Source organism: Heterodontus francisci, chromosome 25 (assembly GCF_036365525.1).
Source record: "Heterodontus francisci isolate sHetFra1 chromosome 25, sHetFra1.hap1, whole genome shotgun sequence".
NCBI classification, from domain to species: Eukaryota; Metazoa; Chordata; class Chondrichthyes; order Heterodontiformes; family Heterodontidae; genus Heterodontus; species Heterodontus francisci.
The window spans coordinates 21138365-21282543 of NC_090395.1; the positions used below are offsets into that span (position 1 = coordinate 21138365).

The 144179-nt window shown below is 45.5% G+C and overlaps 1 protein-coding gene across 1 annotated transcript; it reads right to left on the bottom strand.

The window, feature by feature from the left end:
• Nucleotides 1-28341: 28341 nt before the first annotated feature.
• On the bottom strand, nt 28342-116818 carry LOC137383778 (leukocyte surface antigen CD53-like). The gene is made up of 8 exons (XM_068056961.1): nt 116646-116818; nt 63521-63599; nt 58302-58490; nt 55901-55975; nt 44243-44335; nt 39269-39376; nt 37079-37162; nt 28342-31348 (listed from the first exon to the last, which is right to left on the bottom strand). The coding sequence occupies exons 2-8, from the start codon at nt 63581-63583 to the stop codon at nt 31277-31279; spliced, it is 684 nt and encodes a 227-aa protein (XP_067913062.1). The 5' UTR covers nt 63584-63599; nt 116646-116818; the 3' UTR covers nt 28342-31276.
• Nucleotides 116819-144179: the final 27361 nt, after the last annotated feature.

The window sequence follows — 144179 nt, forward strand, 5'->3', positions numbered from 1 at the left end:
ATCTGATCATCTGGGGGTAAATACTCCAGCCCTGATGATCTGGGGGTAAATATACCAGCCCTGATCATCTGGGACTAAATACTCCAGCCCTGATCATTTGGGGGTAAATACAACAGCCCTGATGATTTGCGGTAAATACTCTAGCCCTGATGATCTGGTGATAAATACTCCAGCAGTGATGATCTGGGGGTAAATACACCAGCCCTGATCATCTGGGGGTAAATACACCAGCCCTGATCATCTGGGGGTAAATACACCAGCCCAGATGATTTGCGGTAAATACACCAGCCCTGATGATCTGTGGGTAAACACACCAACCCTGATGATCTGGGGGTAAATCACCAGCCCTGATGATCTGGGGGTAAATACTCCAGCCCTGATCACCTGGGGCTAAATACTCCCGCCCTGTTCATCTGGGGGTAAATACTCCAGCCCAGATGATCTGGGGTAAATACACCAGCCCTGATGATCTGGGGGTAAATACTCCAGCCGTGATGATCTGGGGTCAATACTGCAGCCCTGATGATCTGGGGGTAAATACTCCAGCCCTGATGGTCTCGGGTAAATACACCAGCCCTGATGATCTGGGGGTAAATACTCCAAACCTGATGATCAGGGGTAAATACTCCAAACCTGATGATCAGGGGTAAATACTCCAGCTATGATGAACTGGGGGTAAATACTCCAGCCCAGATGATCTGTGGGTAAATACTCCAGCCCTGCTGATTTCGGGCAAATACTCCAGCTATGATGAACTGGGGGTAAATACTCCAGCCCTGATGATCCAGGGTAAATACACCAGCCCTGATGATCTGGGGGTATATACTCCAACCCTGATGATCTGGGGGTACAAAGTCCAGCCCTGATGATCTGGGGGTAAAAAGTCCAGCCCTGATGATCTGGGGGTAAATACTCCAGCCCTGATGATCTGGAGGTAAAAAGTCCAGCCTGATGGTCTTGGGTAAATACGCCAGCCCTGATGATCTGGGGGTAAAAAGTCCAGCCCTGATGATCTGGGGATAAAAAGTCCAGTCCTGATGATCTGGGGGTAAATACTCCAGCCCTGATGATCTAGGGTAAATACACCAGCCCTGATCATCTGGGGGTAAATACTCCAAACCTGATGATCAGGGGTAAATACTCCAGCCCGGATGATCTAGGGTAAATACACCAGCCCTGATGATCTGGGTGTAAATACTCCAGCCCTGATGATCTGGGGATAAGTAATCCAGACCTGATCATCTGGGGGTAAATACTCCAGCCCTGCTGATCTGGTTGTAAATACTCCAGCCCTGATGATCTGGGGCTAAATACTCCAGCAGTGATGATCTGAGGGTAAATACACCAGCCCTGATCATCTGGGGGTAAATACTCCAGCCCTGATCATTTGGGGGTAAATACACCAGCCCTGATGATTTGCGGTAAATACACCAGCCCTGATGATCTGGGGGTAAATCACCAGCCCTGATGATCTGGGGGTAAATACTCCAGCCCTGATCACCTGGGGCTAAATACTCCAGCCCTGTTCATCTGGGGGGAAGAACTCCAGCCCAGATGATCTGGGGTAAATACACCAGCCCTGATGATCTGGGGGTAAATACTCCAGCCGTGATGATCTGGGGTCAATACTGCAGCCCTGATGATCTGGTGATAAATACTCCAGCCCTGATCATTTGGGGGTAAATACACCAGCCCTGATCATCTGGGGGTAAATTCTCCAGCCTTGATGATCTGTGGGTAAATACACCAGCCCTGATCATCTGGGGGTAAATTCTCCAGCCTTGATGATCTGTGGGTAAATACACCAGCCCTGATCATCTGTGGGTAAATACACCAGCCCTGATCATCTGGGGGTAAATACTCCAGCCTTGATGATCTGGGGGTAAATACACCGGCCCTGATCATCTGGGGGTAAATACTCCAGCCCTGATCATTTGGGGGTAAATACAACAGCCCTAATGATTTGGGGTAAATACACCAGCCCTGATCATCTGGGGTAAATACTCCAGCCCTGATCATCTGGTGATAAATACTCCAGCCCTGATCATTTGGGGGTAAATACAACAGCCCTAATGATTTGGGGTAAATACACCAGCCCTGATCATCTGGGGTAAATACTCCAGCCCTGATGATCTGTGGGTGAACACACCAGCCCTGATCATCTGGGGGTAAATACTCCAGCCTTGATGATCTGGGGGTAAATACACCGGCCCTGATCATCTGGGGGTAAATACTCCAGCCCTGATCATTTGGGGGTAAATACAACAGCCCTGATGATTTGGGGTAAATACACCAGCCCTGATCATCTGGGGTAACTACTCCAGCCCTGATGATCTGGGGGTAAGTAATCCAGATCTGATCATCTGGGGGTAAATACTCCAGCCCTGCTGATCTGGGGGTAAGTAATCCAGATCTGATCATCTGGGGTAAATACTCCAGCCCTGATGATCTGGGGGTAAATACACCAGCCCTGATCATCTGGGGGTAATTACTCCAGCCCTGATCATCTGGGGTAAATACTCCAGCCCTGATCATCTGGTGATAAATACAACAGCCCTGATCATTTGGGGGTAAATACAACAGCCCTAATGATTTGGGGTAAATACACCAGCCCTGATCATCTGGGGTAAATACTCCAGCCCTGATGATCTGTGGGTAAATACACCAGCCCTGATCATCTGGGGGTAAATACTCCAGCCTTGATGATCTGGGGGTAAATACGCCGGCCCTGATCATCTGGGGATAAATACTCCAGCCCTGATCATTTGGGGGTAAATACAACAGCCCTGATGATTTGGGGGTAAGTAATCCAGATCTGATCATCTGGGGGTAAATACTCCAGCCCTGCTGATCTGGGGGTAAGTAATCCAGATCTGATCATCTGGGGGTAAATACTCCAGCCCTGCTGATCTGGGGGTAAGTAATCCAGATCTGATCATCTGGGGGTAAATACTCCAGCCCTGATGATCTGGGGGTAAATACACCAGCCCTGATCATCTGGTGGTAAATACTCCAGCCCTGATCATTTGGGGGTAAATACAACAGCCCTGATGATTTGGGGTAAATACTCCAGCCCTGATGATCTGGTGACAAATACTCCAGCAGTGATGATCTGGGGGTAAATACACCAGCCCTGATCATCTGGGGGTAAATACTCCAGCCCTGATCATTTGGGGGTAAATACACCAGCCCTGATGATTTGCGGTAAATACTCTAGCCCTGATGATCTGGTGATAAATAGTCCAGCAGTGATGATCTGGGGGTAAATACACCAGCCCTGATCATCTGGGGGTAAATACACCAGCCCTGATCATCTGGGGGTAAATACACCAGCCCTGATCATCTGGGGGTAAATACTCCAGCCCTGATCATTTGGGGGTAAATACACCAGCCCTGATGATTTGCGGTAAATACACCAGCCCTGATGATCTGTGGGTAAATACACCAGCCCTGATGATCAGGGGGTAAATCACCAGCCCTGATGATCTGGGGGTAAATACTCCAGCCCTGATCACCTGGGGCTAAATACTCCAGCCCTGTTCATCTGGGGGGAAGAACTCCAGCCCAGATGATCTGGGGGAAATACACCAGCCCTGATGATCTGGGGGTAAATACACCAGCCCTGATGATCTGGGGGTAAATCACCAGCCCTGATGATCTGGGGGTAAATACTCCAGCCCTGATCACCTGGGGCTAAATACTCCAGCCCTGTTCATCTGGGGGGAAGAACTCCAGCCCAGATGATCTGGGGGAAATACACCAGCCCTGATGATCTGGGGGTAAATACTCCAGCCGTGATGATCTGGGGTCAATACTGCAGCCCTGATGATCTGGGGGTAAATACTCCAGCCCTGATGGTCTAGTGTAAATACCCCAGCCCTGATGATCTGGGGGTAAATACTCCAGCCCTGATGGTCTAGGGTAAATACACCAGCCCTGATGATCTGTGGGTAAATACTCCAGCCCTGATGGTCTAGGGTAAATACTCCAGCCCTGATTATCTGGGGCAAATACTCCATCCCTGTTGATTTCGGGCAAATACTCCAGCTATGATGAACTGGGGGTAAATACTCCAGCCCAGATGATCTGTGGGTAAATACTCCAGCCCTGTTGATTTCGGGCAAATACTCCAGCTATGATGAACTGGGGGTAAATACTCCAGCCCTGATGATCCAGGGTAAATACACCAGCCCTGATCATCTGTGGGTAAATACACCAGCCCTGATCATCTGAGGGTAAATACACCAGCCCTGATCATCTGGGGGTAAATACTCCAGCCCTGATCATTTGGGGGTAAATACACCAGCCCTGATGATTTGCGGTAAATACACCAGCCCTGATGATCTGTGGGTAAATACACCAGCCCTGATGATCTGGGGGTAAATCACCAGCCCTGATGATCTGGGGGTAAATACTCCAGCCCTGATCACCTGGGGCTAAATACTCCAGCCCTGTTCATCTGGGGGGAAGAACTCCAGCCCAGATGATCTGGGGGAAATACACCAGCCCTGATGATCTGGGGGTAAATACTCCAGCCGTGATGATCTGGGGTCAATACTGCAGCCCTGATGATCTGGGGGTAAATACTCCAGCCCTGATGGTCTAGTGTAAATACCCCAGCCCTGATGATCTGGGGGTAAATACTCCAGCCCTGATGGTCTCGGGTAAATACACCAGCCCTGATGATCTGGGGGTAAATACTCCAGCCCTGATGGTCTAGGGTAAATACTCCAGCCCTGATTATCTGGGGCAAATACTCCATCCCTGTTGATTTTGGGCAAATACTCCAGCTATGATGAACTGGGGGTAAATACTCCAGCCCAGATGATCTGTGGGTAAATACTCCAGCCCTGTTGATTTCGGGCAAATACTCCAGCTATGATGAGCTGGGGGTAAATACTCCAGCCCTGATGATCCAGGGTAAATACACCAGCCCTGATGATCTGGGGGTATATACTCCAACCCTGATGATCTGGGGGTAAAAAGTCCAGCCCTGATGATCTGGGGGTAAATACTCCAGCCCTGATGATCTGGAGGTAAAAAGTCCAGCCTGATGGTCTAGGGTAAATACGCCAGCCCTGATGATCTGGGGGTAAAAAGTCCAGCCCTGATGATCTGGGGGTAAAAAGTCCAGTCCTGATGATCTGGGGGTAAATACTCCAGCCCTGATGATCTAGGGTAAATACACCAGCCCTGATGATCTGGGGGTAAATACTCCAAACATGATGATCAGGGGTAAATACTCCAGCCCTGATCATTTGGGGTAAATACTCCAGCCCCGATGATCTGATGGTAAATACACCAGCCCTGATGATCCTGGGTAAATATTCCAGCCCTGATGATCTGGGGGTAAATACACCAGTTCTGATTATCTGGGGGTAAATACTCCAGCCCTGATCATTTGGGGTTAATACTCCAGCCCTGATCATTTTGGGGTAAATACACCAGCCCTGATGATTTGGGGTAAATACTCCAGCCCTGATGATCTTGGGGTGAATAGACCAGCCCTGATGATCTGGGGGAAAATACTCCAGCGCTGGTGATTTGGGGTAAATACACCAGCCCTGATGATCTGGGGTAAATGCACCAGCCCTGATGATCTGGGGGTAAATAGACTAGTCCTGATGATCTGGGGGTAAATACTCCAGCCCGGATGATCTGTGGTAAATAATCCAGCCCTGGTGATTTGTGGTAAATAGACTAGTCCTGATGATCTTTGGGTAAATACTCCAGCCCTGATGATCTGGGGGTAAATACTCCAGCCCTGATGATCTAGGGTAAATGCACCAGCCCTGATGATCTGGGGTAAATGCACCAGCCCTGATGATCTGGGGGTAAATAGACTAGTCCTGATGATCTGGGGGTAAATACTCCAGCCCGGATGATCTGTGGTAAATAATCCAGCCCTGGTGATTTGGGGTAAATAGACTAGTCCTGATGATCTTTGGGTAAATACTCCAGCCCTGATGATCTAGGGGTAAATACTCCAGCCCTGATGATCTAGGGTAAATACACCAGCCCTGATGATCTGGGGGTAAGTGCTCCAGCCCTGATGATCTGGGGGTAAAAAGTCCAGCCCTGATGATTTGGGGTAAATACACCAGCCCTAATCATCTGGGGTTAAGTACTCCAGCCCTGATGATCTGTGGGTAAATACACCAGCCCTGATCATCTGGGGGTAAATACTCCAGCCTTGATGATCTGGGGGTAAATACACCGGCCCTGATCATCTGGGGGTAAATACTCCAGCCCTGATCATTTGGGGGTAAATACAACAGCCCTGATGATTTGGGGTATATACACCAGCCCTGATCATCTGGGGTAAATACTCCTGCCCTGATGATCTGGGGGTAAGTAATCCAGACCTGATCATCTGGGGGTAAATACACCAGCCCTGATGATCTGGGGCTAAATACTCCAGCCTTGATGATCTGGGGGTAAATACACCAGCCCTGATCATCTGGGGGTAAATACTCCAGCCCTGATCATTTGGGGGTAAATACACCAGCCCTGATGATTTGCGGTAAATACACCAGCCCTGATCATCTGGGGGTAAATACTCCAAACCTGATGATCTGAGGGTAAATACAGCAGCCCTAATGATCTGGGGGTAAATACTCCAAACCTGATGATCTGGGGGTAAATACTCCCGCCCTGGTCATCTGGGGGTTAATACTCCAGACCCAATGATCTGGGGGAAATACTCCAGCACTGATGATCTGGGGGTAAATACTCCAGCCCTGAACATTTGGGGCTAAAAACTCCAGCCCTGAACATTTGGGGCTAAATACTCCAGACCTGATCATCCGGTGGTAAATACTCCAGCCCTGATCATCTGGAGGTTAATACACGAGCCCCAATGAACAGGGGTAAATACACCAGCCCTGATAATTTGTCGGTAAATGCACTAGCGCTGATGATCAGTAGGTAAATACTCCAGCCCTGATGATCTGGTGTAAATACTCCAAACCTGATGATCAGGGGTAAATACTCCAAACCTGATGATCAGGGGTAAATACTCCAAACCTGATGATCCGGGGTAAATACACCAGCCCTGATGATCTGGGGGTAAATACTCCAGCCCTGATGATCTGGGGGTAAATACTCCAGCCCTGTTGATTTCGATCAAATACTCCAGCTATGATGAACTGGGGGTAAATACTCCAGCCCTGATGATCCAGGGTAAATACACCAGCCCTGATGATCTGGGGGTATATACTCCAACCCTGATGATCTGGGGGTAAAAAGTCCAGCCCTGATGATCTGGGGGTAAATACTCCAGCCCTGATGATCTGGAGGTAAAAAGTCCAGCCTGATGGTCTAGGGTAAATACGCCAGCCCTGATGATCTGGGGGTAAAAAGTCCAGCCCTGATGATCTGGGGGTAAAAAGTCCAGTCCTGATGATCTGGGGGTAAATACTCCAGCCCTGATGATCTAGGGTAAATACACCAGCCCTGATGATCTGGGGGTAAATATTCCAAACCTGATGATCAGGGGTAAATACTCCAGCCCTGATGATCTAGGGTAAATACACCAGCCCTGATGATCTGGGGGTAAATACTCCAAACCTGATGATCTGGTGTAAATACACCAGCCCTGATGATCTGGGGGTAAATACTCCAGCCCTGATGATCTGGGGGTAAAAAGACCAGCCTTGATGATCAGGGGGTAAATACTCCAGCCTTGATGATCTGGGGGTAAATACACCAGCCCTGATCATCTGGGGGTAAATACTCCAGCCCTGATCATTTGGGGGTAAATACACCAGCCCTGATGATTTGGGGTAAATACACCAGCCCTGATCATCTGGTGATAAATACTCCAGCCCTGATGATCTGAGGGTAAATAAACCAGCCCTGATCATCTTGGGGTAAATACTCCAGCCCTGATCATTTGGGGGTAAATACAACAGCCCTGATCATCTGGGGTAAATACTCCAGCCCTGATGATCTGGGGATAAGTAATCCAGACCTGAGCATCTGGGGGTAAATACTCGCGCCCTGGTCATCTGGGGGTTAATACTCCAGCCCTGATCATTTGGGGTTAAATACAACAGCCCTGATGATTTGGGGTAAATACTCCAGCCCTGATGATCTGTGGGTAAATACACCAGCCCTGATCATCTGGGGATAAATACTCCAGCCTTGATGATCTGGGGGTAAATACAACAGCCCTGATGATTTGCGGTAAATACACCAGCCCTGATCATCTGGGGTAAATACTCCAGCCCTGATGATCTGGGGGTAAGTAATCCAGACCTGATCATCTGGGGGTAAATACTCCAGCCCTGCAGATCTGGTTGTAAATACTCCAGCCCTGATGATCTGGGGCTAAATACTCCAGCCCTGATGATCTGTGGGTAAATACACCAGCCCTGATCATCTGGGGGTAAATACTGCAGCCTTGATGATCTGGGGGTAAATACACCGGCCCTGATCATCTGGGGGTAAATACTCCAGCCCTGATCATTTGGGGGTAAATACAACAGCCCTGATGATTTGCGGTAAATACACCAGCCCTGATCATCTGGGGGTAAATACGCCAACCCTGATGATCTGGTGATAAATACTCCAGCCCCAATGATCTGTGGGAAAATACTCCAGCCCTGATGATCTGGGGGTAAATACTCCAGACCTGATGATCTGAGGGTAAATACACCAGCCCTAATGATCTGGGGGTAAATACTCCAAACCTGATGATCTGGGGGTAAATACTTCCGCCCTCGTCATCTGGGGGTTAATACTCCAGCCCCAATGATCTGGGGTAAATACTCCAGCACTGATGATCTGGGGGTAAATACTCCAGCCCTGATCATTTGGGGGTAAATACTCCAGACCTGATCCTCCGGGGGTAAATACTCCAGCCCTGATGATCTTGTGTAAATACACCAGCCCTGATGATTTGTGGGTAAATACACCAGCCCTGATGATCTGGGGTAAATACTCCAGCCCTGATGATCAGTGGGTAAATACTCCAGCCCTGATGATCTGGGGTAAATATTCCAGCCCTGGTGATTTGGGGTAAATACACCAGCCCTGATGATCTGGGGTAAATGCACCAGCCCTGATGATCTGGGGGTAAATAGACTAGTCCTGATGATCTGGGGGTAAATACTCCAGCCCGGATGATCTGTGGTAAATAATCCAGCCCTGGTGATTTGGGGTAAATAGCCTAGTCCTGATGATCTTTGGGTAAATAGTCCAGCCCTGATGGTCTGGGGGTAAATACTCCAGCCCTGATGATCTGGGGTAAATGCTCCAGCCCTGATGATCTGGAGGTAAATACCCCAGCCTTGATGATCTGGGGGTAAATACCCCAGCCCTGATGATCTGGGGGTAAATATTCCAGCCCTGATGGTCTGGGGTAAATGCTCCAGCCCTGATGATTTGGGGTAAATACTCCAGCCCTGATGATCTGGGGGTAAATACTCCAGCCCTGATGATCTGGGGGAAATCCTCCAGCCCTGATCATCTGGGGGTCAATAGTCCAGCCCTGATAATCTTGGGGTAAATACACCAGCCCAGATGATCTGGGTTTAAATACACCAGCCCTGATGATCTGGGGGTAAATACGCTAGTTCTGATTATCGTGGGGGTAAATACTCCAGCCCTGATCATTTGGGGTAAATACTCCAGCCCCGATGATCTGATGGTAAATACACCAGCCCTGATGATCCTGGGTAAATATTCCAGCCCTGATGATATGGGGGTAAATACACCAGTTCTGATCATTTGGGGTTAATACTCCAGCCCTGATCATTTTGGGGTAAATACACCAGCCCTGATGATTTGGGGTAAATACTCCAGCCCTGATGATCTTGGGGTGAATAGACCAGCCCTGATGATCTGGGGGAAAATACTCCAGCCCTGATGATTTGGGGTAAATACTCCAGCCCTGATGATCTTGGGGTGAATAGACCAGCCCTGATCATCTGGGGTAAATACTCCTGCCCTGATGATCTGGGGGTAAGTAATCCAGACCTGATCATCTGGGGGTAAATACACCAGCCCTGATGATCTGGGGCTAAATACTCCAGCCTTGATGATCTGGGGGTAAATACACCAGCCCTGATCATCTGGGGGTAAATACTCCAGCCCTGATCATTTGGGGGTAAATACACCAGCCCTGATGATTTGCGGTAAATACACCAGCCCTGATCATCTGGGGGTAAATACTCCATACCTGATGATCTGAGGGTAAATACAGCAGCCCTAATGATCTGGGGGTAAATACTCCAAACCTGATGATCTGGGGGTAAATACTCCCGCCCTGGTCATCTGGGGGTTAATACTCCAGACCCAATGATCTGGGGGAAATACTCCAGCACTGATGATCTGGGGGTAAATACTCCAGCCCTGAACATTTGGGGCTAAATACTCCAGCCCTGAACATTTGGGGCTAAATACTCCAGACCTGATCATCCGGTGGTAAATACTCCAGCCCTGATCATCTGGAGGTTAATACACGAGCCCCAATGAACAGGGGTAAATACACCAGCCCTGATAATTTGTCGGTAAATGCACTAGCGCTGATGATCTGGGGGTAAATCCACGAGCCCTGATGATCAGTGGGTAAATACTCCAGCCCTGATGATCTGGTGTAAATATTCCAAACCTGATGATCAGGGGTAAATACTCCAAACCTGATGATCAGGGGTAAATACTCCAGCCCTGATGATCCGGGGTAAATACACCAGCCCTGATGATCTGGGGGTAAATACTCCAGCCCTAATGATCTGGGGGTAAATACTCCAGCCCTGATGATCTAGGGTAAATACACCAGCCCTGATGATCTGGGGGTAAATACTCCAAACCTGATGATCAGGGGTAAATACTCCAGCCCTGATGATCTAGGGTAAATACACCAGCCCTGATGATCTGGGGGTAAATACTCCAAACCTGATGATCTGGGGTAAATACACCAGCCCTGATGATCTGGGGGTAAATGCTCCAGCCCTGATGATCTGGGGGTAAAAAGTCCAGCCTTGATGATCTGGGGGTAAAAAGTCCAGCCTTGATGATCTGGGGCTAAATACTCCAGCCTTGATGATCTGGGGGTAAATACACCAGCCCTGATCATCTGGGGGTAAATACTCCAGCCCCAGTGATCTGTGGGTAAATACTCCAGCTCTGATGATCTGGGGGTATATACTCCAGCAGTGATGATCTGGGGGTAAATACACCAGCCCTGATCATCTGGGGGTAAATACTCCAGCACTGATGATTTGGGGTAAATACACCAGCCCTGATCATCTGGGGGTAAATACGCCAACCCTGATGATCTGGTGATAAATACTCCAGCCCCAGTGATCTGGGGTAAATACGCCAGCACTGATGATCTGGGGGTAAATACTCCATCCCTGAACATTTGGGGGTAAATACTCCAGACCTGATCCTCCAGGGGTAAATACTCCAGCCCTGATGATGTGGGGATAAATACACCAGCCGTGATGATCTGGGGGTAAATACTCCAGCCCTAATGATCTGGGGATAAATACTCCAGCCCTGATGATCTGGGGCTCAATACTCCAGCCCTGTTGATCTGGGGATAAATACTCCAGCCCTGATGATCTGGGGCTCAATACTCCAGCCCTGTTGATCTGAGGTGAATACACCAGCCCTGATGATCTGGGGGTAAATATCCAGCACTGATGACATTTGGGTAAATAACCCAGCCCTGATGATCTGGGGGTAAATACTCCAGCCCTGATGATCTGGGGTAAATACTCCAGCACTGATGATTTGTGGGCAAATACACCAGCCCTGATGATCTGGGGGTAAATACACCAGCCCTGATGATCTTTGGGTAAATACTCCAGCCCTGATGATCTGGGGTAAATACTCCAGCCCTGATGATTTGTGGGCAAATACACCAGCCCTGATGATCTGGGGGTAAATACACCAGCCCTGATGATCTGGGGTAAATACACCAGCCCTGATGATCTTTGGGTAAATACACCAGCCCTGATGATTTGTGGGCAAATACACCAGCCCTGATGATCTGGGGGTAAATACACCAGCCCTGATGATCTGGGGTAAATACTCCAGCCCTGATGATTTGTGGGTAAATACACCAGCCCTGATGATCTGGGGATAAATACACCAGCCCTGATGATCTGGGGGTAAATACTCCAGCCCTAATGATCTGGGGATAAATGCTCCAGCCCTGATGATCTGGGGCTCAATACTCCAGCCCTGTTGATCTGGGGATAAATACTCCAGCCCTGATGATTTGGGGCTCAATACTCCAGCCCTGTTGATCTGAGGTGAATACACCAGCCCTGATGATCTGGGGGTAAATATCCAGCACTGATGACATTTGGGTAAATACCCCAGCCCTGTTGATCTGGGGGTAAATACTCCAGCCCTGATGATCTGGGGGTAAATACTCCAGCCCTAATTATCTGGGGATAAATACTCCAGCCCTGATGATCTGGGGCTCAATACTCCAGCCCTGTTGATCTGGGGGTAAATGCACAAGCCCTGATGATCTGGGGGTAAATAGACTAGTCCTGATGATCTCGGGGTAAGTACTCCAGCCCTGATGATCTGTGGTAAATACTCCAGCCCTGGTGATTTGGGCTAAATAGACTAGTCCTGATGATCTTTGGGTAAATACTCCAGCCCTGATGATCTGGGGGTAAATACTCCAACCCTGATGATCTGGGGTAAATGCTCCAGCCCTGATAATCTGGGGGTAAATACTCCAGCCCTGATGATCTGGGGGTAAATACTCCAGCCCTGATGATCTGGGGTAAATGCTCCAGCCCTGATGAACTGGGGGTAAATACTCCAGCCCTGATGATCTGGGGTAAATGCTCCAGCCCTGATGATCTGGGGGTAAATACTCCAGCCCTGATGATCTGGGGGTAAATACTCCAGCCCTGATGATCTGGGGGTAAATACTCCAGCCCTGATGATCTGGGGTAAATGCTCCAGCCCTGATGATCTGTGTGTAAATTATCCAGGATTCACTCAGCAGGTCTGGCAGCATCTGTGGAAAGAGAAGCAGAGTTAACGTTTCGGGTCAGTGACCCTTCTTCGGAAGGGTCACCAGCCCTGATGATCTGTGCGTCAATACACCAGCCCTGATGATCTGGGGTAAATACACCAGCCCTGATGATCTGGGAGCAAATACACCAGCCCTGATGATCTGGGGTAAATACACCAGCCCTGATGATCTGGGGTAAATACACCAGCCCTGATGATCTGTGGGTAAATACACCAGCCCGGATGATCCGGGTAAATACTCCAACCCTGATCATTTGGAAAAATACTCCAGCCCCGATGATCTGGTGGTAAATACACCAGCCCTGATGATCCTGGGTAAATATTCCAGCCCTGATGATCTGGGGGTAAATACACCAGTTCTGATTATCTGGGGTAAATACTCCAGCCCTGATCATTTTGGGGTAAATACACCAGCCCTGATGATTTGGGGTAAATACTCCAGCCCTGATGATCTGGGGGTGAATAGACCAGCCCTGATGACCTGGGGGTACATACTCCAGCCCAGATGATCTGGGGGTAAATAGTCCAGCCCTGGTGATTTGGGGTAAATACACCAGCCCTGATGATCTGGGGTAAATGCACCAGCCCTGATGATCTGGGGGTAAATAGACTAGTCCTGATGATCTGGGGGTAAATACTCCAGCCCGGATGATCTGTGGTAAATAATCCAGCCCTGGTGATTTGGGTTAAATAGACTAGTCCTGATGATCTTTGGGTAAATACTCCAGCCCTGATGATCTGGGGGTAAATACTCCAGCCCTGATGATCTAGGGTAAATACACCAGCCCTGATGATCTGGGGGTAAATACACCAGCCCTGATGATCTGGGAGTAAATACACCAGCCCTGATGATCTGGGGGTAAATACACCAGCCCTGATGATCTGGGGATAAATACTCCAGCCCTCATGTTTTGGGGTAAATACTCCTGCCTTGATGATTTGGGGTAAATACTCCTGCCCTGATGATCGGTGTGTAAATACTCCAGCCCTGATGATCTGGGGTAAATACACCAGCCCTGATGATCTGGGAGTAAATACACCAGCCCTGATGATCTGGGGGTAAATACTCCAGCCCTCATGTTTTGGGGTAAATACTCCTGCCTTGATGATATGGGGTAAATACTCCTGCCCTGATGATCTGGGGGTAAATACTCCAGCCCTCATGATTTGGGGTAAATACTCCAGCCCTGATGATCTGGGGGTAAATACTCCAGCCCTGATGATCTGGGTGTAAATACTCCAGCCCTCATGATTTGGGGTAAATACTCCAGCCCTGATGATCTGGAGTAAATGCTCCAGCCCTGATGATTTGGGGTAAATACTCCAGCCCTGATGATCTGGGGGTAAATACTCCAGCCCTGATGATCTGGGTGTAAATACTCCAGCCCTCATGATTTGGGGTAAATACTCCAGCCCTGATGATCTGGGTGTAAATACTCCAGCCCTGATGATCTGGGTGTAAATACTCCAGCTCTGATGATCTTGGGGTAAATACTCCAGCCCTGATGATCTGGGTGTAAATATTGCAGCCCTGATGATCTGGGGGTAAATACTCCAGCCCTGATGATCTGGGTGTAAATACTCCAGCCCTGATGATCTGGGAGTAAATACTCCAGCCCTGATGATTTGGGGTCAATAAACCTGCCCTGATGATCTGGGGGTAAATACCCCTGCCCTGATGATCTGGGTGTAAATACTCCAGCCCTGATGATCTGGGTGTAAATACTCCAGCCCTGATGATCTGGGGGTATATGCACCAGCCCTGAATGTTTGAAAACAATCCATGCCATCTTTCACCTGCCATTTTTCTTCCCTGTGATCGCTCCGCACAATTGCACCCCAGAGCTCTTGTTCCTGCAATCTCTCACCCTGACTTCTCTCCATGACCTCTGCGATGTGACTCTTTCCACCTGATCTCCGACCTCTCCTCTCTGATGACCTGAAACATTAGTTCTGTTTCTCTCTCCACCGATGCTGCCAGACCTGCTGAGCATTTCCAGTATTTTCTATTTGTATTCCAATTTTCCAGCCTCTGCAGTGTTTTGCTCTTATATTCGTGTGTCCTCACCAATGCACTGTATAATTGTAGTAAGATTTCTTTACTCTTATACTCGAATCCCTTTGTAGCAAAAGCTAACAGACCTTCCAAATTTCTTGCTGTACCTCCTGGGGGTGATGGTGGTGTGGTGGTCATGCCACTGACCTGGTAATCCAGAGACTCAGGTTAATGCCCTGAGGATGTGGGTTTAAATCCCACCATGACAGCTGAATTAATTCAATTAATTAATAAAAATGTGGAATTTCAAGCTAGTCTCAGTAATGCTGCCATGAAACTACCATTAGTTGTTGTAAAAATCCATCTTGCCCTTTCGGATCTGGCCTTCATGTGACTACAGACCCACAGCAATGTGGTTGACTCTTAACTGCCCTCTGCCATTCAGTTGTCATGGGCAATGAGAGATAGGCAACAAATGCTGGCCTTGCCAGTGATGCCCATATCCCATGAAAGAATAAACAAAACCTGCCTGTTAAGTTCCTGTGATTCATGTACAAGGACACCCAGGTCCCACTGAATGTAAGCAATTCCCAGCCTCTCACCATTTGAAAAAATTCTGCTTTTTTTCATTTTTCCAGCAAAGTGGATAGCTTCACACTTTGCCGTATTGTATTACATCTGCCATGTTCTTGCCTACTCACCCAACATGTCTCACAACGTCTGCAGCCTCTTTGTGTCCTCCTCACCTTTCCTACCTAACTGTTACGTCAGCAAACTTAGATATATTACACTCAGTCCCCTTATCTAAATCATTAATATAACTTGTAAATGTAGTATAATGTACTATCGCAGACATTGGGTTGTTACTGGGCAGATTATGTAAATAAACTGTGTGCAGTATCTTAGGAAGTGATGTAATGTAATCTGTACAGAACCTCGTGGAGAGTTGCAATGGAATTAATAGATGGAAGACGTGTTCAATAAACTCCTATTATTTCAACTGTCAGTCTCTTATATATTCTGTACTAGTTATCAGAATATTATATGGTGGCAGGGGTAAATTAAGAAAGAAGATGGAGAAATCTTTACTAGAGAACTTCGGAAAATTAGTTGGACTGAAACAAGCTGAGGTGTGGCTTTATGAATGATTTATATCAACTTGCTGAGGATTGCGAATACAGCAGCTTACAGGAAGAGCTGATTCGAGATAGGATTGTGGTCAGTGTAGTAGATGATGCCCTTTTGGATCATCAACAATCGAGGGGGGATTTCATATTAACGAAAGCGATTCAGTTGAGCAAACAAGCAGAGGTTAGAATGGTTAACTGATTCATTGTTCAAGGGGACAGGGAGAGTCCGATCTCAAGAGTAGCAGACTCCAGTGAATTCATTAAGAAAAGGAAAAGGAAAAATGGTGGTAAATAACAAGAAAGGTAGGAAGAGCATCTAGAGGTAGCAGCGGCCAACAGCAATAGATGTGGCCGAGAGAGGAACAAGCAGAAAAAGTGAAGTGGAATGTTTTTCCTGCACAAAGAAGGGACACTTTCAGTCAGTGCATCGCAGTTAAACCCAATGCTTCATATAACTAAAGGAAAATCCCAAGGAAACAAAAAAGGTAATAACGTACATGATGTACAATATCTTGAAATACCCTTTTTAGGCGAAATCCAAGGAACTAGTGAGAATTGCTGGACAGCAGAAATTCTTTTGGAATGCAACAAGACTAATTTCAAACTGGACACTGGAGCTGCAGTTTCAGTATCATCAGACGCAGAAGCATGGCTGAAAAGAAAAGTTGCAAGCCAACAGGTAAAAAATTATGTTGGGCCGAGAGGATGGAGTTGAAGGTGGTGGGAGGGTTAAAGATAACAATGAGTTACTGGGGAAAGGAAATTCCTGAGACCTTATATGTAATTAAAAACCAAAGTTGTTCACTCCTAAGTAGAAAGGCTTGCATAAATTTACAACTCATATGTAGAGTGGAAGAGCTCGAATGTAAGGAAAACCAGTCTAGAAAATTTAGAGCTGAATTTCCAAAATTATTGGCATACCATATTACTCTAAGAAAGGAAGCAGAGCCAGTGTGTTTGTATACACCTAGGATAGTCCCACATCTACTTCTAGAAAAAGTTAAAAAGGAAACTGAACTAATGGTAAAACAAGGAGTCATTTCACCTGCAACAAAACCTACAGGATGGTGCTTAGGTTTGGTTCCAGTGAAGAAACCTGATGGTGCAATTAGAATTTGTGCTGACTTCTCACAACTGAATAAGGCAGTGGAAAGAGAAATACATCCAATGTCATCAGTAGATAAGAGTTTGGCAAAGCTAGGAAAGAGCTCAATTTTGACCAAATTGGACGCAAACAGCAGATTTTGGCAATTACCCTTAAATGAGGAATCTAAGCTTCTAACAACATTTATAACACCATTTGGAAGATTTTAACAGATTACCATTAGGAATAACATCAGCATCTGAGATCTTTCAAAAGATAATGCCAAGGATTCTGGAAGGATTGGATGGAATTATTTGCCATATGGATGTTGTCCGAATCCATGGAGCCAATCAAAAAGAACCCGATGCTAGAGTGAGAGCAGTGCGATGAAGATTGGAAGAAGCAGGTCTTACACTGAATGAAAAATGTGTTTTTTTGCAGCCAATTGTAAAAATTTTTGGACATATAATAGATGGGTCTGGTATTAGAGCAGATCCACAAAAGACAAAAGTGATAAGGGAATTCCCAGAGTTGTAAAGTGTGACAGAGCTTCAGAGGTTTATGGGAATAGTGAATCGGGTCGGATAATTTCTACCCAATTTAGCCATGATCAATGAGCCATTGTTGGAAAACAATGATGTTTGGTGTTGGAAAGAAGCCCAGCAGGAATCCTCTGAAAAAACCAAAGGAATGTTAATATTATCAGAGGTGTTAGCCCATTATGACCCAGAGGTATCCACCATCATAGCTCCGGAGGTGTCATCTACGGGATTGGGAGCAGTGCTATTTCAAGTGCAGAGAGATGGGAGACACAGACCTGTATATTTTGCTTCTTGTTCATTAACAGAAAACGAGCAGAGATATGCAGTCATAGAAAAGGAAGCGTTAGCAGCAACTTGGGCCTGTGAAAAATGTTCAGATTATGTCATAGGACTTCAATTTAAAATCAACAGCAGGACCAGAAAAAGGAGATATTTTGTTTCTCGAAGAAGTAGAAGTTTTTGCTTTAACGACAACAACAACTTTACCTGCTACAGCTCAGAAACTGGCTGAGATCAGAAATGCGCATTCTTTGGCAAAGCGAAGAATGAGCTCAATTTTTACCAAATTGGACGCAAACAGCAGATTTTGGCAATTACTCTTCGATGAAGTATGTGTGAAAATCAGGAAATATTGCTTGAATTGATGGCCAGAGAGCATGCCACATTAATCCTGTTCTACGACAGTAGTATGAACAGGGGGTGATCCAAGCATTATTGATGATTTACTGATCTACATTGAGAGATTAGTTATCCCTAGAGTCTTGAGGTTCAACATCTTGGAGAGATTGCACCAAGGTCATCTGGAGCTAACGAAGTGTAGAGCCAGGGCAAGACATTCAGTACGGTGGCCTGGTATATTGAAAGAAATTGATGAGATGATATTCAGATGCATCACGTGTGCTATCAATCGTCAGGAGATGAAAGAACCACTCATGTCATCTTCTTTTTGTCTAGACCCAGTAAGATGCTCCTAATTGTAGTTGATTGAAGTTAAACAACTACAAGATCAAAATTCAGAAGCTGTAATCACATCCTTGAGAGAAATTTTTGTGACACATGAAATTCCAGATATTGTAACATCGGAAATGGGACGCAATTTGCAAATGAATGCGTCAGATAGTTTACACAGTACACGGCTTTGTTTATATCACTAGTTCGGCAAGGTACCCAAAGGCTAATGGTGAAGCTGAGAGAGGTGTATGGACTGTGAAGGTATTGTTGAAAAAGAATGAAGGTCTTCAACTAGTAGTTCTAAGTTATTGACTGACACTACTTCAGAATGGTTTAGCCCCATGCAAATTGTTAATGGGGGGGTGGTTGAAGACCCAACTTCCTACACTCACAAGTACACTCAAGCAACAATTACGTGTGGAAGACTTGGAAAAAGTGAGGGAGAGAGAGGGTAGAGGTCAGTCAAATCAATCAGAAAATTATGACAGATGTCACAAAACAAGAAACTTATCAGATATCCAAACTGGGGAATCAGTTTGGGTTGGAGACCAAAATTGGTATGGAGAAGCGATTGAGCAATCACCATTTCCATGATTGTACACAGTCCAAATTGACCAGGCGATGATGAGAAGAAACAGAAGGTCATTGGTGGTGATACCAAAGAAGCAGCAAATACAGGAGAACCAATCATCTTAAAGATTTGATGAACCAGTGATGCTGTAATCAGCCATCAACCCAGAGGACAATCCAACTGAAGAATGTGAGTCATCCAACAGTTCTACTCAAGTACTCCAGAGTTAGAAGGAGGAACTAGAAGACTAAGGGCTGAATCTTCTGTGCACGCCCCCAATGTCGATGGCGGGCGAAAAGAACGGCAGTCCACCCACACAGGCCTCATGTCGCGGAGCCGCTGCAATCTTCCATGTGGCGACTCAATGTGGCGGCTCATTTAAATAGCCAGGTTGGGCCACCCACCCCACTGATCACATGGAGAGGGCTGGATATCCATCCCCAGCAATGACGTTGGCTGCCTGTGCGCAGGCGCTGAAGCCATTTTTAAAGGGCTTTGAGCCCTACCGGGAAATTTAAATATTTAAAGTTAAAGTAAATGAAAAGAAATGCAGACATTTCACCGGGCCCTCTCCTACCTGCCCCCCACCCCCCGCCAATAACAATAACATTATTTATTTTCCCTTTCCCCCGCAAGATACTTATCTTGTCCATCTGACCTTCCCTCCTACAAACTGCACAAACTTTAAACTCTAATCCTTCCCACCATCCCCTACACCCATGACGTTACTTTGACCCTGTTCCCCCACCCCCTCCCCCGTATTAATAAACTTACCTCCTCCCCCTTCCCCACCAGTGTGGCGCCTTGTTTCCCAAAACAGGAGTTCCAGCCACTGGGCCGAAGATCGCAGTGGGACATCTGGCGACGACATGAGTTATCATTAATGCATTCATTTTAATTGATTAAAATATTCAAATGGGGGTTGGAGCGTTGGAGGGGGCTTTCCTGGAGGCATCTTCAGGCCCCCTATCCCTGCCACGGAACCTGACGCCTGGGGGGGGATCAAAATCCAGCCGTAATGATTTCCAACTCCTTTGAAAGAACGAAGAACTCGTTATGACAGACTTGTAAAAACGCCACAGCAATTATTGATCTGAAAAGAGAAGTCAGAGACTTGCGAGGAGATGTAGTATAATATAATAGACATTGGGTTGTTTGTGGACAGATTATGTAAATAGACTGTGGGCAATATCACAGGAAGTGATGTAATGTAATCTGCACAGAACCTTGTGGAGAGTTGTAGTGGAATACATAGATTAAGATGTGTTCAATAAACTCCCATTATTTCAACTGACAGTCTCTTATATATTCTGTACTAAGCTGAATAGTCATCAGTATATACAGTGAATAGCTGAGATCCAGGTACTGATCCTTGCAGTACCCCATTAGTTACAGTCTGCCAACCCAAAAATGTCCTGTTAATTCCCACTCTCTATTTTCTGTCCATTAACTAATCCTCAATCCATACTAATATCTTATCCCCAATCCCCTTTCCTATCCTGAGTGGTGTGAAACAGGGCTGTGTTCTCGCACCTACACTGTTTGGGATCTTCTCCCTGCTGCTCTCACATGCATTCAAGTCTTCAGAAGAAGGAATTTTCCTCCACACACGATCAGATGGCAGGTTGTTCAACCTTGACAGTCTAAGAGCAAAGACCAAAGTACAGAAAGTCCTCATGAGGGAACTCCTCTTTGCTGATGATGCTGCATTAACATCCCACACAGAAGAGTGTCTGCAGACTCATTGACAGGATTGCGGCTGCCTGCAATGAATTTGGCCTAACCATCAGGCTCAAGAAAACGAACATCATGGCACAGGACATCAGAAACGCTCCATCCATCAATATCGACAACCACGCTCTGGAAGTGGTTCAAGAGTTCACTTACCTAGGCTCAACTATCACCAGTAACCTGTCCCTTGATGCAGAAATCAACAAGCGCATGGGAAAGGCATCCGCTGCTATGTCCAGACTGGCCAAAAGAGTGTGGGAAAATGGCACACTGACACGGAACACAAAAGTCCGAGTGTATCAAGCCTGTGTCCTCAGTACCTTGCTCTACAGCAGTGAGGCCTGGACAACGTATGTCAGCCAAGAGCGATGTCTCAATTCATTCCATCTTTGCTGCCTCCGGAGAATCCTTGGCATCAGGTGGCAGGACCGTATATCCAACGTAGAAGTCCTCGAGGCGGCCAACATCCCCAGCATATACACCCTACTGAGCCAGCGGCGCCCGAGATGGCTTGGCCATGTGAGCCGCATGGAAGACGGCAGGATCCCAAAGACACATTGTACAGCGAGTTCGACATTAGTATCAGACCCACCGGCCGTGCATGTCTCCGCTTTAAAGGCATCTGCAAACGCGACATGAAGTCCTGTGACATTGATCACAAGTCATGGGAGTCAGTTGCCAGTGATCGCCAGAGCTGGCGGGCAACCATAAAGGCGGGGCTAAAGAGTGGCAAGTCGAAGAGACTTAGCTGTTGGCAGGAAAAAAGACAGAAGCGCAAGGGGAGAGCCAACTGTGTAACAGCCCTGACAACTAATTTTATCTGCAGCACCTGTGGAAGAGTCTGTCACTCTCGAATTGGCCTTTATAGGCGCTGCTTCACAAACCACTGACCACCTCCAGGCGCTTACCCATTGTCTCTCGAGACAAGGAGGCCAAAGAAAGAAAGAAAGAATCCCATGAGTCATAATTTTGTGTAATAACCTCTTGTGTGGCACTCTATCGAATGCTTTTTGAAAATATGAGCATACAAACATGCATACAAGCGTATGAATTAGGAGCAGGAGAAGGCCACTCGATCCCTCAATCCTGCTCCGCCATTCAAAAAGATCACAGCTGATCTGATTGTCACCTCAACTCAACATTCCCGCCTAACCCCAATAAACATTCACTACCCCGCCCCCACCCTTGCTTATCAAGAATCTATCTACCTCTGCATTAAAAATATTCAAAGACTCTGCTTCCACCACCTTTTGAGGAAGTGAATTCCAAAGACTCACAACCCTCTGAGAGAAAAATATTTTCCTCATCTCTGTCTTAAATGGGTGACCCCTTATTTTTAAACAGTAACCCCTAGTTCTAGATTCTCCCACAAGGGGAAACATCCTTTCCACATCCACCCTGTCAAGAACCCTCAGGATCCTACATGTTTCAATTAAGTTGCCTCTTACTCTTCTAAACTCCAGCAGATGCAAGCCTAGCCTGTGCAATCTTTTCTGATAAACAACCCACCCATTCCAGGTATTAGTCTAATAAACCATCTCTGTACTGCTTCCAATGCATTTACATCCTTCCTTAAATAAGGAGACCAATACAGTAGTCCAGATGTGGTCTCCCCAATGCCCTGTATAACTGAAGCATAACCTCCCTACTTTTGTATTCAATTCCCCTCGCAATAAACGATAACATTCTATTAACTTTCCTAATTACTTGCTGTACCTGCATACTAACCTTTTGCGATTCATGCACTAAGACACCCAGATCCCTCTGCATCTCAGAGCTCTGCAATCTCTCAGCATTTTTATTCTTTTTTATTCTTCCAGCCACAATGGACAATTTCACATTTTCCCACATTATACACCATTTGCCAGATCTTTGCCCACTCACTTAACCTATCTATATCTCTTTGTAACCTCCTTATGTCCTCTTCACAAGCAACTTTCCTACCTATTTTTGTGTCATCAGCAAATTTAGCAACCATACCTTCGGTCCCTTCATCTAAGTCATTGATATAAATTGTAAATAGTTGAGACCCAGGTACAGATCCCTGTGGCACACCACTCATTACATCTTGCCAATCAGAAAATGACCTATTTATGCCCACTCTCTGTTTCCTGTTAGTTAACCAATCTTCGATCCATGTCAATATGTTACCCTCTACACCATGAGTTTTTATTTTCCGCAATAACCTTTGATGTGGCACCTTATCAAATGCCTTCTGGAAATCTAAGTACAGCACATCCACCAGCTCCCCTTCAACCACAGCACATGTAACTTGTTCAAAGAACTCCAATAAATTGTTTAAACATGATTTCCCTTTCACAAAACCATGTTGACTCTGCCTGATTACCTTGAATTTTTCTAAGTGCCCTATTATAATGTCTTTAATAATAGCTTCTAACGTTTTCCCTATGACAGATGTTCAGCTAACTGGCCCATAGTTTTCCTGATTTCTGTCTTCCTCCCTTTTTGAATAAAAGTGTTGCATTCGCTATTTTCCAATCTAATGGAACCTTGCCCGAATCTAGGGAATTTTGGAAAATTAAAACCAACACATCAACTATCTCACTAGCACTTCTTTTAAGATCCTAGGATGAAGTCCATCAGGACTCGGGGACTTGTCAGCCCACAGCTCCAATAATTTGTTCAGTACCACTTCCCTGGTGATTGTAATTTTCTTGACTTCCTTCCTCCCTTCCATTTCCTGATTTACAGCTATTTCTGGGATGTTATTTGTATCCTCTATAGTGAAGACTGACACAAAAACTTATTCAATTCATCATTATAGATGCTCCAGTACTCCCAACGGTGTCCCGCAGGTCTGCTCCGACTCCCAGATATGTTCCAAATCCAAATCCAAATACATTACATCTACTTGTTCCCCCTTATCCATCCTGCCAGTTACATTCACAAAAAACTGCAACAAATTTGTCAAACACAAATTCCCTTTCATAAATTTATGCTAACTCTGCTTAGTCATATTTTTTGTTTTATTCATTCATGGGATGTGGGCGACGCTGGCCAGGCCAGCATTTATTGCCCATCCCTAATTGCCCTTGAGAAGGTGATGGTGAGCTGCCTTCTTGAACTGCTGCAGTCCATTTGGGGTAGGTATACCCACAGTGCTGTTAGGAAGGGAGTTCCAGGATTTTCACCCAGCGACAGTGAAGAAATGGCGATATAGTTCCAAGTCAGGATGGTGTGTGACTTGGAGGAGAACTTGCAGATGGTGGTGTTCCCATGTATTTGCTGCCCTTGTCCTTCTAATTGGTAGAGGTCGCGGGTTTGGAAGGTGCTGTCGAAGGAGCCTTGGTGCATTGCTGCAGTGCATCTTGTAGATGGTACACACTGTTGCCACTGTGCGTTGGTGGTGGAGGGAGTGAATGTTTGTGAATGGGGTGCCAATCAAGCGGGCTGCTTTGTCCTGGATGGTGTCGAGCTTCTTGAGTGTTGTTGGAGCTGCACCCATCCAGGCAAGTGGAGAGTATTCCATCACACTCCTGACTTGCGCCTTGTAGATGGTAGACAGGCTTTGGGGAGTCAGCAGCTGTGTAACTCGCCTCGGGATTCCTAGCCTTGTAGCTACGGTATTTATATGACTACTCCAGTTCAGTTTCTGGTCAATGTAGCCCCCAGGATGTTGATAGTGGGGGATTCAGCGATGGTAATGCTGTTGAATGTCAAGCGGAGATGGTTAGATTCTCTCTTTTTGGAGATGGTCATTGCCTGGCACTTGTGTGGCGCGAATGTTACTTGCCACTTATCAGCCCAAGCCTGGATATTGTCCAGGTCTTGTGCATTTCTACATGGACTGCTTCAGTATCTGAGGAATCATGAATGGTGCTGAACATTGTGCAATCATCAGCGAACATCCCCACTTCTGACCTTATGATTGAAGGGAGGTCATTGCTGAGGTAGCTGAAGATGGTTGGCCTAGGACAGTACCCTGAGGAACTCCTGCAGTGATGTCCTGGAGCTCAGATGATTGACCTCCAACAACCACAACCATCTTCCTTTGCGCTAGGTATGACTCCAGCCAGCGGAGGGTTTTCCCCCTGATTCCGATTGACCTCAGTTTTGCTAGGGTTCCTTGATGCCATACTCGGTCAAATGCTGCCTTGATGTCAAGGGCAGTCACTCTCACCTCACCTCTTGAGTTCAGCTCTTTTGTCCATGTTTGAACCAAGGCTGTAATGAGGTCAGGAGCTGAGTGGCCCTGGCATATTCCAAACTGAGCGTCACTGAGCAGGTTATTGCTAAGCAAGTGCCGCTTGATGGCACTGTTGATGACACTTTACTGATGATTGAGAGTAGGCTGATGGGGCGGTAATTGGCCGGGTTGGACTCGTCCTGCTTTTTGTGTACAGGACATACCTGGGCAATTTTCCACATTGCAGGGCAGAAGCCAGTGTTGTAGCTGTACTGGAACAGCTTGGCTAGGGGCGTGGAAAGTTCTGGAGCACAGGTCTTCAGTACTATTGCCGGAATATTGTCAGGGCCCATTGCTTTTGCAGTATCCAGTGTCTTCAGCCGTTTCTTGATATCACACGGAGTGAATCGAATTGGCTGATGTCTGGCATCTGTGATGCTGGTGACTTCAGGAGGAGGCCAAGATGGATCATCAACTTGGCACTTCTGGCTGAAGATTATTGCAAATGCTTCAGCCTTATCTTTTGCACTGATGTGCTGGGATCCCCCATCATTGAGGATGGGGATATTTGTGGAGCCACCTCCTCCAGTTAGTTGTTTAATTGTCCACCACCATTCATGGCTGGATGTGGCAGGACTGCAGAGCTTTGATCTGATCCGTTGGTTATGGGACCGCTTGGCTCTGTCTATCGCATGCTGCTTACGCAGTTTGGCACGCAGATAGTCCTGTGTTGTAGCTTCACCAGGTTGATACCTCATTTTCAGGTATGCCTGGTGCTGCTCCTGGCATGCCCTCCTGCATTCTTCATTGAACCAGGGCTGCTCTCCTGGCTTGATTGTAATGGTAGAATGGGGGATATGCCGGGCTATGAGGTTACAGATTGTGGTTGAGTACAATTCTGCTGCTTTTGATGGCCCACAGCGCCTCATGGATGCCCAGTTTTGCATTGCTAGATCTGTTTGAAATCTATCCAATTTAGCACGGTGATAGTGCCAGACAACACGATGGACGGTATCCTCAATGTGAAGGCGGGATTTCGTCTCCACAAGGACTGTGCGCTGGTCACTCCTACCAATACAGTCATGGACAGAAGCATCTGCAGCAGGCAGATTGGTGAGGACGAGGTCAAGTATGTTTTTCCCCCGTGTTGGTTCCCCCACCACCTGCCGCAGACCCAGTCTAGCAGATATGTCCTTTAGGACTCGGCCAGCTCGGTCAGTAGAGGTACCAACGAGCCACTCTTGGTAATGGACATTGAAGTCCCCCACCCAGAGTACATTTTGTGCCCTTGTCACCCTCAGTGCTTCCTCCAAGTGGTGTTCAACATGGAGGAGTAGTGAGTCATCAGCTGAGGGAGGGCGGTAGGTGGTAATCAGTAGGAGGTTACCTTGCCCATGTTTGACCTGATGCCATGAGACTTCATGGGGTCCGGAGTCGATGTTGAGGACTCCCAGGGCAACTCCCTCCCTACCGTATACCACTGTCCCGCCACCTCTGGTGGGTCTGTCCTGCCAGTGGGACAGGACATACCCGGGGATGGTGATGGCAGTGTCTGGGACATTGTCTGTGAGGTATGATTCCATGAGTATAACTATGTCAGGCTGTTGCTTGACTAGTCTGTGGGACAGCTCTCCCAACTTTGGGACAAGCCCCCAGATGTTAGTAAGGAGGACTTTGCAGGGTCGACAGGGCTGGGTTTGCCATTGTCGTTTCCGGTGCCTAGGTCGATGCCGGGTGGTCCATCCGGTTTCATTCCTTTTTAATGACTTCGTAGTGGTTAGGTACAACTGAGTGGCTTGCTAGGCCATTTCAGAGGGCATGTATGAGTTAACCACATTGCTGTGGATCTGGAGTCACATGTAGGCCAGACCAGGTAAGGACAGCAGATTTCCTTCCCTAAAGGACATTAGTGAACCAGATGGGTTTTTATGACAATCCATGATAGTTTTATGGCACCATCACTAAGACTAGCTTTTAATTCCAGATTAATTGAATTCAAATTCCACCTTCTGCTGTCATGGGATTCAAACCCATGTCCCCGGAGAAATACCCTGTGTCTCTGAATAGTTTTTTTTAACGGGTCTTCGAGTTCACTGTAGAGTCCTTGATTTTCACTGGGGCCCAGTATTCTTCTTAAACCTTGTTCGCTGTAGGAGACTTTTCTCTCTTGGGCTTCATGTATCTTCAGTGGATTCAATTCTGTGAGAAAGAGCTGGGAGCAGACAGGAGAGGTCTTTTCAATCCAGGATAAAAGAGCTTTCTGCTTGTTCTCAGTTCAAAACTGTACAATTCAGAAAACCCCAGGTTGCCAAGCAAGTTAATCATGTGACTGACTGGTCTGACCATGTCTTGGCTCTGTGTATTGTGTGTGTCAGAGAATGGTCCTTTGTCTACAAACACTGTCTATCAATATGCAAAAATGTCTTTCCAACCACTGGCCTGGCAAGCCCTTCCTTCTTCCCAGCAACAATTTTGAAATTTAATGTCCACATGGTGAAATTAATGTGCTTCATTCTTGGCAGGTGGGGGCCTGCATTACAAAAGCAATTTCTCCTCCCAATGATCTTTACCTTGTGATCTCTCCCGTGATCTTTCCCCATGATCTCTCCCATGATTCCTCCCTGTGATCTCTCTCCTGTGAATGCTCCCGGTGATTGCTCCCTGTGATCTCTCCCTGTTATCTTTCCCCGTGATCCCTCACTGTGATTTTACCCCATGAACTCTCCCCATGATCTCTGCCATGATCTCTCCCCGTGATCCCTCCCCATGATCTCTCCCTGTGATCTCTCTTCTGTGAACGCTCCCCGTGATATCTCCCTGTGATCTTTCCCCGTGACCCCTCCCTCTGGTCTTACCCCCATGAACACTTCCCATGATCTCTCCCATGATCTCTCCCCGTGATCCCTCTCCGTGGACTCTCTCCACGAACGCTCCCCATGATCGCTTCCCGTGTTTCCTCCCTGTGATCTCTCCCCCATGAACTCTCTCCTGTGATCTCTCCCCATGAATGCTCCCCATGATCTCTCCTGTGTTCTTTCCCGTGATCTCTTCCCACAGTGTCTCTGTGTGATCTCTCTCCTGCGCTCTCTCCTTGCCATCCCTGTATTGACACCACTGCGTGCACCAGTGAGTTGGAGGTGGGGCTGGACATACAGCAGGATTCACATTGAACAGTCTATTTTACAGCAATGAATATTTATTTACTCAACAATGAGATGCTGGTTAAAGAGTATATGACAGCAAACAGTCTACAGTTTATTTGAAAAGAGCCTCATTGAAATACAAAATACTCATGGCTGGAACTGCAGCAATTTCTCTTGAAAAAAGCAGGATGATTTCTCCAGCAAATTGCAGTGAGCAGAGGATAGTTACAGAATATCAATTATATGCATTGAATAAAATCCAGTCACTTACAGCAGTGTGTATAGGATTGACGAGCGAATTGCCCAATCATCTCTGACTGGGAATAGTGGTGTCACGAGATGCTGCCATGAAGAACTGCCTTCTTGGGGAATTGTAGAATAGGAACAAAGAACAATGGAACAGACAGTTCAGGAGCTGATCAATTGCCTGTTTTCCAAAGGATTTGGGGAATGTCATCATTAATACTTTCTGCCTTGTTAGTGTGTGTAACTAATTCGATTTGGTCGTTAGAATTACTGATTCTCACAGTATTTTGGTCTTCTCAAACTGATCTATACTTGGGAATTAACTGATCCAACCATATGGGGGCAGATTTTCAAACCCCTCTGAGAGCAGGAATGGCAGCGAGTGCGATTTAACAATGGCGTTCATGTAGGTTGGCATTGGGTCCCACCTCCTCCGGAACGCGATGCTATTTTTCAATTGCAGATGGCAGGCAGACATGGGTGCCCATGTCCAATTATTTGCCTGTTGAGATCATTAAAGCGCTCATTAACAGTTTTGTCAGGAACGGGGAAAACGTCAGGGGTAGGGGGTGGGGGGCAGGGGGAAACACGTCAGGGTAGTGAAAATGTGAGCATTGTGAAGGGGGATGAGGGCTATGGGAAGGACCGATTCAATTAAAGCAAAGGCAGCAAAAAGAATTAACTGCCTCAGATTTGACTCAGTCTGGATATTGTTCAAGCTGGAAGAGTTAAAAGTTACATTGAAGGGTGCCATGAAACTGGATAGGGAAGTGAGCCCACTGGCATCACAGTGGCAGCTAGGGGTGGCATGGGAATGTCTGGTGAGCTTTCAAGACCTAGTTGATGGAGGTCAGATGGGAACAGGCTGCTCTGACATTAGACAAAGGAGCCAGGATGAGCGGCAGCCGATGCAACCTCCTGGACAGCTGGAGTCCAGAGGAGCAGAGCAAGGGGCCTGCAAGGGGAGGAAGGTGCTACCCAAGACATCGGGTGCACAGCCCAAGAGTCAGCTACCTGCAAATGACAGAGCGCCATTGCCCTAGGAGTCTGCACCTATCCAGGCAGATGGTCTCGGTGCTGTGTGCTCTGATCCACAATGACCTGAGGTGTCATGGCCCCAATGCAGTCCCCTACCTGCAGCCAATGTTTCAGGTGCCCTGAACTTCTATGCAATGGGGTCGTTCTAGAGATCAGCTGTGGACCTAGGTGGAATCTCGCAGTCGACATCTCATTAGGCCATCTGGCAGGTCACGGATGCCCTTTTCAGGAGGGCAGGGGCTACACCCACTTTGATGGGCCTGCACTGGCAGAGAGTGCATTGGGGTTTGATGCCATCGATGGATTCCTTCAGCTGCAGAGCATCATCGATTGTACCCATGAGGCCACATCAAGGCATCCATAAACTGGAAGGGCTTCCACTCCCTCCCACTACCCCAACAAGAGCTTCCTTTGTCTTTTCGCTCACTTTCCTGGCAGCAGCCATGACTCCTTCATCCTCTGCTAGTCCAGGCTGCCTCAGTCCTTCACTCCACCCCACAAAGTGCATGGCTGGCTCTGAGGGGACAAGGGAAATCCCTTGAAGAGATGGTTACTGATCCCTCTATCGGAGTTCCAGACAGAGGCACAGAAGACCTGCTCAGCAGGCCAACCATTGAGCAGGCCATCGGGTTTCTGAAGATGGAATTCCGGTGCCTGAATCATTCGCCTGACTGGACTATAATTCCCTGCTTTCTCTCTACCTCCCTTTTTAAATAGTGGGGTTACATTAGCTACCGTCCAATCTGTAGGAACTGTTCCAGAGTCTATAGAATCTTGGAAGATGATCACCAATGCATCCACAATTTCTAGGGCCATTTCCTTAAGTACTCTGGGATGCATATTATCAGGCCCTGAGGATTTATCGGCCTTCAATCCCATCAATTGCCCCAACACCATTTCTCTACTAATACTGATTTCTTTCAGTTCCTCTATCTCACTAAGCCCTGTGTTCCCCAACATTTCTGGTATGATATTTGTGCCCTCCATTAGATAGTCACTAATAAATCCAAAAGAGTATTCAGGCAAAACTTCTTTACCCAGGAATAGGTCGAATGTGAGCATTGCTACCACAAGGAGTGGTTGAATAGCATAGGTGCATTTAAGGGGAATCAAGATAAGCACACGAGGGAGACATAAATAGAAGGTTATGCTGATAGAGTTAAATGAAAAGGGATGAGAGGAGGCTCGCATGGAGCATAAATACCAGCATGGACCCATTGGGCCGAATGGCCTGTGTATATGTGCTGTACATCCTATGCAATACTATGCAATGTAGAGTGTTCTGATTGTTGAAGGAGACACTTCCCGTTGATGCCTGTCAAGACAGAGAGGGCCTGTCCGTTTCCCTGGCAGACAGTGAAATGCAGAATTATTAAGCCCTGAGCTTGCTCAACAAAATAGATAGGAAGAGACAAAATAGCCAGTTTGATTGGATTCCTTGCAGAGGTCCTATTGAAGTCCAGAGGGAGAGATTGAGATGTGCAGTACATGTACCAGAGACGTGGCACCGATGCAATGGACACTCAGGAGGATCCAGTTCACATGATTGAAATCCGTACCATTGGTTAACAGATGGCAGTGAGAAACAAGCAACTTCCTAGTCTTCAGAAGAGCAGAACCTATGATCGCGGATATATTTACAATCCCAAAAGATGGGGCTTCCTCTCCAGGCGACATAGCATCCGCTCAATTGTTGTAGGACTTGTAGTTGTTACAGATGTGGCAGTACATAGTCATGGCGAATGACATGCCGAGCACCTGAAGGCAGTAAAAGCTAAGCGTCAAATTTTTCCATTCTACAGTCACAGTAAACACGCCTCAGTCACCATCCATACCCGAAATTACCCGTCCTTCTGGTTGCCAGCTTTACTCATGTTTGCTTCCTGCCCCCTTCCCCCAACACTCCTCTTTTACAGGCACAGATCTTACTGGGGTATAGTTCCCTAGAATGCTGCCCACTTTCTAACAGCTAGCCTCTTGTATGAGCCCAGTGAGGGTTGCCAGGTGACCTCACCACAAAGGCCATTGATGACAAGAGGTCGTCACTTTGTCCCTTCTCTCCTGCCTAAAATTCTCCTCAAAATCTGCCATAGGAACAGGAATGGGCCATTCAGCCCTTCAAGCCTGTTCCGCCATGCAATTAGATCTGTGCAACAACTCTATTTACCTGCCTTTGTCCCTTTTCTCGCTGCTCTTATTCAACACACATCTATCAATCTCAGTCTTGAAAGCTCCAATTAATCCTCAACATCCACAGTCTATTGGGGGTGAGAGTTATGGGTTTTCACTACTCTTTGAGTGAAAATGTGCTTCCTGATTTCATTCCAAAATGGCCTAGCTCTAATTTTAAGATTGTGCCCCTTTGTTTATTTGGATTCCTCCACCAGAGGAAATAGTTTCTCTGTATCGATCAAATACCTTTATCAATTCTGGGCGGCACAGTGGCGCAGTGGTTAGCACCGCAGCCTCACAGCTCCAGCGACCCGGGTTCAATTCTGGGTACTGCCTGTGTGGAGTTTGCAAGGTCTCCCTGTGTCTGCGTGGATTTTCGCCGGGTACTCCGGTTTCCTCCCACCACCAAAGACTTGCAGGTTGATAGGTAAATTGGCCACTATAAATTGCCCCTAGTATAGATAGGTGGTAGGGGAATATAGGGACAAGTGGGGATGTGGTAGGAATATGGGATTAGTGTAGGATTAGTATAAATGGGTGGTTGATGGTCGGCACAGACTCGGTGGGCCGTAGGGCCTGTTTCAGTGCTGTATCTCTAAATAAAAATAAAATAAATCATTTTAAACACCTCAATCAGATCACCCCTTAACCTTCCAAACTCAAGCCAAGTTTCTTCGGCCTGCCCTTGTAGTTTAACCCTTTAAACTCCAGTACCATTCTGACTGTGTTCAAAACCATGTGGGTTTCTGATAAAGGATAAATATAAGATCATCACCAAAAAGGACATCGGGAAGAGCTAGGAGAAATAATTTTTTACAATGTGGGATATTTGAACCTCAAATGTGTGACCGTGAAAAGCCTTGAGAGGAAGCTGTGTGAAGCTGGGACCTCCTCCTGAGATGCCAGTCTTCAGCCAATCTGATTCACTCCACGTGATATCAAGAAATGGCTGATGGCACTGGATACTGCAAAGGCTACAGGCCCTGACAACATTCTGGCAATAGTACCAATTTCCTCGGGGGGGTGTTTGCTCGTGCTGTTGGGGAGGGTTTAAACTAGAATGGCAGAGGAATGGGAATCTGAGCAGGGAGACAGAAGAGGGGGAAACAAGGATAGAAATGAAAGACAGAAAGGTAAGAAGCAAAAGTGGAAGGCAGAGAAAACAAGGGCGAGAAACAAATGGGGACATAGTGCAAAATAAAGCTAAGATGACTAACAATGTTAAAAAGACAAGTCTAAAGGCATTGTGTCTTAATGCACGGAGCATTCGCAATAAGGTAGATGAATAACAGGATTCGGGGATCCAAGGATGGGAACAGAACATCCAGGGGTATTCAATATTTAGGAAGGACAAATAAAAAGGGAAAGGAGGTGGGGTAGCGTTGTTAGTAAAGGAGGAAATCAATGCAACAGCGAGGAAGGATATTGTCTCAGAAAATCATGATGTGGAATCTGTATGGGTAGAGCTAAGAAACACCAACGGGCAGAAAACGTTGGTGGGAGTTGTCTATAGGCCCTCAAACAGTAGTGGAGATGTAAGGAATGGCATTAAACAGGAAATTAGAGATGCATGCAATAAGGGTACAGCTGTAATTATGGGTGACTTTGATCTACATATAGATTGGTCAAACCAAATTAGCAGTAATACAGTGGAGGAGGATTTCCTGGAGTATGTACGTGACGGATTTTTAGACCAATACGTTGAGGAACCAACTAGAGAAGAGGCTATCCTGGACTGGGTATTGTGCAATGCGAAAGGATTAATTGACAATCTTGTTGTGCGGGGTCCCTTGGGGAGGAGCGACCATAACATGATAAAATTCTTCATTAACATGGAGAGTGAAGTAGTTGAATCTGAAATTAGGGTCCTGAATCTGAATAAAGGAAACTACGAAGGTATGAGGCGCGTGTTGGCTATGGTATATTGGAGAACTGTACTAAAAAGGTTGATGGTGGATAAGCAATGGATAATATTTAAAGAACGTGTGCATGAATTACAACAATTATTCATTCCTGTCTGGCACAAATATAAAACCGGAAAGGTGGCTCAACCATGGCTTACAAAAGAAATTAGGGATAGTATTAGATCCAAAGAGGAGGCATATAAAATTGCCAGAAAAAGCAACAAGTCTGAGGATTGGGAGCTGTTTAAAATTCAGCAAAGGAGGACAAAGAGGTTGATTAAGCAAGGGGTATAAGAGTAAACTTGCGGTGAACGTAAAAACTGACTGTAAACGCTTCTACAAATATGTGAAGAGAAAAGGATTAGTGAAGACAAACGTAGGTCCCTTACAGTCAGAAACGGGGGAAATTACAATGGGGAACAAAGAAGTGGCAAAACAATTAAACACACACTTTGGTTCTGTCTTCATAAAGGAGGACACAAATAACCTCCCAGAAATGTTAGGGAACCAAGGGTCTAATGAGAGGGAGGAACTGAAGAAAATCAATATTAGTAAAAAAATAGTGCTCGGGAAATTAATGGGGTTAAAGGCTGACAAATCCCCAGGGCCTGATAATCTACATCCCAGAGTACTAAAGGAAGTGGCCCTGGAAATAGTGGATGCATTGGTGGTCATCATCCAAAATTCTATAGACTCTGGAGCAGTTCCTACAGATTGGAGGATGGCAAATGTAACTCCACTATTTAAAAAAGGAGAGAGAGAAAAAACAGGGAATTACAGATCTATTAGCCTTACATCAGTAGTGGGGAAAATACTAGAGTCTGTTATAAAGGATGTGAGAGCAGAACACCTGGAGAGCATGAACAGGATTGGACAAAGTCAGCATGGGTTTACAAAAGGGAAATCATGCTTAACAAATCTAATGGGGTTTTTTGAGGATGTAACTAGTAGAATAGATAAGAGAGATCCAGTGGAAGTGGTGTATTTGGATTTCAGAAGGCTTTTGATTAGGTCCCACGTAAGAGGTTAGTCTGCAAAATTAAAGCACATGGGATTGGGGGTAATATACTGGCATGGATTGAGAATTGGTTGACAGACAGGAAACAGAGAGTAGGAATAAACGGACCTTTTTCCAGGTGGCAGGTAGTGACTAGTGGGGTACCGCAGGGATCAGTGCTTGGGCCCCAGCTATTCACAATATATATTAATAACTTGGGTGAGGGAATTAAATGTAACATTTCCAAGTTTGCAGACAACACAAAGCTGGGGGGGAATGTGAGTTGTGAGGAGGATGCAAAGAGGATCCAATGTGATTTGGACAAGTTGGGTGAGTGGGCAAATGCATGGCAGATGCAGTATAATGTGGATAAATGTGAGGTTATCCACTTTGGTTGTAAAAACAAAAAGGCAGATTATTATCTGAATGGTGATAGATTGGGAAAAGGGGAGGTACAACGAGACCTGAGTGTCCTTATACACCAGTTGCTGAAAGCAAGCATTCAGGTACAGCAAGCAGTTAGGAAGGCGAATGGTATGTTGGCCTTCATTGCAAGCGGATTTGAGTACAGGAGCAAGGATGTCTTATTGCAGTTATACAGGGTCTTGGTGAGACCATATCTGGAATATTGTGTGCAGTTTTGGTCTCCTTATCTGAGGAAGGATATTCTTGCCATGGAGGGAGTGCAAAGAAGATTTACTAGGCTGATTCCTGGGATGGCAGGATTGATGTATGAGGTGATATTGGGTCAACTAGGCCTATATTCACTAGAGTTTAGAAGAATGAGAGGGGATCTCATAGAAACCTATAAAATTCTAACAGGATTAGACAGGCTAGATGCAGGGAGGATGTTCCCGATGGCTGGGGAGTCCAGAACCAGGGGTCACAGTCTCAGGATATGGGGTAAGGCATTTAGAACCGAGATGAGGAGAAATTTCTTCACTCAGAGGGTGGTGAACCTGTGGAATTCTCTACCGCAGAAGGCACTGGAGGCCAAGTCATTAAATATATTCAAGAAGGAGATGGATATATTTCTTTATGCCAAAGGGATCAAGGGATTTGGGGAGAAAATGGGAAGAGGGTACTGAATTAGACAATCAGCCATGATCTTTTTTGAATAGCGGAGCAGGCCCAAAGGGCCTAATGGCCTACTCCTGCACCTATTTTCTATGTTTCAATGTACTGAAGACTTCTGCTCCAGAACCAGCCATGCCCCTAGCCAAGCTACAACACTGGCATCTACCCGGAAATGTGGAAAATTGACCAGGTATGTCCTGTACGCAAAAAGCAGGACAAATCCAACCTGACCAATTACTGCCCAATCAATCTTCTCTTGATCATCAGCAAAGTGATGGAAGGGGTCGTCGACAGTACTATCAAGCAGCACTTGCTTAGCAATACCTGCTCACTGATGCTCAGTTTGGGTTCAGATACTGAAGCAGCCCATTTCTGTATGCAACAGGACCTGGACAACATCTAGGCTCGGGCTGATTAGTGACAAGTAACATTCGTGCCACACAAGTGCCAGGCAATGACCATCTCAAACAAGAGAGAATCTAACCATCTCCCCCTGACATTCAATGGCATTACCATTGCTGAATGCCCCACTATCAACATCATGGGAAAAACCATTGGCCAGAAACTGCACTGGACCAGCCACATAAATGCTGTGGCTACAAGAGCAGGTCAGAGGCTAGGAATCCTGTGGCGAGTAACTCACCTCCTGGCTCCCCAAAGCCTATCCACCATCTACAAGGCACAAGTCAGGAGTGTGATAGAATACTCTCCACTTGCCTGGATGGGTGCAGCTCCAACAACACTCAAGAAGCTCAACACCATCCAGGACAAAGCAGCCCACTTGACTGGCACCCCATCAAGACCTTTCAACATTAACTCCCTGTACCATTGATGCACGGTGGCAGCAGTGTATACCATCTACAAAATGCACTGCAGCAACTCACCAAGTCTCCTTCGACAGCACCTTCCAAACCCATGATCTCTATCCCCTAGAAGGAAAAGGGCAGCACCACCACCTGCAAATTCCCCTCCAAGTCACACACCATCCTGACTTGGAACTATATCGCTGTTCCTTCACTGTTGCTGGGTCATAATCCTGGAACTCCCTTCCTAACAGCACTGTGGGTGTACCTACATTCCAAGAACTGAAGCAGATCAAAACAGCTCACCACCACCTTCTCAAGGGCAATTAGGGATGGGCAATAAATGCTGGCCTAGCCTGAATGAATTAAAAAAATTAAAGAGAAAGTTGCCATTTGCAAACTAGCCAGCATTTGGCATTCCTTCAGACTGGCACCACCACTGGTGCCAGGGATGATGGTCTCGCACCGAAGTTGCCAACATGATGGAGTAACGATTATTTCCAGGAATGTGAGATGATTTACGTGAAGGATTTACCTGCACAATCGACACACAGATGATGGTGATTCCAATTGTTAAAAAGTTGGATTCAAATCCGTCTCGAATCCGGCCATAGCAACCCTGGAAAACACACAGATAGAGATTTCAGAACATGCTTCTCAATAAAGCAAGTGGAAACCTTCCAGAGCACATAGGTAATTGACTGAGAACAACTGCAGAGCCAAACACACACAGAAACACTTGTACAGAAACAAGCACACAAACAGACAAATAGACACAGGCACACAGATACACGCACACAGATACATGCACACAAATGCACACAGGTATGCGTACAAGCACACACACGCAGCCATGCACACACAGACACCCTTGCACAGACAGACACACTTACACGTACAAGCACACAGACATGGCACATGCACATAGATGCAGATACATGCAACAGACATGTGCACAAACAAAAAGACACACAGATGCACGCACACATGCATGCACAGATAGACACACAGAGACACACACATGGACTTACCAATAGACAAATGCACACAGATGTACAGACATACACACACACACACACACACACACAAACACAGATACATGCACACAGGTATATGCATTGTCATGGTCCTGTAGTTTTTTTTTTCGGAATATGCGGTTTGCCTTTAAGGCTTGCAAGGGATCAGTATTGCTTTAAGAACCAGCAAGCCTTAGGAGTTATAGGAAGGTGCATTTTCGTTGCCTTAGAAACAGCCATTTGGAGACTGCGATTCAAAGGGTGTATTCTCGTTACCATGAAAACAGCCACTGTGAGTCAGCCTGCTGCAATACACCTGTTTCAATTCAGTTTGAACTGGCTTTTAGTGAGACAGTTTATCCTAACAGAACACACTGACAGAGGACACAGAGACACAGCTGTGGTGTTCAGGCACCTGAAAAAGAGCTTTCAACCATTTAAACTGAAGGAATAGGAATTTAGTCTGTTTAATTATTATGTCTCAAAATTCCTCTGGTAATTTAAATTGAAGAAAGGTAAGTTAGACGGTAACAATCTTTTATCCCTAAAAACCTCTAAAGTTGGCTTGATTCGATTGAAAGTGTTTGCAAGTCGTTAATTGTTGAAATTAATTGCCAAAGAAGGAAGCATCACCTACTGCTTAAGTGAGACTACGGACTGTTCTACGTGGAAGAACTTTTTCCCCATCGGACAGCTGCGAGGATTTCGAGCAACATCCTGTGAGGACTTCGAGCAACATTGGACTGTAAATTTGCAAGGACTCTAATTTTTTCTATTTTAAATGTTGTTTATATCTTCATAGTGTTTAAGAATTTCGTTCTTCTAATTAAAGAGTTAATATGTTGATTTAAAGACACCTGGTTTGGTTAGACTCATTCGGGGGTTAATAGATGGTACAATTTGGCTGGGTCTTTCTTTAATTTGGAAAGTTTTAAATGATATGTTAGCCGATCTGTGGAGCGACGGGATTGAATTAACAGTGCATTGGTCCCACCACAATCAGAATCGTATATTTTGATTGGGGGCTTTGACAGGAGCGGTCAGTTATAACAGCATTCAAACACATGCACACAGACATGCACACACATATATACATACTCAGACACACACAAAACACATACAACACACAACTTCAGATATATGTACACACACCCATGAACACAGACAAACACAGTCACACGCACACATGCACATATAGACAGACACACATAGACACACACACAGACAAAAGCATACAAATGCACACACACACTCACACACACACACAAAGGCACACACACATACATATGCACACACAGGCACACACACAGACACGCTCACACACATACATACCGACAAATGCATACAGATGCAGACACACACACACAGACACACACACATACATATGCACACACAGGCACACACACAGACACGCTCACAGACATACATACCGAGAAATGCATACAGATGCACAGACACACACACAAAGACACAGACAGACACATACACAGTGACAGTCAGACAAAGATATGCACACAGGTATATGCAGAGACACAGGTACATATACACTCACAAATGCACACAGAAGCACACAGACACACATTGACACATGCACAGACCCACACCCCAGACCCACACCCACAGTAACACACACATACACAAACATAACTGTGGGCGTGCACACAGACACACACGCAGACAGTTTAGGGCAGTTCATTCGTTCACCTCACCTTTGAGAAATAGTTTGTAGAGTTGCAGGATGTAGCCTTTTCCTGACAGCAGGATCTGGGCACAGTATCTCCCCAGTCAGTGTAGTTAACAACACCACAACACTGCAGCTAAGAGGAGACAAAGAAAGAATAAAGTTATCCTCATACAATGAGCAGCACAGCCATCAAAATAAGACATAATCCCATATATATAGGTGACTTACTAAATCATATCCTCTTAATATTCATTCTGGGGATGTCGCCTTTAGCAAGACTGTGTTTTATTGCCCATCTGTAGTTGCTCAGGTTGCTAACTCTGATTGGATGCATTCCTGGAGGTTTCATCACATCTTGTACCAGCTCCAAATGCCCCGGCTCCACATTCCCTTCATTGGTTGCCTGACACAATCATCATCATGGCGCACTGCCATCCCACAGCCAATCGGAAGGAAAACAGGCTTTTAATTACCCAATTAGATGGTGCATGACTGTCTGTTAAACAGCCTTTTTATCCCATCTCCAGGATTTTTATAATGAATATACGTTGAAAGAAATGAATAAATCACACTTCCTTTAAACATCCCTTTAATTTTGTTCTGGATTACTCGTAGCAATGTCATGAAAATTCCACTATATTTCCTGGCGATGCCAGCACAATCCTGGAGGGTTGGCAACCCTACTAGTACCCCTGAGATGGCAATAGTGAGTCTTCTTCTGTAGCTATTTGATAGAGCTGACGTACGTGGTTAGGCCACTTCATAATGCAGTCAAAAATCAACCATGTTTGCTTCTCTAAATTTGTGAACACAAAAATAAGGCTAACATTTCAGTGCAGTACTGAGGGAGTGCTGCTCTGTTTGAGGTGTTGTCTTTCAGATGAGACGATGAACCGAGGTCCTGTCTGCCCTCCCAGGTGAACATAAAAGATCCCATGGCACTATTTTGAAGAAGAGTAGAGCAGTTATCCCCAGTGTCCTGACCAATATTTATCCGTCAATTAACATCACAAAAAACAGATTATCTGGTCATTATCACATTCCTCCTGTTCCTCCGCCTGCAGAATGTTGCCATGTCTAATTGCCAGTTACGCAACAATGATTATTCGTCACACGCTATGTGGCACGTACTGAAGAGCCCCTTCAGACCGGTCAAGGCAGCGGAAGCGCATTTTCAGCATGCCACTGGTGTGTTTAATGATGGCTCTGTTGGCTATGTGTGCAGCATTGTACCTCTCTTCAGCAGCACTTTGGGAATGATGCACTGGTATCATCAACCATGTACAAAGTGGGGACACCCTCGTCACCCAGGATCCATCCGTCCACTTGGGCTGATTCCTCAAAAACTGCTGACAGCTGCGCGTTTCTCAAAATGTACGAGTCATGACAGCTCTCTGGGAAACGTGCGCAAACCTGCATAATTCTGATTCTGAGGTCGCAAACCAGTTGTATGTTTAAAGAGTGGAAGCCTTTGCTATTGACAAAGACAGCAGGGCAGTCCCAGGGAGCTCTAATGGCCACATGAGAACAGTCGATCACCCCTTGCACTCTAGGGAACCCAGCGATGGTGCTGAAGGCCGCAGACCTTGCTGCCTGGCTGTCCTCGACTACAGGTAAGTAGATGAAATCATTGGCATGTCAAGAAAGGGCATTGGTCACCTCTTTGATGCACCTGTGGCTCGCAAACTGCAAGATGCCACATATGTGGATCCCTGGAAGGAGCCGCTAGAGAACAAAATTGAGTGCAACAGTCACCTTGAGGGCATCTGGCATGGGATTCCCACCAAAGCCGAGCAGCTGCAGGTCATGCTGTAGGATCCTACAAATATTTGAGACCATTTCACGTCACATCCTGAGGCATCTCTGGCATTGCATCTTTGACATTTGTAGGTAATTTGTCCGTGTCCTGAGGATGTAATGATGTGCCAGTGCCCGTCTTCAATAATGCCGTTCCTGGATGTTATTCTGAGCATCCTCACCTTCCTGTTCTGCCTGTTGCTGGCGTTCAGGCATCGTGAGTTGAGTGAAAAGAGCCCTCCTTAGTCTCTCCCTTTGCTCTTCTTCCCATGGTACTAGACAAATTGGGAAATATCGAGGCAATGAACAGCTCCCCTATATCTGGCTTTAAATTGCAGCCAGGTAGAAGACACACCCACTGTTCTTTGCCTTCTCCCACTCTCACTCTCCTTGAGTGTCCACATGGTTTACATTATCATTGAAGAAAATGGTGCACGTTGAATTCAGGGCAAGTCTCCCCACCTTGCAAACTCCTGCAACCTTCCAGTTTGAACCCATCATGCTTGACCCACTCAATTGAACCTCCCCTCATTACCATGCACAGTGTAATCATCGATGTATTCATGCCATCCCTCCCCTGCATCCTACTCCCAGTACTATTGACATGTCGACTCTGATCCTTGAACCTCCTCAAATTGAGCTGACCATTGTTGCTGAGTCCCACTCTCCTCCCTATGATGTTGTAGAATACTCAACCATAAGTCTTGACCTCCCCTCTACAGAATCGATTTGCCCCATTGACTGTGACTGTTCCCTCTGCCAGCCAGTATCCTCAATTTGTCCCACAGCTCCCTTATGTTGACAGCACTCATCCCTCTCTTAGGCCATTGCCAACTCTCTTCTGACTGTAATACTCTAATCAACCCACAGCTGCCCACATCCAGCTTCAGCAGTATTAGCAATCACTACACACCCTGGATGCTCCACACCTCCCTCTCCTGCTACTCCGTGCACTCTATCACCCCACCTTTTGTCCTCCGCTGCTCCCTCCCCTCCTCCATATAGACCCCTCCATGCCTTTGTCGCTATCCCCTGAGAAGATTCATCCTTGCTGGTGCCGAGCCTGGAGGCAAACACCCATTCCAATGCTGGCGGTAGTTTTGCAGACCTGAGACTCAACTGCCCAAATCCGACTGTTGCACGCCACAGTGAAACAAACATGAACCGGGTGGCATGGGAATATTGCTCGCCATTCACGTAATCTTACAAGTAGGTCTAAATTGTAATTAAGTGTAGGGAAACGAGTATTCATGGCATGTAAATGAATGCAAAGGTGCAATCCACCACCATGTAGGGGGAACCCTGGAATCCGCTAATACACCACTGACTTAATTTCTCTAAAATATTCCGCCGTCGGGAATCCGAAAAAGCAACTCCCACCTAATTAAATCACACTGCATGCCATCAAATCCACTCTTGCACAGCCATAAAATTCCACCCTCAGAGTCCATGACCCTGACCTAGCAAAGTCACAGGGAAAGCAAACACAATGTTAAGGTGCAGAGCTAGGACAGTTAAATCGAAAGCTAGCAATATGTTACTTACCCTTCATAAGGCCTTGGCACATCCAGAATACTATGTCCAGTTTCTGGTTTCCTCATGTGATGGGAATGCCCTTGGAGAAGCTCCAGAGGGGAAGCAACTAGATTGATACCAAGTCTTAGTATAATTAGTTACAGGACAGGCTGAGGGAACTGAGGCTTTTTTTTAACTGGAGTAGTACAGGGGATATTATTGAGGTCCTTAAAATGAAGAGAACAAATTCTGTTCAAGTGAATAGGTTTTTGAGCTGGATAGAGGGGATGGGGCTTCAGTATAATTTAGAGTTAGGTTAGACACCAGGAAGTTCTTTCTGCAGGGAGTTGCTGACCTGTGGGACAGATTGCCCGAATGTGCAGTGAGTTTGGTCTATAGGCCGTCAAAATAGTTGGACAAGTTCCTGCAGTGGAAGACACCTTGAGGTATTGAAGATGGGTGGGGTTATCTGTGATTAGTGATGTCAGTTACTGCTGAATCATGGAGTTTGCTTCATCATCATTTTTTCCCTAAATTATTATTTTTTGTCTATCTTTTTGCCAGTCTTAGGACATTGTGTAATTGGAGGACAGGGGAGTTGATGGTAAACATAGGCTGCTGCATGTCTGGATGGACATATGACTTCATACTTATCACACAACAGCTCTCTTTGTGACATCACATACCTTGGTTTTGTGACATCACACAGTTCAGCTTTGTGACATCACACACCTTGGTTTTGTGACATCACAGTTCAGCTTTGTGACATCACACACCTTGGTTTTGTGACATCACACAGTTCAGCTTTGTGACATCACACACCTTGGTTTTGTGACATCACACAGTTCAGCTTTGTGACATCACACACCTTGGCTTTGTGACATCACACAGTTCAGCTTTGTGACATCACACACCTTGGCTTTGTGACATCGCAGGCCTCTATGACATCACAAACTTCTCTGTGACATCACACTACAGCTCCACCCTTCAATCTATATCCTCCAATAAGTTGATAACAATGCTTGTAAATGTATGTAAGACAAATTATAGTTTCATCATGTCATGTGTAATCTACCCCTGAGTAAATTTCACCATTTCAGATGCTATCTCATTTTTATTCAAACTTTATGTAAGTGCAGTATTGATTTTCGAACTGTCGATTGTACAGGAGCAATATTCCCTCAAGGATTGAACATTTGTAAAGAAGCAGTGCACTTCAGCCATCTGAACTGTCCACATCTTCAGGACAGCACATCCTCAGAGCGAATAGCCCTATATTAAAGTGTTTCAAAATTTCCTCTGAAAATGATTGCTATTAATAATCATTTCTGACACAGGAGCAATACACCACTCAATATTTGCTATTTTTAAGGAAAAATGTTTGTTGATCGGTGTTGGGAGCAGAGAGTGCACCTCAGGCAGGTACAGACAATAGCCTATGACTGTGGAGGAGAGACACCTGTCCCATCATCCCAACCTCCAAAGATCAACTGACTTAGTTTGAATCTATTTAACTCTATTTGCTATCATCATAGTTATTAAAAAAAACTGATGGAAATTTCTAACTAAAGTAGTTTATATTTGTACAGAAAAATATACAGAACTGACACCACTTGTGCAGCAGGGCTAAAGCACTGTTACTAGGGAACACTGGTCATAGGCTGGATTCATGGTACCTCGAATTTACCTGTTCCTGGATTTTATCCCAAGCTTCCATAATTCCAGTGTTGTTCTTATTCTTCAAACCCAGTTTCATGTCATCTTTGACGTAATTGTTTATCTGTAGGACAAAAACAGGAACTCTGTCAGAAGACTGGGATTGCCTTCTCTATCGTCACGTCCTGAGTACCGGGGCACTTTGACGCAGACCCTCATACCAGGAGTGATCATCCAGACAGAATTTGCCAGGCAGTTATTCTGAGAAACAAATGGGGGAGGATGACATTGAGGGATTGGAGCTGAATGAGAGATGGATTGACGGATTGGGGCAGAATGAGGGAGGATGGGATTGAGGGATTAGGATACAATGGGGAGGATGGAATTGAGGGATTGGGGCAGAATGGGGGAAGATGGGATTGAGGAATTGGGATAGAATGGGGGAGGATGGGATTGAGGGATTGGGACAGAATGGGGAGGATGGGATTGAGGGATTAGGATAGAATGGGGAGGATGGAATTGAGGGATTGGGGCAGAATGGGGGAAGATGGGATTGAGGAATTGGGATAGAATGGGGGAAGATGGGATTGAGGGATTGGGATAGAATGGGGGAGGATGGGATTGAGGGATTGGGACAGAAAGGGGAGGATGGAATTGAGGGATTGGGGCAGAATGAGGGAAAATGGGATTGAGGGATTGGGGCAGAATGGGGGTGGATGGGATTGAGGGATTGGGATAGAATGGGGGAAGATGGGATTGACGGATTGGGACAGAATGGGGAGGATGGAATCGAGGGATTGGGGCAGAATGGGGGAGGATGGGATTGAGGGATTGGGACAGAATGGGGAGGATGGAATCGAGGGATTGGGGCAGAATAGGGGAGGATGGGATTGAGGGATTGGGACAGAATGAGAGAATATGGATTGAGGGATTGGGGCAGAATGGCATTGAGGGATTGGGGCAGAATGGGGATGGATGGGATTGATGGATTGGGGCAGAATGGGGAGGATGAGATTGAGCGATTGGGGCAGAATGGGGAGGATGAGATTGAGCGATTGGGGCAGAATGGGGGAGGATGGAATTGAGGGAATTGGGACAGAATGGGGGAGGATAGGATTGAGGGAATTGGGCAGAATGGGGGAGGATGAGATTGAGCGATTGGGGCAGAATGGGGAGGATGAGATTGAGCGATTGGGGCAGAATGGGGGAGGATGGGATTGAGGGAGTTGGACAGAATGGGGGAGGATGGGATTGAGGGAATTGGGCAGAATGGGGGAGGATGAGATTGAGGGAATTGGTAATATGGGAGATCGAGGACTGAAGGACAGGAATGCAGAGGATTTGTTCACTGAAGCAGACAGGACGTCATCCAGCCATAACTCTGACCTTTATGCAATACTTTAAAAGCACATTAAACTTACTTTTCCTGAGATTGTGTTGCATACATATACACAGGTGAAAGGGCTGATTCAGGGTGGACTGACTGAGAGTTCCTTGTCTGAACTTGTACACTTCTTCGGTGTGCAATCTGAATTCAGCTGCTGGGATGTTTTATGAAATTAGCTTGAGAGGAGCTCCCCCTCAGGCACTGTGAGTAATTGCACCCCACGGTGCTGTGTACAGGAAGGCAGATCAGGAGAGAACAGAAGTGCATAAGTACATAAGAAATAGGAGCAGGCATAGGCCATTCGGCCCCTCATGCCTGCTTTGCCATTCAATAAGTTCATGGCTGACCTGATTGTGGCCTTAACTCCACTTTCCTGCCTGCCTCCCATAACCCTTGACTCCCAAGCTAATCAAAAATCTAACTCAGCCTTGAATATATTCAATGATCCAGCCTCCAATGTGAGCAGGAGAAGTGAAATCCAAATACTAATGACCCTTAGAGAAGAAATTCTTCCTCATCTCCGTCTTAAATGGGGACACCTAAATTTGAAACCGTGTCCCTAGTTCTAGATTCCTCCACGAGGGGAAACATCTTCTCAGCACCTATCCTGTCAAGCCCCCTCAGAATTTTACGTTTCAATAAGATCACCTCTCATTCTTCTAAACTCCAATGAGTATAGACCCAACCTGCTCAACCTTTCCTCATAAGACAACCCCTTCCTCCCAGGAATCAGCCTAGTTAACCTGCTCTGAATTGATTCCAATACAAGTATAGCCCTCCTTAAATAAGGTGGCCAAAACTGTACAAGTAATCTAGGTGTGGTCTCACCAATATCCTGTTCAGTTACACGAATTCTCTGCTTTTATACCCCATCCCCCTTGCAATAAAGACCAACGTTCCATTTGCCTTCCTAATTACTTGCTGTACCTGCATGCTAACCTTTTGTGATTCATGTGCAAGGACACCCAGATCCCTCAGTGCTGCAGTATTCTTCAGTCTCTTACCATTTAAATAATATTCTGCTTTTCTATTCTTTTGCCAAAGTAGATAACTTCACATTTTCCCACATTATACTCCATCTGCTAAATTTTTACCCACTCATTTAACCTACCTATATCCCTTTGCAGACACTTTATATCCTACCTATCTGCATATCATCAGCACTGATCCCTGTGGCCCTCTATTAGTTACAGTTTGCCAACCTGAAAATGCCGCATTTATCCTGACTCTCTGCTTCCTGTTAGTTAGCCAGTCCCCTATCCATGCTAGTATATCACCCCCAATACTATGAACTCTTATCTTGTACAGTAACCTTTGATGTGGCACCTTATCGAATGCATTTTGGAAATCCAAATGCACTACATCTACTAGTTTCCCTTTATCCACCCTGCTTGCTACTTCCTCAAAGAACTCTAATAAATTTTTAAAACATGATTTCCCTTTTACAAAACCATGTTGGCTCTGCCTGATTGTATTGTGATTTTTTTAGATGTCCTGCTACTACCTCTTTAAGATGGATTCTAGCATTTTCCCAATGATGGATCTTGGCTAAGTGGCCTATAGTTTCCTGCTTTTTGTCTCCCTCAGGGCCAACATGTTCCCGTAAAGGTGAAGAGTAGGACCAACAAGTCCAGGGAACCCTGGATGTCAAAGGATATAGAGGATTAGATCAGGAAAAAAAAGGTTTATGGCAGATCCAGAGCGCTGAAAACAGCGGAGACACGACAGGAGTATAGAAAGTGTAGGGGGGTGCTTAAAAATGTAATTAGGAGAGCAAAGAGGGGACATGAAAAAACACTGGTGGGCACGATAAAGGAAAATCCCAAGTGTTTTATAAGTATATTAAGGGCAAGAGGAGAACCAGGGAAAGAGTAGGGTTCCGAAGAAGGGTCACTGACCCGAAACGTTAACTCTGCTTCTCTTTCCACAGATGCTGCCAGACCTGCTGAGTATTTCCAGCATTTCTTGTTTTTATTTCAGATTTCCAGCATCCGCAGTATTTTGCTTTTATGTAAGAGTAGGCCCCATTAGGTACCAAAATGGTAATCTGTGTGTGGAGCTGGAGGACATAGGTGAGGTTTTAAATGATTACTTTTCATCTGTGTTCACTATGGAGAAGGACGATGTAGGTGGAGAGATCAGGGAGGGGGATTGTGATATACTTGAACAAATTAGCATTGAAAGGGAGGAAGTATTAGCTGTTTGAGCGGGCTTAAAAGTGGATAAGTCCCCAGTCCCAGATAAGATGTATCCCAGGTTGTTATGTGAGGTAAGGGAAGAGATAGCAGGGGCTCTGACACAAATTTTCAAATCCTTTCTGGCCACGGGAGAGGTTCCAGAGGACTAGAGGACAGCGAATGTGGCACCATTATTCAAGATGGGTAGCAGGGATAAACCAGGTAATTACAGGCCAGTGAGACTAACATCAGTAGTCGGGAAGCTATTGGAAATAATTCTGAGGGACAGGATTAATCTCCACTTGGAGAAGCAGGGATTAATCAAGGATAGTCAGCATGGCTTTGTCAGGGGGAGATTGTGTCTAACCAACTTGATTGAATTTTTTGAGGAGGTGACTAGATGTGTAGATGAGGGTAAAGCACTTGATGTTGTCTACATGGACTTCAGTAAGGCTTTTGATAAGGTCCCACATGGGAGATTGGTTAAGAAGGTAAGAGCCCATGAAATCTAGGGCAATTTGGCAAATTTGATCCAAAACTGGCTTAGTGGCAGGAGGCAGAGGGTGATGGTCGACGGTTGTTTTTGCGAGTGGAAGCCTGTGACCAGTGGTGTGCCACAGGGATCGGTGCTGGGACCCTTGCTGTTTGTAGTGTACATTAATGATTTAGACATGAATATAGGAGGTATGATCAGTATGTCCGCAGATGACACAAAAATTGGTGCCATCATAAATAGTGAGGAGGAATGCCTTTGATTACAGGACGATATAGATGGGCTGGTAAGATGGGCAGAGAAGTGGCAAATGGAATTTAATCCTGAGAAGTGTGAGGTGATGCATTTTGGGAGGACTAACAAGGCAAGGGAATATACAATGGATGGTAGGACCCTAGGAAGTACAGAGGGTCAGAGAGACCTTGGTGTACTTGTCCATAGATCACTGAAGGCAGCAGCACAGGTAGATAAGGTGGTTAGGAAGGCATATGGGATACTTGCCTTTATTAGATAATGCATAGAATATGAGAGCAGGGAGGTTATGATGGAGCTGTATAAAACACTAGTTAGGCCACAGCTGGGGTACTGTGTACAGTTCTGGTCACCACACGATCGGAAGGATGTGATTGCACTGAAGAGGGTGCAGAGGAGATTTACCAGGATTTTGCCTGGGCTGGAGCATTTCAGTGAAGAAGAGAGACTGGATAGGCTAGGGATGTTTTCCTTAGTGTAGAGAAGGCTGAGGGGGGACCTGATTGAGGTCTACAAAATTATGAGGGGAATTGATAGGATAGATAGGAAGAAACCTTTTCCCTTAGCGGAGGGGTCAATAACCAGGGGGCATAGAATTATGTAAGGGGCAGGAGGTTTAGAGGGGATTTGAGGAAAAGTTTTTTCACCCAGAGGGTGGTTGGAATTGTAACACACTGCCTGAAGAGGTGGTAGAGGCAGGTACCCTCACAACATTTATGAAGTATTTAGATGAGCACTTGAAACGCCATAGCATACAAGTCTACAGGCCAATTTCTGGAAAATGGGATTGGAATAAGTAGGTGCTTGATGGCCAGCACTGACACGATGGGCCGAAGAGCCTGTTTCTGTGCCGCATAACTCTATGACTCTATGACTTATTTCTTAAATAGAGGTGGTATATTTGCAGTTTTCCAAACTGCTGGGACCTTGCCAGAATCTAGGGAATTTTGGAAGATTTCAACTAATGCATCCAGTATTTCTGCAGCCTGTTCCTTTAAGACACTCAGATGCAGGCCGTCAGATCCAGGGGACTTGTCAGTCTTTAGTCCCATTAGTACTCCCATTACTTTTTTATCTAGTGATAGTGATTGTTTTAAGTTCCTCCCTCCCTTTTGCCTCCTGATTTTCTACAATTCTTTGGATGCTTTTTGTGTCTTCTACTGTAAAGACAGATACAAATACTTGTTCAAAGTCTCTGCTATTTCCTCGTTTCTCATTATTAATTTCCTAGTCTCACCCTCTAAGGGACCACTGCTCACTTTAGCTACTCTTTTTCTTTTTATATATTTGTAGAAGCTTTTACTATCTGTTTTTACATTTCTTGTTAGTTTTCTCTCAAACTTCAATTTCTCTCTCTATTTTTATTAAATCATCCTTTTCTGGTTTCTAAAATTTTTCTAATCTTCTGGCCTACTGCAAATCTTTGCAACATTGTACGCCTCTTCGTTCAATTTGTTACAACCCTTAACTTCCTTAGTTAGCCACAGATGGTGCATCCTTCTTTCTTCCTCAGTGGAATATTTCTTTGTTGAAAGTTATGAAATAGCTCCATAAATATCAGCCACTGCTTCTCTATGTCTCACCTTTTAACCTATTGTCCCAGTCCACATTAGCCAACACTTTCTTCATACCGTTGTAATTGCCTTTATTTAAGTTTATGACACTAGATATGGAGCCACTTTTCTCACCCTCAAACTGAATGTGAAATTCTATCATGTTATGATCACTCTTGCCTGGTGGATCCTTTACTATGAGGTCTTTAATTAATCCTGTCTCATTACATATTACCAAGTCCAAAATAGCCTTGTCCCTGGTAGGTTCTCGAATGTATTGTTCTAAGAAATTGTCCCTAATACACTTTATGAACTCATCCTCCAGGCTACCTTTGCCAATTTGATTTGGCTATAAGAACACACATACAAACAGACAAATTAGAAGCAGGAGTAGGCCACTCTGCCCCTCGAGTCTGCTCTGCCATGCAACAAGATCACGGCTGATCTAATTATAATCTCAACTCCACATTCCCACCTAACCCCGATAACCTTTCACCCACTTGCTTATCAAGAATCTAACCACCTCTGCCTTAAAAATATTCAAAGACTCTGCTTCCACCACCTTTTGAGGAAGAGAGTTCCAAAGACTCACAACCCTCTGAGAGAGAACATTTCTCCTTATCTCTGTCTGAAATGGGCGACCCCTTATTTTTAAACAGTGACTCCTAGTTCGAGATTCTCCCATAAGAGGAAACATCCTTTCCACATCCACCCTGTCAAGACCCCTCAGGATCTTATATGTTTCAATCAAGTCGCCTCTTACTCTTCTAAACTCCAGCAGATACAAGCCGAGCCTGTCCAACATTTCCTCATAAGGGCGGTACAGTGGCACAGTGGTTAGCACTGCAGCCTCATAGCTCCAGTGACCTGGATTCAATTCTGGGTACTGCCTGTGCGGAGTTTGCACGTTCTCCCTGTGACTGTGTGGGTTTTTGCCAGGTGCTCCAGTTTCCTCCCACAGCCAAAAGACTTGCAGGTTGATAGGTAAATTGGCCATTATAAATTGCCCCTAGTATAGGTAGGGGAATTGAGGGAAGGTGGGGATGTGAGAGGGTAATGGGATTAATGTTGGATTAGTAGAAATGGGTGGTTGATGGTTGGCACAGACTCAGTGGGCTGAAGGGCCTGTTTCAGTGCTGTATCTCTAAATAAATAAACCCACCCATTCCAGGTATTAGTCCAGTAAACTTTCTCTGAACTGCTTCCAACGCATTTACATCTGTCTCCTATTAGCTAGTCAATCTTCTATCCAACCAAAATGCTACCCCCTACAACATGTGCATTTATTTTCTGCAATAATCTTTGATGTGGCACCTTATCAAATGCCTTCTGGAAATCTAAGTACAGTACATCCACCAGTTCCTCTTTATCCATAGCACATGTTACTTCTTCAAAGAACTCCAAAACATTCGTTAAACATGATTTCTCTTTCACAAAACCATGTTGACACTACCTGATTACCATGGATTTTTCTAAGCGCCCTGCTATAAGACCTTTAATAATAGCTTCTAACACTTTCCCTATGACAGATGTTAAGCTAACTGGCCTGTAGTTTCATGCTTTCTGTCTCCCTCCCTTTTTGAATAAAGGAGTTGCATTGGCTATTTTCCAATCTAATGGAACTTTCCCCAAATCTAGGGAATTTTGGAAAATCAAAACCAACACGTTGACTATCTCACTAGCCACTTCTTTTAAGACCCTAGGATGAAGTCCATCAGGACTCGGGGACTTGTCAGCCCACAGCTCCAACAATTTGTTCAGTACCACCTCCCTGGTGACTGTAATTTTCTTCAGTTCCTCCCTCCCTTCCATTTCCTAATTTACAGCTATTTCTGGGATGTTACTTGTATCCTCTATAGTGAAGACTGATGCAAAAACCTGTTCAATTCATCTGCCATCTCCTTATTTTCTCTTATTAATTCCCCAGACTCACTTTCTATAGGACCAATGCTCACTTTGTTATCTCTTTTCTTTTTTAACTATCCATAGCAACTCTTACTATCTGCCTTTATATTTCTCGCCAGCTTTCTCTCATACTCTAATTTTTCCCTCCTTATTAATCTTTTAGTCATTCTTTGCCGCTTTTTATATTCTGTCCAATCTTCCGACCTGCCACCCATCTTTGCACAATTATATGCTTTTTCCTTAAGTTTGATACTATCTTTAACATTTTTAGTTGACCACGGATGTTGGATCCTCTCCTTGAAATTTTTCTTTCTTGTTGGAATGTGTCTATTCTGTGTATTCTGAAATATCCCCTTAAATGTCTGCCACTGCATCTCTCTTGACCTATTCCATAACATACTTTGCCAGTTCACTTTTGCTAGCTCTGCTTTCATGCTCTAATAATTGCCCTTATTTAAGTTTAAAATACTAGTCTTAGACACACTCTTGTCTCTCTTGATTTGCCCAATTGATGTGCAGATGAAAATCACCCACAATTTCTTGCAAGCCCATTGTTTCTTGATGTATACTCTCCTACATTTGTTGCTACTATTCTGGGGCCTATAAACTACCCCCACCAGAGACTTTTTTCCTTTTCTGTTTCTTATCTCCAATCAAACTGATTTTACATCTTGATCTTCTGAACCAAGATCATTTCTGAATGCCCTGGATGGTGCGAGCTTCTTGAGTATTGTTGGAGCCTCACACATCTAGGCAAGTGGAGAGTATTCCATCACACTCCTGACTTGTACCTTGTAGATTTTGGACAGGTTTTGGGAAGTCAGGAGGTGACTTACTCAGCACAGAATTCCCCATCTCTGACCTGCTCTTGTAGCCACAGCATTTATATGGCAGATCCAGTTAAATTTCTGTTCAATGGTAACCCCTAAGATATTGATGGTGGGGGATTCAGCAATGGTAATACTGTTGAACGTCAAGGGGAGATGGTTAGATTCTCTCTTCTTGGAAATGGTCATTGCCTGGCACTTGTGTGGCACAAGTGTTACTTGCCACTTATCAGCCCAAGCCTGAATGTTGTTCAGGTCTTGCTACATGTGGGTACGGATGGCTACAGTATCTGAGGAGTTGCGAATGGTATTTAAAAATGTGCCACCATCAGTGAATATTCCCACTTCTGACCTTGTGATGGAGGGAAGGGTATTGATGAAGCAGCTGAATATGGTTGGACACTACCCTGAGGAGCTCCTGCAGTGATGTCCTGGGGCTGAGGTGATTGGCCTCCAACAACCACAGCTATCTTCCTTTGTGCTAGGTATGTCTCCAATGATTTTCATTGACTTCAATTCTGCTCAGGCTCCATGATGCCACACTTGGTCAAATGCTTCCTTGATGCCAAGGGCTGTCGCTCTCACCTCACCTCTTCTTTTGCCCATGTTTGGACTGAGGCTGCAATGAGGTCAACAGCCGAATGCACCTGGCAGAACCCAAACTGAGCATCAGTGAGCAGGTTATTGCTGAGTAAGTGCCACTTGATAGCACTGCCGATGACAACTTCCATCACTTTGCTGATGATCGAGAGTAGACTGATAGGGCGATAATTGGCTCGATTTGATTTGTCCTGCTTTTTGTGGACAGGACATACCTGAGCCATTTTCCACATTGTCAGATAAGTGCCTGTGTTGTTGCTGTATGGGAACAGTTTGGCTTAGGATGTGGCTAGTTCTGGAGCAAAAATCTCCAGTACTACTGCTGACATGTTGTCAGGGCCAATAGCCTTAGCTATATCAAGCGCCTTCAGTGGTTTCTTCATATCACATGGAGTGAATCGAATTGGCTGAAGACTGGCATCTGTGATGCTGGGGACCTCAGGCAGAGGCCGAGATGGATCATCCACTCAGAGTGTCCTCAGTTTGCAGACAGGACTTTGTCTCCAGGACTGTGCGGTGGGCACTCCCAGCAATACTATCAGAGACAGATGCATCTGCAATAGGGAGATTGGTGAGGACGAGGCCAAGTAGGCTTTTCCCATGTGTTGGTTCTCACACCACCTGCTGCAGGCCCAGGCTGGCAGATATGTCCTTCAGGACTCGCCAGCTCAGTCAGTAGTGTTTCTACCAAGCCACTCTTTGTGATGGACTTTGAAGTCTCCCTCCCATAGTACATTCTGTGCCCTTGCTACCCTCAATGCTTCTTCCAAGTGGTGTTCAGCATGGAGGAGTACTGATTCATCAGCTGAGGGAGGGTGTTAGGTGGTAATCAGCAGATTTCTTTGCCCATGTTTGACTTCTGGGGGTATGCAATCAATGTTAAGGACTACCAGAGCCACTCTCTCCTGACTGTATAACACTGTGCTGCCAACAATGGTGAGTTTGTTCTGCCGGTGTGACAGGAGATATCCAGGGATGCTGATGGTGGTGTCTGGGACATTGTATGTAAGGTATGATTCAGTGAGTATGACTATATAAGACTTTCCTTGACTCGTCCGTGGGACGGCTCTCCCAATTTTGGCACAAGTCCCCAGATGTTAGGACAGGACAGGGTGAGCCTTTGTCGTTTTGATTGCCTAGGTCGAGGGCGGGTGGTCCGTCCATTTTTATTTTTATTTGAACTTTCTGTCGCAGTTTGATATAACTTAGTGGCTTGCTACCACATTTCAGAGGGCATTTAAGAGTCAACCACATTGCTGTTAGTTTGGAGACGCATGTAGGCCAGATCGAGTAATGATGGCAGATTCCCCTGAAGGGCATTAGTGAACCAGTTGGGTTCTTACCACAATCCAGTAGTTTCATGATCATTAATGGGACTAGCATTTTATTCCAGAATCATTAATTAATTGACTTTAAATTCCCTTAGCTGCCGTGATGGTATTTTAACTAATGGCCGGAATATGGCGGCACCCGCCTACAAGCGGGCTGATGATGACGGGGGTGGGGGGGGGGGGGCGTAAAGTGAGTGGGTGGTGGAGGAGGCCATTCCTGATCCCTTCCCGCCCCTGCTGCAAACAGGCCAATCAACAGCCTTAAGTGGCCAATTAACTGGCATCTAAGGGCCTTCTCCCGCCGATGCGGGGATTTACTCCACAGCTTCTGGATGGCAAAGGCACCAAGAACACCACCAGGTAAAACCTGGTGGCCTTCTTGCGGGCTGGGGGTGGGCTGCCCTGATTGGGCAGCTTGTGCCCCACAGAGGGCCGCCCCGTACCCCAAACTGCCCCACCACGCAACACTCCCCCCACCCCCCTAACTGACACCCCCCCACCCCTTGCCACGCAGGGGCCTGGTTGATTGTCCCTGACTAGGCTCCAAAAACTTAACTGCTTTCCGGGGCTATCCTTCCTCTTCCTGCCTTTGGCTGGGAGCAATCCCAGCAGTGGCCACCGCTCCTGGTGGCACTGCTGGGACTAAGAGCTGCCAGGCTGCTGATTGGCCAGTAGCTCCATTAGGCAGGACTTCCTGCCTCAAGGAGGTGGATGTCCCGCCCAAGGCCAGGTAAGGGCCTGAGTAGCAAACAATCCTGGCTTGGCTCCCCAGGCCCAGTGGAGGCGGGCTCACCACCGAATTTTCGGCCGGTGTGTGGGCCTCCCATCCAACATTAAATTCCGGCCAATGTCTCTGCAGTATTAGTTCGGGCCTCTGAATGACTAGTCCAGTAAGATTATCACTATGCTACCCATCCCTATACTGAATAAAAAGCCACTGAAGTGAATCGATTGTTGGTCATTTGTACGATCATCACCTGAGTGTATCTGTCGGAGCCCAACCTCCCCCTGTTCTGAACCCCACCAGACTCTTCTCCTGGGATTTCTACAATGGAATTGTAATTGATTGGCCAGATCACTGCACAGGTGCCAAAGTTAAAAATCCCTCCACGTTGATTCAAGCTGCAACCATGATGATAAATATTCAGATGTTGTCAAACATACCTGAGTTTCATAGAAGAAGAGAATAATGGCCGCCGTAACTTCAATCATGAGGATCAGGAGGAGCAATATGAAGAACTAGAGATACAGGAGAGAGAAACAAGGCAGTGAGTGACAGTCAATACCCACACTCACACCAGCCCCTCCTCCTCCTCCTCCTCTCCCTCACACACACGCGCACACACACACACACACACACACACACACACACACACATGCGCACGCATACACACACACTGAATTTCATGCTAGAGGCGAGGATCTAGCGCCAGGTCAAAAAGGCGGGAGAACACCACCTCTGCATTTTCATGCCTCCCCAGAGTGATCCTCCAGTCTTTTTGAGCCAAAGTTTTAGGAGACTTAAAGGGACGGGGAATCCTGCCTCCAAAAGCTACTGGCCAATCAGAGGGTCGGCAGCTCAGCAGTATCGGCAGCGTCACTGTGAGTGGTGGCCACTGCTGGTTCTGCAGAGGCCTCAGACCCAGGCCCAGTGGTGGAACCCCGGAACAGAGGTAGGTGAGGCGGAATCACTAGGGCAAGGGTGGTTGTTTAGTCCAGGGAAAGGGTGGTTCTGGGGGTAAAGTTGTTCCTGGTGGGAGTCCTCCGTGGGCACAACCTGCACCATCTAAAGGTCTCAATTGTCCTCTGTGCGGGAAGGCCGTCGTCGGCCTACCCTGATCCCGGGAAGATCACTGGGCAGTGGGAGGTGATGGGCCCTCCATCTCACCGCCTCCCCCGCCACCCTCTGCAATTCTCCATGCCCCCTCACCCCCCAACCACCTCTGATCCTGCCTCTGGCGGCCTGTAAAATCCCAGCCACAGAATTGGAAATACTGACGAAGAGAAATTGCTCCCATTGACAATGGATCAAACCTCAGAAGGCATTAAACTTAAATGAGGAAGTTCGGGGGAAGAATTGCAGTCAGTGAAATAATTCAGCTAAAAATGAATGAGTTGTGAAATAAGTTCACATGGAGGGTCACTACCTATCTGTGGGGTAGACAGAGACAGTTATTGTCCAGAGGGTAGCAGGTCAGGGCTGAATGGAAGAGATGCAAGGACAGCTAAAAATGCTGGAGTTTCTAACTTGATCATTTTTAGGGATAATTACATGTGCATACAGAACTTTCCTTCAGGAGACTAAATGAGTGAGTCGATATGAGATCGAGTGTATATGGTGTGTGGGAGGAGATTAAATGGGTGGTTGGAGTCCATGATAAGATACAGTGCACATGGTATATAGAGGAGCAGGAGTGATAGATTGAATCTTCTTTCCTCATGCTCCAATCTCTTGACTCCCTCTGACTGGTATCCAGACACAGTGACACCAACACCCCTTTAAACTGACAGCAGTCATGCACTGTTACAATCAAATCGCATTGTTTCTTGACCCTCATTATCTGAGCTCTGATGTACAAAATGTTCACTTGGGTGGGTTGCCAGTGGTCTGCTAGTGCAAATGGGACCACAGTCCTCTGACAGTTCGAATCTGAAGAGCAAAAAGGACAATGCCAGAGAGAAGGAAGGAAAAGAACCTGTATTTATACAGCATGACCTCAGATGTCCCACAGCACTTTACAGCCAATACTTTTGGAGGTCTAGTAACTGTTATAAGTTCGAAAATGTGGCAGTCAATTTGCACACAGCAAGGTTCCACAAACAGCAACGAGATAAATGATCAGATGATCTGTTTTAGTAATGTTGGATGACTGGTAAACATTGGCTGGGACACTGGGGAGAACCCCCGTACTCTGCTTTGAAATGATGCCATGTGATCCTTTCTTCCACCTGAGGGGGAAGAAGGAGCCTTGGTTTAACGTCGCTTCTGAAAGTCGGCACCGCCAACAATTCATTGCTCCCTGAGTTCGACACTGCAGTGTCAGCCTAGCTTATGGGTTGGGCAATATTTATCTCTCAACCAACATCACTAAAAATGGAATATCTGGCTATTTATCTCATTGCTATTTGTGGAATCTTGCTGTGCACAAAATGGCAGCTACGTTTCCTACATTACAACACTGACTACACTTCAAGAAGCACTTCATTGGCTGTAGAGCACTTGGGATGTTTTGCGGTTGTGAAAGGTGCTATATAAATGCAAGTTTTCCTTTTTTCTCTGCTTCAAATATTTATGCTCAGTGTTGACCTGACATAATGGATATTCGTTCCTTTTGTACTGTCGCTTGCTATTTGTTTTGCTTGGATGGCTGATCCAGCTCACCATTTTAGCAAAAGAAAAGTCCTAAAAGTCAAAAGAAATAAAGAGGAGGATGTTTTAATTGATTTCTTTCTGCCCATGGGTGAGACCGTCATCCAATTCCTTCTTCCCCCACCCACCTCCCCATCTTGGTTAAAGCTTAGTGTTCTGAAGGTAAGACAGACTGAAGATACAGGCAGAACTTACTGACAGAAGCAGGCATTTGTTTTCCTTGATAGCTCCCATGCAGCCCAGAAAAGCCACCACCATGGTGACTGATCCCACGATGATCAGGATGTTGGCTATGGAGAGAGATGGTAGGCTGGACAGCAAAGCTCCAAAGTTATTCAGCCACAGCAGGTAGATCCCCAAACTCATGATGACACATCCACAGATCTGAAAGAGATGGACATGTTGACACAGCTTCTCCTCAAACAGCTACATAATTATTCACAGCCAGTGACCTTCTGTTCCAGAGATCCTCTGTTCCATGGGGTTGAGATGCAGTCCCCTTCCCTCGCACCACCCCCCCGCCCCACCCCTCACACACCCTGTGCAGTGCTGCTGCTGTCTGGACATTCTGTGCCCCGATGTACGGAAGTCACATTATTTACATAATCCATGGGCTCTCCCTAACAATGTACTGGGAGAGCCAGGGCTAACCTAACGGGGAGGAGCAGCCAGTAAAGTCATACAGTCATAAAGTCATAGAGTTATTCGGCACAGAAGGAGGCCATTCGGCCCATCAAATCCATGCTGGTATAAGATTTTTGTGTTCCCTTTTATGTTAACTGCCATTCTATTCTCATATTCTCTCTTGGCCAGTCTGATTTTCCTCGTCACTTCCCCTCTCAACTTATTGTATTTGACCTGATTCTCGCTTGAAGAATTCACCTGACATGCATCACACACCATCTTTTTTTTTGTTTCATCATTATCTCTATCTCCCTCGTCATCCAATGAGGCCTGTTTTTGGTTCTCCTATCTTTCCCCCTTGTTGAATGTACCTAGGTCTGTACCTGAAACATCTTCTCCCTAAAGGTCACCCATTGTTCGTTACAGTTTTTCCTGTCAGTCTTTGGTTCCAGTTTACCCTGGCTAGATTCCCTCCCATCCCATTGAAGTTAGACCTCTTCCAATTTAGAAACTCTACTTTGGATTGTTCCTTGCTCTTCTCCATTACTAATCTAAACCCTATGATATGATGATCACTCTTCCCCATGCGTTTTCCCCACAGACTCTTGGCACCGGCTTTTTAAAGCCTGCTGGGGGCAGGAACAGGTGCAAGTGCAATTTAAAGATCACGTTCTCAGAGGTCGGCACTGGGTCACATCTCCTCTGGAATGCGGAGCCAGTTTTAAAGGGACGCTGGGAGGGAGAGAACAACAAACCCACACACCTTCAATTAATTGGCTGTTAAGCTCATTGTCGAGCTCATTATCAGGCTTTTCAGGAGCAGTTTGAGATTTTTAGTAGAGAGGTATGGGGAAAACACCATGTCTGGACCACAGCAGGCTATACAAGTCATGACCAATGCGGTGGGCCATGACAACTATGGGAAAGGCTGATAAAATAATGCAGAGGTCCAAAATAAAGCTCAGCTGCTCCAAAAGTGCCACTGAGTAGCCATTGCTGGAGTTGGAAGACTTGCTTTTCTCACTGATGAGCGGTAGGATTCTGGAAAGGGACGTGAGCCCAAAGGCATCACATGGGCAGTTGGGGTTGGCAGGGGAACATAAGAACATAGGAAATAGGAGTAGCAGCAGGCCATTCGGCCCCTCAGGCCTGCCCCCCCATTCAATAAGATCGTGGCTGATCTGCCCCAGACCTCAACTCCTCTTTCGGGCCAGCTCCTCATAGCCCTCAACTCCCCAATATTTCAAAAATCTATCTACCTCCTCTTTAAATACTTTCAGTGATCTAGCCTCCACAACTCTCTGGGGTAGAGAATTCCAGACATTCACTACCCTCTGAGAGAAGAAATTCCTTTGCATCTCAGTTTTAAATGGGTGTCCCCTTATTCTGTAACTATTTCCCCTAGTTTGAGATTACCCTGCTAGTGGAAACATCTTCTCAACATCTACCCTGTCAAGCCCCTTCAGAATCTTGTACGTTTCAGTAAGATCACCCCTCATTCTTCTAAACTCTAATGAATAAAGGCCTAACCTGTTTAGCCATTCTTGATAAGTCAACCCCTTCATCCCAGGAATCAGCCTAGTGAATCTCTTTTGAACTGCCTCCAATGCCAGTATATCCTTTCTTAAATACGGGAACCAAAACTGTACACAGTACTCCAGGTGTGGCCTCACCAACACCCTGTATAGTTATAACAAGATTTCCCTATTTTTAGACTCCAACCCCTGGCAATAAAGGCCAAAATTCCACTTGCTGCCTTAATTACTTGCTGCACCTGCATGCTAACATTTTGTGTTTCATGCACAAGAACACCCAAGAACAACAAGAAGGCCTGGTGAACACACAAAGCTCAGCTGAGGGAGTTTGGATGGGAACAGGCTACTCTGACATTGAACAGAGCTAGGGTGAGCTTCAGCAGATGCAACCACCTGGGAAGCAGGAAGCCAGAGAAGCACAGCAGGGGGCTGCAAGGGGAGGAAGGCACTATCCAAGACATCAGGTCTACCGTCCAAGATTCAGCTACCTGCAAATGACGGAACCATTCGGAGCTGTGCCTTTCCAGGCAGATGGTTTCGGTCCTGTGTGCTCTGAACCTCAATGATTTGAGGCCTCGTGTCCCCCTTGGCAGGCAGTTACCTGCGGTCATCAAGGTGACTGAGCTCTGAATTTCTATGCAACCGGCTCGTTCCAGGGATCAGCTGCAGACCTAGGTGGCACCTCGCAGTCGGCAGTTCGTCATGCCATCAGGGAGGTCATGGTGCCATATTCAGGAGGGCAGGGTACTACATCCACATTGACACAGATGGTCCTGTGCAGGCACAGAGGGCATTGGGTTTCACCTCCATCACTGGATTCCTCCAGGTGCAGAACAGCATCGCTTGTGCCATGTGACCATCAAGGCACCCAGCGACCAGCCAGTGAGATTCAGCAACAGGAAGCACTTCCACTCCCTCAACATTCCACTGGTCTGCAACCACAACAAGAGCTTCTTTCATGTGTGTGCTCACTTTCCTGGCAGCTACCATGACTCCTTAATTCTCCACCAGTCCAGCTTGCCTTGGATCTTGACTCCATCCTCCAAAGTCCGTGGATGGATCCTAGGGGACAAGGGATATCCCTTGACGAGATGGCTACTGATCCCTCTACGGGAGCCCAGGACAGAGGCACCAATGCCACTTGCTCAGCAGGCCAACCGTTGAGCAGGCCATTGGGCTTCTGAAGATGTGATTCTGGTGTCTGGACCAGTCGGGTGATGCCCTCCAATATCCTGCTGCAAGGGTCTCTGTCATTGTGGTGGCCTGCTGCATTCTCCATAACATGGCCCTCCAGAGAGGTGTGGACCTTGAGAACAGGAAGGAGACAGTTCATTGGGGGAGGAAGGGGAGGCATGAGAGGAGGAAGAAGAGGAGGCAAAGAGGGATAACACTGCTGCACAACAAGGTGGTCTCCTCTTGCCATCCTCTGGGAAAAGGACTTCCCTTACAGCCTCCAGCATTAGATTCAGGTCAGCATCGATGAAGCAAGGGGCAGCTCTGCCCCTAGTGCCAGTCCTCCAGCTTCCCTGTGACATCTCGCTTCCCTCTGGTGCAGTGGAAGGTTTTGGCACAAACCACAGATCTCTCCCTCAGGACAACCAGCAAGCTCAGCGATGGCTGCCGTGGCTTGTCTTCATGAGTCCCACACTTGATCTGACCCACCTCCAATTCCGGCCCCACTGGCTGTAAGTTTGTTGTAAAAACCCATCTGGTTCACAATGTCCTTGAAGGAAGGAAATCTGCTGTCCTTACCTGGTCTGGCCTACATGTGACTCCAGATCCACAACAATGTGGTTGACTCTTAAATGCCCTCTGAAATGGCCTAACAAGCCACTCAGTTGTGTCAAAATCGCTACGAAGCTTAAGAAAAGAAATGAAACCGGATGGACCACCTGGCATCGACCTGGGCACTCGAATCTTCACTGTCGCTGGGTTAAAATCCTGAAACTCCCTTCCTAACAGCACGGTGGGTGTACCTACACCCAAGGACTGCAGTTCTTCAAGAAGGAAGCTCACCACCTTCTCAAGGGTAATTACCACTATACAATTTTGCTGGGGCTCCTTGATGCCATACTTGGTCAAATGCTGTCTTGATGTAAAAGGCAATCACTCTCACCACACCTCTTCAATTCAGCTCTTTTGTCCATATTTGTACCAAGGTTGTAATGAGGTCTGGAGCCACGTAGCCCTGGCAGAACCCAAACTGAGCATCGGTGAGCTGGTTATTTTTGTGTAACTGCCATTTGATAGCACTGTCAACGACACGTTGCATCACATTTCTGATGATCAAGAGTAGAATGAAGGGGCCGTAATTGGCAGGATTGGATTTGTCCTGCCTTTTGTGGACAGGACAAACCTGTGCAATTTTCCACATTGTTGGGTAGATGCCAGTGTTGTAGCTGTGCTGGAACAGCTTGGCTAGCTCTGGAGCACAAGTCTTCAGTACCATTCGTAGAACCACAAGTCATGCTGGAGGCTAACCTCAGTGTGAAGACGGGAATGCGTCTCCACAATGTCTGTGCGGTAGTCCCTCCTGCTAGTCCTATCATGAACAGATGCATACGCAGTACATAGATTGGTGAGGAGAAGGTCAAGTAAGCTTTTTCCTCTTGTTGGTTCTTTCACCACTTGCCACAGGCCCAGTCTAGCAGATATGTCCTTCAGATGATCACCAACTGTACACTGGGCACTTTCCAGGGATGTCAAACATGAGGCAAGTGATGGGGGTGATGGTACAGATGGGCATGGAGGATATTGGACTTGAGGGGCACTTGTACAAAGGACAGAGGAGCTGAATAATTTTGGAATAATTTCCAAATTGGTGCAGTGTACCTAGAGTGTTACTCAGGCACTCCATCTAACATATGAAAAAAACAGCCAGGGGTTGAATGAGCACTGGCCAGAACTGATATCCAATATCACAGTTCCCTATGAGATCAGCACTGCACAGGTGTTAGAGGACCCTTTGTGAACAAAGGCACAATGCAGTCTCAACCGGTCAGAGCCAGAACTGGAATTCATTAGATGGGGAAACTTAGGCAACAATTATTACCTCATGTTATGGAGCCTGCACCCCACAGTGCAGTAGGTTAGTAACAGTCAGTGAAGAAGGCACTGGCTCACTGTACAGTGTGGGGGGCACTGCTAATATACAACGAGGGAACAGATAGTGCGACAATGGCTCACTGTACAAGTGTGGGATATTAGTACTTTGTCATGTAGACTTTTGTCCTCAGAATCTGCTCCAACACTTACCCAAAAGATTAAGTTGAATGCAAACAGCATGTATTTCAGAGTCTTTAAACATCCTTGCGCCATTCTGAGACTTTCACACCTGCAATAGAAAGAGCAAATGTTACTCCATATCTGCACCATCCAGTTATTTAAATATAGCCCAGTCCTGTAAACGCAGGCAGTTATTTTAGCACAATCCAGCCTATAAACATAGCCCAGTTATTTTTAAAAACATCACAGTCAAACACCTCCATCAAATCTCCTCTCAACCTTCTCTTCTCTAAAGAGAACAACTCCAGCTTCTCCAATATATCCATGTAATGGAAGTCCCTCATCCCCACACCATTCTCGTGAATCTTTTGTACACCCTCTCCAATGCCTTCACATCTTTCCTAAAGTGTAGTACCCAGAATTGGGACACCATATTCTAGTTGAGTCCAAACCAGTATTTTATAAAGGTTTATCATAACTCCCTTGTGTTTGTCCTCTATATCTCTATTTATAAATCCCAAGATTCCATTTGCCTTTTTAACCACTTTCTCAACCTGCTCTGCCACCGTCAATGATTTGTGCACATATAGCCCTAGGCCCCTCTGTTCCTAGACCCCTTTAGAATTGTACCCATTATTTTATATTGCCTCTCCTCTACTTCCTACCAAAGTGACATCACTTCACACTTCTCTGCAGTAAATTTCTTCTGACACATGTCCACCCATTCCACCAGACTGTCTACGTCCTCTTGAGGTCCATCGCTATACTCCTCACAGTTCACAATACTTCCAAATTTTGTGTCACCTACAAGTTTTGGAGTTGTGCCCTGTACACCCAAGTCTAGGTCATTAATATATAACAAGAAAACCTGTAGTCCTAATACCAACCTTTGGGGAACATCACTATATACCATCCTCCAGTCTGAAAAACAACTGTTCACCACTCATAAAAAGCAAAATACTGCAGATAGTAGAAATCTGAAATAAAAACTGAAAATGCTGGAAATACTCAACAGGTCAGGCAGCATCTGTGGAGAGAGAGAAACAGAGTTGACATTTCATGTCAATTACCTTTCTGTGACCTCTATAGTTTTGGAACCTCTGTAATTTCCCACTAGTTGGTGGCCTATAGAATACACTCGGTATTGTAATGGAACCTCTTTTGATTCTTAACTCCAACCAAATAAATTCTGTCCATGACCCCTCCAGAATATCCACTCTCCTCTGCACCATAATATTTTCCTTAGTCAAAATTGCCACCCCTCCTCCTTTCTTTCCTCTATCTTTCCTGAACGCCTCATATCCAGGAATATTTAGAACGCAGTAATGCCCTTTTTTGAGCTAGGTCTCCGTTTTCATCATATTTCCATGTGGCTATATGTGGCAGCAGCTCACCAAGCTTATTTAACACACGTCATGAATTGACATACATGCACTGTAGTCCTAATTTCGACCTTAATATATTCCCTTTTAGTCTGACCCACCTAATACCTTGCTACTTCTTATTCTAGTGCTCTCTTCTTCTCCCAATCCTTTGTTCACCTTGTTTCTCCTTCTAATACTACATCCAGGTCCCCATTTCCCTACCAAATTAGTTTAAACTCTCTCCAACAGCACTAGCAAAACGGCCCATGAGGACATTAGGTACAACCCAACCGGCCTGTAAAGGTCCCAGCTCCCCCAGAATTGGTCCCAATCCCTTAGGAATCTAAAGCCCTCCCTCCTGCGCCATCTCTCCAGCCGCACATTTATCTGCTCTATTCTCCTATTTCTGTACGGACTGGCTTGTCGCAGCAGGAGTAATCCAGAGATTACTACCTTTAGAGGTCCTGCGAATTAATCTCTTTCCTAGCTCCCTAAAATCCACCTGCAGGACCTCATCCGTCTTTCTACCTGTGTTGTTGCTACTGATATGGACCACAAACTTCGGCTGTTCACTCTTACCCTTCAGAAGATTCTGCAACTGTTCAGTGACCTCCTTGACCCTGGCGCCGGGGAGGCAACACACCAGTCACGTCTGCAGCCACAGAAACATCTGTCTGTACCGCTAGCTATAGAATCCCCTATCACTATTACTTTTCCAATTTTCCTCCTGCTCCCTTGTACAGCTCAGCCACCCATGGTGCTACAGACTTGGCACTGGCTGCACTCCCTAGAGGAGCCATCACCCGCACTAGCATACAGAGCTGAATACTGTTTAGAGAGTGAGATGCACTCACGGATTCCTGCTCTAGCTGCTTAAACCTGCTTGACTTCCTGGTGGTCACCCATCCCTTCTCTGCCTGCACACTCTAAAGGTGACCACCTCCAGAAACATGCTATCCATGTAGTTCTCAGCCTCGTGAATGCACTGCAGTGACACCAACTGCCGCTCAAGCTTTAAAACATGGAGTTTAGGTCCTTCAGCTGACAACAGTTCCTGCATATGTGGCTCTCCAGGACACAAGAAGCGTCCTGGAGTTCCTACATGCTACAGGATGTGCACCTGATGGAACTGAGGTGCCATGTCACGCTTTTATTTATTAGATTACTAAATGAACTTACCAGAAATAAAGCTTTAGGCATCTTGAGGTTCAAAACTCAACACTTCACAATTTCTAAACCCAATTTAGTTAATCTAGTTCCTTACCTCAAATCCTTATCTCAACATTTAAGCTCAATCATGATATCAGTTTCCTTGGCTTCTCCTCTTTCTTCCTCTCTGCACTGATTCTGACTTCTCTCTGACGTTACTCTTTCAAATTCGGCCTAATGTTGAGTTGGTCTCCACTCCTGTTTCTCCTGGTCTCAGTCCTCCTCTGCCACCGCACTTTATATTCCAGCCCAGTCTTGCTCAGATTCCACTCCACCGTCAAACACGGCCCAGTCCCCTAAACACAGCCCAGTTCTATAAACACAGCTCAGTCCTATAAACACAGTCCAGTACCTTAAACACAGTCCAGACCTATAAACACAGTTCAGTCCTATAAACATGACCCAGTTCTATAAACACAGCCCAGTCCTATAAACACAGTCCAGTACCTTAAACACAGTCCAGACCTATAAACACAGTTCAGTCCTATAAATATGGCCCAGTTCTATAAACACAGCCCAGTCCTATAAACACAGCCCAGTTCACCAAACACGACCCAGTCCTATAAACTCAGGCCAGTCCTATAAACACAGTCCAGTCCCTTAAACACAGCCCAGTACTATAAACACAGGCCATTCCTATAAACACAGGCCAGTTCCTTAAACGCAGCCCAGTCCTCTAAATACAGTCCAGCCACTTAAACACAGCCCAGTCCCATAAGCACACCCAGTTCCTTAAATACAGCCCAGTCCCATAAACACAGTTCAGTCCCTTAAACACAGCCCAGTCCCATAAACACAGTTCAGTCCCTTAAACACAGCCCAGTCCCATAAACACAGTTCAGTCCCTTAAACACAGCCCAGTCCCATAAACACAGTTCAGTCCCTTAAACACAGCACAGTCCCATAAGCAACCCAGTCCTATAAACACAGCCCAGTCCCCTAAACACAGCCAGTCCCTTAAACACAGCCTAGTTCCTTAAACACAGGCCAATACTATGAGCACAATCCAATGCTATAAACACAGTCCAGTGCTATAAACACAGCCCAATCAGCCAAACACATCCCAGTGCTATGAACACTGACACAGTCCTATAAACACAGCCCAGTGCTACAAACACAGTCCAGTCCCTTAAACACAGCCCAGTACTATAAACACAGGCCAGTCCTATAAACACAGGCCAGTTCCTTAAACGCAGCCCAGTCCTCTAAATACAGTCCAGCCACTTAAACACAGCCCAGTCCCATAAGCACACCCAGTTCCTTAAACACAGCCCAGTCCCATAAACACAGTTCAGTCCCTTAAACACAGCCCAGTCCCATAAACACAGTTCAGTCCCTTAAACACAGCCCAGTCCCATAAGCAACCCAGCCCTATAAACACAGCTCAGTCCCATAAGCAACCCAGCCCTATAAACACAGCTCAGTCCTATAAACACAGCCCAGTACCAGAAAAACAGCCCTGATCCTTAAACACAGCCCAGCCCCCTAAAAACAGCCCAGACCCTTAAACACAGTTCAGTCCCATAAAAACAGCCCAGTCCCAAAAACACAGCCCAGTCCTACAACACAGGCCAGTTTTATAAACATAGCCCAGTGCCTTAAACACAGCCCTCTCCCTTAAACACAGCCCAGTCCCCTAAACACAGCCAGTCCCTTAAACACAGCCTAGTTCCTTAAACACAGGCCAATACTATGAGCACAGTCCAATGCTATAAACACAGGCCAATCAGCCAAACACAGCCCAGTGCTATGAACACTGACACAGTCCTATAAACACAGCCCAGTCAGCCAAACACAGCCCAGTGCTATGAACACTGACACAGTCCTATAAACACAGCCCAGTGCTATAAACACAGACACAGTCCGCCAAACACCGCACACGCAACAAAAAAATAAAGTGCATCATTCCTTCCGGTGCTGTTACCATCCCCCTCAACCCCCGCCCCACAGCCCCACTGTTACAGCTTTATCCTCGCTAAGCCTATCCTCAACTGCTCTTACCCCTTCGTCACCCAATACAGCCCCACCCCTCCCCCCACAATTGAAAAAAGGGTACAATAGTGTAATGGTTATGTTACTAGGCTTGACATTCCAGAGGCCTGGGTTAATAATCCAGAGAACATGACTACAGATCCCAACATGTGTGAGAAATTGAATTCGGTCAAAATGAAATCTGGAGATATAAAGTTGGTAATGGTGACCGTGAAGCTGTCGGATTATCAACACACCCATCTAGTTCACTAATGTCCTTTAGGGAAGGAAATCTGCTGTCCTTAACTGGTCTGGTCTACACGTGACTGCAGACCCACAGCAATATGGTTGACTCTTAACAGCCCTCTGAAACAGCCTAACAAGCCACTCAGTCATACTAAAACCACTACAAGGCCTACCAGCACCCTCTCAGGGTAACAATGATGCACAACAAATGGCAGCCTTTCGAATGATGCCCATATCCGAAGGATGAATGAAATAAAGCTAGTGTTTCACCTCACCACTACCATCACCATTAATTCCATGACTGTACCCAGGTGACTTGATGACCTTCCAATATCAAGTTGTAGATGAGATAGAACTTTCTACAGCTCCGCATTGACTTTCTTCAGCTCGGAGCAGAATCTCCAATTTTAGCCCCTGAGGGCTTATTAATTCAGGCCTCTGCTTGACACTGAACTGAGTTTCAAATCCCACAGCTAGCCCATCACCAAGACTGCCTATTTCCACCTTTGTAAGGGTAGGCGGTGGCGTAGTGGTATTATCACTGGACTAGTAACCCAGAGACCCAGGGTATTTCTCTGGGGACATGGGTTCGAATCCCACCACAGCAGAAGGTGGATTATGAATTTAATTAATAGATCTGGAATTAAAAGCTAGTCTAATGATGGCCATGAAACCATTGTCGATTGTTGTAAAAACCCATCTGGTTCACTAATGTCCTTTAGGGAAGGAAATCTGCTGTCCTTACCTGGTCTGGCCTACATGTGACTCCAGACCCACAGCAATGTGGTTAACTTTTACATGCCCTCTGAAATGGACTAGCAAGCCACTCAGTTGTACCTAACCACTATGAAGCCAATAAAAAGGAATGAAACCGGACAGGCCACCTGGCATCGACCTAGGCACTGGAAACGACAATGGCAAACCCAGCCCTGTCGATCCTGCAAAGTCCTCCTTACTAACATCTGGGGGCTTGTGCCAAAGGCGAGTAACTCACCTCCTGACTCCCCAAAGCCTGTCCACCATCTACAAAGCACAAGTCAGGAGTGTGATGGAATACTCTCCACTTGCCTGGATGGCTGCAGCTCCAACAACACTCAAGAAACTCAACACCATCCAGGACAAAGCAGCCCGCTGGATTGGCATCCCATCTACAAACATTCACTCCCTCCACCACCAACGCACAGTGGCAGCAGTGTGTACCATCTACAAGATGCACTGCAGCAATGCACCAAGGCTCCTTAGACAGCACCTTCCAAACCCACGACCTCTACCGACTAGAAGGACAAGGGCAGCACATACATGGGAACACCACCACCTGCAAGTTCCCCTCCAAGTCACACACAAAACTGACTTGGAACTATATCGCCGTTCCTTCACTGTCGCTGAGTCAAAATCCTGGAACTCCCTTCCTGACAGCACTGTGGGTATACCTACCCCAAATGGACTGCAGCGGTTCAAGAAGGCAGCTCACCACCACCTTCTCAAGGGCAATTAGGGATGGGCAATAAATGCTGGCCTAGCCTGGAACACCCATATCCCATAAATGAAAAAAAAAGTAATATTCTCCACTCCAGCCCACTTCACCCCCACTAACAATGGCTTTGTCATGGCTTTGTCACTCCAAGCTCATTGCCTCCAAAGCTGTGCCTTCTATAAACCTCATGCTGTCCCTCACAAGGTCCCACTGACCTTTCACACTGCCCTTTCTGACCTCCCCATTGTTTAGGACATCAAATTCAAAATCCACCACATTGTGCGAGGATTCCTCTGAGCTGTTACTTCACCCTGACTCCAACTCCCTCCAGCCCCCCGTCTGCTGATTGCCCCCTGACTCCATCTCTCTCTCATCAGTGGCTGCCCCTTCACTAACCTTGCCTGAAGTCGGGAATCATGGGATAATTAGCAAGAAGAATGCTGAAAATCACTAACACTGCTCGTTCGGCCACTAAAGTTCAAAACTGCTAACACTGTAAATAATGTATAACCTCAACTGTAAAGATATAATTAAAGGGAGATGTGACTTGGGGAAGGGAACAGAACAAAGAAGGGGACTGAGCGATCAAACCACAAACTGATGGCCTTGGAATGGCTAGATGATTAAAAAAGAACTGATATGTAGGAACAAAGGAAGGCGTATGTTGGAATAAGCAACTGGCCAAGTGAATATGTGAAAATAGCTGATGTCATGTGAAGTTAATGTATAAATACATGGATTGAACAAAGGAGTTTTGAGTTTCCTCTTGGATCTCATTGAGAGACGTACTCCCCTGTATGCATACTTGTATCTCTGAATAAATTTTTCTTGCTTCACCTACAGTCATCTTGTGTGAAGAGTTCTCAATAGTACTCCACAACATTGCCTCTGGGCTGCTAGTGCAATACTAGAATCACCAACACTACTGTCCAATATCTCACTGTCACTCTAATTGGCTATGTGAGTGTTTTTCTGTTGGTTGAACAATATAAATGTGCGGCAGGTGAGCAGGAGATGCCAATGCCATGCTATCATTTTGATTGACACTGTTGTCTCTTCAGCTTCTTCCATGCCCTATTCTGGGAGGTTACCCTACCCATTCCCAAGGAGAGGAGCACAGACTGTATGTCCAGGAACACTGGCAGTGCCCATCACTCAGGTACCCAACATTAATTTACTGGGATCTGAGAATCATAAAATTACTTTTCCTGCTGTGAATTTAACCGTTTGGAGCAAGCCAGCTGTTCACTGCCAATTGCAGGCAGCTTTATGTCCTCCATCTGCACCCACAAGGAACCAGTGAAGATCTGCTAAACCCTAGCTTCAAAGCCAGACCCTAGTACTGAATAGTCAGTGCAGCAAACCTGTATAACACCTCGTTCATCCAACATAGCATTTAGATCCTGAGTGGGTGATAGAGATCGGAATAAATGGACTTACTAATATGTATTAGGCATGAGCCAGAGCAATCACTGCCAATTACTATCCAACAACCCTCACTCCAAAGGCCATGTGTTTGAGCATTGGATAAGGACAGGATTAGGCTCATCAGAGATAGGATGGAATGGCCTGCTGGTACTCGCTCTCTAGTCTCACACGTTTAGAATGGCCACTTGGGTCATGTACTGAAGAACAATTCGCAAGCAATACAACTTGGAACTGGCCACTGTGCAGCTTGGCCATCAGCCATGACTCAGCGGAAACACTCTCAACTCTGAGTCAGAGTGTCCCACTCTAGTGTTTTGATCATTAACCTAGGCTGAACACAGCACTGTTGGAGGCATGATCTCTTGCATGAGCTGCTTAAACCAAGGCTCATCAGGTGGACAGAAAAAGAGCTACAGCACTATTGAGGAAGAGGAGGGAGTTCTCCCTCGTGTCTCGAATAATATTTGTCGTACAACCAACATCACTAAAAAAGATTATCTGGTCATTGCTGTCTGTGGGAGCCTGCTGTGCACATATTGGCTGTCAGATTTCCTACATTACTTACATATCAAAACAAGTACTTCATTGACTGTAAAGTACATGGGGACATCCTGAACCAGTGAAAAACACTATAGAAATGCAAGGCTTTCGTTAACCAAGAAAGGTATGGGGGAAGCTGGGAGCATCAATACTGATGGGATAAGTAAATGGTGGCTTCAGCCTCCAGGGTAATCTTGGCCTCCGTGTTCCTGCTCTCACTGTCACACCCAAGCAGCAGGAGAATGTTGCACTGGTGCAAGCAGCTGCCACTGTTATAGGCGAGAGCCCACATCCTGTTTCTACTTCCTGTTTGAAAATAACACATCCTGAGACACTGACTTCAACACATGCAGAAGAAAAGGACCCAGCGATAGCACTCTGCACAAAGGAGGGCTGCTCCTTCTCTCCAACTCCAAGTTCAGATTCCACCACACAATCCCCTAGTTAGGTGGTGGAACTCTCTGTTCCTAACATACATTTTGTGTTTAGGGGGATGGAATGCAGGTTCCTGTATCACTTGCCGGATCTGAAGCTCATTTATGATCTCAGAGTTCGGGCAGTGGATCATGATGTTTGGCCAATGAGTTTATGAGTTAATCCGATCAGAGTGAGGAGATGGCAGGCCAATGGCCTTGAGAGGAACTTGTAGTGGGCACAGTTTAACCTCGAAAATGAGGAGAGCAGGGCTGGTTTGTACCATTTTCTGCGATCCTTCAAATGTATTTTCACAAATTGTATTCATAGTGGCTGTAAATAAAGGTTAGATTCTATCTATTGTTTGCAGTGTCACACCTGCCAAACAAGCCATCGGTGTTGCTTGCCATTAGGGCCAGCAGTTTGTTCGAGGTTGAAGACAAGTCTTTAGTAAAAAGGCAGTGGTTAGAGCGATAAGCTTATGATGACAGTGTTGCCCGAGATGGCCCTAATGATGTGTGTGGAAATTACCAGTGAGTAATGAGTATGAAATGTTGGTAAAATTTGACTCAGATGTATGATGTAGAAGGGACTTTTGATTAACACAGTTAGCTTAGTCAGTTAGCACTCAAACAACCAACGATTATAATTTCTTGGAAGAGAAGGAAACACTTGTGGGTGAGGGGGTGGGTGAGTTTCTAAGGGGAAGTTGTACCAATTTGGAACATGAACCCAGAATTGGTTAGAGGGACAGAGCCCCAGTGAACTATGACCTCAATGTATCATTCACATGAAGTATAGTGGGTGCTTTCCCCTGTAACCAACCGGTGCTGTACTGGGAAGTACTTGGCATTTATAAGTGTCCATTCCCAGCACTTTGCCTCCTCACTTTACTAAATACAAAGCTCATCAAATTGTTTTGAGGAAATGCAACGCCAAAGATGTGCCAATCTTCAAGTAGAAGTTTAGAAATTGTTTGTGCAAGAATCATCTTGATTTGTAAAGTTGAAGCTGGCGAGTTGTGTGATCTGAACTGATAATGTGTGTGTTCCAATATATCAGGGCTCCTGCTGCTTAAAATCTTACAAATCTAATGTCATTTTACAGCAATCAAAGTTTGTTGAAGGCCTGAAAATAAATGTGTTTGAGAAAAAAATTGGTGTGAAGTTGAGAGACACAGAAAACAGAAGCAAGGACAGTGAAATGAGGGATGTCTAAATTGGTTGGAGAAGAAAATAGTTGCAGACTGAAACAGTCTGTCTCATGCTAGCAAAAAAACGATTCCTGAACCCTAACACGAACACTAACACTACCCCCAACCCTAAACCTAACACGAACACTAACCCTACCTGAACCGTAAACACAATCAAACCTTATCCCTAACCCAAACGCTAAACATAACTGAACCCCATCTCTAAGCCAAACCCTAAACATATTCGAACTCCATCTCGAACCCAAACCCTAAACACAATCGAACCTTTTCCCTACCCGAACCCTAAACATAACTGAACCCAATCCTGAACCTGAACACTAAACACATTCGAACCCGATCCCTAACCCAAACCCTAAACATAACTGAACCCAATCCTGAACCTTAACACTAAACACATTTGAACCCGTTCCCTAACCCAAACCCTAAACATAACTGAACCCAATCCCGAACCCAAACCCAAAACACAATCGAACCCTAAACACAATCAAAACCGATCCCTAATCCGAACCCGAAACACATTTGAACACTATCCCTTACCCTAACTTAATTCCTAATTCTATCCATTACCCTGACACAAAACCCGACCCTTACCCTAATCTTAACTGTAAACGAAACCCTAATCCTAACCTTACCCATTATAATAGCCAAGGGGTTGAACTTAACCCTGGCAATTTGTGAATATTAATACAATTAATAAAATAAATCGAGAACCAAAAGCTGTAACTGTACAAATGAATCTGTCAGATTGTCATAAAAAGCAAACTAATTTACTAATGCCCTTTATGGAATGTCGTTACCCAGTCTGGGCCTATATGTGACTCCAGTCCCACATTAATGTCATTGATTCCTAAATACTGCTTGATATGACAGAGCATGCTGAGTTGGGCATATGGGAATGAGCAATAAATCCTGTTTTTCAGCATCCAGCAGGTTCCAACTCCGGGAATTCGATATCCAGCAGGTTCCAACTCCTGGAATTCAATATCCAGCAGGTTCCAACTCCAGGAAATCAATATCCAGCAGGTTCCAACTCCAGGAAATCAATATCCAGCAGGGTCCTACTCCAGGAATTCAATATCCTGCAGGTTCTAACTCCTGGAATTCGACATCCAGCAAGTTCCAACTCCAGGAATTCAATATCCAGCAGGTTCCAACTCCTGGAATTCAATATCCAGCAGGTTCCAACTCCTGGAATTCGACATCCAGCAAGTTCCAACTCCTGGAATTCGACATCCAGCAGGTTCCAACTCCTGGAATTCAATATCCAGCAGGTTCCAACTCCTGGAATTTGACATCCAGCAAGTTCCAACTCCTGGAATGCAATATCCAGCAGGTTCCAACTCCAGGAATTCAATATCCAGCAAGTTCCAACTCCTGGAATTTGACATCCAGCAAGTTCCAACTCCTGGATTTCAATATCCAGCAGGTTCCAACTTTTGGAATTTGACATCCAGCAAGTTCCAACTCCTGGAATGCAATATCCAGCAGGTTCCAACTCCAGGAATTCAATATCCAGCAAGTTCCAACTCCTGGAATTCGACATCCAGCAGGTTCCAACTCCTGGAATTCGACATCCAGCAAGTTCCAACTCCTGGAATTCGACATCCAGCAGGTTCCAACTCCTGGAATTCAATATCCTGCAGGTTCAAACTCCTGGAATTCGACATCCAGCAGGTTCCAACTCCTGGAATTCAATATCCAGCAGGTTCCAAACCTGGAATTCGACATCCAGCAAGTTCCAACTCCTGGAATTCAATATCCAGCAGGTTCCAACTCCTGGAATTCGACATCCTGCAAGTTCCAACTCCTGGAATTCAATATCCAGCAGGTTCCAACTCCTGGAATTCGACATCCAGCAGGTTCCAACTCCTGGAATTCAATATCCAGCAAGTTCCAACTCCAGGAATTCAATATCCAGCAGGTTCCAACTCCTGGAATTCAATATCCAGCAGGTTCCAACTCCAGGAATTCAATATCCAGCAGGTTCCAACTCCAGGAATTCAATATCCAGCAAGTTCCAACTCCAGGAATTCAACATCTAGCAAGTTCCAACTCCAGGAATTCAATATCCAGCAAGTTCCAACTCCTGGAATTCAATATCCAGCAGGTTCCAACTCCAGGAATTCAATATCCAGCAAGTTCCAACTCCTGGAATTCAACATCTAGCAAGTTCCAACTCCTGGAATTCAATATCCAGCAGGTTCCAACTCCAGGAATTCAATATCCAGCAAGTTCCAACTCCTGGAATTCAATATCCAGCAGGTTCCAACTCCAGGAATTCAATATCCAGCAAGTTCCAACTCCAGGAATTCAGTATCCAGCAAGTTCCAACTCCTGGAATTCAATATCCAGCAGGTTACAACTCCTGGAATTCAATATCTAGCAGGTTCCAACTCCTGGAATTCAATATCCAGCAGGTTCCAACTCATGGAATTCAATATCCTGCAGGTTACAACTCCTGGAATTCGACATCCAGCAGGTTCCAACTCCGGGAATTCGACATCCAGCAGGTTCCAACTCCTGGAATTCAATATCCAGCAGGTTCCAACTCCAGGAAATCAATATCCAGCAGGTTCCAACTCCAGGAATTCAATATCCAGCAGGTTCTAACTCCTGGATTTCGACATCCAGCAAGTTCCAACTCCAGGAATTTAATATCCAGCAGGTTGCAACTCCAGGAATTCAATATCCAGCAGGTGCCAACTCCAGGAAATCAATATCCAGCAGGTTCGAGATCCAGGAATTCGACATCCAGCAGGTTCCAACTCCTGGAATTCGACATCCAGCAAGTTCCAACTCCTGGAATTCGACATCCAGCAGGTTCCAACTCCTGGAATTCAATATCCAGCAGGTTCCAACTCCTGGAATTCAATATCCTGCAGGTTCCAACTCCTGGAATCCAACATCCAGCAGGTTCCAAATCCTGGAATTCGACATCCAGCAGGTTCCAACTCCAGGAATTCAATATCCTGCAGGTTCCACCTCCTGGAAATTGACATCCAGCAATTTCCAACTCCAGGAATTCAATATCCAGCAGGTTCCAACTCCTGGAATTCAATATCCAGCAGGTTCCAACTCCAGGAATTCGACATCCAGCAGGTTCCAACTCCTGGAATTCGACATCCAGCAAGTTCCAACTCCTGGAATTCGACATCCAGCAGGTTCCAACTCCTGGAATTCGACATCCAGCAGGTTCCAAATCCTGGAATTCGACATCCAGCAGGTTCCAACTCCAGGAATTCAATATCCAGCAGGTTCCAACTCCTGGAATTCAATATCCTGCAGGTTCCACCTCCTGGAAATTGACATCCAGCAATTTCCAACTCCAGGAATTCAATATCCAGCAGGTTCCAATTCCTGGAATTCAATATCCAGCAGGTTCCAACTCCAGGAATTCAATATCCAGCAGGTTCCAACTCCAGGAATTCAATATCCAGCAGGTTCCAACTCCTGGAAATTGACATCCAGTAATTTCCAACTCCTGGAATTCAATATCCAGCAGGTTCCAACTCCTGGAATTCGACATCCAGCAAGTTCCAACTCCTGGAATTCAATATCCAGCAGGTTCCAACTCCTGGAATTCAATATCCAGCAGGTTCCAACTCCTAGAATTCGACATCCAGCAGGTTCCAACTCCAGGAATGCAATATCCAGTAGGTTCCAACTCCTGGAATTCAACATGCAGCAGGTTCCAACTCCTGGAATTCAATATCCAGCAGGTTCCAACTCCTGGAATTCAACATGCAGCAGGTTCCAACTCCTGGAATTCAATATCCAGCAGGTTCCAACTCCTGGAATTCGACTTCCAGCAAGTTCCAACTCCTGGAGTTCAATATCCAGCAGGTTCCAACTCCTGGAATTCGACATCCAGCAAGTTCAAACTCCTGGAGTTCAATATCCAGCAGGTTCCAACTGCTGGAATTCAATATCCAGCAGGTTCCAACTCCTGGAATTCGACATCCAGCAGGTTCCAACTCCTGGAGTTCAATATCCAGCAGGTTCCAACTCCAGGAATTCAATATCCAGCAGGTTCCAACTCCTGGAATTCGACATCCAGCAGGTTCCAACTCCAGGAATTCAATATCCAGCAGGTTCCAACTCCTGGAATTCAATATCCTGCAGGTTCCACCTCCTGGAAATTGACATCCAGCAATTTCCAACTCCAGGAATTCAATATCCAGCAGGTTCCAATTCCTGGAATTCAATATCCAGCAGGTTCCAACTCCAGGAATTCAATATCCAGCAGGTTCCAACTCCAGGAATTCAATATCCAGCAGGTTCCAACTCCTGGAAATTGACATCCAGTAATTTCCAACTCCTGGAATTCAATATCCAGCAGGTTCCAACTCCTGGAATTCGACATCCAGCAAGTTCCAACTCCTGGAATTCAATATCCAGCAGGTTCCAACTCCTGGAATTCAATATCCAGCAGGTTCCAACTCCTAGAATTCGACATCCAGCAGGTTCCAACTCCGGGAATTCGACATCCAGCAGGTTCCAACTCCTGGAATTCAATATCCAGCAGGTTCCAACTCCAGGAAATCAATATCCAGCAGGTTCCAACTCCAGGAATTCAATATCCAGCAGGTTCTAACTCCTGGATTTCGACATTCAGCAAGTTCCAACTCCAGGAATTTAATATCCAGCAGGTTGCAACTCCAGGAATTCAATATCCAGCAGGTGCCAACTCCAGGAAATCAATATCCAGCAGGTTCGAGATCCAGGAATTCGACATCCAGCAGGTTCCAACTCCTGGAATTCGACATCCAGCAAGTTCCAACTCCTGGAATTCGACATCCAGCAGGTTCCAACTCCTGGAATTCAATATCCAGCAGGTTCCAACTCCTGGAATTCAATATCCTGCAGGTTCCAACTCCTGGAATCCAACATCCAGCAGGTTCCAAATCCTGGAATTCGACATCCAGCAGGTTCCAACTCCAGGAATTCAATATCCTGCAGGTTCCACCTCCTGGAAATTGACATCCAGCAATTTCCAACTCCAGGAATTCAATATCCAGCAGGTTCCAACTCCTGGAATTCAATATCCAGCAGGTTCCAACTCCAGGAATTCGACATCCAGCAGGTTCCAACTCCTGGAATTCGACATCCAGCAAGTTCCAACTCCTGGAATTCGACATCCAGCAGGTTCCAACTCCTGGAATTCGACATCCAGCAGGTTCCAAATCCTGGAATTCGACATCCAGCAGGTTCCAACTCCAGGAATTCAATATCCAGCAGGTTCCAACTCCTGGAATTCAATATCCTGCAGGTTCCACCTCCTGGAAATTGACATCCAGCAATTTCCAACTCCAGGAATTCAATATCCAGCAGGTTCCAATTCCTGGAATTCAATATCCAGCAGGTTCCAACTCCAGGAATTCAATATCCAGCAGGTTCCAACTCCAGGAATTCAATATCCAGCAGGTTCCAACTCCTGGAAATTGACATCCAGTAATTTCCAACTCCTGGAATTCAATATCCAGCAGGTTCCAACTCCTGGAATTCGACATCCAGCAAGTTCCAACTCCTGGAATTCAATATCCAGCAGGTTCCAACTCCTGGAATTCAATATCCAGCAGGTTCCAACTCCTAGAATTCGACATCCAGCAGGTTCCAACTCCAGGAATGCAATATCCAGTAGGTTCCAACTCCTGGAATTCAACATGCAGCAGGTTCCAACTCCTGGAATTCAATATCCAGCAGGTTCCAACTCCTGGAATTCAACATGCAGCAGGTTCCAACTCCTGGAATTCAATATCCAGCAGGTTCCAACTCCTGGAATTCGACTTCCAGCAAGTTCCAACTCCTGGAGTTCAATATCCAGCAGGTTCCAACTCCTGGAATTCGACATCCAGCAAGTTCAAACTCCTGGAGTTCAATATCCAGCAGGTTCCAACTGCTGGAATTCAATATCCAGCAGGTTCCAACTCCTGGAATTCGACATCCAGCAGGTTCCAACTCCTGGAGTTCAATATCCAGCAGGTTCCAACTCCAGGAATTCAATATCCAGCAGGTTCCAACTCCTGGAATTCGACATCCAGCAGGTTCCAACTCCAGGAATTCAATATCCAGCAGGTTCCAACTCCTGGAATTCAATATCCTGCAGGTTCCACCTCCTGGAAATTGACATCCAGCAATTTCCAACTCCAGGAATTCAATATCCAGCAGGTTCCAATTCCTGGAATTCAATATCCAGCAGGTTCCAACTCCAGGAATTCAATATCCAGCAGGTTCCAACTCCAGGAATTCAATATCCAGCAGGTTCCAACTCCTGGAAATTGACATCCAGTAATTTCAAACTCCTGGAGTTCAATATCCAGCAGGTTCCAACTGCTGGAATTCAATATCCAGCAGGTTCCAACTCCTGGAATTCGACATCCAGCAGGTTCCAACTCCTGGAGTTCAATATCCAGCAGGTTCCAACTCCAGGAATTCAATATCCAGCAGGTTCCAACTCCTGGAATTCGACATCCAGCAGGTTCCAACTCCAGGAATTCAATATCCAGCAGGTTCCAACTCCTGGAATTCAATATCCTGCAGGTTCCACCTCCTGGAAATTGACATCCAGCAATTTCCAACTCCAGGAATTCAATATCCAGCAGGTTCCAATTCCTGGAATTCAATATCCAGCAGGTTCCAACTCCAGGAATTCAATATCCAGCAGGTTCCAACTCCAGGAATTCAATATCCAGCAGGTTCCAACTCCTGGAAATTGACATCCAGTAATTTCCAACTCCTGGAATTCAATATCCAGCAGGTTCCAACTCCTGGAATTCGACATCCAGCAAGTTCCAACTCCTGGAATTCAATATCCAGCAGGTTCCAACTCCTGGAATTCAATATCCAGCAGGTTCCAACTCCTAGAATTCGACATCCAGCAGGTTCCAACTCCGGGAATTCGACATCCAGCAGGTTCCAACTCCTGGAATTCAATATCCAGCAGGTTCCAACTCCAGGAAATCAATATCCAGCAGGTTCCAACTCCAGGAATTCAATATCCAGCAGGTTCTAACTCCTGGATTTCGACATTCAGCAAGTTCCAACTCCAGGAATTTAATATCCAGCAGGTTGCAACTCCAGGAATTCAATATCCAGCAGGTGCCAACTCCAGGAAATCAATATCCAGCAGGTTCGAGATCCAGGAATTCGACATCCAGCAGGTTCCAACTCCTGGAATTCGACATCCAGCAAGTTCCAACTCCTGGAATTCGACATCCAGCAGGTTCCAACTCCTGGAATTCAATATCCAGCAGGTTCCAACTCCTGGAATTCAATATCCTGCAGGTTCCAACTCCTGGAATCCAACATCCAGCAGGTTCCAAATCCTGGAATTCGACATCCAGCAGGTTCCAACTCCAGGAATTCAATATCCTGCAGGTTCCACCTCCTGGAAATTGACATCCAGCAATTTCCAACTCCAGGAATTCAATATCCAGCAGGTTCCAACTCCTGGAATTCAATATCCAGCAGGTTCCAACTCCAGGAATTCGACATCCAGCAGGTTCCAACTCCTGGAATTCGACATCCAGCAAGTTCCAACTCCTGGAATTCGACATCCAGCAGGTTCCAACTCCTGGAATTCGACATCCAGCAGGTTCCAAATCCTGGAATTCGACATCCAGCAGGTTCCAACTCCAGGAATTCAATATCCAGCAGGTTCCAACTCCTGGAATTCAATATCCTGCAGGTTCCACCTCCTGGAAATTGACATCCAGCAATTTCCAACTCCAGGAATTCAATATCCAGCAGGTTCCAATTCCTGGAATTCAATATCCAGCAGGTTCCAACTCCAGGAATTCAATATCCAGCAGGTTCCAACTCCAGGAATTCAATATCCAGCAGGTTCCAACTCCTGGAAATTGACATCCAGTAATTTCCAACTCCTGGAATTCAATATCCAGCAGGTTCCAACTCCTGGAATTCGACATCCAGCAAGTTCCAACTCCTGGAATTCAATATCCAGCAGGTTCCAACTCCTGGAATTCAATATCCAGCAGGTTCCAACTCCTAGAATTCGACATCCAGCAGGTTCCAACTCCAGGAATGCAATATCCAGTAGGTTCCAACTCCTGGAATTCAACATGCAGCAGGTTCCAACTCCTGGAATTCAATATCCAGCAGGTTCCAACTCCTGGAATTCAACATGCAGCAGGTTCCAACTCCTGGAATTCAATATCCAGCAGGTTCCAACTCCTGGAATTCGACTTCCAGCAAGTTCCAACTCCTGGAGTTCAATATCCAGCAGGTTCCAACTCCTGGAATTCGACATCCAGCAAGTTCAAACTCCTGGAGTTCAATATCCAGCAGGTTCCAACTGCTGGAATTCAATATCCAGCAGGTTCCAACTCCTGGAATTCGACATCCAGCAGGTTCCAACTCCTGGAGTTCAATATCCAGCAGGTTCCAACTCCAGGAATTCAATATCCAGCAGGTTCCAACTCCTGGAATTCGACATCCAGCAGGTTTTAACTCCAGGAATTCAATATCCAGCAGGTTCCAACTCCTGGAATTCAATATCCTGCAGGTTCCACCTCCTGGAAATTGACATCCAGCAATTTCCAACTCCAGGAATTCAATATCCAGCAGGTTCCAATTCCTGGAATTCAATATCCAGCAGGTTCCAACTCCAGGAATTCAATATCCAGCAGGTTCCAACTCCAGGAATTCAATATCCAGCAGGTTCCAACTCCTGGAAATTGACATCCAGTAATTTCCAACTCCTGGAATTCAATATCCAGCAGGTTCCAACTCCTGGAATTCGACATCCAGCAAGTTCCAACTCCTGGAATTCAATATCCAGCAGGTTCCAACTCCTGGAATTCAATATCCAGCAGGTTCCAACTCCTAGAATTCGACATCCAGCAGGTTCCAACTCCAGGAATGCAATATCCAGCAGGTTCCAACTCCTGGAATTCAACATGCAGCAGGTTCCAACTCCTGGAATTCAATATCCAGCAGGTTCCAACTCCTGGAATTCAACATGCAGCAGGTTCCAACTCCTGGAATTCAATATCCAGCAGGTTCCAACTCCTGGAATTCGACTTCCAGCAAGTTCCAACTCCTGGAGTTCAATATCGAGCAGGTTCCAACTCCTGGAATTCGACATCCAGCAAGTTCAAACTCCTGGAGTTCAATATCCAGCAGGTTCCAACTGCTGGAATTCAATATCCAGCAGGTTCCAACTCCTGGAATTCGACATCCAGCAGGTTCCAACTCCTGGAGTTCAATATCCAGCAGGTTCCAACTCCAGGAATTCAATATCCAGCAGGTTCCAACTCCTAGAATTCGACATCCAGCAGGTTCCAACTCCAGGAATGCAATATCCAGCAGGTTCCAACTCCTGGAATTCAACATGCAGCAGGTTCCAACTCCTGGAATTCAATATCCAGCAGGTTCCAACTCCTGGAATTCAACATGCAGCAGGTTCCAACTCCTGGAATTCAATATCCAGCAGGTTCCAACTCCTGGAATTCGACTTCCAGCAAGTTCCAACTCCTGGAGTTCAATATCCAGCAGGTTCCAACTCCTGGAATTCGACATCTAGCAAGTTCAAACTCCTGGAGTTCAATATCCAGCAGGTTCCAACTGCTGGAATTCAATATCCAGCAGGTTCCAACTCCTGGAATTCGACATCCAGCAGGTTCCAACTCCTGGAGTTCAATATCCAGCAGGTTCCAACTCCAGGAATTCAATATCCAGCAGGTTCCAACTCCTGGAATTCGACATCCAGCAGGTTCCAACTCCAGGAATTCAATATCCAGCAGGTTCCAACTCCTGGAATTCAATATCCTGCAGGTTCCACCTCCTGGAAATTGACATCCAGCAATTTCCAACTCCAGGAATTCAATATCCAGCAGGTTCCAATTCCTGGAATTCAATATCCAGCAGGTTCCAACTCCAGGAATTCAATATCCAGCAGGTTCCAACTCCAGGAATTCAATATCCAGCAGGTTCCAACTCCTGGAAATTGACATCCAGTAATTTCCAACTCCTGGAATTCAATATCCAGCAGGTTCCAACTCCTGGAATTCGACATCCAGCAAGTTCCAACTCCTGGAATTCAATATCCAGCAGGTTCCAACTCCTGGAATTCAATATCCAGCAGGTTCCAACTCCTAGAATTCGACATCCAGCAGGTTCCAACTCCAGGAATGCAATATCCAGCAGGTTCCAACTCCTGGAATTCAACATGCAGCAGGTTCCAACTCCTGGAATTCAATATCCAGCAGGTTCCAACTCCTGGAATTCAACATGCAGCAGGTTCCAACTCCTGGAATTCAATATCCAGCAGGTTCCAACTCCTGGAATTCGACTTCCAGCAAGTTCCAACTCCTGGAGTTCAATATCGAGCAGGTTCCAACTCCTGGAATTCGACATCCAGCAAGTTCAAACTCCTGGAGTTCAATATCCAGCAGGTTCCAACTGCTGGAATTCAATATCCAGCAGGTTCCAACTCCTGGAATTCGACATCCAGCAGGTTCCAACTCCTGGAGTTCAATATCCAGCAGGTTCCAACTCCAGGAATTCAATATCCAGCAGGTTCCAACTCCTGGAATTCGACATCCAGCAGGTTCCAACTCCAGGAATTCAATAGCCAGCAGGTTCTAACTTCAGGAATTCAACATCCAGCAGGTTCCAACGCCTGGAATTCAATATCCAGCAGGTTCCAACTCCTGGAATTCAACATCCAGCAGATTGTTTCCATGAAGTATTTTTTTGAAGAAATGTGATCATTGTTTTTGAAATAGAATAGATGAATTGTTGAGTGTTGATTTTTTTCTTTTGGACTTTTAGGCAACGCAGTCAACTTCTGCATTTATTGCCCAACACTAGTTGACCTTAGGATATTGAGTGATCCACGTAGTGTCAGATTGGAGGTACATGTAGGTCAGACTGGGTAAAGTCAGCTGGATTCCTTTCCTGAGGGAGATTTGTGAATCAGATGAGATTTTGTGTTCTTTTTCTTATGCAAGACATAAAGGTATTGAATTTCTCAACTTGCCAAAGTGAAATTTAAATATTTGGGATGTTAAATTGGGTAATTTCCATGTTGTTCATCGGTTACACTCAGCGGGGCGCCTGATATCGTGAGTGGCTATTGCAATTAATGGCAGTCTGTACTTCTTAAGGTGCGGGAGAGGCGGCGGGATGCAGTGTGGCTAGAATAGGTGGTGGAAATCTTTTGTGAACAGAATGTGTGCTGGAATAGATTGAAGAATGGTTGAAAATGCAAGTGAGTGTGTTTGAAGATTTTCAGACAATGCATTGGAGGCCTTGGAGGAAGAGATGGACAGAAGGAGCGATATCCTTTATTCACAGCAGTTTCAGGAGGCCATCCAGACACTTGCTCAGGAGACAGTGGAAAGAAGTAGCAATAGCGATCATGGATGCAGGGCAGAAAGATGTTTAATGGTCTCACATGAGTTGTCAAGGTGAGTGAGTTCATTTCAAATGCCATATCCTACCATCATCCTCATCCACTGCTCAAATCACTACACCTCCATCACCCAGCCACCAATAATCTCTATCAATCAGTGCTCAACCCTTCAATTCAAATGCTTTATCTCACCCTCACTTCACACTGTTGCAAGCATTGCACCCACAACTCACAGCTCACACACACCGGCACCTATTCAACCATGACAGCTACATCACCCAAACATACTACATAACACTGCCACATTTCCCCCTTTCATGTAGGTGTATATATTCAGGCAGCAGCAATGAACTGGAGGAGGATGAGCCCGGCTGCATGATTTAATCCCCATGGAGGAGACAGTCCTGACCATCATTTGAAGGGGTATCACTGAGGCCATGGCTGCTGGCGGGGCTGGAGGGATCAATGATGAGGGGATCTGCACTCCTAATCTTCCTCTCTCTTCCCATTTCTCCCTCATTCCACAATCTTTTCTTGACTCACAAGCTGCAGGTGGGATCGGAGCAGTGGCAGTCGGCGGACTCTCTCTGTGTCGACGCACTGGGTTTCAAAAGGGGGAGAAAACTACCAGTGACATCATGGGAAATCTGTAAGCTGATTGGTTGGTAAGTAACAGCTGTTATTGCCTGTGAATAGCTTTAAAAAATCAGAGAAAAACAAAGTTCTTTTAAAAAAAACCTTCAAATAGCTATCTTGTAAGTTAGAAGGTTAGTGCTACTAAGGTGTTTTAATTAGAGTAATTTATTAATAATTACTAATTCGAATAGTGCTGTTTGGACAGTGTGAAACTGAGTTGTGTTTGAGGGATTTCACTGACTAGGGGAAAGAGGTGCTCTTTGGTCTCTTTCTTTTCTTTTCTGCCTTTTTAGCCTCCACGGTAGAGGGGAAGAAGCTGATTGGCAAATAACTGGTACGTTATTCCACTTATTACACAAGCAATAATTAGTTTGTAAAGCTAAGGTGTGGCAGGGCATCTTGGCCAAGTGGAATGTGTCTCCTGTGGGAACCTTTGGACAAACCATGTGTCCTTGACAAACACATCTGCAGGAAGTGTCACCGGCTGCAGAAGCTTGAGCTCCAGGTTTCAGAATTCAAACGGTGAATGGAGCCAGAGTGAATGCGAGGCAGAGAACTACGTTTCAGGAGGTGGTCAGCCCGGAGCTTAAGAGAGCACAGGCAGAGAGGGACTGGGTGGCTGCCAGACAGACAAAAAGGTCAAGGCAGGTAGTGCAAGAGTCCGGGAAGGCATCCCACTTTCTAACCGGTATTCAGTTCTGAGTACCGATGGGAGAGAGGGTTCCTCTGGAGAGTACAGCGAGAGTCATGACCAGAGCACCATGGGTGGCTCAGCTGTGCAGAGAGGGAGGAGAAAAGACAAGAGAGCAATAGTGGCAGAGGATTCTATAGTTAGGGGAACAGATAGGTGTTTCTGTGGTCGCAGACGTGATTCCAGGATGGTATGTTGCCTCCCTGGTGTAAGGATCATGTATATCACTGAGCGGCTACAGAGCATTCTGAAGGGCGAGGGTGTACAGGCAAAGGTCATAGTCCACATTGGTACCAACGATATAGGAAGAAAGAGGGATGAGGTCCTGCAGGCTGAGTTTAGGGAGTTAGAAAAGAAATGAGCAAGCAGGACCTCAAAGGTAGTAATCTCCGGATTACTCCCAAGGCCACGTGCTCGTGAGTATAGAAATAGGAGAATACACCAGATGAATGCGTGGCTGGAGAGATGGTGCAGGAGGGAGGGCCTTATATTTCTGGGGCATTGGGACCGGTTCTGGGGAAGGTGGGACCTGTACAAGCCAGACGGTCTGCACCTGAACAGGACTGAGACAAATATCCTTGCAGGAAGGTTTGCTGGTGCTGTTAGGGATGGTTTAAACCAGTTTTGCAGGGAGATGGGAACCTGAGGGCAGTTTTAAATCAGACAATTTCAGGGCAGGGAACAGGAGGCAGAAAATTAGTGAGTGACTCTGAAAGACAGAAGAAGCAAAGGTTCTAAATTGGGGGAAGGCAAATTTTACAAAACTGAGAGGTGATCTGGCAAAAGTGGACTGGATACAGCTAAGTGAAGGAAAATCAGTGGCAAACCAGTGGGAGGCATTTAAAAGTGAGATTCTACAGGCACAGTGTGGGCATGCTTCCACAAAGATAAAGGGTGGTACGGCCAAATCTAGAGCCCCCTGGTTATCTAGAAACTTACAGGGTAAGTTAAGATAAAAAATGAAAGTTTATGATGATCACAAAAATCTTAATACTTTAGAAAGCCTAGAGGAGTATAGAAAGTGCAGGGGTGAAGTAAAAAAGGAAATTAGAAAAACAAAGAGAGGACATGAAAAATTATTGGTAGGTAAAATCAAGGAAAACCCGAAGATGCTTTTTCAATACATTAAGAGCAAAAGGATAACTAAGGAAAGGGTAGGGTCTATCAGAGATGTACAAGGGAACTTATGCGTGGATTCAGAAGATGTGGGCAGGGTTCTTAATGAGTTTTTTCTCTCTGTCTTCACAAAAGAGAGGGTTGATGCAGACTTTGTAGTAAAAGAGGAGGAGTGTGAACTATCAAGATATGATGAGCATAATGAGAGAGGAAGTACAAGAGGGTCTGGCATCCTTCAAAGTGGATAAATCACCAGGGCCGGATGGATTGCATCCCAGGCCGTTAAAGGAAGCCAGGAAGGAAATAGCAGATGTGCTGAGAATCATCTTCAAATCCTCACTAGATACAGGCGAGGTACCAAATGATTGGAGGTCTGCGAACATTGTACCATTGTTTAAAAAGGGTATGAGAGATAGGCCAAATAATTATAGGCCAGTCAATCTGACCTTGGTGGTGAGTAAATTATTAGAATCAATTCTGAGAGACAGGATAAACTGCCACTTAGAAAGGCACAGATTAATCAGGGATAGTCAGCGTGGATTTGTAGGGGGAAGGTCATGTCTTACTAATTTAATTGAGTGTTTTGAGGAGGTAACAAGGAGGATTGATGAGGGTAGTACAGTGGATGTGGTCTACATGGATTTTAGTAAGGCATTTGATAAGGTCCCACATGGCAGACTGGTCAGTAAAATGAAAGCCCATGGGATACAGGGGAATGTGGCAGGTTGGATCCAGGATTGGCTTCGGGACAGAAAACAAATGGTAGTCATCGACAGATGTTTTTGCGAATGGAAAGCTGTTTCCAGTGGCGTTCCACAGGGCTCAGTGTTGGGTCCCTTGCTGTTTGTGGGATATATTAATGATTTGGACTTAAATGTGGGAGGCATGATTGGGAAATTTGCTGATGACACAAAAATTGGCTGTGTAGTTGATAGTGAAGAGGTTAGCCGTAGACTCCAAAATGATATCAATGGTTTGGTTGAGTGTGCAGAAAAGTGGCAAATGGAGTTCAATCCGGAGAAGTGTGGGGTAATGCATTTGGGGAGGGAAAATAAAGTGAGGGAATACACAATAAACGGGAGGATATTAAAAGGGGTAGAAGAAGTGAGAGACCTTGGAGTGCATGTCCACAGGTCCCTGAAGATGGCAGGACAGGTAGATAAAGTGGTGAAGAAGGCATATGGAATGCTTTCCTTTATTGGCCGAGGTATAGAATACAAAAGCAGAGATATAATGCTGGAACTGTATAAAATGTTGGTTCGACCACAGTTGGAGTATTGTGTACAGTTCTGGTCACCACATTACAGGAAGGACATAATTGCTCTGGAGAGAGTACAGAGGAGATGTACAAGAATGTTACCAGGCTTGAAAGTTGCAGCTACGAGGAAAGATTGGATAGGCTAGGGTTATTTTCCTTAGAACAGAGGAGGCTGAGGGGCGACTTAATTGAGGTGTACAAAATTATGAGGGGCCTAGATAGAGTAGACAGGAAGGACCTGTTTCCCCTAGCAGAGAGTTCAATTACCAAGGGGCACAGATTTAAGGTGATTGGTAGAAGGATTAGAGTGCACATGAGGAAAACTTTTTCACTCAGAGGGTGGTGGGTGTCTGGAATTCACTGCCATGAACGGTGGTGGAGGCAGAAACCCTCAATTCTTTTTAAAGGTATCTGGACCTGCACCTGAAGTGCTCTCACCTGCAAGGCTTATGGACCAGGTGCTGGAAAGTGGGATTAGATTGGGCGGCTAGTTTTTTTTTCAGCTGGCACGGACACTGACACTTCAGGTATTTTAGAGGTGCAAATACAGGAAGGATGTGAATGTGGTGAGACACCGAGCACAGGAGAACAGGTACAAGCTCACCGGAGGGTGAGGTCTCACACGGGTTTTGCTGCAGAGGAGACAGATGTGGACATCCATGAGCCAGGCTACAAGAAGCAGGCTGTTGCGTGAACGTACCCAAATTCTTGGTGCACTGGAAAATCTGCCAGAAAGCCTGCACTCAATGTCAAGGAGCACGGAGGAGTCCAGCACCAAATTGGCGAAGGGCTTGCTGCAGAACTTGGAACCCATCCTTTCCAACATGGAATGGGTGGTTAGCTCGATCAGCACCTTTGAAGCCCATCATGATGCAGCGTCTGATGGCTGCGTCTCAGCTTCATTGCAGCACAAACAGCTTCCACCAATGGTCTGAGTGCTGGCAGTGAAAGCTCAGATTGCTGCCATCATGGCTCTGGATGTCACTGTTCAGAGGGGTGTCACAGCAGTCCATTAATCTGTTCTCCAACAGATCACTGGGATCACTCCGGGAGAGTGGCAGTGGCTCCCAGGAGCACGAACCTGCCATCCTCTATCAGAATGACAGCATTCCTGCTCCTACCCCTGCTATTCTGCCGCTGCCTTTGCTGTTGTCTGTCAGCTAGCCAGTCCAGACTGCTGCTGCCCAGGTAGAGGTGGCACAGTCTGAAGCCAGGTCCTGCAGGCCCAGAGCTATTCGAGGTCTGTCCTCGAAGGCCATTTGCAGTTTCCACCCATGCTGCAGTCACTGAGGGAGCACTGTGTAGGAGCATTCAGAGAGGTAGAGGCTGATGGAAGACAGGCACTGAGGGAATGCACAAAGGTGATTAGTTTAATTTTGCATGCTTTATCTAATATGGGAATTTGTAAAACTGAATTTGGATTGCATTTTCTGGTGTTTTGATTTTTGTGTTGTTGGAAATAATCCAATGTCAGTGATACGGGAGTGTGGCACTGTTGGTGAATGGGAAGGTATGGTTGAGGTTACTGGTGCCGCTCATTAATTATTTATTTATTTTTATTTTATTTATTTAGAGATACAGCACTGAAACAGGCCCTTCAGCCCACCAAGTCTGTGCTGACCATCAACCACCCATTTATACTAATCCTACATTAATCCCATTATTTCATCACATAGAGACCAGGAAGAAAGGGGATGTCTACAATGTAACATCCCTTCCTCTCCCTCTTCCTCCACTTGCTCCTCCTACTCTTCACATGCTCCTGCTCCTCAGATTCTCACCTGATAGGTGGTGGCCTGGGCCATTCCCTCATAATGGCCAAGTTGTGCGGCATGTGTTCAGCTAAGTACTGTAGAGCTTCTCCACAAGTGGAAGCATGGCTTGAGGATGCTGATGGTGTGCTCCATAATGTTTCTTGTCGCAGCATAGCTTCATTGTAGACCAACTGTGCACGTGTGCAAGGGTTCCAAACATCGCTCAAGTCTCCAGTATAGACAGCCTGCAGTGACATCCCTTAGAAATCAGTACAGTGCAAACTGACAGATGTTGCTTATATTTCCAGCAGTAAACATGAAGGGGCCAGGCACATAGAGGTTAAGAGCAACTGTCACCTTGGTAGCCACAGGCAATGCTGTCATTGCCCTGCTTTGAGATTATGGTTGTGGCTGCAGCAGTTGGCAGGTTTCAGTCACAACCTCTTCTGTGAAGCAAAGGCATCTCATGCATTTATCCTCATTGAAGTTAAGGTAAGAGAATTGCTCCCTGAGGAGCTTGGTCCAAACATGGACAAAAGAGCTGAACTCCAGAGGTGAGTGACTGTTCTTGACATCAAGGCAGCATTTGACCGAGTATGGCATCAAGGAGCCCTAGCAAAGCTGGAGTCAATGGGAATCAGGGGGAAAACTCTCTGCTGGTTGGAATCATAACTAGCACAAAGGAAGATGGTTGTGGTTGTTGGAGGTCAATCATCTCAGCCCCAGGACATCACTGCAGGAGCTCCTCAGGGTAGTGTCCTAGGCCCAACCATCTTCAGCTGCTTCATCAACAGCAACAAATACTGGCCTTGCCAGTGAAGCTCACGTCCCAAGAACAAACAGAAAAATATTTCGTCTCCTGCTGAGTGTCCTTTTCCCGTCCTCCTCCCTTTTCCAGCAGCTTTACCTGCTCTGTGTGGCCTCTGCTCTTTCTTCCAGTCATACTCAATTCCAAGATGAAGGCCTACCAGGGCACCCATGTCTAGAAACAATGGGATGGATTTTGTTCTTCCCCAGGCGTGGGTTCCATGGCAGGTGGGGGAGGACCTGAAGATGCCTCCAGGAGAGGGCCGCCATGGACCCCGACACCATGAGGGCCCGGCCCCATATTATGGTAGCAACAAGGCCTCATGGTGGCCCTCCCGCTGCTTGGTGACAGGACCCCAATTTGAATATTTAAATAAATTAAAATGAATTAATTAATTAAACTCTCATCGCCGCCTGATCTCCCACTACGATCTCTGGCCCAGTGGTCAGCATTCTTGCGCCTTCAGATCCCCATCTGGGAAAATGAGGTGCCACGCTGGTGGTGAGGGCGTAGGAGGTAAGTTTATCATTGTGGGGGATGGGATCAAATTAATGTCATGGGTCTAGGGGATCGTGGGAAGGGTTGAAGTTGAAAATTTGTACAGTTTTGGGGGGGGGGGGAGAAAGGTCAAACGCTAAAGGTAAGTGTTTTTTTGGGGGGAAGGGGCAAATTATTCATTTAATTGTCATTAGGGAGGTGGGAGAGGGGCAAAAGAGATGTATTTATTTAATTTAATTCCATTTCCCTTCACAAATTTAAATTTTCCAGTCAGGCTAACAGTCCTTTAAAAATGGCGTCAGCACCTACGCACAGGCAGCTGACGCCATTGCCGGGGATGGACAGCCTTCCCCCTTCACGTGATCAGGCGGAGGGGCACCCGCCCCGGCAATTTAAATGAGCCTCCATATGGAAGATTGCGAGGGCCCCGTGACATCGGGCTGCCATTTTCTCACCCGCTTCCGAAATCAGCGGCGGGCACATAAAATTCAGCCCAACGTTTTTACATTCATGGGATGTTGGTATCAATCATTCTGTTTAATATTGTGTTCAGCTGTGTGAAAAAGAGGAAGAAAGACTTGCATTTCTATTGTGCCTTTCATGACCTAAGGGTGTCTCAAAGTGCTTTACTGCCAATGGAGTACTTTTTGAAGTGTAGCGACTGTTGTAATTTATAATGTAATGTAATGCTAGGTTAAGACAGGTCATTGGCTGGAGTAAAAGGTTTGAAAATGGCAGCGGCGATTTTAAGTCAGGATTGCTCTCTGATTTACATCATCATCTTGTTTTTCTGCATGCTGCCAGCAGTTGTAAACCCCTCTACCAAGATGCTATCTTGCACACGACCTTTCAGAAGAGTGCACACATTTCGGAGCCCATTTTCAGTCTCATTTGCCGGTGTAGTGCCTAAAAATTGAGTGTCCCCATAATCTCTGGTTGCCAATTAAGTCCTGTAACCAGTATACTACCGTAGAGTTTGGCTAGGGCCTGAGAACATCTAGTTGGTGAGTCAGTGACTCAGGTCATCGAATTAAAATTGTCACTGAGAGGGGAAAGGTTAGGAGAAATTACTTCACACAGTGTGTTATTTGAGCACTGATGCTTTGTTATTGAAAATTTTAATTAAAATCATTTAAATATTTGAAGCAGCGGAGCTACAGGAAGAGATCAGACAGTGGGGATTAACTATGGATTGATACAGGGCTGTGTGGAAAGAGTGGGGCAGTGGAATGAACTCTGTCTTTGGGCTGCTGATTCTCATTCAGAATGGTAACAAAAAGGTACGCCTCTCAGATTCTGACATTTACATGGAAAGTTTATATGTAGCAGCATGATGAGTCACTTGGTTCCATACTTGTAGTAATGTAGCAAGAAGCTTAAAAAAGGTGCAGTGAGCAAACTGACAGCAGAGAAAATACAGACTGTAACGTCACTGTTTTCCACTATGTTTGAGTCATATGTAAAACACAACACTGTGATGTTAGTGTCTGATGTTAGAATTGTTTGGGCTCCCAATTACGATTCTGTAAATGCCAGAGCTCCTGCTCATCAGAGTATCAGTAGTCTACACTCTTCTATTTTACTCTTTTGTGGGATGTGGGCATCGCTGACTAGGCCAGCATTTATTGCCCATCCCTAATTGCCCTTGAACTGAGTGGCTTGCTAGGCCATTTCAGAGGGCAGTTAAGAGTCAACCACATTGCTGTGGGTCTGGAGTAGGCCAGACCAGGTAATGACGGTAGATTTCCTTCTCTAAAGGAACCTGGTGAACCAGATGGGTCTTTACAACAATCAACAATGGTTTCATGGTCACCTTTGGACTAGCTTTTTTTTAAATTCCAGATTTATTAATTGAATTCAAATTTTACCATCTGTCGTGGTAGGATTCGAATCCATGTCCCCAAAGCATTAACCTGGGTTCTGGATTACTTGCCTAGTGACATTACCACTCCGCCACCATCTCCCCTAAATCATCACAATTTCTCTCTCAGCTATGGCATATTTACTCCCCATGCATCATATGTTGAAAACTCTACCTGGACGGACACATGAAGAATGCATGACCCCAAAATTAACAAATAGGAAGACCTTGCATTTCTATAGTTGCCCCTTTCACAACTTCGGAATCTTTTATATCCACCAGAGAGGGCAAATAGTGCCTTGGTTAACATCTCCTCTGAAATAGGCCACCTGCAACAGTGTAGCACTCCCTCAGTACTGCGTTAGAGTGCCAGCCTGGATTGCACATTCACGTTTCTGGAGTGGGACGTGAACCCACAACCTTTTGACTCCAAGCCAAGAGGGCTCGAGAACCGTTCAGTTTGTATATTGAAACAATGGACATGTTTCTCAGAGCTAATAACATTTTTGAACTCAAAGGTGAAAGTGAAGAGGCCAAGGCTACAAAAAAAGCAATTCTTGAGCGCAAGAAAGCACTTTTGTTGACAGAAGTTGATTCAGAAGTGTACGCCACACTGACAAACCTTCTTATTACCAAGAGGCAAAAGACATGCTGTGCAAAGCAATGATCACCAAGTTGGAGGAACATTTTAATCCTAAACCACTGAAGATAGCAGAAAGCTACAAATTCTGAGCCAGAAACCAGAGAAGTAATGAAACAGTTGTATTTATTTGTACATTGTGGCACTGAAGAATTTATCATTACACTGCAACTTTGGCACATTCTTAGGCCGTGCATTATGAGACAGATTTGCATGTGGATTGGAGGATGAAAGAATTCAATTGAAGTTACAATATCTTACATTTGAGCTAGTGTGCAAAATTGATCTTTCCATGGAGATGGCATCAAAGAATGCTCAGGAATTTCATCCTACACAAGTGACTAGTAGGGCTTCTGTCGTCAGCCAGAAGACTTACACCAAGCCTAAAGTGGAGAGACCTCGTAAGAAGACTGTTGGTGATCACGATTTAGTGACTTGTTATTGCTGTAATGGTAACCACTTGGCACAGGCATATCAGTACAGAAATGCCAAATGATTTAATTGACAAAAGAAATGTCATATTGCAGTTGCTTGCCAGGCGAAGGCTAAAGCAGGAAAGGGAACTCATTCCAGTAGTAATGGAAAACAGTGACATCAGAAGGGTGAAGTTCACAATCTTGAAGTGAATCCATGGCTAAGCAGAGAGGGGATAGGGCATTTATACCACTCTCAATCACTCAAATGACAGAGAATTTTGCACAAAGATTTTGGTAAGGCAACAGCACATTAACATATATATTGATACGGCTGTAGATTGCTCCATTATGAGCAGAGACATGTACAAGAGCAAATTCAGTGATGTACCTCTAACTGAGAGCACAGTTCAGTTGAAAACCTGCTCTGGTGAGGTGTTAGAAACGTGTGGGAAAATGGAGTGCAATGTCCAATACAAGGACAAGTCCCTCAAGTTACCCATTGTTGTAGCAAGATATGTCAACAAACCAACGTTAATGGGCATAGACTGGCATTGTAAGCTAAAGTTAGACTGGAAGCATGTTTTCCAAGTTGAAGTGACCAAGAAGTTTGATCAGTTATTGAATAGTTACAGGAACATTCTTGAGGATAACTATGAAGATATAATCGGTGTGAAAGCATATATTCGAATTAAGCCTGCTGCAAAATCAATATTCCTTAAGCTCTCAAAACACAGGTTGAAGAGGAACTAAAGAAGCTAGAGAGGAACAGTGTGCTACTGAAAACTGATCACAGTAATTGGGCAACTCCAATTGCAGTAGTGCCCAATTCAGACAAAGCCATAAGACTATGCAGAGACAACAAAGTCACCAACAACCAGGCAGTGGATGATGAGCAGTCTCCAGCAGTGACCATTCAAGATTTATATATCGTCACACTAGACCCCCACCTGCCAAGAATGAGGCATATTAATTTGGCCATATGGACATTAAATTTCAAATGGTTGCTGGGAAGAAGAGAAGGTCTGTTACAAGGGCTGCCAGACACTTGGCTGGAAGACATTTACATACCAATAGGGACAAGAGAGGTTACTTCCCTTATCTAATTTAACCCACAATGGACTTTGAGCACCAGACATTGAAGGTGAGGGAACTCAAATTTCAGGATGACTGCTGGGATAGCCGAATCCACAAACAGACATGGTCAAACCAGCTGGTCACATGACTAGCCTGCTTGGCGACTGGGTTTTTCTGAATTGTACAAATAGTTTGAATTGAGAGTGTCTGTTTGCTCCTGAACTGAAAAGACCTCTCCTGACTGACCCACCGCAGCCTCTCCTGTCTGCTCCCATCTCTTTCTCATGGAACTCCAAATCCACTGAAGACACCTGAACCCCAAGAGAGAAAAGTCTCCTACAGTGAACAAGGTTTAAGAAGAATACCGTGCCCAAATTAAAAGCAAGATCTACCTACAATTAAGGACTCTACAGTGAGCTCGAAGAACCATAACAAAAATCCTCTTCAGAGATTGCTTCAAACTTTTCCACCTTATTTCTTCTGCTCTGTAACGTCTCTAGCTGCATGTGTGTATCATGTATGCATGCTTGCGTAGGTGCGTCGTGTATCTGTAGGTGTTAACCAAATTAGAGTTTAAGTTTAATAAATTTCAACTTTTCTTCTTTAAACCTAAGAAAACCTGTTTGTGCTGGTTTCTTTGGCTTATAATTGGAAAGCGGTGAACAAGGATTCACCAAGGGGGAGCTCAAAACATGGTGTGTTTAAAATTAAACCCTGCTATGGTAAGACCAGGTGAAGGCTGAGAGGGAACCCTAGAACCCTTTCTCACCGGGTCGTAACAAAAATTGGGTGCTAGCATCCAGAGCTGACAGACAGATAAATGAGAGAAATTGGAAGTGGGAAGCCAAATTATTCCCAATCAAAAAAGAGTAAGATTTCAATTCAGGTTTTCTTGTGGTTGTGTGTGTATGAATATTAACATGTCTGCAACTGAAGCTAGTAGCTCTCCAAGCCAGGGTGAAGTAACTTGGGATAAGTTAAACGCACTGTCAATTAGGAGTTGAGGAAAATGGCTGTGCAGTGTGGGATCACTGTACATGGCAAGGCTGGGAAGTCTGAACTCATAAGACTAGTGGCCAACCATTTTTCCCTTGAATCTGAAGAAGCAGAAACAGTGTTAGAAGCAGACACGACAGGGTACTGTTAGAAAAGATACAATTGGAACAGAGAAAACTTGAATTAGAGGAGAAAGAAAGAGAGAGAGAGAGTGGCAGGAGAGGGAGAAAGAAAAAGCCTTCCAGAAGGACTGTGAAGAAAACGAAAGGCAGGAGAGGGAGAGAGAAAGATTATTCCAGAAGGAATGTGAAGAGAAAGAGAGAGCTGAAGCAGCTTGAGTTAACTAGGGGGTGACAGACTAACCCCAGTGAAAGCATGGCCAATATGGAGGAGTGTAATTTAGGGCTGGGTACCGAATTATTAAAACTAGCTCAACTAATCCCAACATTCAATGAAGATGTAGAAGGAGTTTTTGTGTCCTTTGAGAAACTGGCAAGGCAGCTTTAATGGTCAGCTGAGACCTGGCCTCTTTTATTACAAAGCAAGCTAACTGGAAAAGCCCATGAGGTTTATTCCCTTTTGCCTGATGAGAGTTCATCAAATTATGAACTAACCAAAAATGCTATCCTCGGTGCACATAAATTAGTACCCGAAGCCTATCGCCAAAAGTTTGGAACACTCAAGAAGCAAGCTAATCAAACTTATCTGGAGTTTGAAAGAAGTAAGCAGCTGGCTTTTGACCAGTGACTGAGGGCTCTTAAAGTACTGCTCAGCTATGAGAATCTCAGAGAAGTAATTCTGTTAGAGGAATTTGAACATTCCCTCCCACTCTCCATAAAGACCCATGTAGAGGGGCAGTGGGTTCAGAGAGCCCGGCAAGTAGCTGTTCTAGCTGATGAGTTTGCTTTAATTTATAAGTCAGTTTCCCAGGGAAGAACCGTTATTAATCACCCCCACAAATCCAAAAAAGACAAAGGGTGGGAAGGTGATAGGAGCCCAAGCAGTCCTATGAGAGAAAGAAAAGCAGGAGACACAGGGAGCCCTCCACTAGCCAAACAGGAAGGTGCTGGGAGCAGGAATGAGACCCGGAGACCTGTGTGCTTCCATTGTAATAAAGCAGGGCATTTAAGAGCTGACTGCTGGAAAATAAAGGGAAAACCTGTAGGGTTAATCAGGGCACACCCACTCAGTGAAGATGGGGCCCTGATGGAAATAATGTTGGGTAGAAACATTATGCTGGTAACAGATTAGAAACACCTAGTAGCAGTTCAGGGACCAATTTCTGCAATACCGATAATGGCAGCGTCAAGGATGCAGTGGTGGGCTTAACTTCTCTCACAGTGCAATTACAACATTGAATAACAGAGTTCGAAAGAGAATGCCATCGCTGACACACTATCGTGTTTGCCACATGAGGACTCAGAAGTAGGCTATGAAGGTGCAATCTTCACAATAGACATAGTTGATGATGACTTTCCAATCACTGCAACTGAAATTGCAGCTGAAACTTAGAAAATCTCAATGTTGAAAAGAGTCTATGATCAGAAAGTGAATGGATGGACAGAATTTGACAAGTGTACAGATGAGAAACTGAAACCATTTCACAATGAGTTATGTGAACAGGGCTGCATCTCTCTGAGAGATAGGAATTTGTCAGACCACCATACTGAACACACAGAAATTGTCAGTATGAAATTCATAGCTATAAGCTTTGTTCATTGTCCTGGTCTAGACACTGACCTAGAATCATTGATTAACGAATATACTATCAGCCAAAACTGTAGAAATAAGCTGCCCAAAACTCCTTTGCAATCGTGGCCATGGCTGGCTGGACCATTTCAAAATGCCCATGTAGATCTCATGATCCTGGCAAGGAACCAAAACATGAGCACGATCCATGTGTGCTCAGGCCGGAGTTTGAACTAGTTCAGTCTTTAGTGTCTGAAGTACCGATTTGTGAGAAAGAAACAAGATCTTCTCTAAGTTCTGGACCCAAACCAAGCAGACAGTCGAAAACCTAACTCTACAACAAAACCTGTAAGGAGATCAGAAAGACTTTGTAAACTGGTTGTTTAAACTTGACTTATAAATATGGTTCGTTGTAGATAAAAACACTTTTCTTTTGAAAGAGGAACAGAGTTTGTATAATATGTTGAGGTATATAAAATGATTAAGGGGATTGACAAAGTAGACGTAGAGAGGATGTTTCCTCTGGTGGGGCAATCTAGAACGAGGTCATAGTTTTAGGATAAGGGGTAGCAGATTTAAAACAGAGATGAGGAGAAATTACTTCTCTCAAAGGGTCATGAGTCTGTGGAATTCACTACCCCAGAGTGCGGTGGATGCCGAGACATTGAGTAAATTTAAGGAGGAGATAGACAGATTTTTAATTAGTAATGGGTTGAAGGGTTATGGAGAACGGGCAGGAAAGTGAAGTTGAGGCCGAGATGAGATCAACCATGATGGTATTGAATGGCAGAGCAAATTCGAGGGGCTGAATTGCCTACTCCTGCTCCTAGTTCTTATGTTCTTGTTCTTATGTTAATGATGTGATGCCATAATGACTTGTTGGCATAAATAAACTTCCTTGTATTAGCCATACTTGGTGTCCGTCTTGTCTGTTAGTGTGACTCTAATATCGCCCCTGCCTGTTTCTGACTTTTCGTTCTTGTTAATTGTTTCTCAGCTCAGTATGCTGCAGTATTGTCAATGTGTTTATATAGATCACTGCTCCACCCTTTCCAACTAAACAGTAAGCATGACCTAGCACATTCTATTTTGGCTTTTAACTGACGATGCCACACAGAGATATCTGATATCTTCATCAACACATTGACAATATTACTACACAATGACTATAGAAACGTTTCTTAACACCCCCCATAACTGAATCTCCAGTCAAAGAAAGGTTTGCCTTTCACAACCACAGAATGTCCCAAAATGCTTTACAATCAATGGAGTGCTTTTGAACTATAGTCACTGTTGTAATGTCAAAGACATGGCGGCCAATTTGCAAAAAGCATTCTCTCACAATCAGCAATGAGATAATGACCAGATAATCTGTTTTTAATGATAAAATAAAGTACTGTGGATACTGGAAATCTGAAATGGAAATACTCAGCAGGTCTGGCAGCATCTGTGAAGAGAGAAACAGAGTTAACGTTTCGAGTCGGATATGACTCTTCATCAGAACCGAAGGAAGGTAGAAATGTGATGAATTTTATGCCATTGAAAGGGGAGAGGGGGAGGAAGAACAAAAGGGAAACTCTGTGACAGGGCAGAGGGCGGGAGAGAATAAATGACAAAGATGTCGTGGAATATAAGGCAAAAGGAGTGGGAATAATAGTAAAAGACAAAGCATTTGTCCAGAGAGAGTGTTAATGGCAGAATAATGAACAGCTCTTTCCAAAAGCAAAAGCATGAAAAACAAGTATAAGACTGCACATGGATAAAAGAAAATCAAAATGGGAGTCATTGTCAGAAATTGTTTAACTGAATGTTGAGTCCAGAAGGCTGTAGAGTGCCTAATCCAAAGATGATGTGCTGTTCCTCGAGCTTGCGTTGAGCTTCACTCGAACACTGTGGCCGAGGACAGAAATGTGCACGTGCGAGCAGGGCGGTGAATTAAAATGGCAAGCAACCGAAAGCTCAGGGTCATGCTTGCGGACTGAGCAGAGGTGTTACGCAAAGCAGTCACCCAATCTGCATTTGGTCTCCCCAGTGTAGAGGTGACCGCAGGGAGGAAGGAAGCACTGAGGGTGGCAAGTGCGCAGAATGTGCTCTGGGTGGGTGACTTCAATGTCCTTCACCAAGAGTGGCTCGGTAGCAGCACTAACTGACCGAGCTGGCTGACACCTAAAGGACATAGCTGCTAGATTGGGTCTACGGCAGGTGATGAGGGAACCAACAAGAGGGAAAAACATACTTGACCTCGTCCTCACCAGTTTGCTGCTGCAGGTGCATCTGTCCATGACAGTATTGGTAGGAGTGACCACCGCACAGCGCTTGTGGAGACAAAGTCCCGTCTTCACATTGAGGATACCCTCCATCGTGTTGTGTGGCACTACCACCGTGCTAAATGGGATAGATTTTGAACAGATCTAGCAATGCAAAACTGGGCATCCATGAGGCGCTGTGGGCCATCAGCAGCAGCAGAATTGTACTCAACCACAATCTGTAACCTCATGACCCGACATATCCCCCACTCTACCATTACCATCAAGCCAGGAGACCAACCCTGGTTCAATGAAGAGTGCAGGAGGGCATGCCAGGAGCAGCACCAGGCAAACCTCAAAATGAGGTGTCAACCTGATGAAGCTACTACCCAGGTCTACTTGCGTGCCAAACTGCATAAGCAGCTTGCGATAGACAGAGCTAAGCGATCCCATAACCAAAGGATCAGATCTGAGCTCTGCAGTCCTGCCACACTCAGCTATGAATGGTGGTGGACAATTAAGCTCCACAAATATCCCCACCCTCAATGATGGGGGAGCCCAGCACATCAGTGCAAAAGATCAGGCTGAAGCATTTGCAACAATCTTCAGCCAGCAGTGCCGAGTTGATGATCCATGTTGGCCTCCTCCTGAAGTCCCCAGTATCACAGATGTCAGTCTTCAGCCATTTCGATTCACTAGGCGTGATTTCAAGAAACGACTGAAGGCACTGGATACTGCAAAAGCTATGGGTCCTGACAATATTCCGGCAATAGTATTAAAGACCAGTGCTCCAGATCTTGCTGCGCCCCTAGCCGAGCTGTTCCAGTACAGCTACAACACTGGCATCTACCCGGCAATGTGGAAAATTGCCCAGGTAAGTCCTGTACACAAAAAGCAGGTCAAATCCCACCCAGCCAATTACCACCATATCAGTCTACTCTCAAACGTCAGTAAAGTGATGGAAGGTGTCATCAACAGTGCTATCGAGCAGCACTTGCTTAGCAATATACTGCCCAGTGATGCTCAGTTTGGGTTCCGCCAGGGCCACTCAGCTCCTGACCTCATTACAGCCTTGGGTCAAACATGGACAAAAGAGCTGAACTCAAGAGGTGAGATCAGGGTGACTGCCCTTGACATCGAGGCAGCATTTGACCGAATATGGTATCAAGGAGCCCTAGCAAAACTGGAGTCAATGGGAATCAGGGAGAAACACTCCACTGGTTGGTGTCATATTTAGCGCAAAGGAACATGGTTGTGGAGGTCAGTCATCTCAGCCCCAGGACATCACTGCAGGAGTTCCTCAGGATAGTATCCTAGGCCCAACCATCTTCAGCTGCTTCATCAATGACCTTCCTCCAATCATAAGATCAGAAGTGGGGATGTTCGCTGATGATTGCACAATGTTCAGCACCATTCGTGACTCCTCAGATACTGAAGCCATCTGTGTAGAAATGCAGTAAAACTTGGACAATATCCAGGCTTGGGCTGGTAAGTGGAAAGTAACATTCACGCCACACAAGTGCCAGGCAATGACCAGCTCCAACAAGAGAGAATCTAACCATCTCCCCTTGGCATTCAATGGTATTACCATCGCTGAATCCCCCACTATCAACATCCTGGGAGTTACCATTGACCAGAAACTGAACTGGAGTTGCCATATAAATACCGTGGCTACAAGAGCAGGTCAGAGGCTAGGAATCCTGCGGCGAGTAACTCACCTCTTGACTCCCCAAAGTCTGTCCACCATCTACAAGGCACAAGTCAGGAGTGTGATGGAATACTCTCCGCTTGCCTGGATGGGTGCAGCTCCAACAACACTCAAGAAGCTCGACACCATCCAGGACAAAGCAGCCCACTAGATTGGCACCCCAGCTACAAACATTCACTCCCTCCATCACCGACGCACAGTGGCAGCAGTGTGTACCATCACCATTGCAGCAACACACCAAGGCTCCTTAAACAGCACCTTCCAAACCTATGATCTATTCCACCAAGAAGGACAAGGGCAGCCAATGCATGGGAACACCACCACCTGCAAGGTTCCCTCCAAGTCACACACCATCCTGACTTGGAACTATATCGCCGTTCCTTCACTGTCGCTAGGTCAAAATCCTGGAACTCCCTTCTATACAGCACTGTGGGTGTACCTACCCCACATGGACTGCAGCGGTTCAAGAAGGCAGCTCACCACCACTTTCTCAAGGTTAATTAGGGATGGGCAATAAATGCTGGCCTGGCCAGCGATGCCCATATCCCATGAATGATTTTTTTTTAAATTGTGAGCAACAAATACGGTATACTGAATTGAATGAAGTACAAGTAAAGAAGTGTTTGGAGCCTTGGATAGTGAGGAGAGAGGAGGTGAAAGGGCCGGTATTGCACCTCCTGTAATTGCATGGGAAGGTGCTGTAGGAAGGGGATGAGGTGGATGAGATGATGGAGGAGTGGACCAGGGTGTCACGGAGGGAACGGTCCCTTTGGAATGCTGACAGGGGAGGGGGAGGGGAAGATGTGTTTGGTGGTGGCATCACGCTGGAGGTGGCAGAAATGGCAGAGGATGATCCGTTGGATGTGGAGGCTGGTAGGGTGGAAAGTGAGGACAAGGGGAACCCTGTCATGGTTCTGGGATGGAGGGGAAGGGGTGAGGGCAGAAGTGTAGGAAATGGGTCAGACACGTTCGAGGGCCCTGTCAACCACAGTGAGAGAGAATCTTCGATTGAGGAAAAAGGAAGATCTATCAGATGCGCTGTTGTGGAAGATTACATCATCAGAGCAGATGCGATAGAGACAGAAAAACAGGAAGAATGGAATGGAGTCTTTACAGGAGACAGGGTGTGAAGAAGTGTAGTTGAGGTAGCTGTGGGAGTTGGTGGGCTGATAATGAATATTTGTTGAAAGTCTATCCCCAGAAATAGAGACAGAGGGAAGGGAAGTGTCAGAGATGGATCATGTAAAGGTGAGAGAAGACTGAAAACTGAAAGCAAATTTGATGAAATTTTCCAGTTCAGGGTGAGAGCAGGAAACAACACCGATACAGTCGTCAATGCAACGGAAAAAGAGTTGCAGGCGAGGGCCTGTGTAGAACTGGAACAAGGAATGTTTGACATACCTCACAAAAAGACAGGCTTAAATAGGACCCATGTGGGTACCCATAGCAACATCTTTTATTTGGAGGAGGTGAGTGGTGCTGAAGGAGAAGTTGTTAAATGTAAGAACAAGTTAAGCTAGGTGGAGAAGGGTGATGGTGGATGTGGACTGGTTGGGCCCCTGTTCATGGAAGAAGTGGACAATAGGGTTCCCCTTATCCTCATTTTCGATCCCACAAGACTCCACATCCAAAGGATCATCCTCCGCCATTTCTGACACTTCCAGTGTGTTGCCACCAGCAAGCACATCTTCCCCTCCCCTCCCCTGTCAGCATTCCAAAGGGACCTTTCCCTCTGTGACACCTTGGTCCACATCTCCATCACCCCCAACACCTCATTCCCTTCCCATGCAATCGCTAGAGGTGTAACACATGTCTTTTACCTCCTCTCTCCTCACCATCCAAGGCCCCAGACACTTGTTAGAGGTGAAGCAGGGATTTACTTGTACTTCTTTCAATTTAGTATAATATATTTGCTGTTCACAATGTGGTCTCCTTTACATTGGGGAGACTAAACGCAAATTAGGTGACCACTTCCCGGAGCACCTCCGCTCAGTCCACAAGCATGACCCTGAGTTTCTCTTTGCTTGTCATTTTATTTCACCATCTTGCTCGCACACACACATTTCTGTCCTTGACCACAGTGTTTCAGTGAAACTCAATGCTGGAGGAACAGCACCTTATCTTCTGATTAGGCATTTTGCAGCCTTCTGGCCTCAACATTCAGTTTAACAATTTCAGACCATGACCTTCATTTGGTTTTGTTTCTTAACCATATGCCAGTCTTAAACTTGTTTTCATGTTTTTGCTTTCGGCCAGAGTTGTTCATTATTCTGCCATTAACTCACTCTCTCGACAAATGCTTTGTCTTTATTTACAACTATTACCACTCCCTTTGCCTTTTAATCCATGACATCTTTGTCATTTAATCTTTCCTGCTCTCTACCTTATCACAGACCTTTCCTTTTATTCTTTCCCCTTTCAACGGCATAAAACCCTTCACATTTCTACCACCTTTCGGTTCTGAAGAACAGTCATATCCAACTCGAAATGCTAATTCAAAAACAAGAAATGCTGGAATCACTCGGCAGGTCTGGCAGCATCTGTGGAAAGAGAAGCAGAGTTAACGTTTCGGGTCAGTGACCCTTCTTCAGAACTGACAAATATTAGAAAAGTCACAGATTATAAACAAGTGAGGTGGGGGTGGGGCAAGAGATAACAAAGGAGAAGGTGCAGATTGGACCAGGCCACATAGCTGACCAAAAGGTCACAGAGCAAAGGCAAACAATATGTTAATGGTGTGTTGAAAGACAAAGCATTAGTACAGATTAGGTGTGAATACACTGAATATTGAACAGCAGCAAGTGCAAACCTGAAGAAAAACAACCTGAAAAAAACAGTGGGTAAGCAAACTGAACAAACTAAGATGAAATGAAATAAATGGAAAAAAAATTGTAAAAAATGTAAAAAGGAATGTTAAAAAAAGAAAAAATAACTAAAAATGAAAGTAAAATGGGGGGCTGTCATGCTCTGAAATTATTGAACTCAATGTTCAGTCCGGCAGGCTGTATTGTGCCTAATCGGTAGATGAGATGCTGTTCCTCGAGCTTGCGTTGATGTTCACTGGAACACTGCAGCAATCCCAGGACAAGCAACCGGAAGCTCAGGGTCCTGCTTGCGGACTGAGCGGAAATGTTCCACAAAGCGGTCACCCAGTCCGAAAGCAGGACCCTGAGCTTCCGGTTGCTTGCCATTTCAACACTCCCCCCTGCTCTCATGCTCACATCTCTGTCCTGGGATTGCTGCAGTGTTCCAGTGAACATCAACGCAAGCTCGAGGAACAGCATCTCATCTACCGATTAGGCACAATACAGCCTGCCGGACTGAACATTGAGTTCAATAATTTCAGAGCATGACAGCCCCCCATTTTACTTTCATTTTTAGTTATTTTTTCTTCCTTTTTTAACATTCCTTTTTACATTTTTTACAATTTTTTTTCCATTTATTTCATTTCATCTTAGTTTGTTCAGTTTGCTTACCCACTGTTTTTTTTCAGGTTGTTTTTCTTCAGGTTTGCACTTGCTGCTGTTCAATATTCAGTGTATTCACACCTAATCTGTACTAATGCTTTGTCTTTCAACACACCATTAACATATTGTTTGCCTTTGCTCCGTGACCTTTTGGTCAGCTATGTGGCCTGGTCCAATCTGCACCTTCTCCTTTGTTATCTCTTGCCCCACCCCCACCTCACTTGTTTATAATCTGTGACTTTTCTAATATTTGTCAGTTCCGAAGAAGGGCCACTGACCCGAAACGTTAACTCTGCTTCTCTTTCCACAGATGCTGCCAGACCTGCCGAGTGATTCCAGCATTTCTTGTTTTTGATTCAGATTTCCAGCATCCGCAGTATTTTGCTTTTATCGAAATGTTAATTCTTTGTTTGTCTCTTCACAGATGCTGCCAGACCTGCTGAGTATTTCCAGCACTTGCTGTTTTTAATGATGTTGGTTAAGAGATAAAAATTGGGGAGAATTCCCCTGTTCTTCTTTGAAATGTTGTGTGTGACCTTTTATGTCCACCTGAGAGGTCAGACAGGGCCTCAGTTTAATATCTCATCTAAAAGATCCTGAAAGGATGCTGCTTCTGCCAATGGGAGATTTATGCCTGGCCCTCGTCCTCATCTAACCTAACATAACAGCCATTTTACATCAGGAACAGTCCATACTCTGTACCTGGGCTGGGCATTGATAGTTTTGGTATCCAATGAATGAAATGATAACATTCGACCAGCTGTTGAATTTCTATGGAGCTCTCCCACTGCTGAACTATCCAGGTTTTCCAGAGATATTCGATGGACAGATGGAACAACCTCAAAAAATATTCACTCCCTGCTGCTTCCCATTTCCTGCGACCCATACTCAGACAGAAGAAGAAGATATTTCACGACTGTACAGCTGAGCTAGATGTTGGGTTCCAGAGATGATAAACCTGGTGCTACCATGTGTAAACACCATCAACTAAGATAGCATTATCTCGCATATCATAGCTGAAAAAAATCAAGGATCGGAACAGAACAGATTTCCCCAGTTTGGTATAGAGGAGAGAGTGATGAGGTACACTCCAGTTTGGTGTTGAGGAGACAGTGATGAGGTTCACTCCAGTTTGGTATTGAGGAGACAGTGATGAGGTTCACTCCAGTTTGGTGTTGAGGAGACAGTGATGAGGTTCACTCCAGTTTGATGTTGGGGAGACAGTGATGATGTACGCTCCAGTTTGATATTGAGGAGACAGTGCTGAGGTTCACTCCAGTTTGATGTTGAGGAGGCAGTGATGAGGTTCACTCCAGTTTGATGTTGAGGAGACAGTGATGAGGTTCACTCCAGTTTGATATTGAGGAGACAGTGATGAGGTTCACTCCAGTTTGGTGTTGAGGAGACAGTGATGAGGTTCACTCCAGTTTGGTATTGAGGAGACAGTGATGAGGTTCACTCCAGTCTGGTATTGAGGAGACACTGATGAGGTTCACTCCAATTTGATTTTGAGGAGATGGTGATGAGGTTCACTCCAATTTGATGCTGAGGAGACAGTGATGAGGTTCACTCCAATTTGATGTTGAGGAGATGGTGATGAGGTTCACTCCAGTTTGATATTGAGGAGACAGTGATGAGGTTCACTCCAGTTTGGTATTGAGGAGACAATGCTGAGGTTCACTCCAGTTTGATGTTGAGTAGACAGTGATGAGGTTCACTCCAGTTTGATGTTGAGGAGACAGTGATGAGGTTCCCTCCAGTTTGATGTTGAGGAGACAGCGATGAGGTTCACTCCAGTTTGGTATTGAGGGGACAATGCTGAGGTTCACTCCAGTTTGGTGTTGAGGAGACAGTGATGAGTTTCACTCCAATTTGATGTTGAGGAGATGGTGATGAGGTTACCTCCAGTTTGATATTGGGGAGACAGTGATGCGGTTCACTCCAGTTTGATGTTGGGGAGACAGTGATGAGGTTCACTCCAGTTTGATGTTGGGGAGACAGTGATGAGGTTCACTCCAGTTTGATCTTGGGGAGACAGTGATGAGGTTCACTCCAGTTTGATGTTGGGGATACTGTGATGAGGTTCTCTCCAGTTTGATGTTGACGAGACAGTGATGAGGTTCACTCCAGTTTGATGTTGAGGAGACAGTGTTGAGGTTCACTTAAGTTTGGTATTGAGGAGACAGTGATGAGGTTCACTCCAGTTTGATGCTGAGGAGACAGTGATGAGGTTCACTCCAGTTTGGAATTGAGGAGACAGTGATGAGGTTCACTCCAATTTGATGTTGAGGAGACAGTGATGATGTTCCCTCAAGTTTCATGTTGGGGAGATGGTGATGAGGTACACTCCAGTTTGATGTTGAGGATACAGTGATGAGGTTCACTCCAGTTTGATGTTGGGGAGACAGTGCTGAGGTTCACTCCAGTTTGATGTTGGGGAGACAGTGATGAGGTTCACTCCAGTTTGATGTTGGGGATACTGTGATGAGGTTCTCTCCAGTTTGATGTTGACGAGACAGTGATGAGGTTCACTCCAGTTTGGTGTTGAGGAGACAGTGATGAGGTTCACTCCAGTTTGATGTTGAGGAGACAGTGTTGAGGTTCACTTAAGTTTGGTATTGAGGAGACAGTGATGAGGTTCACTCCAGTTTGATGCTGAGGAGACAGTGATGAGGTTCACTCCAGTTTGGAATTGAGGAGACAGTGATGAGGTTCACTCCAATTTGATGTTGAGGAGACAGTGATGATGTACACTCAAGTTTCATGTTGGGGAGATGGTGATGAGGTTCACTCCAGTTTGATGTTGAGGAGACAGTGATGAGGTTCACTCCAGTTTGATGTTGGGGATACTGTGATGAGGTTCTCTCCAGTTTGATGTTGACGAGACAGTGATGAGGTTCACTCCAGTTTGGTGTTGAGGAGACAGTGATGAGGTTCACTCCAGTTTGATGTTGAGGAGACAGTGTTGAGGTTCACTTAAGTTTGGTATTGAGGAGACAGTGATGAGGTTCACTCCAGTTTGATGCTGAGGAGACAGTGATGAGGTTCACTCCAGTTTGGAATTGAGGAGACAGTGATGAGGTTCACTCCAATTTGATGTTGAGGAGACAGTGATGATGTACACTCAAGTTTCATGTTGGGGAGATGGTGATGAGGTTCACTCCAGTTTGATGTTGAGGAGACAGTGATGAGGTTCACTCCAGTTTGATGTTGGGGAGACAGTGATGAGGTTCACTCCAGTTTGATGTTGAGGAGACAGTGATGAGTTTCACTCCAGTTTGATGTTGAGGAGACACTGATGAGTTTCACTCCAGTTTGATGTTGAGGAGACAGTGATGTATTTCACTCCAGTTTGATTTTGAGGAGACAGTGATGAGGTTCACTCCAGTTTGATGTTGAGGAGACAGTGATGAGGTTCCCTCCAGTTTGGTGTTGAGGAGACAGTGATGAGGTTCACTCCAGTTTTGTATTGAGGAGACAATGCTGAGGTTCACTCCAGTTTGGTGTTGAGGAGACAGTGATGAGTTTCACTCCAATTTGATGTTGAGGAGATGGTGATGAGGTTACCTCCAGTTTGATATTGGGGAGACAGTGATGAGGTTCACTCCAGTTTGATGTTGGGGAGACAGTGATGAGGTTCACTCCAGTTTGATGTTGGGGAGACAGTGATGAGGTTCACTCCAGTTTGATGTTGGGGAGACAGTGATGAGGTTCACTCCAGTTTGATGTTGGGGAGACAGTGATGAGGTTCACTCCAGTTTGATGTTGAGGAGACAGTGATGAGGTTCACTCCAGTTTGATGTTGGGGAGACAGTGATTAGGTTCACTCCAGTTTGATGTTGGGGATACTGTGATGAGGTTCACTCCAGTTTGGTATTGAGGAGACAATGCTGAGGTTCACTCCAGTTTGATGTTGAGTAGACAGTGATGAGGGTCACTCCAGTTTGATGTTGAGGAGACAGTGATGAGGTTCCCTCCAGTTTGATATTGAGGAGACAGGGATGAGGTTCACACCAGTTTGGTATTGAGGGGACAATGCTGAGGTTCACTCCAGTTTGGTGTTGAGGAGACAGTGATGAGTTTCACTCCAATTTGATGTTGAGGAGATGGTGATGAGGTTACCTCCAGTTTGGTATTGAGGGGACAATGCTGAGGTTCACTCCAGTTTGGTGTTGAGGAGACAGTGATGAGTTTCACTCCAATTTGATGTTGAGGAGATGGTGATGAGGTTACCTCCAGTTTGATATTGGGGAGACAGTGATGAGGTTCACTCCAGTTTGATGTTGGGGAGACAGTGATGAGGTTCTCTCCAGTTTGATGTTGACGAGACAGTGATGAGGTTCACTCCAGTTTGGTGTTGAGGAGACAGTGATGAGGTTCACTCCAGTTTGATGTTGAGGAGACAGTGTTGAGGTTCACTTAAGTTTGGTATTGAGGAGACAGTGATGAGGTTCACTCCAGTTTGATGCTGAGGAGACAGTGATGAGGTTCAGTCCAGTTTGGAATTGAGGAGACAGTGATGAGGTTCACTCCAATTTGATGTTGAGGAGACAGTGATGATGTTCCCTCAAGTTTCATGTTGGGGAGATGGTGATGAGGTTCACTCCAGTTTGATGTTGGGGAGACAGTGCTGAGGTTCACTCCAGTTTGATGTTGAGGAGACAGTGATGAGTTTCACTCCAGTTTGATGTTGAGGAGACACTGATGAGTTCCACTCCAGTTTGATGTTGAGGAGACAGTGATGAGGTTCACTCCAGTTTGATGTTGAGGAGACAGTGATGTAGTTCACTCCAGTTTGATTTTGAGGAGACAGTGATGAGGTTCACTCCAGTTTGATGTTGAGGAGACAGTGATGAGGTTGACTCCAGTTTGATATTGAGGAGACAGTGACGAGGTTCCCTCCAGTTTGGTGTTGAGGAGACAGTGATGAGGTTCACTCCAGTTTGGTGTTGAGGAGACAGTGATGAGTGTCACTCCAATTTGATGTGGAGGAGATGGTGATGAGGTTACCTCCAGTTTGATATTGGGGAGACAGTGATGAGGTTCACTCCAGTTTGATGTTGGGGAGACAGTGATGAGGTTCACTCCAGTTTGATGTTGGGGAAACAGTGATGAGGTTCACTCCAGTTTGATGTTGGGGAGACAGTGATGAGGTTCACTCCAGTTTGATGTTGGGGATACTGTGATGAGGTTAACTCCAGTTTGGTATTGAGGAGACAATGCTGAGGTTCACTCCAGTTTGATGTTGTGTAGACAGTGATGAGGTTCACTCCAGTTTGATGTTGAGGAGACAGTGATGAGATTCCCTCCAGTTTGATATTGTGGAGACAGCGATGAGGTTCTCTCCAGTTTGGTATTGAGGGGACAATGCTGAGGTTCACTCCAGTTTGGTGTTGAGGAGACAGTGATGAGTTTCACTCCAATTTGATGTTGAGGAGATGGTGATGAGGTTACCTCCAGTTTGATATTGGGGAGACAGTGATGAGGTTCACTCCAGTTTGATGTTGGGGAGACAGTAATGTGGTTCACCCCAGTTTGATGTTGGGGAGACAGTGATCAGGTTCACTCCAGTTTGATGTTGGGGAGACAGTGATGAGGTTCACTCCAGTTTGATGTTGGGGATACTGTGATGAGGTTCTCTCCAGTTTGATGTTGACGAGACAGTGATGAGGTTCACTCCAATTTGATGTTGAGGAGACAGTGATGATGTACACTCAAGTTTCATGTTGGGGAGATGGTGATGAGGTTCACTCCAGTTTGGTGTTGAGGAGACAGTGATGAGTTTCACTCCAATTTGATGTTGAGGAGATGGTGATGAGGTTACCTCCAGTTTGATATTGGGGAGACAGTGATGAGGTTCACTCCAGTTTGATGTTGGGGAGACAGTAATGTGGTTCACCCCAGTTTGATGTTGGGGAGACAGTGATCAGGTTCACTCCAGTTTGATGTTGGGGAGACAGTGATGAGGTTCACTCCAGTTTGATGTTGGGGATACTGTGATGAGGTTCTCTCCAGTTTGATGTTGACGAGACAGTGATGAGGTTCACTCCAGTTTGGTGTTGAGGAGACAGTGATGAGGTTCACTCCAGTTTGATGTTGAGGAGACAGTGTTGAGGTTCACTTAAGTTTGGTATTGAGGAGCCAGTGATGAGGTTCACTCCAGGTTGATGCTGAGGAGGCAGTGATGAGGTTCACTCCAGTTTGGAATTGAGGAGACAGTGATGAGGTTCACTCCAATTTGATGTTGAGGAGACAGTGATGATGTTCCCCCAAGTTTCATGTTGGGGAGATGGTGATGAGGTTCACTCCAGTTTGATGTTGAGGAGACAGTGATGAGGTTCACTCCAGTTTGATGTTGGGGAGACAGTGATGAGCTTCACTCCAGTTTGATGTTGGGGATACTGTGATGAGGTTCTCTCCAGTTTGATGTTGACGAGACAGTGATGAGGTTCACTCCAGTTTGATGCTGAGGAGACAGTGATGAGGTTCAGTCCAGTTTGGAATTGAGGAGACAGTGATGAGGTTCACTCCAATTTGATGTTGAGGAGACAGTGATGATGTTCCCTCAAGTTTCATGTTGGGGAGATGGTGATGAGGTTCACTCCAGTTTGATGTTGAGGAGACAGTGATGAGTTTCACTCCAGTTTGATGTTGAGGAGACACTGATGAGTTTCACTCCAGTTTGATGTTGTGGAGACAGTGATGAGGTTCACTCCAGTTTGATGTTGAGGAGACAATGATGAGGTTCACTCCAGTTTGATGTTGAGGAGACAGTGATGTGGTTCACTCCAGTTTGATGTTGAGGAGACACTGATGAATTTCACTCCAGTTTGATGTTGAGGAGACAGTGATGAGGTTCACTCCAGTTTGATGTTGAGGAGACAGCGATGTGGTTCACTCCAGTTTGATGTTGAGGAGACAGTGATGAGGTTCACTCCAGCTTCATGTTGGGTAGATGGTTATGAGATTCACTCCAGTTTGGTATTGAGGGGACAGTGATGAGGGTCACTCCAGTTTGGTATTGAGGAGACAGTGATGAGGTTCACGCCAGTTTGATGTTGAGGAGACAGTGATGAGTTTCACTCCAGTTTGATGTTGCGGAGACACTGATGAGTTTCACTCCAGTTTGATGTTGAGGAGACAGTGATGTAGTTCACTCCAGTTTGATTTTGAGGAGACAGTGATGTAGTTCACTCCAGTTTGATTTTCAGGAGACAGTGATGAGGTTCACACCAGTTTGATGTTGAGGAGACAGTGATGTGGTTCACTCCAGTTTGATTTTGAGGAGACAGTGATGAGGTTCACACCAGTTTGATGTTGAGGAGACAGTGATGTGGTTCACTCCAGTTTGATTTTGAGGAGACAGTGATGAGGTTCACACCAGTTTGATGTTGAGGAGACAGTGATGTGGTTCACTCCAGTTTGATGTTGAGGAGACACTGATGAGTTTCACTCCAGTTTGATGTTGAGGAGACAGTGATGAGGTTCACTCCAGTTTGATGTTGAGGAGACAGCGATGTGGTTCACTCCAGTTGATGTTGAGGAGACAGAGATCAGGTTCACTCCAGTTTGATGTTGGGGAGGCAGTGATGAGGTTCACTCCAGCTTCATGTTGGGTAGATGGTTATGAGATTCACTCCAGTTTGGTATTGAGGGGACAGTGATGAGGTTCACGCCAGTTTGGTATTGAGGAGTCAGTGATGAGGTTCACTCCAGTTTGATATTGGGGAGACAGTGATGAGGTTCTCTCCAGTTTGATGTTGAGGAGGCAGTGATGAGGTTCACTCCAGTTTGGTGTTGAGGAGACAGTGATGAGTTTCCCTCCAGTTTGATGTTGAGGAGACAATGATGAGGTTTACTCCAGTTTGATGTTGAGGAGACAGTGATGAGGTTCACTCCAGTTTGATATTGAGGAGACAGTGATGAGGTTCACTCCAGTTTGATGTTGAGGAGACAGTGATGACGTTCACTCCAGTTTGATGTTGAGGAGGCAGTGATGAGGTTCACTCCAGTTTGATGTTGAGGAGACAGTAATGAGGTTGACTCCAGTTTGATATTGAGGAGACAGTGATGAGGTTCACTCCAGTTTGGTGTTGAGGAGACAATGATGAGGTTCACTCCAGTTTGATATTGAGGAGACAGTGATGAGGTTCACTCCAGTTTGATGTTGAGGAGACAGTGATGACGTTCACTCCAGTTTGATGTTGAGGAGGCAGTGATGAGGTTCACTCCAGTTTGATGTTGAGGAGACAGTGATGAGGTTGACTCCAGTTTGATATTGAGGAGACAGTGATGAGGTTCACTCCAGTTTGGTGTTGAGGAGACAGTGATGAGGTTCACTCCAGTCTGGTACTGAGGAGACAGTGATGAGGTTCACTCCAGTCTGGTATTGAGGAGACAGTGATGACGTTCACTCCAATTTGATTTTGAGGAGATGGTGATGAGGTTCACTCCAATTTGTTGTTGAGGAGACAGTGATGAGGTTCACTCCAATTTGATGTTGAGGAGATGGTGATGAGGTTCACTCCAGTTTGATATTGAGGAGACAGTGATGAGGTTCACTCCAGTTTGGTATTGAGGAGACAATGCTGAGGTTCACTCCAGTTTGATGTTGAGTAGACAGTGATGAGGTTCACTCCAGTTTGATGTTGAGGAGACAGTGATGAGGTTCCCTCCAGTTTGATATTGAGGAGACAGCGATGAGGTTCACTCCAGTTTGGTATTGAGGGGACAATGCTGAGGTTCACTCCAGTTTGGTGTTGAGGGGAAAGTGATGAGGTTCACTGCAATTTGATGTTGAGGAGATGGTGATGAGGTTACCTCCAGTTTGATGTTGGGGAGTGACACATGAGGTATCAATGTAATTGCAGTTTCTGGATTACTCTGTTTGCTACCTTACAGATATAGCTCAAACCAACAAACCACATAAACAACATTGCTTCAAACTCCTTGCAAGGTGAACTCTTCCTGTTGTTTTGTTACGAATGCTGCCTTCATTATGTCATTTTAACATTAAACACAGCGAAACCAAAGACAAAGCCAAATTCCCCAGTTGCATAACAGATGGCTTGGATTCGAAAAATCTGGTCATTTTAAAGTAATGTGCATTTCTAATCAGATTTATTCTTCCAATCAGCAATGAGTAACTGTAAAAAAAAATCAATTATTACAGGCAGAAAGAGGCCATTCAGCCCATGTTGGCTGTGCTGACTCTTGAAAGAAGCTATCCAATTAGTCAATTTCGCCTGTTCTTACTCTGTCACACTGCACAAGGTCCTCTTTCAAATATCTGTTTTTCAGAGGCTGTTTGTTGCACGTCTAACATCTGTCTCATGTCCAAACAAGCTTCACAAAGCATGGAAATTCCCCTTACATTCCCAGCCTGTGATATAGAGTGGGGTTACCCTGACCACCAACCTTTCTTTGCAGACTTGGTCCTGACGCATGAAACTCAAGCATACAGGACCAGCTTTCCAAACCCAGCTTCATAATTCTGCACAGGAACAACTCTTTAAAACATTAGAAATAGCTTATCAGTCACATGATTGCTCAGGCCGCTGCCAATAGCCGGAAGAGGATCAGCAAAACTTGCTGGAAACACAGCGCTTGTCGATAGTGTCTGAGTGACAGACGAGCAGGTTGAGTTTTAGCTGGAGCCCCTTCATCACGACTTGGTGTGTTGAGCCCAGTCAGAGGCAAAGCCACTGCTTGAATTGTGGGAGTTCATTTTAGCCTAACCTAGCCTTGGAGATGGTGCAGTGGGGATGTACTAGAATGGTACCAAGGATGGGTGGGGGGTGGGGGGGTGCTTCTGTTACATGGAGAGACTGGAGAAGCTGGAGCTGTTCTCCTTAAAGCAGAGAAGGTTAAGGGGAGATTTGATCAAGGTGTTCACAGTCGTGAAGAATTTTGACTGAGTGAGTAAGGAGAAACTGGTTCCATCAGCAGCAGGGTGAATAAACCAAGGACACAGATTTAACATAATTGGCAAAAAGGATCAGAGGGGAGATGAGGAGAATTTTTTTATGCAGTGACTTGTTATGATCTGGTATGCACTGGTTGGAAGGGCAGTGGAAATAGATTCAATCATAACTTTCCAAAGGTAAATGGATAAATATGTAAAGGGGAAAATATACAGGGCTACGGGGAAAAAGCAGAGGAGTGGGGCTACTTTCAAAGGGCTGGTACAAGCATGATGGGCTGAATGGCTGGCTGTTCTGCTGCATGATTCTAAGCCTGCCCAGTAGGATCCAGATATGATCAGATTGTCCGTCTCTTTAACAATCTGCCCTGTTTGAACTTGTTGACGTTGATGGGAGGTAAAGTCAGGCGATCGATCTGATTGCACCAATTTCCTGCCCAGAGTGGGCAGGGGGTGGGGGTCAGGTGGTTTAAGGGGCATTTAGTTTGAAATGATCCCGTACCTTTGAGACCACCATCTTCTGTTTTTATTTCACATTGCCAGTATTCTTTCTCTTTCATTTATAGCCTTCCTTTCACAACCTCAGGACAGCCCCGAGCACTTTGCAGCCAACAAAGTACTTTTTGAAGTGCGGTCAGTGTTGTACTTTAGGAAACGGAGCAATCAATTCACACACAGCAAGATCCCACAAAAGGTAATGTTCCAATGACCAGATAACCTGTTCTAGTGATGTTGATCAAGAATAAATATCAGCCAGATCATCTGGGAGAACTCGCCTGCTCTTCTTCAAAACAGTACTATGGCAACTGTTATATCTACCTCAAAGGACAGACAAGCCCCTGGTTTAAAATCCTAATCTGAAAGGTAGCACCGTCTCAGTACTGCACTAGAACATCAGCCTTGATTGAGCACTCGGGTCTCTGGAGTGGGGATTTGAACCCACAACCTTTACATCACAGGCAAGACTGCTACCCCTGAGCCATGGCTGTACTAAAGGCTGAACAACTGACTAGTAGAGAATCTGTCGCTGATTTGAGCAAAAAACAATTGAACTCTTTTGCCTTTACCGTCTCTCCTAAGCCCAGGATTCCACCTGGGCTATTGCAGTGAGCTGTAGTTTTACACTATCTGATCCATACCTTGTCAAAAACTGGCTTCCTCGTAACTCTCCCACTGAGCTCAGCAACGTCCCCGGTTTCTCGAAGCCTCAGGTTGCTGAACGTTTAGCTGCTTGGCTCTAAAGGAAGCCTGAGCTTTTTTTACAATTGCTTCTCGGTTTCACTGTTTTACAGTTTCCTTTCCTGTCAGCCTGGGTGAGGAGCGTGGGGGAAGTTACAAGTCGAGACTCATTTATGTCACAACTACACAGTATTGCAACACAGCTGATTGCTGTTTGGTAAACAATTTTGTTGACTAACTCTCTGTCAGTTCGTTGGAAATAAGTGGGAACCATGAGCAAGACCTCTCATACCTCTGTTACCATGTATCATTGTACGACAACATTTGGGCAAGTTTTGTGTATATTAGTTAAACATAACTTCACTTAGACAGGTTTAACAACTCACATGCAATGGATAGAGACAGGATGTATGCCTTTCTGTATACCATGGAGATATTGGCGAGTGGCTCATGTGACCTTTCCAATGTTAGCTTGGCTATAGGGGATATGATTGGCACTTCCATTAACTGATGGAGATCCAATTGATTTATGGTTCACATTGGCCTTTCAAAATGTTAGCATGATATCACCGAGCAATTTCAAATGCTTTTTACATTTAACTTCTATTTTAGAATATGTTACAACAAAAAAATGTTCCATGGTGCTCCACAGGAGAATCCTAAAGCAGAATTTAACAGCAAGCTGCATAAGGAGATAATAAGCCAGATGACCAAAAGCTTGGTCAAAGAGACAGAGGTTTTCAGGAGCATCTTAAAGGGGAAAAGAGAGGCAGAGAGAAGTAGAGGTTCAGGGAGGGAATTGCAGAGCTTAGGGCCCAGGGAGCTGAAGGAACAGTCGCCAATGCAGGAGCAATTAAAATCGGGGATGTTCAAGAGGCCAGAATTAGAGAAGCACAGATATATCAGAGGGTTATAGAAGATTGCAGAGATGAAGACAAGTGAGGCCATGGAGGTATTTGAAAAACAAAGATGAGAATTTTACAATCGAGGTGTTGCCATGGTAATGAGAATAATATTTAATACAGATAGGTTTGCAAAGAAATAGATTAACCTCAAGCATTATATACTTTGTTCTGTGTATTGTAGGCATAGTACATCTATCAATCTCTATCTCTATCTATAATGTTATAAAGACAACTGCTTCCTGACATTCATACTTCAAGTACCCTCACAGCTCAGACGTCCCACACTGTCTGATAAAAATTTTGGCGCCGTGCATCAACATATCTTTCTCTGGAATAAATGGGATTATCGTTGAGCTGCTGCTGAAGTTAAAGTGGTTGATCAGGAAACATTACTGAAGAGGAAAATAAAAGATTAAATGCAGTATTTTATTTATTTGTTCATGAGGTGTTAGGGTCACTTACAAGGCCAACATTTGTTGCCCATCGCTAACTGCCCTTGAGAAGGTGGTGGTGAGCTGCCTTTTGAACCATGTGGGTTAGGTACACCCACAGTGCTGTTAGGGAAGGAGCTCCAGGTTTTTGACCCAGTGAGGATGAAGGAGCGGTGACATATATACAAGTCAGGATGGTGTGTGACTTAGAGAGGAATTTGCAGTTGGTGGTGTTCCCATGTGCCTGCTGCCCTTGTCGTTCTAGGTGTTAGAGGTCACGGGTTTGGAAGGCTCCGTCGAAGGCGCCTTGGCGAGTTGTTGCGGTGTAACTTGTAGATGGTACATACTGCTGCCACTGTGCGCTGGTGGTGGAGGGAGTGAATGTTTAAACTGGTGGATGAGCTGTCGATCAAGCAGGATACATTGTTCCTGGTGTTGAGCTTCTTAAGTGTTGTTGGAGCTTCATTTGTCCAGGCAAATGGAGAGTATTCCAACACACTCTTGACTTGTGAGCAGGTTCTGGGGAGTCAGGAGGTGAGTTACTCACCACAGAATTCTCAGCCTCTGACCTGCTCTTGTAGCCACACTATTTATATGGCTGGTCAAGTTATGTTTCTAGTCAATGGTAACCCCCAAGATGTTGATGGTGGGGAATTCAACGATGGTAATCCGATTGCACATTAAGTGGAAATGATTACATTCTCTCCTGTTGGAGGTGGTTATTTCATGGCACTTGGGTGGTGTGAATGTTACTTGCCACTTATCAGCCCAAGCCTGAATGTTGTCCAGGACCTTCAGCATGTGGGCACAGGCTGCTTCAGTATCTGAGGAGTCACGAATGGTGCTGAACATTGTGCAATCATCAACGAACATTCCCACTTTATGATGAAGGGAAGGTCATTGATGAAGCAGCGGAAGATGGTTGGGCCTAGGACACTACCCTGAGGAACTCCTGTAGTGATGTCCTGGGACTGAGATAATTGACCTCCATCAACCACAACCATCTTCCTTTGTGTAAAGTATGACTCCAATCAGTAGACAGCTTTCCCTCTGATCCCCTTTGAGTTCCATTTTGCTCGGACTCTTTGATGTCACACTCAGTCAATGGCTGCTTTGTTGTCAAGGGCAGTCACTCTCACTTATGGAATTCAACTCTATTGTCCATGTTTGGACCAAGTCTGTAATGATGTCTGGAGCCGAGTGGCTCTGGCAGAACCCAAACTGAGTATCAGTAAGCAGGTTATTGGTAAGTGCCACTTGATAGTACTGTTCATCACTTTACTGATGTTAACAGCAGACTGATGAGGTGGTAATTGGCCGGATTGGATTTGTCTTGTTTTTTTGTGGATAGCACATACTTGGGTAATTTTCCACATTGTCGGGTAGATGCCAATGTTGTAGCTGTACTGGTAGGTTGGCTAGGGGCGCAGCAAGTTCTGGAGCACAGGTCTTCAGTACTACAGCCGGGATTTTATCAGGGCCCATAGCCTTTGCTGTATCTAGTGTGTTCAGCCATTTTTTAATATCAGGTGAAGTGAATCAGACTGGCACCTGTGATGCTGGGGACCTCAGGAGGAGGCTGAGATGGATCATCCACTCAGCGTTTCTGGCTGAAGATGGTCGCAAATGCTTCAGCCTTGTCTTTTGCACTGCTGTGCTGGGCTCCCACATCATTTGTTTGTTGAGCCTTCTCCTCTGGTTAATTGCCCACCACCATTCATGACTGGATGTGGCAGAGCTGGAGCTTCGATTTTATCGATTAGTTGTGGGATTGCTTAGCCCTGTCTATTGCTTGCTACTTCCGCTGTTTTGCATGCATGTAGTCTTTTATTTTATTTTATTTAGAGATACAGCACTGAAACAGGCCCTTCGGCCCACCGAGTCTGTGCCGACCAACAACCACCCATTTATACTAACCCTACAGTAATCCTATATTCCCTACCACCTACCTACACTAGGGGCAATTTACAATGGCCAATTTACCTATCAACCTGCAAGTCTTTGGCTGTGGGAGGAAACCGGAGCACCCAGTGAAAACCCACGCAATTACAGGGAGAACTTGCAAACTCCGCACAGGTCAGTATCCAGAATCGAACCCGGGTCCCTGGAGCTGTGAGGCTGCAGTGCTAACCACTGCACCACTGTGCATTGTAATTTTACCAGGTTGGCGCCTCATTTTGGATATGCCTGGTGCTGCTCCTTGCATGCTCTCCGACCCTGCTCATTGAACCAGGGTTGGTCCCCTCACTTGATGGTAATAGTAGAGTGAGCGATATGCTGGGCCATGAGGTTACAAATTGTGGTTGAACACAATTCTGCTGCTCCTACTGATGGTTGAGAGTGCCACATGGATGCCCTGTTTTGTGCTGGTAGATCTATTCTGAATCTATCCCATTTAGCATGTCAGTAGTATCACACAACAGGATGGAGGATGTCCTCAGGGTGAAGATTGGATATTGTCTCCACAAGGACTGTGTGGTGTTCACTCCCACCAATACTGTCATGGACAAATACATCTGCAACAGGTAGATTGGTGAGTACGAGGTCAAGTAAGATTTTCCCTCCTGTCAGTTCTCTCCATCTGCTGCAGGGCCCCGTCTGGCAGATATGTCATTCAGGTCTTAGGGCGGCACAGTGGCGCAGTAGTTAGCACCGCAATCTTATAGTTCCAGCGACCAGGGTTTGGTTCTGGGCACTGCCTGTGCAGAGTTTGCAAGTTCTCCCTGTGACTGAGTGGGTTTCCTCCAGGTGCTCCGGTTTCCTCCCACATGCCAAAGACTTGTTGGTTGATAGGTAAATTGGCCACTGTAAAAAAAAAATTGCCCCTAGTGTAGGTAGGTGATAGGAGAATTGAGGGAAGGTGGGGATGTGAGAGGGAAAATAGGATTAGTATAAATGGATGGTCGATGGTTGGCATGGACTCAGTGGGCTGAAGGGCCCTGTTTCAGTGCTGTATGACTCTATGACTTGGTCAGCTCAGTTGTAATGGTGCTACTGAGCTACTCTTGGTGATGGACATTGAAGTCTCCCACCCAGAGTACATTCTGTGCCCTTGCTACCATCAGTGCTTCTTCCAATTGATGTTCAACATGGAGGAGTACTGAATCATCAGTTGAGGGAGGGCAGAAGGTGGTAATCAGCAGGAGCTTTCCTTGCCCATGTTCAACTTGACACCATGAGATTTCAGGGGGTCCTGAGTCAAAGTTGAAGACTCCCAGGGCCACTCCCTCCTAACTGTATACCATGGTGCTGCCACCTCTAGAGGGTATGTCCTGCCAGTGAGACAGGACATACCCAAGGATGATGATAGAGGAGTCTGGAACCTTGGCTGTGTGACGCAGTGAGTATGTATGCCAGGCTGTCACTTAACTAGTCTGTGGGACAGCTCTCCCAATCTTGGCACAAGTCCACAGGTACTAATGAGGAGGACTTAGCAGGCTCAGCTGGGCAGGGGGGTTCCTTTGTCATGTCTGGTGCCTAGGTTGATGCCAGGTGGTCCAACCTGTTTTATTTTTATTAGAATTTTTTGTAGAGGTTTGAATACATCGAGTGGCTTGCTAGGCTGTTTCAGAGGACAGTTAAAAGTTAATCACATCGCTGTGTGCCTGGAGTCACGTGTAGGCCAGCCCAGATAAAGACGGCAGATTTTCTCCATCAAGGACATTGGTGAACCAGATGGGTTTTTGTGGCAATCTGGTAGCATCATGATCACATGACTGACATGAGCTTTGTTTTCTAGATTTATCTAATGAATTGAATTTAAATTCCCCCCGCTGCTGTGGCGGGATATAAACTCATGTCTCCGGATCATTAGTCCAGGTTCTGGATTACTGGCTTGGAAACATAACCATTATGCTAATGTTCCCCAAATCGATGGTGACCCAGGTCTGATCATTGATTGATGGTGGTCTAGATCCAGGTCTGAATGACCGACTATTGTCTAGGTCTAATCAGTTTCCCTGTTGTGTAACATGCAGCTAATGCAGGTAAGAAAAGAGAATAGTGTGATGGAGCCTTCATCTGTTTGTGAGAAAGTGCCCACAATATCAGAATTAAGATACCGTTATTTCCTAGTTCAGTTCCCCCAACAATCACTTCTCCTTAAAATAAAAGCAAAATACTGCGGATGCTGGAAATTGAAACAAAAACAAGAAATGCTGGAATCACTCAGCAGGTCTGGCAGCATCTGTGGAAAGAGAAGCAGAGTTAACGTTTCGGGTCAGTGACCCTTCTTCGGAGTGACCCGAAACGTTAACTCTGCTTCTCTTTCCACAGATGCTGCCAGACCTGCTGAGTGATTCCAGCATTTCTTGTTTTTGAATCACTTCTCCTTTACAGTTTCCTCTTTCACTCGCACATTCCAGTTTAACATGGAGCAGCTATTTGTCCTGTCTATTTATATTTAATTAGTGAGTGGTGAATACATGTTGTGGGGATAGGTGGGCACTAGCTTTGATGGATGCCTGTGCTTAAAAACATGAAGAAGCTGAACTGGCAGCAGTAAAGAAAGTCAGTATCAAACCGAGACCTCACCACCTGCTGGAGGAGGGCAATATCCTAAGTTTGTGTTGAAGCTTGGAACTGTGTGCTGTTAACCATTGTGGCTAGTGGGTGAGGTGGCACAAATCTCCAAAAACATCCTTGGTGTGTTCACCCAGACTTGCATTCTAATATTAGCTTCATAAAATTCAGACCTAGCTCATTCCTCATCTTCCGGGAGCTGAAATGAGATTGACTTTTGTTATTCGGGTAACTTGATCTCTCTTTATTTTGGATTCTTGCTCTTCAAGTTCCACAATTTTAGTTTGCCAGGTTTGTCCATTCGCCTCTCTATCATAGAATCATGGAACCTAACAGCACAGGAAGAGGCCATTCAGCTCTGAATAAAAAGAGCTCTGACCTGTTGGAGATTAAATAAGCCATGAATAAGGTTTATAAACCAACTGTCAATCGATGTTGGTTTATATTTGAAAATCTCATGGTTTTGATATAATATCTCTAGATTTTTAAGGGTCTGACTCACAATTTGAGGGATAGTGGGGTTGGCATTACTGAAGGTTTGTGGCTGTATGTGAGTTTATTAAATATCTGGCATAGAGTCATGATGGCACAGAAGGAGGCCATTTGGCCCATCGAGTCTGTGCCATTTAATATAATCAGACATGAACAGAACCCGATGGCATATTCATAAGCCTACAATTTTATGTCTACAGTTTACTGTAGGTCAGCTACTGTTCATTATAGAGAGCAGCTGATGGATGATAATCCAGCCATCTACAGCTGGTTCCACTTCAGTAGAGAAAAGCAGCAGAACCACACATCTTTATGTGCTACAACTGATCTGGCATTGCTTGCTGACAATATGTGTAAAAGGTTGAGGTGTTCCATTCCCAGCTCTGACTTAATGAGCAATAATTTCATGGGGTAGTGTATGCCAATGGTTTTAAGTGTTTGTACATGCATGATCACTATAGTTCTGTATGTATAAATAGTCGTTTGGTAGTACAGAACTTGAGTATTGCTGAAAACAGAGACATGTTGTTGAAGCTTTTTATATTGCTCTCATCAGGACAATCTGAAAGAATACCAATGTAAGGGTAAACAATAACTTTATACTGTATGAGAAGACAGTGCTGATTGGTTGGCAAGTGAACTCTGATTGGCAGATGTGTTGCCATGGAGAATGCACCAGTTTACGGCAACTGGCAGTTAACTGCCAAGCTTTGTTTGAAATTTAAACCAGGCAGCTTGACTCTGATTGGTCAAGACATTGCCCTGAGGAATGAACCAGTGAATGGCTGTCACTTATTTTATTTAGCTGTTTTCCCTTACATTGGAATTCTTGTGGATTGTCCTGATGAGTGCAAGATGAAAAACGTCAACAACATGTCTCTATTTTCAGCAATACTCTATATGGGTAATTTATTTGATCTTTTATTAACAATATATCATCAATTTCTTCCTTTATTCTCATTGATTCTTCAGTCATTTACATCACATGGAAGGGTTTTTTGCCTACATTATAGCACACAAGATAAATTTCTATAAATGGGCAATTTATTTGTGTAGCCATTTAGCATCTTGTTGGTGATATATGTAACATTAGTATAATTTTCAGCAAACAACCTTACTCCTTCAACAACTTCAACAACTGCATAGCTTGTGGGAGCATTTACAACTTTAAGCTTTCGGCCAATGAGAACAAGTTCTGGTCTAGACCACCCTTTTACGCCTTAAAATTCCGAAGGAAAATTATTCTTAACAGAAATTACATCCCGGTGAAAAGGTTTCAAATTTTCTTTCACATCGGCAATTGATCCAATGAAGTCTCAGTTATAGGGCAGTAGGAGGAGTTCTCTCTTGAATGGTACACAACATAAGTGCTATTGTATTCTATTCAGGCAACCAAGGTCCTTGTCCTGGTTGGAGAGGGAATATAACTGTATCTTGAACAGAAAGATCAAACAGTTGAATCACTGTGAAGGAAGGAACAGGAGGAGGTCATTCAGCCCTTCAAGCCTGTTCTGTCATTCACTGAGATCATGGCTGATCTGTGATCTAACTCCATATAACTGCTTTTGCCCCCTATCCTTTAATGCCTTTGAATAACAAAAATCTATCAATCTCAGTTTTAAAATTAACGATTGATCTGGCAACAATTGCCATTTGTGATAGAGAGTTCCAAACTTCTACCATCCACTGTGTATAGAAGTGTTTCCTAATTTCACTCCTGAAAGGCCTGGCTCTAATGTTTTAGACTATGGCTCCTAATCCTAGACTGCCCAACCAGGGGAAATATTTTCTCAGTCTTCCTTTTATTTTTCAGATGTGACTGTTTCACACTGGCTCCCTCCGGCAGATGCCAACACACCATATGCTTCCTTGGTGCCAGGGTTTTGTGCTTTTCTCAGAGTTCCAGCTGCTGCTAAATTCGGCATTTTGTCCGCCTCTCTCAACACATTCTTATCGTGCACCAAAAATTCTGTGCTTCCCCAATTCTTGCAATGCATTATAATATTCACTAAGCAGTTCTCATTTCCTCACAGAGGCCTGGTCTTCTGTCCAGAGCCTAGGCCTTTAATTAGCAAATTCACCTGCACCTGGTTGAAAAAAATCCAAAGACTTGTATTTCTAAAGCGCCTTTCACATCCACAGGATGTTCCAAAGCATTTACAGCCAATGCAATAATCTGGTTTTGTGATGTTGATGGAGAGATAAATATTGGCCTGGACAGTGGGGAGAACCCCCCTGCTCGACTTCAAAGCAGTGTCCCAGGGATATTTCACATCCAGCGGAGAGGGCAGACAGGACCTTGGTTTACAATCTCACCTGAAAGATGGCACCTCTGTTAGTGGAGTACTCCCTCAGCACTGCACCGGAGTATCAGCCTGAAGTTTTGTATACAAGCCCTGGAGCAGGACTTGAACCCACAACCATCTGACTCGGAGGCAAGAGTGCTACCAACTGAGTCACAGCTGAGGCAAAAGTTTCCAGTCGCTGTTGATAAACTCAGGGCTGGATTTTATGATCCCGCAGCCCGGAGCGTGGTGTGGCACAACAAGGCGGAGATCCTGCTTGTGATGTCATTGGCCGCACTGCCGTGATTGCACAGAAGGCGGCCAGTTTGCAAAACGGCAGTGGACACGCCATATATGGCATCAGCTGATGTCGGAGCAGGTGCTGGCACCATCTTTAAAAGCCTGCCAGCCCCTGCATTTACTGTCTTCGTGCACACAAGTCCCTTGCAGAGCTCCCTCCATTCACACACAAGCCCCTCACAGAGCTTCCCCCCATCCACACACAAGCCCCTTGGACACTCAGCATAATAGCCATAGCTGCTGTAAAGTCCACTTCCCCGATGCTACTCTGGTTCAGTTACCTTTGCTCTCGAGGCACCGAGGACTCTTGCCTCGGTGGCGCCAGCTTTTGAAAGTCACGAAACTGAAGGCATGTCAGTGCCGCAAGTCAACCAGAAAATTGAGAAATCTTCATTGGATCAAAGTGAATTAGCTTCTACTTTATTTAAAGCAGCATTTGCAGCATTTAAATGACAAAGCGGTTGCATCAGGGCGTCAGTACTGCCATGGCATTTCCCCGCCTCCGACAAAATTTGCACACTGCAGTACGGCGCTGGGTTTCCTGGCGGACAGCTCCATGGAGATTCTCTGCACCCCACAACCACTGAACTCGCCTCCGACAAGAGAACAAAATTCAGCCCTCTCTGTGTGACTTTATTTTAGTCTGTGTGTGAGAGACTGTACATTTGTATTTCTAGGTGTGTGACTGCATTATGTGTGTATAATTATATTTGTGTGAATCTGGTATATCTGTGTGAGACACGATTTGTGTGTGTGTGCCAATATATTTGTGTTTGCGTGAGACTGGAATTTTGTGTGCGCCTGTATTTGTGTGTGTGTGTGTGTGTGTGTGTGAGAGAGATTGGATTTGTGTGCGTGTGCGTGTATATTTGTGTGTGTGTGTGAGAAAGAGAGACTGGATTTATGTATGTGTGCCTGTATAATTGTCTGTCGGTGTGTGTGTGTGTGTGTGACTGGATTTGTGTGTGTGACTGTATATTTGTGTGTGTATGAGTGTGTGTGTGTGTGTGAGAGAGAGAGAGAGACTGGATTTGCGTGTGTGTGCCTCTATATTTGTGTTTGTGTGTGAGAGACTGGATTTGTGTCTGTGTGACTGTATGTTTGTGTGTGTGTGCGTGTAGCTGTATATTTGTGTGTGTGTGAGAGACTGGATTTGTGGATGTGTGACTGGATAATTGTCTGTGTGTGTCTTTATATTTGTCTGTGTGTGTGTGTGAGAGACTGGATTTGTGTGTATGTGCCTGTATATTTGTCTGTGTGTGTGTGTGTGTGTGCCTGTGTGCGTGTGTGTGTGTGTGTGTGTGAGAGAGACTGGATTTGTGTGTGTGTGCCTGTGTATTTGTGTGTGTGTGTGTGCCTGTATATTTATCTGTGTGTGTGTGTGCGTGTGTGTGTGAGAGAGACTGGATTTGTGTATGTTTGTGAGAGAGAGACTGGATTTCTGTATGTGTGCCTGCATATTTGTCTGTGTGTGAGACTGGATTTGTCTGTGTGTGTGTGCCTGTATATTTGTCTATGGGTCTGTGTGTGTGAGAGAGAGAGAGACTGGATTTGTGTGTGTGTGCCTGTATATTTACCTGTGTGTGTGTGTGCCTGTAAATTTGTGCATGTGTGTGTGTGTGCCTATATATGTGCCTGTGTCTGTGTGAGACTGGATTTGTGTGTGTGTGCCTGTATATTTTTTTGTGTGTGTGCCTGTATATTTGTGTGTGTGTGTGAGTGAGACTGGGTTTGTGTGTGTGTGTGCCTGTATATTTGTCTATGTGTGTGTGTGAGTGAGTGTGTGTGTGTGTGAGAGAGACTGGATTTGTCTGTGTGTGTGCCTGTATATTTGTCTATGTGTGTGTGTCTGTGAGAGAGAGAGAGAGACTGGATTTGCCTGTGTGTGCCTGTATATTTGTCTGTCTGTGTGTGTGTGTGTGTGTGTGTGTGCCTGGAGAGTAGTGTGTGTGTGTGTATGACTGGATTTGTGTGTGTGTGCCTGGAAATTTGTCTGTGTGTGTGTGTGTGCCGGTATATATCTCTGTGTGTGTGTGTGTGTGTATGTGTGTGTGTGTGCGACAGACTCGATGTGTGTGAGTGTGCGTGTGTGTGAGAGACAGGATTTGTCTGTGTGGTGTGTGTGTGTGTATGTGTGAGAGACTGGATTTGCGTGTGTGCGCGTGTGTGTGTGTGAGAGAGACTGGATTTGTCTGTGTCTGTGTATGTGTGTGTGTGTGTCTGAGAGAGAGAGACTGGATTTGCCTGTGTGTGTGTGAGACTGGATTTATGTGTGTGTGCCTGTATATTTGTCTGTGTGTGTGTGCCTGTATATTTGTCTGTGTGTGTGTGTGTTTTTGTGTGTGTGTGAGACTGGATTTGTCTGTGTTGGTGTGTGTGTGTGTGTGTGTGAGAGAGAGACTGGGTGTGTGTGTGTGCCTGTATATTTGTCTATGTGTGTGTGTGTGTGAGAGAGAGAGAGAGACTGGATTTGTGTGTGTGTGCCTGTATATTTGCCTGTGTGTGTGTGCCTGTATATTTGTCTGTGGGTCTGTGCCTGTATATTTGCCTGTGTGTGTGTGAGACTGGATTTCTGTGTGTGCCTGTATATTTGTGTGTGTGTGTGTGTGTGTGCCTGTATATTTGCCTGTGTGTGTGTGTGTGTGCGTGAGACTGGATTTGTGCGTGTGTGTGTGTGTGTGCGACTGAATTTCTGTGTGTGCCTGTATATTTGTCGGTGTGTGTGTGTGTGTGTGTGTGTGTGTGTGTGTGTGTGTGTGCACGTGTGTCTGTGTCTGAGACTGGATTTGTATGCGTGTGCCTGTATATTTGTCGATGTGTGTGTGTGTCTGTGAGAGAAAGAGAGACTAGATTTGTGTGCGTGTACCTGTATATTTGTCTGTGTGTGTGTGTGCTTGTATAGTCATGTGTGTGTGTGTGTGTGTGTGCGCGCGTGTGTGTGTGTGCCCTGATATTTGTCTGTGTGCGTGTGTGCCTGTATATTTGCCTGTGTGTGTGAGTGTGTGAGTGTGTGCCAGTATATTTGTGTGTGTGTGTCTGTGTGTTTGTGTGTGTGAGAGAGAGACTGGATTTCTGTGTGTGTGCCTGTATATTTGTCTGTGTGTGTGTTTGTGCATGTGTGTGAGCCTGGATTTGTCTGTGTGTTTGTGCCTGTATATTTGTCTGTGTGTGTGTGTGCGAGTGTGTGTGTGTGAGACTGGATTTGTGTGTGTGTGCCTGTATATTGGTCTATGTGTGTGTGTGTGTGAGAGAGGATTTGTGTGTGCGTGTGTGTGTGAGACTGGATTTCTGTGTGTGTGCCTGTTTATTTGTCTGTGTGTGTGCGTGTTTGTGCGTGTAACATGATTTGTGTGTGCCTGTATATTTGCCTGTGTGCGTGTGTGCGTGTGTGTGCGCCTGTATATATTCCTCTGTGTGTGTGTGCCTGTGTGTGTGTGCCTGTATATTTGCCTGTGTGTGTGAGAGACTGGATTTGTGTGTGTGCCTGTATATTTGTACGTGTGTCTGTGTGTGCCTGCATATTTGTCTGTGTGTGTGTGCTTGTATAGTCATGTTTTTTTGTGTGTGTGTGTGTGTGTGTGTGTGCCCTGATATTTGTCTGTGTGTGTGTGTGCCTGTATATTTGCCTGTGTGTGTGAGTGTGTGCCAGTATATTTGTGTGTGTGTGTCTGTGTGTTTGTGTGTGTGAGAGAGAGACTGGATTTCAGTGTGTGTGCCTGTATATTTGTCTGTGTGTGTGTTTGTGCATGTGTGTGAGACTGGATTTGTCTGTGTGTTTGTGCCTGTATATTTGTCTGTGTGTGTGTGTGCGAGTGTGTGTGTGTGAGACTGGATTTGTGTGTGTGTGCCTGTATATTGGTCTATGTGTGTGTGTGTGTGTGAGAGAGGATTTGTGTGTGCGTGTGTGTGTGAGACTGGATTTCTGTGTGTGTGCCTGTTTATTTGTCTGTGTGTGTGCGTGTTTGTGCGTGTAACAGGATTTGTGTGTGCCTGTATATTTGCCTGTGTGCGTGTGTGCGTGTGTGTGCGCCTGTATATATTCCTCTGTGTGTGTGTGCCTGTGTGTGTGTGCCTGTATATTTGCCTGTGTGTGTGAGAGACTGGATTTGTGTGTGTGCCTGTATATTTGTACGTGTGTCTGTGTGTGCCTGTATATTTGTCTGCGTGTGTGTGCGTGAGACTGGATTTGTGTGTGTGTGTGTGTGTGTGTGTGTGAGACTGGATTTCTGTGTGTGTGCCTGTATATTTGTCTGTGTGTGTGCGTTTCTGTGCATGTAACTGGATTTGTGTGGGTGTGCCTGTATATTTGCCTGTGTGTGTGTGTGCGTGTGTGAGTGTGTGTGTGAGAGACTGGATTTGAGTGTGTGTGAGAATGTATATTTGTCAGTGTCTGTCTGTATATTTGTCTGTGTGTGTGTGTGAGAGAGAGACTGGATTTGTGTTAGTGTGCCTGTATATTTGTCTGTGTGTGTGTCTGTATATTTGTGTGCGTGTGTGTGTGTGAGAGAGACTGGATTTGTGTGTGTGTGCCTGTATATTTGTCTGTGTGTGTGTTTGTGTGTGTGAGAGACTGGATTTGTCTCTGCTTGTGTGGGCCTGTATATTTGTATATGTGTGTGTGTCCGTGTGACTGGATTTGTGTGTGTGTGCCTGTATATTTGTCTGTGTGTGAGTGTTTGTGTGAGAGAGAGACTGGATTTATGTGTGTGTGTGCCTGTACATTTGTCTGTGTGTGTGCTTGCCTGTATATTTGTCTGTGTGTGTGTGTGTGTGTGTGTGTGTGAGACTGGATGTGTCTGTGTGTGTGCCTGTATATTTGTCTGTGTGTGATTGTGTGTGTGTGAGACTGGATTTGTATGTGTGTGCCTGTATATTTGTCTGTGTGTGTGTTTTTGTGTGTGTCTGAGACTGGATTTGTCTGTTTTGGTGTGTGTGTGTGTGAGAGACTGTGTGTGTGTGTGTGCCTGTATATTTGTCTATGTGTGTGTGTGTGTGAGAGAGAGAGAGACTGGATTTGTGTGTGTGTGCCTGTATATTTGTCTGTGTGTGTGTGTGCCTGTATATTTGTGTGTGTGTGTGTGCCTGTATATTTGCCTGTGTGTGTGAGACTGGATTTGTGTGTGTGCCTGTATATTTGTGTGTGTGTGTGTGTGTGCCTGTATATTTGCCTGTGTGTGTGTGTGTGTGTGCGTGAGACTGGATTTGTGTGTGTGTGTGTGAGACTGAATTTCTGTGTGTGCCTGTATATTTGTCTGTGTGTGTGTGTGTGTGTGTGTGCGTGTGTCTGTGTCTGAGACTGGATTTGTATGCGTGTGCCTGTATATTTGTCGATGTGTGTGTGTGTCTGTGAGAGAAAGAGAGACTGGATTTGTGTGCGTGTGCCTGTATATTTGTCTGTGTGTGTGTGTGCTTGTATAGTCGTGTGTGTGTGTGTGCGTGTGTGTGTGTGCCCTGATATTTGTCTGTGTGTGTGTGTGTGTGCCTGTATGTTTGCCTGTGTGTGTGAGTGTGTGCGTGTGTGCCAGTATATTTGTGTGTGTGTGTCTGTGTGTTTGTGTGTGTGAGAGAGAGACTGGATTTCTGTGTGTGTGCCTGTATATTTGTCTGTGTGTGTGTTTGTGCGTGTGTGTGAGACTGGATTTGTCTGTGTGTTTGTGCCTGTATATTTGTCTGTGTGTGTGTGTGCGAGTGTGTGTGTGTGTGAGACTGGATTTGTGTGTGTGTGCCTGTATATTGGTCTATGTGTGTGTGTGTGTGAGAGATGATTTGTGTGTGCGTGTGTGTGTGAGACTGGATTTCTGTGTGTGTGCCTGTTTATATGTCAGTGTGTGTGCGTGTTTGTGCGTGTAACTGGATTTGTGTGTGACTGTATATTTGCCTGTGTGTGTGTGTGTGCCTGTATATATTCCTGTGTGTGTGTGTGTGTGTGCCTGTGTGTGTGTGTGTGCCTGTATATTTTTGTGTGTGTGTGTGTGCCTGTATATTTGTCTGCGTGTGTGTGCGTGAGACTGGATTTGTGTGTGTGTGTGTGTGTGTGTGTGTGAGACTGGATTTCTGTGTGTGTGCCTGTATATTTGCCTGTGTGTGTGCGTGTCTGTGCATGTAACTGGATTTGTGTGGGTGTGCCTGTATATTTGCCTGTGTGTGTGTGTGTGTGTGTATGTGTGAGTGTGTGTGTGAGAGACTGGATTTGAGTGTGTGTGAGACTGTATATTTGTCAGTGTGTGTCTGTATATTTGTCTGTGTGTTTGTGTGTGTGAGAGAGAGACTGGATTTCTGTGTGTGTGCCTGTATATTTGTCTGTGTGTGTGTTTGTGCATGTGTGTGAGACTGGATTTGTCTGTGTGTTTGTGCCTGTATATTTGTCTGTGTGTGTGTGTGCGAGTGTGTGTGTGTGAGACTGGATTTGTGTGTGTGTGCCTGTATATTGGTCTATGTGTGTGTGTGTGTGAGAGAGGATTTGTGTGTGCGTGTGTGTGTGAGACTGGATTTATGTGTGTGTGCCTGTTTATTTGTCTGTGTGTGTGCGTGTTTGTGCGTGTAACAGGATTTGTGTGTGCCTGTATATTTGCCTGTGTGCGTGTGTGTGTGCCTGTATATATTCCTCTGTGTGTGTGTGCCTGTGTGTGTGTGCCTGTATATTTGCCTGTGTGTGTGAGAGACTGGATTTGTGTGTGTGCCTGTATATTTGTACGTGTGTCTGTGTGTGCCTGTATATTTGTCTGCGTGTGTGTGCGTGAGACTGGATTTGTGTGTGTGTGTGTGTGTGTGTGTGTGTGAGACCGGATTTCTGTGTGTGTGCCTGTATATTTGTCTGTGTGTGTGCGTTTCTGTGCATGTAACTGGATTTGTGTGGGTGTGCCTGTATATTTGCCTGTGTGTGTGTGTGCGTGTGTGAGTGTGTGTGTGAGAGACTGGATTTGAGTGTGTGTGAGAATGTATATTTGTCAGTGTCTGTCTGTATATTTGTCTGTGTGTGTGTGTGAGAGAGAGACTGGATTTGTGTTAGTGTGCCTGTATATTTGTCTGTGTGTGTGTCTGTATATTTGTGTGCGTGTGTGTGTGTGAGAGAGACTGGATTTGTGTGTGTGTGCCTGTATATTTGTCTGTGTGTGTGTTTGTGTGTGTGAGAGACTGGATTTGTCTATGCTTGTGTGGGCCTGTATATTTGTATATGTGTGTGTGTGCGTGTGACTGGACTTGTGTGTGTGTGCCTGTATACTTGTCTGTGTGTGAGTGTTTGTGTGAGAGAGAGACTGGATTTATGTGTGTGTGTGCCTGTACATTTGTCTGTGTGTGTGCTTGCCTGTATATTTGTCTGTCTGTGTGTGTGTGTGTGTGTGTGAGACTGGATGTGTCTGTGTGTGTGCCTGTATATTTGTCTGTGTGTGATTGTGTGTGTGTAAGACTGGATTTGTATGTGTGTGCCTGTATATTTGTCTGTGTGTGTGTTTTTGTGTGTGTCTGAGACTGGATTTGTCTGTTTTGGTGTGTGTGTGTGTGAGAGACTGGGTGTGTGTGTGTGCCTGTATATTTGTCTATGTGTGTGTGTGTGTGTGAGAGAGAGAGACTGGATTTGTGTGTGTGTGCCTGTATATTTGTCTGTGTGTGTGTGTGCCTGTATATTTGTGTGTGTGTGTGCCTGTATATTTGCCTGTGTGTGTGTGAGACTGGATTTGTGTGTGTGCCTGTATATTTGTGTGTGTGTGTGTGTGTGTGTGTGCCTGTATATTTGCCTGTGTGTGTGTGTGTGTGTGTGTGTGTGTGTGTGTGTGTGCGTGAGACTGGATTTGTGTGTGTGTGTGTGAGACTGAATTTCTGTGTGTGCCTGTATATTTGTCTGTGTGTGTGTGTGTGTGTGTGCGTGTGTCTGTGTCTGAGACTGGATTTGTATGCGTGTGCCTGTATATTTGTCGATGTGTGTGTGTGTCTGTGAGAGAAAGAGAGACTGGATTTGTGTGCGTGTGCCTGTATATTTGTCTGTGTGTGTGTGTGTGCTTGTATAGTCGTGTGTGTGTGTGTGCGTGTGTGTGTGTGCCCTGATATTTGTCTGTGTGTGTGTGTGTGTGCCTGTATGTTTGCCTGTGTGTGTGAGTGTGTGCGTGTGTGCCAGTATATTTGTGTGTGTGTGTCTGTGTGTTTGTGTGTGTGAGAGAGAGACTGGATTTCTGTGTGTGTGCCTGTATATTTGTCTGTGTGTGTGTTTGTGCGTGTGTGTGAGACTGGATTTGTCTGTGTGTTTGTGCCTGTATATTTGTCTGTGTGTGTGTGTGCGAGTGTGTGTGTGTGAGAGACTGGATTTGTGTGTGTGTGCCTGTATATTGGTCTATGTGTGTGTGTGTGTGAGAGATGATTTGTGTGTGCGTGTGTGTGTGAGACTGGATTTCTGTGTGTGTGCCTGTTTATTTGTCAGTGTGTGTGCGTGTTTGTGCGTGTAACTGGATTTGTGTGTGACTGTATATTTGCCTGTGTGTGTGTGTGTGCCTGTATATATTCCTGTGTGTGTGTGTGTGTGTGCCTGTGTGTGTGTGTGTGCCTGTATATTTTTGTGTGTGTGTGTGCCTGTATATTTGTCTGCGTGTGTGTGCGTGAGACTGGATTTGTGTGTGTGTGTGTGTGTGTGAGAGACTGGATTTCTGTGTGTGTGCCTGTATATTTGCCTGTGTGTGTGCGTGTCTGTGCATGTAACTGGATTTGTGTGGGTGTGCCTGTATATTTGCCTCTGTGTGTGTGTGTGTGTGTGTGTGTGTGTGTGAGTGTGTGTGTGAGAGACTGGATTTGAGTGTGTGTGAGACTGTACATTTGTCAGTGTGTGTCTGTATATTTGTCTGTGTGTGTGTGTGTGTGTGAGATTGGATTTGTGTGTGTGTGCCTGTATATTTGTCTGTGTGTGTGTGAGACTGGATTTGTGTGTGTGTGCCTGTACATTTGTGTGTGTGTGTGTGTGAGAGACACTGGATGTGTCTGTGTGTGGGCCTGTATATTTGTCTGTGTGTGTCTGTGTGTGTGTGAGACTGGATTTGTGTGTGTGTGCCTGCATATTCGTCTGTGTGTGTGTGATTGTGTGTGTGTGAGACTGGATTTGTGTGTGTGTGCCTGTATATTTGTCTATGTGTGTGTGTGTGTGACAGACTGGATTTGTGTGTGTGTGTGCCTGTATATATGTCTGTGTGTGTGTGCCTGTATAATTGTCTCTGTTCGTGTCTGAGAGCCTGGATTTGTGTGTGTGTGCCTGTATATTTGTCTATGTGTGTGTTTGTGTGTGAGTGTGAGATGGGATTTGTCTGTGTGTGTGTGCCTGTATATTTGTCTGTGTGTGTGCCTGTATATGTGTGTTTGTGTGCCTGTATATGTGTGTGTGTGTGTGTGCCTGTATCTTTACCTGTGTGTGTGTGAGACTGGATTTGTGTGTGTGCCTGTATATTTGTCTATGTGTGTGTGTGTGTGTGTGCCTGTATATTTGTTTGTGTGTGTGTGTGCCTGTATATTTGTCTCTGTGTGTGTGTGAGAGCCTGGATTTGTGTGTGCATGTGTGAGAGAGAGAGACTGGATTTGTGTGTGTGTGCCTGTATGTTTGTCTGCGTGTGTGTTTGTGTGTGTGTGTGAGACGGGATTTGTCTGTGTGTGTGTGCCTGTATATTTGTCTGTGTGTGTCTGTTTGTGTGAGAGACTGGATTTTTGTGTGTGTGCCTGTATATTTGTCTGTGTGTGTGTGAGACTGGATTTGTGTGTGTCTGCCTGTATATTTGCCTGTGTGTGTTTGTTTGTGTGTGAGACTGGATTTTTGTGTGTGTGCCTGTATATTTGTCTGTGTGTGTGTGAGACTGGATTTGTGTGTGTCTGCCTGTATATTGGTGTGTGTGTGTGTGTGAGAGAGAGACACTGGATGCGTCTGTGTGTGTGCCTGCATATTTGTCTGTTTGTGTCTGTGTGTGTGTGTGAGACTGGATTTGTGTGTGTGTGCCTGTATATTTGTCTGTGTGTGTGTGATTGTGTGTGTGTGGGACTGGATTTGTGTGTGTGTGCCTGTATATTTGTCTGTGTGTGTGTGATTGCGTGTGTGACAGACTGGATTTGTCTGTGTGTGCCTGTATATTTGTCTGTGTGTGTGTGAGAGAGCCTGGATTTGTGTGTGTGTGTGAGAGAGAGAGTGACTGGATTTGTGTGTGTGTGCCCGTATATATGTCGGTGTGTGTGTTTGTGTGTGTGTGTGAGACGGGATTTGTCTGTGTGTGTGTGCCTGTATATTTGTCTGTGTGTGTGTTTGTGTGTGTGTGTGAGAGAGAGAGACTGGATTTGTGTGTGTGTGTGCCTGTATATTTGCCTGTGTATGTGTGCCTGTATATGTGTGTGTGTGTGCCTGTATAATGTGTGTGTGTGTGTGTGTCTGTATATTTTCCTGTGTGTGCGTGAGACTGGATTTGTGTGTGTGCCTGTATATTTGTCTATGTGTGTGTGTATGTGTGTGTGCCTGTATATTTGTTTGTGTGCGTGTGTGTGTGTGTGCATGGGACTGGATTTGTGTGCGTGTGTGTGTGTGACTGGATTTCTGTGTGTGTGCCTGTATATGTGTGTGTGTGTGTGAATGAGACTGGATTTGTGTGTGTGTGTGTGAGAGAGACTGGATTTGTCTGTGTGTGTGTGTCTGAGAGAGAGAGACTGATTTGTGTGTGTGTGTGTATATATATATATTTGCCTGTGTGTGCCTGGAAAGTTGTCTGTGTGTGTGTGTGTGTGTGTGTGTGTGTGAGAGAGAGAGACTGGATTTGTGTGTGTGTGCCTGTATATTTGTCTGTGTGTGTGTGATTGTGTGTGTGTGAGACTGGATTTGTGTGTGTGTGCCTGTATATTTGTCTGTGTGTGTGTGTGTGTGACAGACTGGATTTGTCTGTGTGTGCCTGTATATTTGTCTGTGTGTGTGTGCCTGTATATTTGTCGCTGTGTGTGTGAGAGCCTGGATTTGTGTGTGCATGTGTGAGAGAGAGAGACTGGATTTCTGTGTGTGTGCCCATATATTTGTCTGTGTGTGTGTGTGAGATGGGATTTGTCTGTGTGTGTGTGCCTGTATATTTGTCTGTGTGTGTGTTTGTGTGTGTGTGTGAGAGAGAGAGACTGGATTTGTGTGTGTGTGCCTGTATATTTGCCTGTGTGTGTGTGTGCCTGTATATGTGTGTGTGTGTGCCTGTATATGTGTGTGTGTGCCTGTATATTTGTCTATGTGTGTGTGTATGTGTGTGTGCCTGTATATTTGTTTGTGTGTGTGTGTGCATGGGACTGGATTTGAGTGTGTGTGTGTGTGTGTGTGTGTGTGTGAGAGAGAGAGAGAGAGAGACTATATTTGTGTGTGTGTGCCTGTATATTTGTCTGTGTGTGTGATTGTGTGTGTGTGAGACTGGATTTGTGTGTGTGTGCCTGTATATTTGTCTGTGTGTGTGTGTGTGTGTGTGTGTGTGTGTGTGTGTGTGTGTGTGTGTGACAGACTGGATTTGTCTGTGTGTGCCTGTATATTTGTCTGTGTGTGTGTGCCTGTATATTTGTCGCTGTGTGTGTGTGTGAGAGCCTGGATTTGTGTGTGTGTGTGTGTGAGAGAGAGAGACTGGATTTCTGTGTGTGTGCCCGTATATTTGTCTGTGTGTGTGTTTGTGTGTGTGTGTGAGAGAGAGAGACTGGATTTGTGTGTGTGCCTGTATATTTGCCTGTGTGTGTGTGCCTGTATATGTGTGTGTGTGTGCCTGTATATGTGTGTGTGTGTGTGCCTGTATATTTACCTGTGTGTGTGTGTGTGACTGGATTTGTGTGTGTGTCTGTATATTTGTCTATGTGTGTGTATGTGTGTGTGCCTGTATATTTGTCTGTGTGTGTGCGATTGTGTGTGTGTGAGACTGGATTTGTGTGTGTGTGCCTGTATATTTGTCTGTGTGTGTGTGTGTGTGTGTGTGTGTGTGCCTGTATATTTGACTGTGTGTGCGTGAGACTGGATTTATGTGTGTGTGCCTGTATATTTGTCTATGTATGTGGTTGTGTGAGAGAGAGAGACTGGATTTGTGTGTGTGTGCCTGTATATTTGTCTGTGTGTGTGTGATTGTGTGTGTGAGACTGGATTTGTGTGTGTGTGCCTGTATATTTGTCTGTGTGTGTGTGTGTGTGTGCCTGTATGTTTGACTGTGTGTGTGTGAGACTGGATTTATGTGTGTGTGCCTGTATATTTGTCTATGTGTGTGTGTGTGAGAGCCAGAGAGACTGGCTTTGTGTGTGTGTGCCTGTATATTTGTCTGTGTGTGTGTGTGTGTGTGCCTGTATATTTGCCTTTGTGAGTGTGTGAGAGACTGGATTTGTGTGTGTGTGCCTGTATATTTGTCTGCGTGTGTGTTTGTGTGAGACGGGATTTGTCTGTGTGTGTGTGCCTGTACATTTGTCTGTGTGTGTGTTTGCCTGTATATTTGTCTGTGTGTGTGTGTGTGAGACTGGATGTGTCTGTGTGTGTGACTGTATATTTGCCTGTGTGTGTTTGTGTGTGTGTGTGAGACTGGATTTTTGTGTGTGTGCCTGTATATTTGTCTGTGTGTGTGTGAGACTGGATTTGTGTGTGTCTGCCTGTATATTGGTGTGTGTGTGTGAGAGAGAGACACTGGATGCGTCTGTGTGTGTGCCTGCATATTTGTCTGTTTGTGTCTGTGCGTGTGTGTGAGACTGGATTTGTGTGTGTGTGCCTGTATATTTGTCTGTGTGTGTGTGATTGTGTGTGTGTGAGACTGGAATTGTGTGTTTGTGCCTGTATATTTGTCTGTGTGTGTGTGATTGTGTGTGTGTGGGACTGGATTTGTGTGTCTGTGCCTGTATATTTGTCTGTGTGTGTGTGTGTGTGATTGTGTGTGTGACAGACTGGATTTGTCTGTGTGTGCCTGTATATTTGTCTGTGTGTGTGTGTGAGAGAGCCTGGATTTGTGTGTGTGTGTGAGAGAGAGAGAGACTGGATTTGTGTGTGTGTGCCCGTATATCTGTCGGTGTGTGTGTTTGTGTGTGTGTGTGAGACGGGATTTGTCTGTGTGTGTGTGCCTGTATATTTGTCTGTGTGTGTGTTTGTGTGTGTGTGTGAGAGAGAGAGACTGGATTTGTGTGTGTGTGTGCCTGCATATTTGCCTGTGTATGTGTGCCTGTATATGTGTGTGTGTGTGCCTGTATAATGTGTGTGTGTGTGTGTGTGTGTGTACCTGTATATTTTCCTGTGTGTGCGTGAGACTGGATTTGTGTGTGTGCCTGTATATTTGTCTATGTGTGTGTGTATGTGTGTGTGCCTGTATATTTGTTTGTGTGTGTGTGTGTGTGTGCATGGGACTGGATATGTGTGTGTGTGTGTGACTGGATTTCTGTGTGTGTGCCTGTATATTTGTGTGTGTGTGTGTGTGTGTGTGTGAATGAGACTGGATTTGTGTGTGTGTGTGAGAGAGACTGGATTTGTCTGTGTGTGTGTGTCTGAGAGAGAGAGACTGATTTGTGTGTGTGTGTGTGTGTGTATATATATATATTTGCCTGTGTGTGCCTGGAAAGTTGTCTGTGTGTGTGTGTGTGTGTGTGTGTGTGTGTGTGTGTGTGTGTGAGAGAGAGAGACTGGATTTGTGTGTGTGTGCCTGTATATTTGTCTGTGTGTGTGTGATTGTGTGTGTGTGAGACTGGATTTGTGTGTGTGTGCCTGTATATTTGTCTGTGTGTGTGTGTGTGTGTGTGACAGACTGGATTTGTCTGTGTGTGCCTGTATATTTGTCTGTGTGTGTGTGCCTGTATATTTGTCGCTGTGTGTGTGAGAGCTTGGATTTGTGTGTGCGTGTGTGAGAGAGAGAGACTGGATTTCTGTGTGTGTGCCCGTATATTTGTCTGTGCGTGTGTTTGTGTGTGTGTGTGAGATGGGATTTGTCTGTGTGTGTGTGCCTGTATATTTGTCTGTGTGTGTGTTTGTGTGTGTGTGTGAGAGAGAGAGACTGGATTTGTGTGTGTGTGCCTGTATATTTGCCTGTGTGTGTGTGTGCCTGTATATGTGTGTGTGTGCCTGTATATTTGTCTATGTGTGTGTGTATGTGTGTGTGCCTGTATATTTGTTTGTGTGTGTGTGTGCATGGGACTGGATTTGAGTGTGTGTATGTGTGTGTGTGTGTGAGAGAGAGAGAGAGAGAGAGAGACTATATTTGTGTGTGTGTGCCTGTATATTTGTCTGTGTGTGTGATTGTGTGTGTGTGAGACATGATTTGTGTGTGTGTGCCTGTATATTTGTCTGTGTGTGTGTGTGTGTGTGTGTGTGTGTGACAGACTGGATTTGTCTGTGTGTGCCTGTATATTTGTCTGTGTGTGTGTGCCTGTATATTTGTCACTGTGTGTGTGTGTGAGAGCCTGGATTTGTGTGTGTGTGTGTGAGAGAGAGAGACTGGATTTCTGTGTGTGTGCCCGTATATTTGTCTGTTTGTGTGTGTGTGTGAGACGGGATTTGTCTGTGTGTGTGTGCCTGTATATTTGTCTGTGTGTGTGTTTGTGTGTGTGTGTGAGAGAGAGAGACTGGATTTGTGTGTGTGCCTGTATATTTGCCTGTGTGTGTGTGCCTGTATATGTGTGTGTGTGTGCCTGCATATGTGTGTGTGCGTGCCTGTATATTTACCTGTGTGTGTGTGTGAGACTGGATTTGTGTGTGTGTCAGTATATTTGTCTATGTGTGTGTGTATGTGTGTGTGCCTGTATATTTGTCTGTGTGTGTGTGTGAGACTGGATTTGTGCGTGTGTGCCTGTATATTTGTCTGTGTGTGTGTGTGTGTGTGTGTGCCTGTATATTTGACTGTGTGAGCGGGAGACTGGATTTATGTGTGTGTGCCTGTATATTTGTCTATGTATGTGGGTGTGTGAGAGAGAGAGACTGGATTTGTGTGTGTGTGCCTGTATATTTGTCTGTGTGTGTGTGATTGTGTGTGTGAGACTGGATTTGTGTGTGTGTGCCTGTATATTTGTCTGTGTGTGTGTGTGTGTGTGTGTGCCTGTATGTTTGACTGTGTGAGTGTGAGACTGGATTTATGCGTGTGTGCCTGTATATTTGCCTTTGTGAGTGTGTGAGAGACTGGATTTGTGTGTGTGTGCCTGTATATTTGTCTGTGTGTGTGTGTGCCTGTATATTTGCCTTTGTGAGTGTGTGAGAGACTGGATTTGTGAGTGTGTGCCTGTATATTTGTCTGCGTGTGTGTTTGTGTGTGTGTGTGAGATGGGATTTGTCTGTGTGTGTGTGGCTGTATATTTGCCTGTGTGTGTTTGTGTGTGTGTGAGACTGGATTTTTGTGTGTGTGCCTGTATATTTGTCTGTGTGTGTGTGAGACTGGATTTGTGTGTGTCTGCCTGTATATTGGTGTGTGTGTGTTTGTGAGAGAGAGACACTGGATGCGTCTGTGTGTGTGCCTGCATATTTGTCTGTTTGTGTCTGTGTGTGTGTGTGAGACTGGATTTGTGTGTGTGTGCCTGTATATTTGTCTGTGTGTGTGTGATTGTGTGTGTGTGAGACTGGAATTGTGTGTTTGTGCCTGTATATTTGTCTGTGTGTGTGTGATTGTGTGTGTGTGGGACTGGATTTGTGTGTGTGTGCCTGTATATTTGTCTGTGTGTGTGTGATTGTGTGTGTGACAGACTGGATTTGTCTGTGTGTGCCTGTATATTTGTCTGTGTGTGTGTGTGAGAGAGCCTGGATTTGTGTGTGTGTGTGAGAGAGAGAGAGACTGGATTTGTGTGTGTGTGCCCATATATCTGTCGGTGTGTGTGTTTGTGTGTGTGTGTGAGACGGGATTTGTCTGTGTGTGTGTGCCTGTATATTTGTCTGTGTGTGTGTTTGTGTGTGTGCGTGTGAGAGAGAGAGTCTGGATTTGTGTGTGTGTGTGCCAGTATATTTGCCTGTGTATGTCTGCCTGTATATGTGTGTGTGTGTGCATGTATAATGTGTGTGTGTGTGTGCCTGTATATTTTCCTGTGTGTGCGTGAGACTGGATTTGTGTGTGTGCCTGTATATTTGTCTATGTGTGTGTGTATGTGTGTGTGCCTGTATATTTGTTTGTGTGTGTGTGTGTGTGTGTGTGTGTGTGTGTGTGCATGGGACTGGATTTGTGTGCGTGTGTGTGTGTGACTGGATTTCTGTGGGTGTGCCTGTATATTTGTGTGTCTGTGTGTGTGTGTGTGCGTGTGTGTGAATGAGACTGGATTTGTGTGTGTGTGTGAGAGAGACTGGATTTGTCTGTGTGGTGTGTGTGTGTGTGTGTCAGACTGGATTTGTCTGTGTGTGTGTGTCTGAGAGAGAGTGACTGATTTGTGTGTGTGTATATATATATATATTTGCCTGTGTGTGCCTGTATATTTGTCTGTGTGTGTGTGTGTGTGTGTGTGTGCGAGAGAGAGAGAGAGACTGGATTTGTGTGTGTGTGCCTGTATATTTGTCTGTGTGTGTGTGAGTGAGTGTGTGTGAGACTGGATTTGTGTGTGTGTGCCTGTATATTTGTCTGTGTGTGTGTGTGTGTGTGTGACAGACTGGATTTGTCTGTGTGTGCCTGTATATTTGTCTGTGTGTGTGTGCCTGTATATTTGTCGCTGTGTGTGTGAGAGCCTGGATTTGTGTGTGCGTGTGTGAGAGAGAGAGACTGGATTTCTGTGTGTGTGCCCGTATATTTGTCTGTGTGTGTATTTGTGTGTGTGTGTGAGATGGGATTTGTCTGTGTGAGTGTGCCTGTATATTTGTCTTGTGTGTGTTTGTGTGTGTGTGTGAGAGAGAGAGACTGGATTTGTGTGTGTGTGCCTGTATATTTGCCTGTGTGTGTGTGCCTGTATGTGTGTGTGTGTGTGTGCCTGTATATGTGTGTGTGTGCCTGTATATTTACCCATGTGTGTGTGAGACTGGATTTGTGTGTGTGCCTGTATATTTGTCTATGTGTGTGTGTATGTGTGTGTGCCTGTATATTTGTTTGTGTGTGTGTGTGCATGGGACTGGATTTGAGTGTGTGTGTATGTGTGTGTGTGTGTGAGAGAGAGAGAGAGAGAGAGAGAGAGAGAGAGAGAGAGAGAGAGAGAGAGAGAGAGAGAGAGAGAGAGAGAGAGAGAGAGAGAGAGAGAGAGAGAGAGTATATTTGTGTGTGTGTGCCTGTATATTTGTCTGTGTGTGTGTGATTGTGTGTGTGACAGACTGGATTTGTCTGTGTGTGCCTGTATATTTTCCTGTGTGTGTGTGCCTGTATATTTGTCGCTGTGTGTTTGTGTGAGAGCCTCGATTTGTGTGTGTGTGTGTGAGAGAGAGATACTGTATTTCTGTGTGTGTGCCCGTATATTTGTCTGTGTGTGTGTTTGTGTGTGTGTGTGAGACGGGATTTGTCTGTGTGTGTGTGCCTGTATATTTGTCTGTGTGTGTGTTTGTGTGTGTGTGTGTGAGAGAGAGAGACTGGATTTGTGTGTGTGTGTCTGTATATTTGTCTGTGTGTGTGTGACTGTATATTTGAGTGTTTGTGTGTGTTTGTGTGTGTGTGTGAGAGAGAGAGAGAGAGAGAGACTATAGTTGTGTGTGTGTGCCTGTATATTTGTCTGTGTGTGTGTGATTGTGTGTGTGACAGACTGGATTTGTCTGTGTGTGACTGTATACTTGTCTGTGTGTGTGTGCCTGTATATTTGTCGCTGTGTGTGTTTGTGTGTGTGACAGAGAGAGACTGGATTTGTCTGTGTGTGTGCCTGTATATTTGCCTGTGTATGTGTGCCTGTATATGTGTGTGTGTGCCTGTATATGTGTGTGTGTGTCTGTATATTTTCCTGTGTGTGTGTGAGACTGGATTTGTGTGTGTGCCTGTATATTTGTCTATGTGTGTGTGTATGTGTGTGTGCCTGTATATTTGTTTGTGTGTGTGTGTGTGTGCATGTGACTGGATTTGTGCGTGTGTGTGTGTGTGACTGGATTTCTGTGGTTGTGCCTGTATATTTGTGTGTGTGCATGTGTGTGTGTGAGAGAGAGACTGGATTTGTGTGTGTGTGTGTGAGAGAGACTGGATTTGTCTGTGTGGTGTGTGTGTGTGTGTTTGTGTGTGTCAGACTGGATTTGTCTGTGTGTGTGTGTCTGAGAGCGAGAGACTGGATTTGTCTGTGTGTGTGTGTGTGTATATATATATTTGCCTGTGTGTGCCTGGAAAGTTGTCTGTGTGTGTGTGTGTGTGTGTGTGTGTGTGTGTGTGTCAGACTGGATTTGTCTGTGTGTGTGTGTGTGTGTATATATATATATTTGCCTGTGTGTGCCTGGAAAGTTGTCTGTGTGTGTGCCTGTATATTTGCCTGTGTGTAAGAGAGAGAGACTGGATTTGTGTGTGTGTGCCTGTGTATTTGTCTGTGTGTGTGTGATTGTGTGTGTGTGTGCCTGTATATTTGTTTGTGTGTGTGTGTGCATGGGACTGGATTTGAGTGTGTGTGTGTGTATGTGTGTGTGTGTGTGTGTGTGTGAGAGAGAGAGAGAGAGACTATATTTGTGTGTGTGTGCCTGTATATTTGTCTGTGTGTGTGTGATTGTGTGTGTGACAGAC

What these genes read in the sequence shown, in the direction of transcription:
- LOC137383778 (XM_068056961.1), bottom strand. Translation starts at nt 63,583, where the DNA reads ATGGCGCAAGGATGTTTAAAGACTCTGAAATACATGCTGTTTGCATTC. An exon ending in CATTCAACTTAATCTTTTGG is followed by an intron (nt 58,491 to 63,520) that starts GTAAGTGTTGGA and finishes CATCTCTTTCAG; the next exon opens with ATCTGTGGATGTGTCATCAT. An exon ending in CTACAAACTATTTCTCAAAG is followed by an intron (nt 37,163 to 39,268) that starts GTGAGGTGAACG and finishes TGTGTTTTCCAG; the next exon opens with GGTTGCTATGGCCGGATTCG.